Source organism: Leptodactylus fuscus, chromosome 6 (assembly GCF_031893055.1).
Source record: "Leptodactylus fuscus isolate aLepFus1 chromosome 6, aLepFus1.hap2, whole genome shotgun sequence".
NCBI lineage: Eukaryota > Metazoa > Chordata > Amphibia > Anura > Leptodactylidae > Leptodactylus > Leptodactylus fuscus.
In genome coordinates, this window is record NC_134270.1 from 90,218,968 (window position 1) to 90,361,778 (window position 142,811).

Here is a 142,811-nt window from a genome sequence, read left to right on the forward strand (position 1 = left end):
TGCGGAACCTCCCTGTCTGGGAGATTTGTCTCCGCCCGGCCGGTCAAGAGGGTGACACCAGCAGCTTCCGGTCTAGCCTCCGCCGCTCCGGGACCACGCAGTGAGCAGCGGAGAGCTTAATTGCAGGTCTGGAAGAGGTCTTATGTCTGGATGACATAGGGAGGGGGCGACTCCTGAATTAGGAGCGCTCACAATGAGGGCTGGAACGAAGCTCACTTTTGTTTAAGGCCACGCCCCTTCCGGTCTACGGGGCTGTAAAAGGGCATGGCGGCTTCTCTCATTTACCTGCTAGCATTAACCCTAGCTGGTTCCGCATTGTGGCCTGTACTGCTGCTTTAAACTGCATCAATTCTAAAAGAAGTTTGGTAAGTTGTTTTGGCAGAAGCTGGGTGAGTCTCATTTATGGTTCCTTGAATGTACTCCTTATGTTCCGTATCCTATGCTTAGGTATCACTGAAAAGCTAGTTTTCTATTTGTCATGTCTTCCTCTTCCACCCCTCCCGGGGATCAAGTGAGACGGAAGAAGTCTTCAAAAAGGAGACATCTGGCATGCATTGAATGTGACGTTCCACTACCTGATGGTAGGTGCAGTTTTCTTTTTTTTTCCTCCGGTATTTCTCCCAATGGTGGGAGTGTCCTGAATGTCATCCTTTGCCTTTAGGCTATGACTGGTCACGCTGCCAGCAATGAAGGGGACCTCTGCGGGAGGAACCCGTTACCAGTGATATGGTAGCATGGGTTAAGGAGTACATGGTGAGTACGTTAGCTGCTAAAAGGGGTAGGGTCCCCTCTGGCTTCTAAGTATCCTTGTTTTTTGCAGGATGATTCCTTAAAGGATATCCGTACTTCACTGGCTCAGCTCACCAAGAAGCAGCGCGTGGAGAGGCGTTCTGCTTCACTGCCCTCCCTGGAGCGCCTCCAGGTGGAGGATGTGTCCATATCATCGGACGATCAGTCCTCCTGTACCAGCAGACCAATTTTCCACCAGGAGAAGACTAATAAGCTGCTGAAGGCCATCCGGTCGTGGGACCAGGTTGGCGAGGGGGAAGCCTCTGCGTCCACCTCTGAAAAGCGGAGGGTTTTTCAAGTGGACGCCCCCATGGCCAGCTTAATGGAACAAGAGTGGAAGCAGCCGGATAAGGCTTACGTCACCACCAGAGCTTTCAAAGCAGTGTATCCGATTGATCCCTCCCAGCTGGATCGCTGGGGTCCGCCGCCCAAGGTGGACTTGGCCATCTCAAAACTCTCCCGTCGCACTGTCGTGCCCATCGATGACGGGTCAAACCTCCAAGATTTACTTGATAGAAGAGTGGATTCAACACTCAAGAAGGCATATTCGTCTGCTTCAGCCCAGGTGACAGTGGGCATCGCCTCCACGGAAGTAGCTGATAAGCTTCAAGCCCGGTTGGACCGTCTGGAGCAGGATATCGACTCCGGGGTCAACAGGGACGACATCCTGGCGTCCATGGGGGAGATCTGTCTTGCTACGGATTTCTTGAGAGAATCGGCAAGACAGAAGGTGAAGTTGGCTTCCAAGGCCATGGCCCTGAATACCGCTGCCAGGAGGCCCTTGTGGCTCAAACCCTGGCGGGCTGATGTCGCCTCCAAATTTTCGTTATGTTCTCTCCCCTTTCAACCAGGGAAGGTTTTCGGCCAGGGTCTGGACGACCTGATGGAGGGACTGGCTGAAGGCAAAGGCAAGCCTCTACCGCAAGCGTCCAGGGGAAAGAGGCCTCCCCCTCCTAGGGGTCGAGGCTCTACATCGCAGTTTAGGCCTCAGGGTAATCAGAGACGCCCCAGATACCGCCCAAAAGGGGCAGGGCGGGGGATCCCCAAGGAGGACCCTAAGATGAAGGGGTTTTGAAGAAATGCCGCTCTCTGTGACCAGCTCTCCTGTAGGAGGGCGCCTTTCCAATTTTTCCATGGCGCGGCATCAACACATTCTGGATCCCTGGGTCCTTCAAGTTGTTCAGCGGGGGTACGCAATAGAGTTCTCCCACCCTCCTGTGGATCGGTTCATCACTACGCGGGTTTTACCAGCTCTACAACAAGACTGCCTGGAGGCTTCCGTGGCAGAATATTTTTCAAAGGGGGCCCTGGAAAGGGTCCCTCCTTCAGAAGTGAGACAAGGAGTTTATTCACCCGTGTTCCTGGTTCCAAAGTCCACAGGAGGGTGGCGGATGATCATAGATCTTCGGTTCCTCAACCTTTTCATAAAAAAGAAGCCATTCAGAATGGAGTCCATAGACTCAGTAACCAACTTTCTATTACACAACGAGGTCATGGTCACCCTGGACCTGAAGGATGCCTACTTACACATTCCCATCTTCCCGCCTCACAGGAAATATTTACGTATAGCCGTTCTTATGGCTGGTCACAGAGAGCACCTACAATTCACCGCACTACCGTTCGGCAAATCGTCAGCCCCGTACGTGTTTACCAAGATGGTCGCCCCAGTTGCCGCCGCCCTCAGACTGCAAGGCCTCTTCGTGGTTCCCTACCTCGACGACTGGCTTATAAAAGCTCAGTCTACTTCAATTCTCCATCACCACCTCCAGATAGCCATCTCCTTCCTCCAAGAGTTGGGTTGGCTGATCAATTGGGAGAAGTCAGAAATAGTGCCATCCACCCGGAAGAAATTCCTGGGGTTTATTCTGGATTCCCAGAGCATGCAGATTTTCCTATCTCGTCCAAGGCGAGCGAAAATGGAAACTTCGGTTCAAGGCCTTCTCAGGTCTCGGCGGGTCACCATCCGCACCGCCATGCGTGTCCTGGGCCTAATGTCGTCTTCAGCCAAAGCAGTCCCTTGGGCTTTATGGCATTTGCGTCCCCTTCAGATGGAAGTGTTGAGAGCCTGGAATGGATCTCCACGGGGACTGCACAGGAAGATCTGCCTTTCTCCCGGTACCCGTCTTTCCCTCAGATGGTGGAGACACCTGAAAGACGGAAGGTCCTCGGTCCAACCTCGTTGGACCCTGTTGACAACAGATGCATCCCATTTGGGATGGGGAGCCCACCTAGACGGCAGGACCGTCCAAGGTCTGTAGAGGAATCCAGAGGTAGGAACCTCCAACTTGAAGGAGCTAAGGGCAGTCTATCTGGCGCTGAAGTACTTCTCCCCTTTCCTCGAAGGGAAGGCAGTCAAAGTCCGGTCAGACAACATGACGACGGTGGTATATCTGAACAAGCAAGGCGGCACCAGGGTTCCAGCCCTATTGAGAGAGGCGAACTTGATCTTCACGTGGGCAGAGAAGAATCTGTCCCACCTATCCGCTGTTCACATCAAGGGCTCCCTGAACATAGTAGCGGATCAGTTGAGTCGGGGTATCCCTGTATCAGGAGAATGGTCTCTCAATCAAGACATATTCCAACGGATTGTCCAGGCATGGGGCCTTCCAGACGTCGACCTTATGGCAACCCGATTCAACGCCAAGGTGGAAACCTTCTGCTCCCTGTACCAGGAGGACAATGCCTTGGCAGTGGATGCCCTGTCCATCCCATGGAGGTTCAGGCTGATATACATCTTCCCTCCAGTTTCCATCATACCCAAGGTATTGATGAAAATCAGACAGGACCAAGTCTCGGGAATTGCCATAATCCCGTTCTGGCCGGAAAGGACTTGGTTTGCCCAGCTCATGTGGATGAGTCAAGGCAGGTATTGGAGGCTTCCCCCCCTCCCAGATCTGGTGACACAAGGAGAGCTGAGACACCACGATCTGAGGAGATTCAACCTGACAGCCTGGAGGTTGACCAGTCCCTATTCAAGAATAGAGGACTGTCTCAAGGCGTCCTAAGGACTTTAGCCAGCGCCAGGGCCAACTCTACCAATAAGAATTACCGTAGGATCGGTAATATTTTTTCAGGCCTGGTGCACGGATCACGAAGTGGACTCCTCCGATCCCCCTGTGAGGGCGATCCTGGATTTCCTTCAGGATGGCCTAGACAGAGGGCTTGCAGCTTCTACCCTGAAGGTACATGTGGCCGCTCTGTCCGCCTATCTGGGGAGGCGGTTGTCTCAGGATCCTTTAGTGAGCACCTTTATTAAAGGGGCAACTAGGCTGAGACCAGCAGTATCTGCTCCGGTCCACCAATGGGACCTCAACATGGTCCTAACGGCACTTTGTGTTGCTCCATTTGAACCTCTGGAGGAGGTGGATCTTAAGTGGCTGTCTTATAAGGTGTCTTTTCTCCTCGCTATCACCTCGGCGAAAAGAGTAGGAGAGCTTCAAGCACTTTCATTGGAAGCTCCTTACATTGCCTTCTTTGAAGACCGGGTTCAATTAAGGTTTCTGCCGGGGTTCAGACCAAAGATTTCCTCTACGGCGACTGTGGGCCAACTCATTTGCCTACCAACTTTTTTTCCAGTTCCCACTTCTCCTGAGGAGGAGAAATGGCACACCCTAGATTTAGTCTGGAACCTGCAGATTTATCTTCAGCGCACACGCGCATTCAGGAAGTCGGAAAACTTGCTAATAAATTTTGTAGGGGGCCATAAAGGCCTCAAGGCTTCTAAAGCAAGCATCTCCCGCTGGGTGAAAGAAACAATTAAATTGGCTTTTGTAAATCAGAACTTACCTCCGCCCACTGTCCTAAGGGCCCACTCGACGCGGGCAGTATCGACTTCTTGGGCGGAAGTCAAGGCTCTTGCCTTGGACCAGATTTGTGCAGCAGCATCCTGGTCTTCAGAATCGACTTTTGTGAAGCACTACCGACTTGATCGGTATAGCTCAGAAGCTACTGCCTTCGGGCGCACTGTATTACATTCTGCTTGTGTTTAATGTCCCACCCTTATGGGGATTACTTGCTATTTCCCCACATTGTGCCACTGGTAAGGACGACAGGGAACGAAGGATTATGTAGATAATCTTGTTTCCCTTAGTCCTAACAGCGGCACAAGGATTCCCCCCCTATTGTTGTTTATTTGAAATGTATGTATTATTACTTGTTATTGACACACAGGGGGGAGGTATCTGTGCCCTCTTAAAGGGAGCAAGCCATGTGAAATTAATACATGGCTAATTAAAACTCCGCCTGTCCTACCAGCACACAGGGGCACGAAATACCCCCACATTGTGCCGCTGTTAGGACTAAGGGAAACAAGATTATCTACATAATCCTTCGTTATGTAGATAACCTGTTTTCCCTTAGTCCCAACAAGTCTCCCTCCCTAAGGGTAATTAGAGGAGAGCAGGAAAAAAAAAAATATATATATATAATATATAAAATGTTATATATATATATATATATATATATATATATATATATAATTTCCCCCTACGCCCAACAGCAGCACAACTGGGGTATTCCTGCCCCTAATGAGCTGTTAGGACAGGTGGAATTTTTAATTACCTAACAGCTTTTGACGCCTATAAGAGGCCGGAAGACATACTCCTCCCTTGTGTTTTTTTCTGTCCTGTGGGACAGGACAGGTGGTCAGGGGGGGAGCAGGTGTTCTGACCTCCTATAGGGGTCCACTACTCTCCCCCATCCGTACCTGACAGCGGAAGATCTTTTTCTTGGACATCCTCTTCTTTTTTCAGCAGGGGTCCTCTTCTCCCGGCGGGGACCCTGCCGGCTCGTGCGCGCTCCTGTCTGGCTGGCGCGCCGGGTCGGGGCATTCCCCGGGTATAGGAACGCTAGACCTAGGAACCTTTCTCAGGTTCCTCGGGTCCGCCGTCTAGCAGGGTCCGCTGCGCATGCGAAGTGCGCGGGTCTCGCGGCGGACAGAAAGAGAATAACCCCTAGACACGAGCATTGCCGTGGTAGTTTGGGGGGGGGTCCCCCGGTCCTTGGGACCATACCTGAGTCGGATCCCCCCCCCCGTCTTCCCCCCTCCCCTTTTCTCATGGAGATTCTGGCTCCGTTGTAGCCCCTGCCCCCTGGGCGGGGCTCCGGGTAAAACCCCGCCCCCTGGCCTATTTAAGTCCCCCTAGAGCTTCAGTTAGTGCTTGTCGCTCCGGTTGCAAGCACATCAGTTGGTGAAGCTCCCTGGTCATTTCATTGCTGGAGAGCTGTCTTGATTGACTAAGGTTTGGTGGACATGGCCAGGGGGGGGGGGGGGGGAGGGAGGTTGGGGAGTTGCATCCCTGGGGGCAGTAAGTAGTTAGTGTATCCTTTTCTTCCTCCTCAGAATGTCTTCTTCTTCCTCCATTGTTCCTCCTAGAAGGAAGGCTGCTTCCAAAAGGAAGCATCTGGCGTGCGCTTCCTGTAGAGTGCCGCTGCCTGATGACTCCCAATATCGGTTCTGTCAGGGGTGCAGGGCCCCCTCTGTTGAAACAACTCCCATGCGAGAGATGGTTTCCTGGGTGAAGGGGTACGTCCACGACTCCATGAAAAGGATGGAAGCCGTCTCCTTGGCCAAGAGGCCACGGCTGGATTGTGAATTGTCCCTGCCGCCTCTGGAAAAGCTGCGTCTTCTAGTACGGAGGAGGAGAAGGAGATTTTTCCCCTGGACAAAATGTCCAGAGTATTCAAGACCCTAAGAATCAGAGACCGGGAAGGCGGGGAAGGCTCTAGCCGTAGGTCTCGTACCTTCAGGCCCTCTTCGGAGATGCTCCGCCTGATGGAGGGCGAATGGAGGCACCCGGAGAGATCCTTTGCGCCATCCACACGCTTCAAGGCACTTTTTCCCGTCTCTGAAAGTCAACTAAAGGCCTGGGGTCCCCCACCAAAGGTGGACGTCGCCGTGGCCAAGTTATCAAGGCGCTCCATCCTTCCATCAGAGGACGGCTCGGGCCTCAGGGACCCCATGGATCGCCGAGTCAAAGGATCTTTGAGGTGTGTATATTCGTCCGCCTCCGCCCAGGCCTCTTTGGGCATGGTCGCGAATGAGGTAGCAACTGGCTTACGCGCAGAACTGTCATCCCTGGCCAAGGACATCGATTCCGGCGTGGATCGTGATGATCTCCTCGCGGCAGTGTCCGACATCACGCTGTTGGTGGATCACCTGACAGAGACTACCCATTTTCAGACCCGTCTGGCGGCTAGATCCATGGCACTGGCTACTGTGGCTCGCCGACCCCTATGGCTGAAGCCCTGGAAGGCTGACCTTACTTCCAAAAATAGCCTCTGTGGTCTCCCCTTTGAGCCCGTACGGCTGTTCGGAAGGGAGCTCGACCACATCATGGAAGGCTGGGCCGACTCCAAGGGCAAGAACCTGCCACAGCCCCTTGAAGGTCGGAGTACCTCTGTTGGGGACATTAAGGGGTCCCCATGATAGAGTATGTTGCTGAGTTCCAAATTAAATATCAGGCCTGAAGTAATTACGCCCATTATCAGGTCTGGAGAAGCCACACACACACAACTGATGGTGTATCAAGTGAGCTCTAATTTAATGGTGCACAAAGGTGGTTTAAATACAATACAGACAAGAGCAGGTTGGACTATTCTAATAACATAACATGGTTGGCATAAAATGATTGGTTATAAGATAAACCTGGCACATGACTATTGGCTGAGGCCTTATGTATTTTGCATATCATTACAGCTTAATGGACTTTGTCCTTAAACAAAGAAAGCTTCAAAAACACTTATGTGTGAACTAGCAGCTCACACTATGTCTATATGCATATATCATGGAAACAGAGATAAGATGTCATGTAGGTGCTAAATGAGTCTCAGTGACCTCCATATACCATGAAGATAAGATATACAAATAGCCAGCTGCGACTTACTTATACAGTTTATGTGTGAAAGGTTACAAGATGACTGACAAAATACAAAGATGGAGGATTTGACTCTAACATTCCCCCATTTTGAGATGGTTGAATACAGGAATTCATATTTAGGTACTTCAGTGACCTAATGTCTACTGCCGGACTTTACCAGATTCCCCTCATATGTTCCTGTATTCTAACCTAATCTCAATCATAGTTCTGGCCTTTTATATCTTGGTCTGCTCATCCTTTTGTATATGTTTTGTATTAAACAAACAAAATGAAGATAAGATTTTTACTACAACTTGCTGATATTTACTTGTTTATACTATGTATCGTTCCTAAAATATGAGGTGGTATCTTCTTAACTATATACCTCAAACATTTCCTGTTGCGTCAAAGAAACAGCTATATATGACATGACTTAGGCTAATATGGGGTTATGAGGACATATCCTACAATCTGACACATTCAGATCTTTGATCAAAATCATATGATGTTTAAGAAACTTATTGTCCCACTTCATTGTTAAATGTTCTATGCAGGCTTATCGTCAGGACCATCTGTAACAGCATTATCAGGAGAATCTTCATCGCTTTGTGTGTAGATACTTTCTTGCAATATGAAGCATGGATACAATTAGGCTCTCCTTCAAATTTCACAGAAGTACTGGTTATCATCAGCATTTGGAATGGACCATCAAATCTTGGCTCCAAGGTTTTTCTCACGTGTCTCTTTATCACCATCAATCTCTTGGTTCAAATGAATAGGTCCCGCCCACTAACTTAAAATCTGAGAAGGAGAGAAAACTCAAAACTATACATTAGTCAAATGTTTTTGCCAAGACATCACATAGTCAGTCAGTACACCATACCACATCTGTAGGAGTTGCCAAGAATACAACCCCCAAAGAAAGTTTGACATGGGCTAAAGCCAATTCTTCTCTTAGGAGGGTACCTTACAGAAAATACCAATACAAGTGACACACTACATCTTCAGTAGCCGTCTATCTGCAGCCCCGTTTGTGATGGCTTTCTTCACCAGATATGCCTCAGACTTTTCTGAAGATAGATAACTATACACACAAGCACGTACTTATACCGTCTCACCTTTAGTAACTGCATATAGTTAACCTGCAATCTCTGGAACGGGTACAAGGGCTCTGGGCCTGGCTCTGAGAAACTTTTCACTTTTTGGCCTACTTTGCATTTAACACATGCCATGCAGTGTCTGTAGTGATGTTAAATCCTGCAGCCGCCCATCCTCTGCTCACCAGGTCACACAAGGCTACTTCTAAACACTGCTTTATGCCATCAGTGGGGACAATGCACTCAGTAAATATATTCTCTTACCACCGGAGATCAGGACTTGTACATCCTCTTTCACTGTAGTCCTGGACCATTTTTGGTGCCTCAGTGTTGTAAAACCTGAAAAGAGAGCTAAAAGGGGGGTTTGGGCCTAGTATAGTGACCAATTATCAGTAAGGCATATCCCCTAGGCCTCTGCAACTGGGTTAGTGGCAGTGTCTGCCCACAAGTTACCTCTACTTTCCTTCGTATCAGCCTTAGTGTGTGTCCTGACTTTTGACTATACCCACCTATGTGGGGGCAGCAGGGTCTATCACTACCTGAACAGCATGGAAATCCTTTTAAGCTTAACATTAACCCTACAGAAAGCTCTCGCTCTCCAGATTGGACCATAGTCCCACTATATTAAACACCTACCCTCAGACATTGTACCCTGTCTCAGTGATGGCTTCTAGTTCAGCTTCATGAGCTGAGACCCATACAGTTCTATAATGGTTCTACATGTGCTTGGTTTTACCCTTGGTTTACCTCATATTCAGTGACCATGACATATCTGGTGCAGAATCCACCATCATTCCCAAATCGAGAATCATCTAAAATAAAAGAACTCTCATCAGAGTTAACAATAGATTCATCATTTATTAACCAAATCAGCAAAAGTAAAATTAATTTTAAGTTATCTGACTCTCCTTACTCCTCCCCTGAAACTATTGTTAACAGGTTAGAAGGGACTTGTAGTGCAGCACAGAATGCAAAACTTACATTAGAAGACATAGATAAGACACACTGCAGCCTGAGATATCCAGCCATTGTCATCTTTGTTTCCAATGCAAGATTTATCACCCCTTGTAAACCGTGTCTTATCATGGAAGCAGCTGCGCTGACTCTCCCCACACTTGTCATAGCTGTAGTACTACATATCCCAGCACACTTATTTATACAATCCCAAGTAAATTCAGTTCTCTAAAACTTCTAAACACTCCAGAAATTCATTAAGGTAAGTAAATACTCAACATATATCAGCAGAGAAGGCGGAAGCCTTAAATTACAGAGCAGATATGTGAGTGACTTCTGATCTACTTACACAGCTATCTAACACCTTGTAGCAAACAATGACCCAGAAACACCACTTTAACTTTGTAGAACTGCAATTTATCTTTACCTGCGTGTACATATTAGGGGCGTTCTGTGCCCCTTGTGGCAAGATAGTTCACATGTATTGCCTACCCCTATGGGGCCTAATCCCATATCAGAAAGAACATCTGAATAACTTTTTCACACAATAAATCCCGACTGTTAACATTCATGGATTTATAGTATAAACCCATAACAAATATTTATGTTACAAGTGTAAAGCCCATGTGATACATTTGATACACATACGCACCAATACACACTGAGTACATAATACATGTACATGGTATATCAAGTACATCTCATTTACACCAGAACACACATATATATTCAACAATGGAAAGAACTTTTATGCCTCCCTTTCATATCTACTTGTCACCACCCTCTGTGTTATCAGCAGTCAATATCTTTATCTGCTTGCTGTGGAAACTGAACATGTAACAATACAGACATGGACAAACAGAACATGTACACATAGCAGACACATGTAACATGTACATATAACTGACACACATATATGGGCCCATTCACTTCTCTGAACCTTCCATACAAACATGCAACGTCACACTGGAGCTCCAGACAGAACAAAACAAATGTCAATTAAATCAAAAAGAACTTGTCTGAACTAAAATAAAAATTTTCATATATTTTGTACCGTGATATCACTTATTCTCTTGGGACGGCCAAATCTTATTCCTACAAATAGGCACAGAGTTAGTTATAATTCCCGCACAGCTAAATATTGAGGAGAAAACAAACCAAAACATGTAAATAGTTGCCTTCATCTTCTTACCAATTTGCATATTACTATAAAATAAACATAATAATGTTGATCTCATATTTATGCCATTTATCCAATTTTAAAAACATTACCATGAGAGGAGCATTCTCAAAATGGGAAACCCTTCCTGAATAAAAGGACACTATAGACATTCTAGAAATAACTTAATGTCCACCCCCAAGCCTATATACACACATATGTGTATACACATACCTACACTTAACCTGCAGTATCCTCACCACAAAACATATCATGTTTCCACTTTCCACTAACCAACAAACTAACAACACAATGCTATGTGCCAAGCACATTAACCCTTTAGCTGGACTGTCAATGGATGCTCACTATACATTTCCTTACACTCAAAGCCTTTGTCCTTCGCTTAGGACACCAGCAATCTCTAGCCAAGTGTCCCTGGTTTCCACAATTAAAACACTTCCTGGTTACCCTCTATCCCTGTATCTGTCCTGCCTATTCTCCATTGGTAACTCCTGCTCTTTTAATTTTTTTTTTTTTTCTCCCTTGAGCGGCATCTTCTTCTCTCTCTCCCATTCCTATTAGTTCATATGGGGGTATACCCTACCTCAGAGGGTCCCTCCCCCATAATAGCTGATGGCCAGTCAGCCGTGAGCATCCCACTCCTCTAGGGCAATTAAGACAATAGAGGGTCACTTTTGACTCACCTAGTGGGACCTCCCAAACAGTCACTCTGTTTTCATTGAACTAATCTCTAATGTGCATGTTCTGGCATAGTGCTCAGGGCAAAACCCTCATTTGGTTTCCACAGACTCCACTTTGTCTGTGTCCCTCTATCGAACACCCCTGAATCATTGCATGTACTTACTCAGATTCTACTCAGTCCTTAGTGTCCAAAACAAGGACTTTTCAATCACTCAGTACTTCCACTCTCGCAACTCTAGGGATTAAGGATGAAGAATAACTCTCTCTTCTGCACCGCTTTTTACACTCTATAACAGATGTATCAACCAAATGACAGCATGGACAGTAGACAAAGAATGAGGTATAACATTTCCCACCCCACTACAGACAACATACTATTCAGGTTCTTGCACACTATATAATATGGCATCGATTGTTATAACATATGCAGCACTAATCTTCACTCACCGACACACAGGATCCGGGACACGTAGGAACTCAGATTAGTTATTTGGTAAGAAAAGGACTTACCGTTACAGCGCCGTTTTATTCATCTGAGGTCCTCCGGGCCCGTCTCCAAATCGGTTGGTGAGTGGATCAGTACACTATCGGCTGCACATTAAACGATTATCGATGCCCCACGATGGGCGTCAGGTTCTGTTGGGGACATTAAGGGGTCCCCATGATAGAGTATGTTGCTGAGTTCCAAATTAAATATCAGGCCTGAAGTAATTACGCCCATTATCAGGTCTGGAGAAGCCACACACACACAACTGATGGTGTATCAAGTGAGCTCTAATTTAATGGTGCACAAAGGTGGTTTAAATACAATACAGACAAGAGCAGGTTGGACTATTCTAATAACATAACATGGTTGGCATAAAATGATTGGTTATAAGATAAACCTGGCACATGACTATTGGCTGAGGCCTTATGTATTTTGCATATCATTACAGCTTAATGGACTTTGTCCTTAAACAAAGAAAGCTTCAAAAACACTTATGTGTGAACTAGCAGCTCACACTATGTCTATATGCATATATCATGGAAACAGAGATAAGATGTCATGTAGGTGCTAAATGAGTCTCAGTGACCTCCATATACCATGAAGATAAGATATACAAATAGCCAGCTGCGACTTACTTATACAGTTTATGTGTGAAAGGTTACAAGATGACTGACAAAATACAAAGATGGAGGATTTGACTCTAACACCTCCTTTCGAGGAAGAGGTACCAGAGGCCAGCGGTGATCCGGGAGAGGAAGAGGTCGGGGCTCATCTCGTGGCCGTAAGAATGCCCCCTTCTAATTCCCTCTCAGTACACCCCCCCCTTCCTACTCCCCCCCTCCCCTGGGGTGGGCGGTCATCTTTCCCACTATGTGGAGGCCTGGCGGCAGAATATTCAGGACCCCTGGGTCATCCAGACGATCCAGGAAGGCTATAAAATTAATTTTGTTTCCCAGCCGCCAGAGAAGATGGTAAGAACCCGCCCTCTTCAGGGCCCCAAACAACTTCATCTGGAGAGATTGACTCAGGAGTACGTGGACAAGGCCGCGCTAGAGATGGTTCCTCGCGCAGAGCAAGGCACAGGCGTCTACTCTCCAGTCTTCTTGGTCCCCAAGCCAGCAGGCGAGTGGCGTATGATCATCGATCTCAGGTATCTGAATCACTTCATCCGCAGGCTGCGGTTTCGCAGGGAAACCATAAGGTCAGTACTATCTTTCATGCACCCTGGAGATCACTTCGTCACTCTGGACCTGAAGGGCGCCTACCTCCACGTACCCATCTTTCTGGCACACCGAAAGTTCCTAAGGATTGCCGTAGACATACAAGGGAAAGAGGCGCACTTCCAGTTCGAAGCCCTCCCGTTCGGCATATCCTCCGCCCCCCACACCTTCATAAAGGTTATAGCTCCGGTCGCTGCCGCCCTGCGCCTTCAAGGCATATTCATAGTCCCGTACCTGGACGACTGACTTCTGAAGGCTCATTCAAAGGAGGTTCTTACCACGCAGGTGCAGACCGTAGTAGCTCTACTAGACAAGCTGGGGTGGCTGGTAAACTGGCAGAAGTCAGTGATGGTGCCATCAACACGAGTTCAGTTCCTGGGACTTATTCTAGACTCTCTCAACATGACGGTCTCTCTACCCTCTACTCGCAAAAGGAAAATTGCTCGGGCAGCACATCATTTGTCTTCCACACGGAAGGTCACTATCAGGACGGCTATGAAGGTCCTTGGATTGATGTCCACTGCCCTAGATGCAGTTCCTTGGGCCCTATGGCATATGCGCCCTCTACAGAACGAGATCTTGAGAGTCTGGAATCACAGTCCTTCAGGTTTACAGAAGCCAATCCAGTTAACCATCAGCACCCGGCAGACCTTGCCCTGGTGGACCCATCTGCGAGATGGGAAGTCCTCGGTCCAGCCCGCCTGGACCCTGTTGACTACAGATGCCTCCCTCACAGGCTGGGGAGCTCATCTGGGGGAGACCCCGGTTCAAGGTACATGGAATCAGCAGGAGAGGACGCACTCATCCATCTGGCACGAGCTTACCGCAGTTCATCGAGCCCTTCTGTCATTTGCACCACTTCTACGAGGGAAAGCGGTCAAAGTAAGATCAGACAATCTGACGACAGTCCACTATATCAACAAGCAGGGAGGAACCAGGTCCCCCTCGCTCATGCAAGTCACCAACCTGATCTTCTCCTGGGCAGAACGAAACCTCTCCCAGCTGGCCGCGGTACATATCCAGGGCCGCCTGAACATCCTAGCGGATCAACTCAGCAGAGGCCGGCCGACCACAGGTGAATGGTCCCTGAATCAGGACATCTTCCACTACCTGACCAGGAGGTGGGGTCTCCCCGAGGTGGATCTGATGGCCACCCAACACAATGACAAAGTAGAAAGGTTTTGCTCCCTGTACCGGGAAGACAACCCTTTGGCTGTGGATGCCCTGTCAATACCATGGAGGTTCGAACTGGCATACGTGTTCCCTCCCATCCCGATGATACCGAAGGTATTGGTGAAACTCAGGCAGGACCAGACTTCGGCAATAGTGATCATGCCGTTCTGGCCAAAAAGGGCATGGTTCACCGACCTTATCCTTATGAGTCGGGGGAACTACTGGAGGCTTCCACCAGTCAGGAACCTGGTGTCACTGAACAGTCGGCCGTGCCTGGGCCTAGACAAATTCAACCTCACTGCCTGGAGGCTAACCGCGCCATACGCGCAGACAGAGGATTGTCCCAGGGAGGGCTAAGTACCTTAGCCCATTCAAGAGCAGAGGCAACCAATCAGAGCTACCAAAGGATCGCCCGGATATTCCGAGATTGGTGTACAGGCAGCCACCGCGATCCAGACAGAGATGCAGTCCTAGAGTTCTTACAGAACGGCCTGGAGAGAGGACTAGCACCTGCCACCCTCAAGGTTCAAGTGTCAGCTCTATCTGCTCTCCTGGAGACACGGTTATCACAAGATCCTCTTGTCAAACAGTTCCTTAGGGGGGCTGCCAGGCTCCGCCCCCAGGTACGGCCCCCTGTCCCCAGGTGGGACCTGGCCGCGGTTCTACAAGGGCTATGTGCACCCCCCTTCGAACCATTATCTGAAGCGGACTGGAAGTACCTGTCATTTAAAGTGACCTTTCTGTTGGCAATAACCTCCGCCAAGAGGGTTGGCGAATTGCAGGCTCTAGCAGCCTCCGAACCTTTCATAACCTTCTTCCCTGACAGAGTACAGCTAAGGTTCGTCCCAGGATTCTTGCCGAAGGTACCCACACTTCAGAACACCAATCAAGTGATCACCCTACCGGGTTTCTTTCCCTCCCCTGCCACTGAGCAGGAGGAGAAGCTACACACGCTGGATCTGGTAAGAGCACTACGTATTTACCTAGACCGTACAGCACCGTTCCGAAGATCAGAGAATCTTCTGGTTAATGTGTTTGGCCACAATAGAGGCGCTAAAGCATCAAAGGTAACCCTGTCTAGATGGATCAGAGAAGCTATCAGCTGTTCCCTACGGGCTCAGAATCTTCCTGTTCCAGATTTCCTACGAGCCCATGCCACCCGATCAGTGGCGACATCATGGGCAGAAACACGGTTCCTCTCTCTAGAGCAGATATGTGCTGCAGCCTCTTGGAGCTCACAGCTGACTTTTGCCAAACACTACAGATTGGACTGGCGTACGGCCGATGCTACAGCATTTGGGCACTCCATCTTGGTATCAGCCTGCCAGGAGGTCCCGCCCTAGGGGAGATAATACTTGCTAAATCCCCAGTTGTGCTGCTGTTGGGCGTAGGGGGAAAGAAAGATTATGAATGACAATCTGTTTTCCCTTAGCCCAAACAGCAGCAAAAGGCTCCCTCCCTAAGAGGTGCTATTGTACAGATTTTGTGTATGTGTGTGTAGCTCTTGGCATAAATTGCTCTCTGTATATCATACTTGTTACTAACACAAGGGAGGAGCATGTCTTCCGGCCTCTTATAGGCGTCAAAAGCTGTTAGGTAATTAAAAATTCCACCTGTCGTAACAGCTCATTAGGGGCAGGAATACCCAGTTGTGCTGCTGTTTGGGCTAAGGGAAAACAGATTATCATTCATAATCTTTCTATATATATATATATATATATATATATATATATTAACAACGTTATCGTGTGTAGATGTATATACTTATGTGTAAAGCTATCGGGCTATATTACTTTGTATTAACACGCAGGGGGAGGGGTTTGGTGCCCTCTCATAGGGACCAGCCAGGTGTTCAACTTGGCTAATTAAAATTCAGCCTGTCCTACCAGCACACAGGGGCAGAAAATACCCCACATTGTGCTGCTGTTGGGACTGAGGGAAAACCAACATAACCAACCATTTTATCCACACTATACCATGGACTTCCCTCACACAGGAACCAAACATAGTTTGATGCATGAAATGAAATGTTCAATTTCAAGCAAAGTGGATAACTACCTGGCTTACACCTAACAAAGTACAATGTGTCATGAAAATAAAACTTAAATCACTTGGGTAAGTTACAGCATTTCAAAGTTATTACAACAAAGTGACAGAGCTGAAAAATAAGGCTGTCTCTTTAAGGTGTTTTTAGGTCATGACGACTGTTCACAAACGACTGTTGAGGGCGACTCGAATTCACCCATATGGAAAGTCACTGCTCATATAAGCCAGGGTGCTTGAATACAGTAGCTAATGGAAATAGGAGACCGAAAATTTCTACATTTTATAGTTTTATTTTAAAAACAATTTCAACATTTTTGTTAACATGGCGGAATCTGCTGTTGATTTTGAGGCAGACTTTGCCTTCCATTCTGCATGGGAATTTAGCCTAACATTCCAAACTAGCAGTCTAATACTCATCTGTCAGTATATATATACAATGCGCCCATAAAAAAATTACATGGAGCTAAAGAATATACCATAAAAGTCTGAATGGTGAAGGTGCCACACCTATCCCTAAAATGAGACACTGCCCTTGCCTATCCTTCTATCTAATGGATATGACTAGAGATGAGCGAACACTAAAATGTTCGAGGTTCGAAATCTGATTCGAACAGCCGCTCACTGTTCGAGTGTTCGAACGGGTTTCGAACCCCATTATAGTCTATGGGGAACATATACTCGTTAAGGGGGAAAGCCAAATCCGTCTCAGGAGGGTCACCAAGTCCACTATGACACCACAGGAAATGATGCCAACACCTCTGGAATGACACTGGGACAGCAGGGGAAGCATGTCTGGGGGCATCTAACACACCAAAGACCCTCTATTACCCCAACATCACAGCCTAACAACTACACACTTTCCACATTCAAAAAAACCTCTATCAAAGTGGGAAAATACCTGGAAACCTTCTTTACTCCCCAAATGCATGGACACAAACCCCAATTCAACAAACAGTAACAACCACCCCTTTAAATCATGTTCCCCATGACAACCACGGATGGAATAGACAATGGGAAATCCAAAAGCCCTCACCTTTAACTGTCATTTTGAGTGTGTGTGTGTGTGTGATGTGGTAAGACCTTCCAAAATTGACTTTTCTAGCCCATAACATGAGCCCTTCCAAACAAAGTTACAGGACCTTAAGCTGAGCTACCAGCTGAGATTGAGGCCCTTGGCATGAGTAGAGCCTTGTACCAGCAGTGTTTTTGGCCCTTAGGGTGAGTTGAACCTTGTACCAGCGTGTGTCCCTTAACATCAGGCGGGCCCTAAGTTCTGCGCTTTGCACAAAAGTTCCACATTAACTAGGCTGAATGGTACAAACCTTAGTAGGCCCGAGAACCAGGAACAGGTCTTGCAATGGCTGTTGGATAACGCTTAAAGCACATTGTCCACCAGCCAGTCAGCCTCTACCTCCTCTCCTCCTCTTACCCAACAGTCTTGTCCTCCTTCCACCCAAAATTCCCAATCTTCCCAGAACAATAACCCCAACTGTCCCTGCTCCCCAGAGCTGTTCTCCCTTCCTTTGACTGTACCGCAACCTGCCCCTCCATTTCGCGATTCCACAGACCTAACAGACGAGTATCTGTGTCCAGATGCTCAAACACTAGAGTCTCCTCCATCTCCGGTCGATTTGGTGGCGGATGACCAGCAACCCACCCTAATCGACGACGATGAGACGCAGTTGCTGTCAGGGCAGCCAGTTGACATGCGCATTGTGCAGGAGGAGGAGGTGAGACAGGAGTTGGAAGAGGAGGTGGTGGACGACGAGGACACTGACCCAGGGGTGAACCTGGGTTTTCTGCCGCCTGAAACGGACGTCAGAAAGCCGCCCCCCCCTGAGGAGGGGGCGGAGCTTAGGAGGCGGGGCGCAAGAAAGGGGTGGGGCTGAGCGGAAGGGGCGGGTCAAGCGGAAAGGGGCGGGGCCGAGTGGAACGAGCGGCGTTCACAGGCAGAGAGCAGGTAGGGAGAGGACCTGCTCTCTGCCTGAGTGTGAGGGGCGGCCGCTGGAGCAGCGCTGCGTCCAGCAGGGCTACCCCAATACACCGCTCACTTCCCGTGGCGGGCTGCAGACACGGTGACTCTAAGCTAGTCCAGGACAGCTTGTCCTGGACTGGCTTAGGTCAGCAAAAATGCCGCCCTCCCGAGGCCCTGGCATAGCGCCGCCTGAAGCGGTTGCTTCAGGTCGCCTCATGGGAGGTGCGGCGCTGCACTGACCCCACCTGGACAAGGCGGATGTCAAGCTGGGAAAGTAGTGTGGATGTTGAGGCAGGTGCAGCACCAAAAAGGGTAGCTAGAGGCAGACGTCAGCAGCTTAGGCGAAGCCAGGCCACACCCGGAATCTCCCAAGATGTTCCAGTTTGTACCCAGCCCCGAAAAACTCCCGCCTCGAGGGCACGTTTCTCGAAGGTGTGGAGTTTTTTCAAGGAATGCGCCGAGGACAGATATAGTGTCGTCTGCACAATTTGCCTCTCGAAATCGAGTAGGGGCCCTGAGAAGAGCAACCTGTCCACCACTTCAATGCACCGTCATTTGGAATCCAAGCACTGGAATCAGTGGCAGGCAGCAACGGCAGGACAAATGTCGCCCGCCGTTCATGCCACTGCCTCTGCTCACAGTGCTGGCGATGCACTCCAGAGGACGAGCCAGGACATCACTTCATCTGCCTCCGCCACTTTGTTGACTTCTCCCTCATCCTCCCCTGTTCCTGTCTTATCTCCTTCTCCTGCACCATCAAAGGCACCATCAGGTGCTTCTTTACAACAACCCACCATCTCTCAGACATTGGAGCGCCGGCAGAAATACACCGCTAACCACCCACCCACGCAAGCCTTGAACGCCAACATCGCTAAACTGCTGGCCCAGGAGATGTTGGCGTTCCGGCTTGTTGAAACTCCGGCCTTCCCGGACCTGATGGCAACTGTGGCACCTCGCTATGCCGTCCCTAGCCGTCACAACTTCTCCCGGTGTGGCGTTCCCGCCTTGCACCAGCACGTGTCACTCAACATCAGGTGGGCCCTTAGTTCCGCGCTTTGCTGCAAGGTCCACTTGACCACCGACACTTGGACAAGCGCCTGTGGTCAGGGATGCTGCTTATCTTTAAAGAGATTCTACCACTAAAACACATTTTTTTCTAGGTAACACGTCGGAATAGCCTTTAGAAAGGCTATTCATCTCCTACCTTTTTAAGTGCTCTCTGCCGTGCCATTCGTTCAAAATACCGGTTTGTACCGGTATGCTAATGAGTTCTCTCGCAGCGATGGGGGCGTCCCCCAGCGCAGGAGCAGCGATGGGGGCGTCCCCATTGCAGCTCGAAAACCGACCGCAGCGCCGCCTCTATGGTCTTGGGTATCCTCCCCTTGCTTCTTCAGCGTCTTGTCGGAGGCCTGCGCAGTACGCTCTGTTCGGCGAAGATTGCCGAACGTACTGCGCATGCGCGAAATTGCGGTCCCAGCCATAGTGCGGCGCGGCGGAGAGCACTTCTAAAGGTAGGAGACGAATAGCCTTTCTAAAGGCTATTCCGACGTGTTAACTAGAAAAAAATGTGTTTTAGTGGTAGAATCCCTTTAAGGACAGGGGGGTGAATGTGGTGGAGTCTGGTCCCGGGGTGCAAACTGAGGTACCCTATCTCCTCTCCCAGGCCAAAATTCATGGCAGGAGTAGACTGAAACCCTACGACGCTGCAACCTCCACCCCAGCTACTAGCGGCAAACACTAAAACACTGGCGTGGGGAGACATCAGCAGGCCGTGCTGAAGCTCATCAGTTTGGGGGACAGACAGCACAGTGCCTCCGAGGTCAGGGATGCCATCCTGGCTGAGATGGCAATGTTTTTTTCCCTGCTACACCTGGGGCCTGGCATTTTTGAGCCTGTGATAATGGCTGGAACCTGGTAGCGGCTCTGGAGCTTGCCAGCCTCCAACACGTTCCATGTTTGGCCCACGTCTAACTTAGTGGTGCAACGTTTTTTGAAAACATACCCAAATGTACCGAAGCTACTGGTGAAAATGCGGCGCTTGTGAGCCCACTTTTGCAAGTGTACAGGAGCCGCTGCTAGCCTCAAAACACTCCAGCAAGGCCTACATCTGCCTGATGTCCACACACGCTGAAACGCTACATACCATATCTTGACTGGAGTGTGTGAGCTGCACAGACATTTGATGGAGTTCCATCTACAAAACCCATGGATTCCTCAAAGTCAGCTCCCAAAGTTTCTGCACCATGAGTTTCCAGGGGTGGCAGAGTTATGGCTAGGGGCAGAGGCATGGATAGGGATGATGTCTAGGGGCAAAAGCAGTGTGGATGTGGAGGCAAGCTAAGTAGAAAAAACTGGGGGTACAAGCAGAGGCATGGACTGGGGTGATATCTAGGGGCAAAAGCAGTGTGGATGTGGAGGCAAGCTAAACAGGGAAAAAGGTGGCTAGAGGCAAAGGGATGTCCAGAGGCAGAAGACAGCTGCATGACAGAAGCTAGACCTGAGCCAGCAAGGCCCAAGATGCCCTCTTTTCTAGCTTCCTTAGAAAAATTTCCCCATCGAGGCCACGTTCCTCGCTGGGGGAGAGAATTTCTAAATGTATAGGTCGAGGACAAACTGAATGTGGTTTACACACTTTGCAATGCGACTCCCCATCTCCCAGGCCTTTCATTCCAGGCTAAAGTACAGCACAACCCACCCACATGCCCAAGGCTTCAATGGCCTCATCTCAAAAATTCTGGCCCAGGAGATGTTGGGGTCCCAGCTTGTGGACACTCTGCCCTTTTTGGGCCTGCTGGCTACTGCGCCACCTCACTGTGCCGTCCACACCAGCACTTTTCCGCAAACATGAGGCAGTCCCTAAGTTCAACGTTTTGCCCAAAAGTTCCACGTGACCAGCTACGAATGAACAAGTGCATGCGGACAGGGACGTTACCTTTCAATCTTGGCACAGTGGTTGAATGTACTTGAGGCATGGACCGGGTCGCAAAATGTGGTGGACTGACTTATCTCCCCACACAACATTCCTGGGAGAAGGGCTGAAACACCACCCTCCTCCTCCGCCGTTAAATGGACCCCAGCTACGAGCTGGAAACGCTGCAACACTGGTGTGGGGAGACGTCAGCAGGCTGGGCTGAAGCTCATCAGCTTGGGGAATGGACAGCACACTGCCTCTGAGGTCAGGGATGCCATCCTGGATGAGATGGCAATTTGTTTATCCCCGCTGCACCTGGGGCCAGGCTTTTTTGTCTTGTTGGAGGGCTCTGGAGCTTGCCAACCTCCAACACGTTCCATGCCTGGCCCACGTGTTCAATGTAGTGGTGCAACGATTTTTAAAAACATACCCCAAATTAGCAGAGATAAGGGTGAAAGTGCGGCACTTGGACACCCACTTTCCCAAGTCTACAGTACCTGGAGCTAGCCGCAATAAACTCCGGCAAGGCCTACATCTGCCTGAAGCACCTACTCTTTTGCGAGGTCACCACACGCTCAAACCCTAGATACCGTATGTTGAGCAGGGTGTATGAGCAGCAGAGACCTTTGATGGAGTTCCATCTACAAGACCCAAGGGTTCCTCAAAGTCAGCTCCCTCAGTTTCTGCACCATGAGTTTCCAGGGGTGGCAGAGTTATGGCTAGAGGCAGAGGCATGGATAGGGGTGATGTCTAGGGGCAAAAGCAGTGTGGATGTGGAGGCAAGCTAAGCAGCAAAAACTGGGGATACAAGCTGAGGCATGGGCTGGGGTGATGTCTAGGGGCAAAAGCAGTGTGGATGTAGAGGGAAGCTAAGCAGCAAAAACTGGGGATACAAGCTGAGGCATGGGCTGGGGTGATGTCTAGGGACAAAAGCAGTGTGGATGTGGAGGCAAGCTAAGCAGGGAAAAAAGGTGGCTAGAGGCAAAGGGATGTCCAGAGGCAGCAAGGGCAAAGATGCAAAACTCTCCCGTTTCAAGAATTTTCCCTAGGTATGGGACACGTTAATGGCACCCCCTGGGCAAACTACCATGGTGGACTGACTTGTCTCCCCACACAACATTCCTGGGAGGAGGGCTGAAACACCACCCTCCTCCTCCTCCTCTGCCGTTAAGTGGACCCCAGCTACAAGCTGGAAACGCTGCAACACTAGTGTGGGGAGACGTCAGCAGGCCGTGCTGAAGCTCATCAGCTTGGGGGACAGACAGCACACTGCCTACAAAGTGAGTCATGCCATCCTCGATGAGATGGCAATGTGGTTTTGGCCACTGCACCTGGGCCCAGGCATTTTTGTCATGTGTGATAATGGCCGTAACCTGGGATCGGCTCTGTAGCTTGGCAGCCCACAATATGTTCCATGCCTGGGCCACGTTTTTAACTCATTGCTGCTAATCTTTTTAAAAAAGTACCCCAATGTTCTTGAGCTACTGGTGAAAGTGCGGCGCTTGTGCGGATAGTTTTGAAAGTCTATAGTTGCTGCTGCTAGTCTCTATGCACTCCTACAACGCCGGTATCTGCCCGAACAATGGCTGTTGTGCGACGTCTCCACACTGCTGGAACTAAACATATCATCTCTTGAGCAGAGTGTGTGAGTACGGCAGTATATACCAGTAGCAAAAATTGTGGGTGTATATAGCCCCAATTCTATTGCTAGGGGACTTCCAGTGTATTCCTGGGGTGAAAGTGGGGGGGCACACCGTTGGAACGTGGATCGGGGGTATATATAGGGTATACGGGAATACACTGTCAGTGTATTCCATTCAGGATCCAGGGAAAGCTGGGTTGCGGCGATTGAGCCCGTCAGTGCCACGTTACGCTGACAAGCTTCTCCCTGGAATTGAAGTTATATGTAACCCCAATATATTCTTTGAATTTCCAGTCAGAAAATGGCAGTATATACCAGTAGCAAAAATTGTGGGTGCACGTAACCCCAATATAGTCTTTGAATTCCCAGTCAGACAATGGCACTATATACCAGTAGCAAAAATTGTGGGTGCACGTAACCCCAATATAGTCTTTGAATTCCCAGTCAGACAATGGCACTATATACCAGTAGCAAAAATTGTGGGTGCACGTAACCCCAATATAGTCTTTGAATTCCCAGTCAGAAAATGGCACTATATACCAGTAGCAAAAATTGTGGGTGCACGTAACCCCAATATATTCTTTGAATTCCCAGTCAGAAAATGGCAGTATATACAGTTAGGGCCAGAAATATTTGGACAGTGACACAAGTTTTGTTATTTTAGCTGTTTACTAAAACATGTTCAGAAATACAATTATATATATAATATGGGCTGAAAGTGCACACTCTCAGCTGCAATATGAGAGTTTCCACATCCAAATCGGAGAAAGGGTTTAGGAATCATAGCTCTGTAATGCATAGCCTCCTCTTTTTCAAGGAACCAAAAGTAATTGGACAATGGACTCTAAGGGCTGCAATTAACTCTGAAGGCGTCTCCCTCGTAATCCTGTAATCAATGAAGTAGTTAAAAGGTCTGGGGTTGATTCCAGGTGTGTGGTTTTGCATTTGGAAGCTGTTGCTGTGACCAGACAACATGCGGTCAAAGGAACTCTCAATTGAGGTGAAGCAGAACATCCTGAGGCTGAAAAAAAAAGAAAAAATCCATCAGAGAGATAGTAGACATGCTTGGAGTAGCAAAATCAACAGTCGGGTACATTCTAAGAAAAAAGGAATTGACTGGTGAGCTTGGGAACTCAAAAAGGCCTGGGCGTCCACGGATGACAACAGTGGTGGATGATCGCCGCATACTTTCTTTGGTCAAGAAGAACCCGTTCACAACATCAACTGAAGTCCAGAACACTCTCAGTGAAGTAGGTGTATCTGTCTCTAAGTCAACAGTAAAGAGAAGACTCCATGAAAGTAAATACAAAGGGTTCACATCTAGATGCAAACCATTCATCAATTCCAAAAATAGACAGGCCAGAGTTAAATTTGCTGAAAAACACCTCAAGAAGCCAGCTCAGTTCTGGAAAAGTATTCTATGGACAGATGAGACAAAGATCAACCTGTACCAGAATGATGGGAAGAAAAAAGTTTGGAGAAGAAAGGGAACGGCACATGATCCAAGGCACACCACATCCTCTGTAAAACATGGTGGAGGCAACGTGATGGCATGGGCATGCATGGCTTTCAATGGCACTGGGTCACTTGTGTTTATTGATGACATAACAGCAGACAAGAGTAGCCGGATGAATTCTGAAGTGTACCGGGATATACTTTCAGCCCAGATTCAGCCAAATGCTGCCAAGTTGATCGGACGGAGCTTCATAGTACAGATGGAAAATGACCCCAAGCATCCAGCCAAAGCTACCCAGGAGTTCATGAGTGCAAAAAAGTGGAACATTCTGCAATGGCCAAGTCAATCACCAGATCTTAACCCAATTGAGCATGCATTTCACTTGCTCAAATCCAGACTTAAGGCGGAAAGACCCACAAACAAGCAAGACCTGAAGACTGCGGCTGTAAAGGCCTGGCAAAGCATTAAGAAGGAGGAAACCAGCGTTTGGTGATGTCCATGGGTTCCAGACTTAAGGCAGTGATTGCCTCCAAAGGATTCGCAACAAAATATTGAAAATAAAAATATTTTGTTTGGGTTATGTTTATTTGTCCAATTACTTTTGAGCTCCTAAAATGTGGAGTGTTTGTAAAGAAATGTGTACAATTCCTACATTTTCTATCAGATATTTTTGTTCAACCCTTCAAATTAAACGTTACAATCTGCACTTGAATTCTGTTGTAGAGGTTTCATTTCAAAACCAATGTGGTGGCATGCAGAGCCCAACTCGCGAAAATTGTGTCACTGTCCAAATATTTCTGGCCCTAACTGTACCAGTAGCAAAAATTGTGGGTGCACGTAACCCCAATATAGTCTTTGAATTCCCAGTCAGACAATGGCAGTATATACCAGTAGCAAAAATTGTGGGTGTATATAGCCCCAATTCTATTGCTAGGGGACTTCCAGTGTATTTCTGGGGTGAAGGTGGGGGGGCACACCGTTGGAACGTGGATCGGGGGTGTATATATAGGGTATACAGGAATACACTGTCAGTGTATTCCATTCAGGATCCTGGGAAAGCTGGGTTGCGGCGATTGAGCCCGTCAGTGCCACGTTACACTGACAAGCTTCTCCCTGGAATTTAGCTCTTACAAGAGCTGTTGGTTGTCTTCTCCTTCCTATCCTAGCCTGTCCCTGCCTACCCAGAATCTAAGCCCTAGCTAACTGGATGGAAACTTAAGTCCCCGGTGAATTGCAAGTTCAGAATGACGCGAACCTGGGCGGCGCTGTTCTTTTAAATCAGAGGTCACGTTTTCGGCAGCCGATGGGTTTTTCCTACTTTTTTCAACGTCACCGGTGTCGTAGTTCCTGTCCCACCTACCCTGCGCTGTTATTGGAGCAAAAAAGGCGCCAGGGAAGGTGGGAGGGGAATCGAGTAATGGCACACTTTACCACGCGGTGTTCGATTCGATTCGAACATGGCGAACAGCCTGATATCCCTTCCCTCATAGATTGTAAGCCCTCGCGGGCAGGGCCCTCTACCCCACTGTGCCAGCCGATCACTGTTAGTAAGATATGTACCTGTATATTTTGTGTATTGTATGTAACCCCCAAATTTAAAGCACCATGGAATTAATGGTGCTATATAAATAAACAATAATAATAATAAATAAACAATAATAATAATAATATCCGATCGAACATGTGTTCGATAGAACACTGTTCGCTCATCTCTAGATATGACATAAAAGCCTTTTGTGGGAAAACCTATTGAAGGCTGGGGCCCCATGTGGCGTAAACGCCGGTGAAAAAAAAAGCAGCATTTTACATTCACAGCAAAATTTGCGAGAAATATGCAGTGCAGACATGCAGCGGTTTTGGAAATTGAAGCATGTCAATTATATCTACAGAAACACTGGCAGTTTCCCTATAGATATAACTGAAGCAGATAGTCCACAGAGAAAACCTCTGCAAACTTTCTGTGCAAAGCACTGCAGGAAGAACTGCAATGCGTTGCTGCCATTACTTTTTCCACAGTGCTTCTTTTGCTGCAGGACACTGCGTGAGGCCTTAGCCAAAAGTATAACAGTGCAGTAGTCTGTATCTATAGAAGAAAGTTTCGGAGCAACATGGTGGCTCAGTGGTTATCACTGCAGCCTTTCAGCGCTGGAGTCCTGGGTTTGAATCCTGCCAGGAACAACATCTGCAAGAAGTTTGTATGTTCTCCCTGTGTTTGTCTGGATTTCCTCCCATACCACAAAGACATACTTAAATGAAAAAAAAAAAAAAGTACATTGTGATCCCTATACAGGGCTCATAATCTACATTATAAAAAAAATAAAAAGTTTTAAGGTCCGTTCCATTTTAGTCCTGTGAAATGGAGGACTAAAAGTCCTGCGTCAGTCATGTAACCATGCCACGTCATCTGATTCCTGTTGTTATTAAGTCAATATTCCAGTTGACAACAGAATATATGCTTTAACAGTAAGAGCAAAACATAGTTTGATCCAAAAATATTTGGACTCCGATATACACTGGTTACGGAAAGTATTCAGGCCCCTTTAAATTTTTCACTCTTTGTTTCATTGCAGACATTTGCTAAAAGCAGAAAAGTTCATTTTATTTCTCATTAACGTCTTCAAGACCGAGCCTTAAAGTACCTAAATGACCAGGCCTCATTTTTCAAATCTGACGTGTCACTTTATGCGGTAATAACTTTGAGAAGCTTTAACTTATACAAGTGATTTTGAGAATGTTTTCTCATGACACATTGTACTTCATGTTATTGGTAAATATTGATCAATATTTTTATATTTATTTATTAAAAAAATAGGAAATTTGTTAGAAATTTGGAAAAAAAACCCACAATTTTCAAAATGTGAAATGCTCTGCTTTTTAAACAGATAGTCATCACACAAATACATTAATAAATATTGTCTACTGTATCTCTGCTTTATATTGGCATCATCTTTTAATTGTCCTTTAATGTATTTTGGACGTTACAAGGCTTACAAGTGTAACAGCGATTTCCCGGACGTCCTATGGCAGCACAATTACACAAGGGATTTAGTCCCCTAGGTACAACCAGATAGACAGGTTACTTAGCAATAGAGATGAGCGAACACTAAAATGTTTGAGGTTCGAAATCCGATTCGAACAGCCGCTCACTGTTCGAACGGGTTTTGAACCCCATTATAGTCTATGGGGAACATATACTCGTTAAGGGGGAAACCCAAATCTGTCTCAGGAGGGTCACCAAGTCCACTATGACACCACAGGAAATGATGCCAACACCTCTGGAATGACACTGGGACAGCAGGAGAAGCATGTCTGGGGGCATCTAACACACCAAAGACCCTCTATTACCCCAACATCACAGCCTAACAACTACACACTTTCCACATTCAAAAAAACCTCTATCAAAGTGGGAAAATACCTGGAAACCTTCTTTACTCCCCAAATGGATGGACACAAACCCCAATTTAAGCTCAACAAACAGTAACAACCACCCCTTTAAACCACGTTCCCCATGATCATTGTCATTGTGTATATGTGTGTGTGTGTGATGTGGTAAGACCTTCCAAAATTCACTTTTATGGCCCTTAATGTGAGCCCATCAAAACAAAGTTACAGGACCTTAAGTTGAGCTACCAGCAGAGATTGAGGCCCTTGTCATGAGTAGAGCCTTGCACCAGCAGTGTTTTTGGCCCTTGGAGTGAGTAGAGCCTTCAAAATACAGTGCTTTTTGTTTCCCTTGGAGTGAGTAGAGCCTTGCACCAGCAGTGTTTTTGGCCCTTGGAGTGAGTAGAGCCTTCAAAATACAGTGCTTTTTGTTTCCCTTGGAGTGAGTAGAGCCTTGCACCAGCAGTGTTTTTGGCCCTTGTAGTGAGTAGAGCCTTCAAAATACAGTGCTTTTTGTTTCCCTTGGAGTGAGTAAAGCCTTGCACCAGCAGTGCTTTTGGCCCTTGGAGTGAGTAAAGCCTTGCACCAGCAGTGCTTTTGGCCCTTGGAGTGAGTAAAGCCTTGCACCAGCAGAGTGTTAGCCCCTTTAAAACTCTTTGCCCCTAAAACAGTGGTTCCAGAACCATCACTCTCATTGTGTTGGATTGATGCAGTGGATTGGACTGAGGACCCAAACATTGACCTTGATTTTAACTGTCAAATTGATAACATTTTGGCATCAAGTCCTGGGGGTAACTTTTATCTAGAGGACCGCAAAGGGTGAGAATTGGCTGCAACTACTACTAGGGGTAATGGTCCTCTAATATCGGACTCTACATTACCTATACAGGGTTCTGATCAGGTGTTAATTGTCCAAACATGCTCCAGTACTTTACATGTAGATCAGAAACCACTTTCCTTTCCGACACCAGAGTTAACCAAGCTTCACCATCATCATGCTGCTGAGATGGAGCCACTAAAGGACACCTTGCCTTCAAAGGCATGTCCTGGAGCTGCGACTGAGCCAAATGTAAACACAGAGTCCTTTTGAACTGTACAAAATTCACCAGCAGTGTTTTTTGCCCTTAGGGTGAGTTGAGCCTTGCACCAGCGTGTGTCCTGTAACATCAGGCCGGCCCTAACTTCTGCGCTTTGCACAAAAGTTCCACTTGACCACTGACGCGTGGACAAGTGCATGCAGCCAGGGACGCTACATCTCAATCACGGCACACTGGCTGAATGTAGTTGAGGCTGGGACCGGGTCGCAAACTGTGGCGGCCTGCCTTCTCTCCCCGCCCATTATTCCTGGCAGGAGTGCTGAAACACCACCCTCCTCCGTCATTAAGTGGACCCCAGGTATGAGCTGGAAACGCTGCAACAATGGCGTGAGGAGACGTCAGCAGGCCGTGCTGAAGCTCATCAGCTTGGGGGACAGACAGCACACTGCCTCTGAGGTGAGGGATGCCATCCTGGATGAGATGGCAATTTGTTTATCCCCGCTACCCCTGGGGTCAGGTTTTTTTGTCTTGTTGGAGGGCTCTGGAGCTTGCCAGCCTCCAACACGTTTCATGCCTGGCCCATGTGTTCAATGTAGTGGTACAACGATTTTTAAAATCATACCCCAAATTAGCGGAGCTTAGGGTGAAAGTGCGGCGCTTGGGCACCTACTTTCGCAAGTCTACACTAGCCGCTGCTAGCCTCAAAACACTCCAGCAAGGCCTACATCTGCCCGAACACCGGCTGTTGTCCGTCGTCCACACACGCTGAAACCCTATATACCATATCTTGACCAGAGTGTGTGAGCTGCACAGACCTTTGATGGAGTTCCATCTACAAAACCCAAGGGTTCTTCAAAGTCAGCTCTCTCAGTTTCTGCACTATGAGTTTCCAGGGGTGGCAGAGTTATGGCTAGAGGCAGAGGCATGGCTGATGTCTAGGGGCAAAAGCAGTGTGGATGTGGAGGCAAGCTAAGCAGCAAAAACTGGGGATACAAGCATAGGCATGGACTGGGGTGACGTCTAGGGGCAAAAGCAGTGTAGATGTGGAGGCAAGCTAAGCAGCAAAAACTAGGGATACAAGCAGAGGCATGGACTGGGGTGATGTCTAGGGGCAAAAGCAGTGTGGATGTGGAGGCAAGCTAAGCAGCAAAAACTAGGGATACAAGCAGAGGCATGGACTGGGGTGATGTCTAGGGGCAAAAGCAGTGTGGATGTGGAGGCAAGCTAAGCAGCAAAAACTGGGGATACAAGCATAGGCATGGACTGGGGTGACGTCTAGGGGCAAAAGCAGTGTGGATGTGGAGGCAAGCTAAGCAGCAAAAACTAGGGATACAAGCAGAGGCATGGACTGGGGTAATGTCTAGGGGCAAAAGCAGTGTGGATGTGGAGGCAAGCTAAGCAGCAAAAACTGGGGATACAAGCTGAGGCATGGACTGGGGTGATGTCTAGGGGCAAAAGCAGTGTGGATGTGAAGGCAAGCTAAGCAGCAAAAAAATGGGGATACAAGCTGAGGTATGGACTGGGGTGATGTGTAGGGGCAAAAGCAATGTGGATGTGGAGGCAAGCTAAGCAGGGAAAATGGTGGCTAGAGGAAGAGGCATGTCCAGAGTCACAGGACAGCTGCTTGACAGAAGCTAGGCCTGAGCCAGCCAGGCCTGAGCCAGCAAGGCCAAAGATGCTCTCTTTTCTAGCCTCCTTAAAAAAATTCCCCCATTGAGGCCACGTTCCTCGATGGGGGAGATAATTTGTAAATGTATAGGTCGAGGACAAACTGAGTGTGGTTTGCACACTTTGCAATGCTAAACTGAGTAGGGGCTTCAAAAAAAGCAACTTTACCACCTCTGTCATGTGCCGTTATTTGTAAAGCAAGCACTGGGCTCAGTGGGTGACAGCAAGCGCAGGATAATCGTCGTCTGGCGTTGTGGCCACTGCCTCTCACACTGTTGACAGTGCTGGCGCTGCAGTCCAGACCACCATTCAGGTCACCTCCAAAACTAACTGTGACGCTTTGGGGAGTTCACCCTCATCCTCCCTTTTTCCTGCCACTTCTCGTTTTGCCTGCGCCATCATGCGCCTCTTCCCAGCAACTCCCCATCTCCCAGGCCTTTCATTCCAGACTAAAGTACAGCGCAACCTACCCACATGCCCAAGGCTTCAACTGCCTCATCTTAAAACTTCTGGCCCAGGAGATGTTGGCGTCCCGGCTTGTGGACACTCTGCCCTTTTTGGGCCTGCTGGCTCCTGCGTCACCTCACTGTGCCGTCCACACCAGCACTTTTCCCCAAACATGAGACGGTCCCTAAGTTCAGCGTTTTGCACAAAGTTCCACGTGACCACCTACGCATGGACAAGTGCATGCGGACAGGGATGCTACCTTTCAATCTTGGCACAGTGGTTGAATGTACTGGAGGCGGGGACCCGGTCGCAAAACGTGGTGGACTGACTTGTCTCCCCACATAACATTCCTGGGAGGAGGGCTGAAACACCACCCTCCTCCTCCGCTGTTAAGTGGACCCCAGCTACGAGCTGGAAACGCTGCAACACTGGCGTGGGGAGACATCAGCAGGCCCTGCAGAAGCTCATCAGCTTTGGGGCCAGACAGCACACTGCCTACAAAGTGAGTCATGCCATCCTCGATGACACGGCAATGAGTTTTTTGCCATTGCACCTGGGCCCAGGCATGTTGTCATGTGTGATAATGGCCGTAACCTGGGATCGGCTCTGTAGCTTGGCAGCCTGCAACATGTTCCATGCCTGGGCCACATTTTTAACTCAGTGCTGCACTGCTTTTTTAAAAAGTCCCCCAATGTTCCCAAGCTACTGGTGAAAGTGCTGCGCTTGTGAGGATAGTTTTGAAAGTCTATAGTAGCCGCTGCTAGCCTCTATGCACTCCTACAACGCCGGTATCTGCCCGAACAACGGCTGTTGTGCGACGTCTCCACACTGCTGAAACTAAACATATTATCTCTTGAGCAGAGTGTGTGAGCAGCACAGACCTTTGATAGAGTTCCAACTGCAAAACCCTAGGGTTCGTCAAGGTCAGCTCCCTCAGTTGCTCAACCATGAGTGGCCATGGGTGGAAGACTTATGTGAAATCCTATACATCCATTGCAGTGGACACGAAACATTAGCATGCGCTCATCACAGCTCCAGATATGGCAGCTGCGTTCAGCAGGGTGCAGGGAACAACACAGACCAGGCCCGAGCACCAGGAACAGGTGTTAGAAATACTGCAGCATCCACCATTTCCTTCCAATTTTGTGGTTGTGGACCCGCCACCGACGTTTCTGGATCTCAGTGAGGATGATGAGACAGAGTAGCCATCAGGGAAAGCTGTGGTTATGTGCGGTTTGCAGTAAGGGGACAGTGCGCAACTGGAAGAGGAGTTGGTGGATGACGAGGCCACCGACCCCACATGGACAGGGGTGATACAGTTAGGGCCAGAAATATTTGGACAGTGACACAAGTTTTGTTATTTTAGCTGTTTACTAAAACATGTTCAGAAATACAATTATATATATAATATGGGCTGAAAGTGCACACTCCCAGCTGCAATATGAGAGTTTCCACATCCAAATCGGAGAAAGGGTTTAGGAATCATAGCTCTGTAATGCATAGCCTCCTCTTTTTCAAGGGACCAAAAGTAATTGGACAATGCACTCTAAGGGCTGCAATTAACTCTGAAGGCGTCTCCCTCGTAAACCTGTAATCAATGAAGTAGTTAAAAGGTCTGGGGTTGATTCCAGGTGCGTGGTTTTGCATTTGGAAGCTGTTGCTGTGACCAGACAACATGCAGTCAAAGGAACTCTCAATTGAGGTGAAGCAGAACATCCTGAGGCTGAAAAAAAAGAAAAACAAATCCATCAGAGAGATAGCAGACATGCTTGGAGTAGCAAAATCAACAGTCGGGTACATTCTAAGAAAAAAGGAATTGACTGGTGAGCTTGGGAACTCAAAAAGGCCCTGGCATCCACAGTGGTGGATGATCGCCGCATACTTTCTTTGGTCAAGAAGAACCCATTCACAACATCAACTGAAGTCCAGAACACTCTCAGTGAAGTAGGTGTATCTCTAAGTCAACAGTAAAGAGAAGACTCCATGAAAGTAAATACAAAGGGTTTACATCTAGATGCAAACCATTCATCAATTCCAAAAATAGACAGGCCAGAGTTAAATTTGCTGAAAAACACCTCAAGAAGCCAGCTCAGTTCTGGAAAAGTATTCTATGGACAGATGAGACAAAGATCAACCTGTACCAGAATGATGGGAAGAAAAAAGTTTGGAGAAGAAAGGGAACGGCACATGATCCAAGGCACACCACATCCTCTGTAAAACATGGTGGAGGCAACATGATGGCATGGGCATGCATGGCTTTCAATGGCACTGGGTCACTTGTGTTTATTGATGACATAACAGCAGACAAGAGTAGCCGGATGAATTCTGAAGTGTACCGGGATATACTTTCAGCCCAGATTCAGCCAAATGCTGCCAAGTTGATCGGACGGAGCTTCATAGTACAGATGGACAATGACCCCAAGCATACAGCCAAAGCTACCCAGGAGTTCATGAGTGCAAAAAAGTGGAACATTCTGCAATGGCCAAGTCAATCACCAGATCTTAACCCAATTGAGCATGCATTTCACTTGCTCAAATCCAGACTTAAGGCGGAAAGACCCACAAACAAGCAAGACCTGAAGGCTGCGGCTGTAAAGGCCTGGCAAAGCATTAAGAAGGAGGAAACCCAGCGTTTGGTGAGGTCCATGGGTTCCAGACTTAAGGCAGTGATTGCCTCCAAAGGATTCGCAACAAAATATTGAAAAAAAAAAAATATTTTGTTTGGGTTATGTATATTTGTCCAATTACTTTTGAGCTCCTAAAATGTGGAGTGTTTGTAAAGAAATGTGTACAATTCCTACATTTTCTATCAGATATTTTTGTTCAACCCTTCAAATTAAACGTTACAATCTGCACTTGAATTCTGTTGTAGAGGTTTCATTTCAAAACCAATGTGGTGGCATGCAGAGCCCAACTCGCGAAAATTGTGTCACTGTCCAAATATTTCTGGCCCTAACTGTATCTAGGGGCTAAAGCAGTGTAGATGTGGAGGGAAGCTAATTCAACAAAAAAACAGGGTAGAAAAAGAGGCATAAACTGGGGTGATGTTTAGGGGCGAAAGCAGTGTAGATGTGGAGGGAAGCTAAGCAGCAAAAACAGTGGGTAGAGGCAAAGGCATGCAAAACTCTACCCTGTTGCAAGACTTATTCCTAGGTCTGGGACACATTAATGGCCCCCCTGGACAAATTACCGCCACTCAGGGGCCTAGTGTCACCAGGAGGGACAAGTATAGGCGCATGTTGTGGGAGTACCTCGCCGACCCCAGCTCTGTCCCTCTCCAATCCCTCTGTGCCCTACACTTATTTTCTCATAAGTTTTTCTGCAATACACATGTCCTGTGAAGTTCCCTTGGGATCTCAGAGTTGGCCTCAGTGCTGTTCATCTGAGTTCCCTTTGCAATTAGCTGTAAGAGAACCCTGGACCAACCTACTCTAGGCAGCTAGCATAGCATGGCCTGCACCATCATGCGCCTCTTCCCAGGCACTCCCCATCTCCCTGGCATTTCATTGCAGGCAGAAGTACCGCGCAAGCCACCCACATGCCCAAGCCTTTAATGGCCTCATCTCAAAACTGCTGGCCCTGGAGATGTTGGTGTTTAGGCTTCTGGATACCCAGGTCTTCCATCACCAGATGGCAGCTGGGGCACCTCCCTATGCTGGGCCTAGCCGTTACTACTTCTCTTGGTGGGCTGTCCCTGCCTTGCACCTGCATGTGTCCCATAACATCCGTCGGGCCCAGAGATCTTCGCTTTTCTGCAAGGTCCACTTGACCACTGACACATGGACAAGCGCCTGTGGTCAGGGATGCTGCTCATCTTGAATGACAGGCAGGGTGAATGTAGTGGAGTCTGGTCCCGGGGTGCAAACTGGGGTGGCCTATCTTCTCTCCCAGCCCAAAATTCATGGCAGGAGTTCACTGAAAGCCTACTACGCTGCAACCTCCACCCCAGCTACTAGTGGCAAACGCTGTAACACTGGCGTGGGGAGATGTCAGCAGGACGTGCTGAAGCTCATCAGCTTGGGGGAAAGACAGCACACTGCCTCCGAGGTCAGGGATGCCATCCTAGCTGAGATGGCAATGTTTCTTTCCCTGCTACACCTGGGGCCTGGCATTTTTGCGCTTGTGATAATGGCCGGAACCTGGTAACAGATCTGGAGCTTGCCAGACTCAAACACGGTCCACACATGGCCCACGTTTTCAACTTGTTGGTGCAATGGTTCTTTGAAACCTACACCATTGTGCCTGATATACTGGTCAAAGTGTGGCCATTTTCGTAAGTGAGAAGTAGCCTCTGCTAGGCAGAAAACATTCAGAGCACACTCCTCTCATCTTCGCACCGTTGGCTGGCCAAGGAAGACGAGGGGGATGGAGTGGCATCTGATGTCCCTGTCCCACACGAGGCTTGAGGGTGCACTTCAGTGAATCCCATTGCTTCACCACAGATGGTGTGAAGGGGAGTGGAAAATGGAGGAAATGGAGAGTGACCCTTACAGTTGGGGACAGCAAAGTCATGCCAAGTAGCACACATGGCTGACTTGATGTCTAGTTGCTTTTCAAGAGTCAAACGCATACTTCACATCATGGAGAGCAAATAATACTGGATTTTTGCAAGCCTCGAACCCCAGTATAGGTCTAATGTCTGTTCCTTTGTTATATTAGGGGAGAGGAAAAAAAATTGCTAAAATGATGGGTTTAGCGTACATAGTATTACAATTAATGTGTATCCCACTTAGTGTTGGTGGGGTTACACACCGTCACAACCTGGCTAAAGCTTCTATAGCTGTTAATAAAGTCTACGTAACTTTACAATATCCAAAAAGAGAGCTGGTACCGACAGAGAGCAAGACAAATGTCAACAAAAGCTGTGAGCTCTGAACACCCACAGTGACTTTGGCGTCATTATAAGGGAGTGGGTGGTAATAAATAACTTGGCAGTGCCTAAAACCCAACAAGCTTACAACTATATTTAGATTAAGATACACAAATGTCACTTTTTAGGAGCGTGTCAAGAGACAGGCTGATAAGATCTTCCTTTGTGCAGTGCTATTTGAAAGTTAATAGCTGCCTTCATTTTAGTTAAGAACAAGCTGCAGACAGATTAGAACATGTCGTCTTCATTGTCAGAATCCTCTATATAAGTAATGTTTTTTTTGCCCGAGCTGGTGCAACACTGACAACCTGGGTGAATATGGCAAGAGCCTGAGATGTAGGGTGAATGTATCCGCAAATTATTTGGGGAATTAACAGTCAGCACCTGGCACTATATGCCAATAGCAACAATTGAGGGTGGTATGAAGGCCCCAATATATTTTAGGAATTAACACTCAGAACCTGGCACTATATGCCAATAGCAACAAATGAGGGTGGTATGAAGGCCTCAATTTCGTTAGGGAATTGACAATGACAACCTGGGTGAATATGGCAGGAGCCTGAGATGTAGGGTGTATGTATCCCCAAATTATTTGGGGAATTAGCACTGACAACCTGGGTGAATATGGCAAGAGCCTGAGATGTAGGGTGTATGTATCCCCAAATTATTTGGGGAATTAACAGTCAGCACCTGGCACTATATGCCAATAGCAACAATTGAGGGTGGTATGAAGGCCACAATATATTTTAGGAATTAACACTGACAACCTGGGTGAATGTGCCAATACCCAGAAATTTTCCATTTATGTTTCCCCAAATAATATGGGGATTTAACACTGACAACCCAGGTGAATGTGCCAATACCCAGAAATTTTCCATTTATGTTTCCCCAAATAATTTGGGGATTTCACACTCAAAACCCAGGTGAATGTGCCAATACCCAGAAATTTTCCTTTTATGTTTCCCCAAATAATATGGTGATTTAACACTAACAACCCAGGTGAATGTGCCAATACCCAGAATTTTTCCTTTTATGTTTCCCCAAATAATTTGGGGATTTCACACTGACAACCCAGGTGAATATGCCAATATCCAGAAATTTTCCATTTATGTTTCCCCAAATAATTTTGGGATTTCACACTGACAACCCAGGTGAATATGCCAATACCCAGAAATTTTCCATGTATGTTTCCCCAAATAATTTTGGGATTTCACACTGACAACCCAGGTGAATATTCCAGTGTATACAAGTTAGGTGCGGGGGGGGGGTTTCACACTGTTAGGACGTGGATTAAGGGTATATAGAGTATGTGAGAATACAATTTCAGCGTATCCCACTTAGTATTATCCCCACCGCGGAGAGCTGGGTAGCGCTGATGCAGCCTGTGAATCCCACGTTAGCGTTAGTGGGTAGACACTGTGACATTCTTTTTTTGATTCCCCCTTCAATGTAGCTCTTAAAAGAGCTGTTGGTTTTCTTCTCCTCTCCCATCCTATCCCTGCCTAGCAGAATCTAATCCCTATCTAAATTGACAGAGACCTCCGTCCCTGATGAAGTGCAAGCTCTGACTGACTCGAAGATGGCCGCCGCTGTTCTTAGGAATCAGAGGTCACGTTTTCGGCAGCCAATGGGTTTTTAGTATTTTTTTCAATGTCCCTGTTGTCGTAGTTCCTGTCCCACCTCCCCTGCGCTGTTATTGGTGCAAAAAAGGCGCCAGGGAAGGTGGGAGGGGAATCAAGTTTTTAGTCAGTTTACCACGCGGTGTTCGATTCGATTCAAAAAATGGCGAACAGCGTGATATCCGATCGAACATGTGTTCGATAGAACACTGTTCGCTCATCTCTACTAACCACTGAGCCAACGTGTTGCCCCTAGTACACAGTATATTGAGATGATCAGGATGAGGCCCAACAGCGAGACGCAGCTCAAAAACCCCGTGGAATAAATAGTCTCAATGTATTTTTTCCACAGTGTTTTTTATTGCGCTTTTGATGCATTTTCCCCGCACTTTCTCCCGATTGCGTAGCTGAAAGTAACCGGCCATGTTTTTAGAAGCGCACGCATTTTAGAGTTTGAGGCTGTTTCACATATTTTTTTCCTGCAATGTGCGGATGAGGTAAATTTGATTACATTTCATTCACTTTGCTAATTTTGTAAAACACATTTTTTTTTCTATAGTAGCCAAAGACGTTGTGTTTCTGCAATATGAAGTTTGAGGTATTTATGGCTTATTCTGAGCATAGGCCATAAAAAAGTTTAACCCTATATAACCCCTTTAATATGCCCCACACATTTAACATCCCCCTTCCGCACAGGATGTTACCCCATCACTGCTCCCACACAATATAATGGCCCCATCACTGTACCCCATACATTATGAGGGACCAGTGAAGAGACCACTGTATTGGGGGAGACTAGTGAAGTGGCCATAAAGAATTTGGCCCAGACATCCCCTTAAAAGAGGTTGTCTATAAACGGGAGTGATCACTGTGGTGACCACCAGGGAGGTGTAAAAAAAAAAAAAAGTATACTCACCTGTCTCCAGCACCTCGTTGTCCCCCGCCTGTGTCTGTTCGGTCTCATTTCTGGAAATTCTTTACCTAACTAGTCTCAGCGATCTCATGAGGTGCAGGACTGCCAGGAAGGAGGCGCCAGTATGAGACCGAATGCACACTGGCAGCGCACAACGGAGCGACGAGGACAGATAAGTATGCTTTTTTATTTATTTGTTTTTGATTTCACACTTCCCGCCCAGGACATGAGTTGCTCCAATTCCTGGACAATCACTTTAAGGGCTCGTTCACACGGGGAAGTTGGCAGCGGATTTTCAGGCAGAATCCGCCTCAAAATCCGCTGCCAAAAATTGCTCCCAATTACTTCAATGGGAGCCGCTCGCTTTTTTCCGCTAGCTAGTAGCGAAAAAGAAGCGAGCTGCCCTAACTTGCCGCGGATTCCGTGGCTGAGTCAGTCTCAGCATCCGCGGCGCGAGGCTCCGGCCCATTCATTTGGGCCTCATCCGGAGCGGAATGCCTGGCATCTGCGACGGAATGTTCACACGCGGTGTTCATGTATCTCCGTGTGAACTAGCCCTGAAGGATTTATTCATCTTTCTAATATTGATGGTCTGTCCTTAGGATAAGCCATCAATATTGCATCTGCAAGGATACAACAGCCAGGACCTCTGCAGATCAGCCTTTTCCAGGACCTAGCAGCTATAGGTAATAGTAGCATTTATAGGAGCCATGCTGTTCACTTGCCATACAAGGTGTAGAAGTACATTTAGGTAGTGCACATGGTATAGCGGGTGAGCAGCATGGCTCCCGACATGTTATTACCTTTAGTCGTCGTGTCTTGGTACCGCCGCTGATCTGCAGGGTCCTGACGGTGGGCCCTAGACACCCCAGTCCGACCCTGTACACCCACATTATAAAAAGACCCCTCAGTGGTCCCCACATAATATGTATATGCAAATTAAACAAAAAATACTCTCGTGGTCCAGATCCCACTGTAAACTGCCTGCAGACATCAGCTCTGGTGCAGTCTCCGGCTCTGCCCTCGCCTTGCCTCCAGGTATCTGTGCCGCGAGTCTGCAGACAGAGCTGATATCAGGATCCACTGCCCCAAACACAGCATCCGAAATGTGGGACCGCCTTGCACCATAGTGATCTATGAGAAAGTCCGTCTCCTCACTTCTACAGTACGGGACTGTATTTAGTCAGTGGGGACGGAAGAAGCAGGGGCTTCAATAACATCTACTGATGAACCGGATTTTCCGGTTCACATTTCCCTGTGTCCATGGGGCCTAAGGGGTACAATGAAAGTGCACTGGTTAATACGACTCTGGGTCAGTGAGACGACCTTACACACTGCAGGGCTGGTGTAGCTGTTCCAGTAGGTGTTGAGTGGAAAAATGGCCGAACAGTGTGTCAGAAGAAGGTCATCTCTGGGCGAAACGTTACACATAACTGCTCGCCTAATGAAATTGCAGAAAGCATTTGACAAGTTTGGGTGTGCAGACTGTTTTCACTCCTGGATAAGCAGTAGTCGGCGGTCCTCCGTCTCATCATTACAGTGTCAGCTACAGGGTAATAAGATGGGTGGGGCTTACCAGCCAGGCCGACAGTATGGAGACTCGGCCCTTCAGTCGGAGCAGCGCTGGTTGACGTCACTTCCGATAGCTCTGCCGGCTCCTCATTCTCTTTAGTGTTTGCCGTGTCCGTGTTCCCTCTCTGGTCTCCCGTTATTGATTTCTTTTCTCACCCTGTATGGACTATTGAGGGTCTCTCAGCGCAGGGTCTGAACACAGCTGGATAGTTAACGAAACAAGGTGAGCCCAAACCCGGACACCCTTACATGTCCACCCTCAGCGTCTTGCGTGAAACACCGGACTGCGCCTTCCTAGACTTACCACGTTTTAAGACCCCCGTACCCTTACCGTTTGTCTCCAGGATTTACCTTGTACTACTCAGTTCTAATCATCCCTTCCTCCTTCCACTTGTATAAATCTACACCCCCAATAATCCACCAGTAATTTGAGTCTTCCCCCATGACGTCCCATCGAGTTTATCCACTCTGCCGGTACTATGAACAACAATACCTCGATGAGTACTTACCACCATAATGTTCAGTACTGAGTCTGCACTCACTAGTGATTCTGCCAACATCAGCTTTCTAACAACCCCCCCCCCCCCTGTGATCTGTATCCAGAATAGTAGCCCCTTCTTACAGTAAGATGGCTCTGTCCACCACTAACCTCCTCAACCACCATTTAGAGTACCTCCATAATAACAAACTAATTTTCAATAAAAGTGTGCCCCATTCCTCATTTCACACCTCGTTTTTTGTTTTTCCAGATTCTTTTGCCATGTTTAGATACATAAAGCTTCATAATTGTATTAAGTTAAATTGTTTCATTACTCAGTTTTCCAAATCTTTGCTTGTTTTCAGTGAATGGTATAAACACTTTTTTCCAATGTGTCCATGTAGATAATCCAACGTGAGCTGAAGAAAAAAATCTTTCTGCTTTCTCGGACTTTTGGCTGCGTGAGAAGCATTAGGTTAGGGCAGGATTTTAGCCTCAGAATTTGAACAAATGTCCCCATTCACTGAGGGCAAGCTGAGGTATTGAATGTATAAAGTGAATTTATAAAATGTTAGGATTCATGCACTGCTGTCCCTCCTCCATCAATCTGGGTTTTCCAGGATCAGATTGTGTCCCCTAGGAACACAATACCTAAGGATAGGCATGTGTTGCTTGTGTAGTAAAGAGGTTTCCTTACTTGAAATCAATTTTTTGTTTTTTCTTTATACTGATGAAATATGATACTGTGAACTGTGGGGATTCAACATCCGGATCTCACACAGATCAGCTGTGAAAACTGTTCAAGCAATAGCTGTGGTTTTGTGGAATTGCGGTACTGAGTGCACATGGCAACCCCCCCCCCCGAATGGACTAACGAATGCATTGGCAAGGGGTGTGCAGTGACTGTAATGGGGTCCGTGAGCTTTCCGCACGGTCTCCGCACAAGTCATGCGGATAGGAAAGTAGATTGTGAACTACTTTTCTGTCCGCATGTTCCGGAAAGCACACTGACCCCATTATAGTCTATGGGATACGTGTGCTTTCACTGCACACATCTTGCCACTGTGTTCGGGAGGGTCCCCATGTGTACTCCTCCGAACGGCTTACCGACGCAGATGTGAACCAGGGCTTACCTGTGTTCTATGTTTTGCTACAATTCCAGAGATACCACATTTATATAGTTTACTTTAAATTTTAACCCCCTTAAACAAAAATCCAGCAAAAAAAAATGTAAGAGTTGCCATATTCTTAATGATAGCTCATAGGTCGTAAGTTATAGAGTGGATGGAGCAGTGTTCCAGTAGCAGAGGATATTTCAGAAGAGATTAATATGTTAGGGAGTGGTAATTTATTACTGGCTGGTGTGCCTGACTTTTTCCTGTATCCCCCATGCAGTTAAACTCTACGGCATAAACCTGCAATTCCCACTTACAACTGGAGCCTCTGATGGAAACTAATATGTCTCAAGTTCAAAGTTCTCTAGCCACCCTCTCAGGGAGCCATGTCTTGAATAAAAATCAGCACTCGTCTATCCACCAGAGTCTGGGCATCCCTCCTACTGCTAGCTTACTGCCATCTGAACATGCAGGGAGACCACACCACAACTCTGCTTTACCTCCATCCTCTGTCACATCCGGCAGTGCCACTGCAGGTAATTACCCAGCTTTTCAGTTCTCTGATTAAATACCCATCCTCGCCTTTCACCCAGTACCACCATTGTTATTCTGTACCCCTCTCCCAGCATCACCACCATTCTTACCTGCTGCTTATATCTTTCAGTGTCTTCTAACATGGCAAACCCCAAAGAGAAAACCCCCATGTGTTTAGTGAATGAGCTGGCACGGTATAACAAGGTTCAGCCTCAGTACAAGTTACTTAGTGAACAGGGCCCAGCTCATTCCAAGGTAAGCAACACATAAATGTCCCTTGTATCATGTACCATGCTTTTCTGGACTCAAGAAGTTTCCAATCTCCATTGTAAGCAATAGAGCTCACAACAGCACAGGGTCTTTACAGCTGAAACAGGGTGATGGTTTGTTTCATCCCATGGCTATGCTGCTCCATCCACAGCACAGGATTGGCATATACTGATTTCTGGTTAACATAAATTTCAAGAATGAACTTTATTGGGGAAGGGGGGGGGGGGGGCGTAAATATATTTAAGGCATTTGTAACAATTTGGTTACTCTCCAGGAAACGTCAATGCTGTATGTAGCTGAGGTGGTGCTACTGTGCAAGAAAAATTGTCATGGCGATACAGCTCTGAATCATTCTCAGGATTGGTGGACAGAGGTCACAGTACAGCTTTTACGGGAAAATAAAAATACTTCTTATAATAAATTATATGTAGGCATAATATTGTTAAGAGGTCACTATTTAAGCAGGGAGTATAAATGGTGCATTTGGTCTTATGGCATTCACTGTGCATTAAAAATTACATGTTTCTTATATTCTTTGGGTTGGCCCAATAACAGCAATACCAAATAGTTGTTTTTGTTTGTTTTACCTGTGGCTGGGGGCTCAACATTTATACATTGATTCTCGTATAGACTCTTGTACAGTTATATTGCCGTCTATAGGATAAGCGAGCTAATAATTGCAGGTTCAAGCCGACTGGTGGGTCAAAAAAAAAAAAGTTAAAAAATATTTAAAAATATCAATTCTACCATTCTCATGTTCAGAAATGCTCAAACTATAAAAAAAATATTTATCCCGTATGGTGAACTCGATAGTGGTAAGGATGGGTTCACACTACTTTTTTTTTTTTAATTTATTTAATGTCCATTGCTTTCATTCAGTACAGGATGAGAGAAGTGGACATTAAAAGATAGATGCAGACAGAGCCTTTTTTGTTGGGTGTTTGCCTGCATTCATTCTTATGCACGTGGGACTTTCTACTGTCTTTTGTAATAGAAGAAAGTGTGCACAATGTTTTTTACATTATAGTGAATGGGATAGTACACAGACAGAAGGGTGCTCAGTCTGTGTCTAATACTCTAGTACCTTTGATGTCCATTGCTGTCATCCTATCGTGGATGACAACGGAGTGTAATAACACTGATCACACAGAGATAAAAATAAGTTTTGATCCCCCTCCACCAAAAAAGAAAAAAGTGATCAACACATCAAATGTTTTCCAAAATAGTATAAAAAATACTACATTTTGTGCTGCAATAAGAAAAAACTCCTTACACGCAGATTCATACACAGAATATGGGTGTCAAAAAAATAATAAAACATGGCAAAAACTAAATAAATGTTATCCCTGTGATCTTGCTGACCACATGAAGCAAAAACAAAACCGCCTAAATTTGCTATTTACATGGTCAGTTATTGTAATGGTTTTCTTGCTTGAGGCTAAGGCCCCACATTGCAGAAACGCAGCTTTTTTTTTTTTTCTTTTTGTGCCAAAGCCATGGATGGATACAGTAGTAGGTAGAAACAGTGGTGTAACTAGGAATGGCGGGGCTTCGTGACGAACTTTTGACATGGGGCCCCCCCGACGCCGCTGATGACACTAATAACTCACCTCCCCCCCACACACACACATACATTCCTGCGCGCTCTATTGTGCCCCATAGTGGCCCCAGCATGCAGTATTATGCCCCCATAGTGGCCCCAGCACACAGTGTTATGTCCCATAGTGGCCCTGCACACAGTATTATGCCCCATAATGGACTCTGAACACAGTATTATGCCCCATAGTGGACCCTGCACACAGTATTATGCCCACTATGGACACCCATGAACAATTATTATACTCTGGGGTCTTTTCCGAGTTGCAGTATTTCACTAATGAAATATCTACACACCAGCATTTTTGAGCTTCTGTAGTAAACTTCAATGCAAAGTAATGCATCCTGTGTGTTTGCCATAGAATTTTGAGTTTGTGTCTCAGTCAATAAAGATGAGCAGTTTTACCTCATTCTGTTCTCTCTGAAGAGCTCCAGTGTCCTAAGGATGGTTTGCGACATTTAGGGTCAGTGATATGCCATATGACTAGAACCCAACCTAACAACCCAGAGAGAGAAGTTATAGTAACCTGAATCATACTCTTACCCCTGCCCTCAATAGCATCCATGTAAGCACGATCGCCCTTCTGGGGCAGGAAATCTGCTCCAAACCTCCACCACACTTAAGTGTTAAAGGGGTTGTCCCATCACAAGGATCCTATCTATACTGCTTGTTAATGTGGATTTAAGACTTTTCCTAAATACATTGCTTCAGCAAAACTGCTTTGTTTGTCCACTATCTTGCTTTATTCAATTTTTTGTGGCCACAGCCCTGACTTAGCTGCTCATGAGTCAAGTGATGTATCTGCCTGCTCTCAGGGGGGAGGGAGGAGGGGCTAAGTGCACGGGAGCGAGCCTGTGTTTCTAGCTATTCCTGTGTCTACACCACGTGACCTAGCTTCCTGCTATCAGATAGGGGAGAGGAGCTGCTTTCATTTCTTCTGTTCTCCCAGTTATCAGGCTAGCTAATTCAATTGTGTTCATTATGGCAGAGACAGACAGTCTCTGTATGTAACACAGAATGGAGCTGCTGCTGCCTGTACTTCATAGTCCAATATGGGTGGGCGGGGCTACACACGCATTTTGGGGGCGGAGCTAAACGGCAGGTTGCATGTGAAACCCCGCCCACCAAATGATGCAAGAAACCAGGAAGAAAGAAGATTTTACAGCAGTAAAGACTGATGAGTATGTGAGGTGGGAATACCCCTTTAATGTTTTTTTTTTTTTTTTTTGTCTAAGATGAGGATTTGCCTGAGAAGGGGTTCCTTAAAATTGTCCACATGCGGCTTTCCCTTTGGGACAAACACTTCCTTTTTTTTTTTTTTTTTTTTTTTTTTTCCCCCTAAAGCCTACCCAACTTGTGGCAGTACCTCTGTTCGTCCAACAGCTGCTAAATTGGATTCTTACTCTGTGTCGTCTGAGGCCTTCTAGTGCATTGTTGTTGGGATCTGGGTTGGTGTAGGTGGAGGGCCACTACCTGACTGGGTCCTGGACGCTGGATTAAGATGAGGGGGCCATTAAAGGAGGCCCAGCAAGCTACTTGTGCTGCCAAACCAGGCACATTATATAAGTTGTGGCAGCAGCCCTTACTCCTACTACAGGATGCTCATCATGTCAGAAGCAGGGGAGTCAGCCCACATCGACCCATCAGAGCCCTCTAGACCAAAAGTCTGAGTGCCACTATCCCTAAAACTAAGTCCTGTGGAATATGTACAAAATCTCTACTCCTTTAATAAACCTCTATGTAAAGCCTACCTAGATAAAATCTTCACCGTTGGATAGCATAATGTTAATGGTTAAAACTGAGATTTCCTCACTTTATCCTCCAAATTTTTATATTTTTGTTATATGGATTTCTTGCCTACGGCACAATATATGACCCCTTTTATTTAGCCCCTCATATGGTATATGACTCACTTTTTAAATTTTTTTTTACTACCTCCCCTCCACACATAGTATGTCCCTGCTTTTTATGCCCCCACACTGTACTGACCCCTTTTTATGGCCCCCACACAGTTTGACCCCCATATATACTTGAGTATAAGCTGACCCAAATATAAGCCGAGGCTCCTAATTTTACCTAAAAAAAAACCTGGGAAAACTTATTGACTCGAGTGTTATCCGAGCCTGGTCATGTTCATTACAGCTTACTAACTTCATGTGCCTCATAGTAATAGCAGTAAACCCCATCATGTCCCTTATATTAAAGGAGCTCTATCTAGCTGATAGAGCCCCACATGTCCGTGAATAGCCTTTAAAAATGCTATTTAGGCACTGCTAAAGTTATATTAAACTACCCCCCCCTCCCTGTTTTAAAATAAAACCCTAGAAAAGAATGTTAATCTCATCTATCGTGCACGGTGGGCGGGCATTCAGGGTCCGACGTCATCTTCAGCCACGCTGCCTCTTCTAGCGATGTCCTCGGGTCCCGTCTTCCTCTGGCGCTCGTGAACTGCCATTCCAAAAAAAAATTTTTTATCAATGGCAGTTCGCGAGCGCCGGAGGAAGACGGGACCTGAGGACATCACTGGAAGAGGCGGCGTGGCTGAAGATGATGTCGGACCCTGAATGCCCGCCCACCGTGCACGATAGATGAGATTAACATATTCTTTTTAGGGTTTTATTTAAAAACAGCAAGGGGGGTAGTTTAATATAATTTTTAAAGGCTAATCATGCATATGTGGGGCTCTATCAGCATAATTTTGCTGATAGAGCCCCTTTAACTCTTATGTGAGGCACACAGGGGTTTAGTGATATGTGGGACATATGGGCGTAATAATTAGGTATCTTCATAATTAAGGTCCTTTATTAATACCCCCATGTGTCTCACATATTAGTAACCCTTATATGGGTCACACAGGGGTTAATATGAGGGACATGATGGGGTTAACTGCTATTAATGTGAGGCACATGGAGTTACTGAAACTAAATTAATAACCCCAAATGCCTGACATTAATAGGAATAGTAACCCTAGCATGTACCTGTGTTTTACTTTCACTTTACTGTAGCTTATTCTCCTCGATACGATAGACCTCTTTTGTAAGACACAATGAATCCTGCACATAATAGCAACTAACTTATTTGCAGATGTTACATTCTAGTGGCCACAGAACCTTTGATGACATCAGTCACGTGACCTACATGACAATCCAGTCACAGAGCAGTAGCACTAAAGGACCTCTCCCTTCGTTTTCTTTTATGCAGGTCCTTGCAGTTCTCTGTGCTCTGTGGACCTTGACTCGAGAAGTCCAAGGAGGGCTTTTTCAGCATAAAAACTGTGCTGAAAAAATCAGTTTATACTCCAGTATATTTGGACACTGGCACAATTTTTTTTTTATTTTTTTTTTTACCCTGAAACATATTCATGCTATAAAGCATAAAGTCCAAGAATGAGTGGCACTATTGCTTATATTAAACCGCTGCTACACACCCTATGGTTTTAAGGGCCATATGCTTATAGGTCACAAAAATAACTTCCCGGGTGGTGCTCTACATCCCAATATAAGGTCAAATAGAATACATAGAAGAAGAAGAGACGGGGGGCACTCACCCACACACACTTGGCTTGAGAAAGCGCCTGTGCCTGCGCAAAACGCCTTGCATGTCATTCCTCCCTCCTGGATTGTTTTATTTTTTCGCTTACAAATAAAGGAATAAGATTTTTAAAGAAAAACTCTTCAAGTGGGTGAGTGCCCCTCGTCTCTTCTTCTATGTATTCATATTCATGTTATAAGATAAGATATTCCTTTAATAGTCCCACAATGGGGAAATTTCAATGATACAGTTTCATAGATGGTACAGTAGTATATAACAAGAGAGAAACACATAGAAGCTCATGGCAGATAGAGAAATCCTATGAATCATAGCAACTAAAACGAAAGAAACACAGACACACTGCAGGATCATTTAGTTCTCTGTGCGGAGTGATGTTAATAATACAGCCGAATGTGGTTGGAGGACACGAGGAGAGGGGTCACAGCATGTAGATATAACAGGCAAAAAAAACATTTTTGCAGAGGTGGGGGACATAGGCAGCTATCATGATAATATGTGGTAGTTCTTTGGTACGTAGTGAGATCTCCTGCTCACAGCTGATAGTTCGGTATCTTGCATCAGCACTATTGTCCATTAACCACAAAAAAATTTCCCAAAAAATGCAGTCCAGACCACCAGCCTGGACACCTCCTGCCTCTGCTCCTTTTGCCTGCACCATCATGCACCTCTTCCCAGCAACTCCTCATCTCCCAGGTGTTTCATTTCAGGCAGAAGTCAGCGCAACCCACCCACATGCCCAAGCCTTCAACGGCCTCATCTCAAAACTGCTGGCCCTGGAGATGTTGGCATTTATGCTAGTGGAGACTCAGGCTTTATGTGACCTGATGGCAGCTGTGGCAGCTCGCTATGCTGCCCCTAGCCATCACTACTTCTCTTGGTGTGCTGTTCCCGACTTGCGACAGCACGTGTCCCATAACATCAGTCGGACCCTGAGTTCCGGGCTTTGCTCTAAGGTCCACTTGACCACCGACGCATGGATAAACATTTGACCCCAGCTGCAAGCTGGAAACGCTGCAGCACTGGCGTGGGGAGACGTCAGCAGGCTCTGCTGAAGCTCATCAGCTTGGCCGACAGAAAACACGCTTCTCCCGAGGTTAGGGATGCCATCCTCGATGCAACGGCAATGTGGTTTTCCCCGCTGTACCTGGGCCTAGGCATGTTTGTGTATGTGATAATGGCCGGAACCTGGTATCAGATCTGTAGCTTGCCAGACTCAAAAACTGTCCACACATGGCCCACCTTTTTAACTTGTTGGTGCAAAAGTTCTTTGAAACCTACACCATTGTGCCTGATATACTGGTGAAAGAGCGGCCATTTTCGTAACTAAAAATTAGCCTCTGCTAGGCTGAAAAAATTCAGAGCACACTCCTGTCATCTTCGCACCGTTGGCTGACGGAGGAAGATGAGGGGGATGAAGTAGAATTTGATGTCACTGTCCCACACGAGGCTTGAAGGGAAGTTCAGTGCATCCCATTGCTTCAGCATGGATGGTGTGAAGGGGAGTGGAAAATGGAGGAAATGGAGAGTGACCCTTCCAGTTGGGGGCAGAAAAGTCATGCCAAGTAACACTCTGGAACACATGGCTGACTTCATGTTGGGTTGCTATTCAAGAGACAAAGGCATGCCCTGAACAAGGCTCAAATAAAAGGAGTCATTGAGAGAGACAAAGAGCGGTACATTGAGGAATGGAGAAGCGCAATAAATAACTCCAAGAAACTCACCATGTACCAATCCCTACAAAGGGACTACGCCATGGCCACCTACCTGGAGAGAATACGCCACCCCAAACAGACAGACCCTGAGCCGGTACAGACTGAGCGCCCACAACCTGGAGATGGAGACAGGGCGACACAGGCAGACGTACAAGCCACGGGAGAACGGACTGTGCCAGCACTGTGACCAGGGGGCCCTAGAAGACGAGACCCACTTTCTGCTACACTGCACCAAATACTCAGCTGTGAAGGCCGTCTACTTCCAAAGACTCTGCCCACATTCCAGACTTCATATCTGCAGACGAGAAGAGGAAACTCTACATCCTACTGGGAGAAGAGGAAGCCACTGTGGAGATCGCTGCCCAATACGTGTCCAGCTGTCACCAAACAAGAGGACGATCAGACTCCACGGATTGTTATACCCCAAACCACCCACCCCACCTCCCCATATAGCGGTCACCAACTAAGAGGAAGATGAGACTCCACGGACTGTTATACTGTTTTTTTCCATTTTTTTCAATGCCTATGTTGTCTAGTTCCTGTCCCACCTCCCCTGCACAGTTATTGGTGCAAAAAAAGCACCAGGGAAGGTGGGAGGGGATACAAATTTTTACTGCGTTTGCCACGTGGTATTCGATTGGAATCGAATATCTGGAATAGCCTGATATTCGATTGAATACCTATTCGATCGAACGCTGTTTGCTCATCTCTATTAAAGACTAAACTTCAGACAGGTCCACAAACTAACAGCAACTGAAAACCACTGCAATAAAGGCCTGGCAGAGCATTACAAAGGAGGAATCGGCAGTTTCTGGTGATGTCCATGAGTTCAAGACTTCAGTCTTGCCAACAAAGGGTTTTCAACCAAGAAAGTAACATTTTATTTACAATTATTTAATTTGTCCAATTACCGTATATACTCGAGTATAAGCCGAGTTTTTCAGCTCAGTTTTTGGGCTGAAAAAGTCTGCCTCGGCTTATATTCGGGTCATTACGGTAATACCGTAGTTACAGACCCGGCATACAGACATGGGGGTTGGTGCCGGGCCGCAGCATCGCCACACTCCTGGCGGAAGTACCGGGGCCTTCTAGCAGAAGTACCGTAAGTACTTCTGTAGTTTGCGATGATGCCATGTCGATACTGCGGGCCCGGCACCCGCCCTGGTGTCTGGATGCCGGGTCTGTGCTGCGTAGTCTGTAGCTATAATGGCAACCGCTCTGCTCCAGAGCGGTCGCCATTAGAATCGGCACCTCCACTGTAACTCTTACAGTGGTAATGGCGGAGTTACAGTGGAGATGCCGCCATGCACCTGGAGAGAGCGGCTCTGAAGCGCTGGGGTGATCCCCGGCTGCCAGCAGGAGCGCGTATCTCGGCTGCCGGAGCTGAAGGAGAGATCCCCGGCAGGAGCACGTACCTGAAGACTCCGGCATGCAAAAGAAAAGCCGGCCGTCGGCAGAAGCGCTGAGGGGGATTCCTCTCAGCGCTTTTGCCGGTGGCCGGCCACAGGTCCCCTTCAGGTCCGGCCGCGGAGGTCTTCCTTCAGATCCATGCTCCTGCCTGCGTCCGGGGATTCCCCTCAGCTCCTCTGTAAAGGCTCCCCAGCTGCAGTGCTTTTCTTTTGCAGGCTGCTCTATGCAGCCTGCAAAAGAAATTACGATTTTTGCAATGTATTGCAATCCATTAGCATTGTAATGCATTGCATTAGTGAACAGACCCGCTGGGGTTCAAGACCCCTAGGGGGTCTAATAAATGCAAAAAAAAAAAAAAAATTAAGTAAAAAAAATAAATAATGTATAAAAAATTCAAATCACACCTCCCCTTTCCCTAGAACACATATAAAACTAATACTGTGAAACATATACACATTAGGTATCCCTGTGTCCAAAAACGCCCGCTCTACCAATCTATAAAAATATTTTTCGTGTACGGTAAACGCTGTAGCTGGAAAACAAAGTTGTCTAACTGCCCCTTCCCTAAGACTGTTTTTTTTTTTTTTTTCCCCCCACTTGGAATTCAGCCTGGCTGAATATAGGGGATCTGCAGTGCTCCTATTCTGTCATGAAGGGGTTAATAGGAGCACTGCAGATCCCCTATATTCAGCCAGGCTGAATTCCAAGTGGGGGAAAAAAAAACAGTCCTCAAGCTCAGGGAAGGGGCAGACAGACAGACAACCAAAACACCCCCTCCCCTTCCCCAGCACCCAGCAACTACTGCACCCAAAAACTCCGACCATTTTAATTTTTGAAATTTTCCAGTAGCTGCTGCATTTCCCCCCTAGGCTTATACTCGAGTCAATAAGTTTTCCCAGTTTTTTTTGTGGTAAAATTAGGGGGTTGGCTTATATTCGGGTCGGCTTATACTCAAGTATATACGGTACTTTTGAGCCCCTGGAATGAAGGGCTGTGTTTTTAATTAATAGATGCTTTAGTTCTTCACATTTTTATGTAAACATTTTCTTCAATCCTCTCAGTTAAAACTGAAAGTCTGAACTTCAGCTGCATCCGAATTGTTTTGTTCAAAATGCACAAAAGCTCAGTGGTTAGCACTGCAGCCTTGCAGCTCTGGAGTCCTGAGTTCGAATCTTGCCTATGGCAACATCTGCAAGGAATTTGTATGTTCTCCCCATGTGTGCGTGGGTTTCCTCCTAGAATCCAAAGACATAATGATAAAGGGAAGAAAAAAGATTCATTGTGGTAATGTACAGAACCAAAATTAGAAAAGTGTTGCCTCTCTCCAAAATTTATGGTCCTAACTGATTATGTAATCCTATTTTTAAAGCCTACTCGCAGTATATGACCCCTTTTTATACCCCCCAAACAGAGTGGTGACCAGATACCTTTTACTCAACTGTCCACACTCTAGACCAGGGGTCCTCAAACTTTTTAAACAGTGGGCCGGAGGCAGAGCAAGTTGAACAGACATCGGGAGCGGTGCCCTCCAATAGATAGGTAGTGAAGTGCGCTCCATGGCCTGGCCCGAGCTCCCCAGGAGCTTCATTATAAATGCACGCCTGCCGCCGTTGTCAGCGGGGCCAGACAGAAGTGCTTGGAGGGCCACATGTGGCCCTCGGGCCGCAGTTTGAGGACCCCTGCTCTAGACCTTACCACCTTCTGCTGCCACCTCCAGGGAGTGCTATAGCCCACACTGAAGACCAATAGAAGGCCAGTGTAGTGCTGTCTAGAGGAGGCAGTGGAGGGCAGCCAGGACAGGAGTGTGGACAGGTGAGCAAAAATTATGGACAGCTACTTATTGTGACAACACGATAAGTAGCGTCTGATGTATGTCATCTAAAATGTCTTGGCGTGTCACCTGTCACTCACTGTCCTAGAGCCTCCTAAGTGTTTAATGCATTAGAGAAATCAGAGGAAGGTGACTGGAACCCTAGTTTTGACCCTTCTAAAGAAGATTTTTGTGGCTGGGCTTTATTTCCAGTAAAAGTTAGTTATTTTTGAAAGCTATGAGAACATTTGACTAAGGTACTAAAAATATTTCTAATCAGATGTTTGAATGGCTAGACACTGAGTAAATGCAAGTGTTTCTTGTTTATGAGGATATCAAAGTCCTCATAAAAAAAAATGGAAAAATCAGGATTTTAAAAAAAAAATTCTTCTCTTAAAGAGGGCCTTTCACCACCTCCAAGTCCAGCTCTTTGCATCATTTAATAGGTGCTGCTTCACTGATTCTGTAGTTTTTTTTTTTCTCTAGCCTTTACTCTTCCTGAGCAATCAATGCCATTACCTGTGGTGCCTGATATGCTATTTAGGCTCTGGTGGGCAGGGGACAGTGTCAGGCAGTCTCATTAAATGGTCCTGTGGGCGGCATCTCATGTCAGGGAAAGTTTGATACTGCAACAAACTGGCTGCTACATGATCGGGACCTGAATCTATCAGGTCTGATCATGTCTCTGTGGACCCCAGCAGCTATTAGCGCTGGGTCCACGGAGCTCCCGACCCTTGGGGAGACCCGATCCCCATTTTAAAAGGGGCCATTAATTAACATCGGCACGGCACAGAGCCCAAGCTGCGCCGATGTTAATCTACGGGGGCCGGTCGGGAAGTGGTTAAAGGGAGTTTAACATTGCCTAGATTTGTTTTTTTTAAATAAGCATGTCTTTAGATAGCGTTTAGAAAGGCTATTTTAGGCAATTCTGTCTTTTTTTGATCCTTGCAGCGTTTTTGAATGAACCTGGTTTTCTTCATATGCAAATTAACCTTCAGGGGGCATTATCCCTGTTCCCCTGACCACCCCTGTGTCATCAGCGGCCTCAGTTTCTCACCAAACCCCTTTTTGAAAGACGATCCCTCCTTCTACATCTCTTCACTGCTTCCAGAGCAGCTAGTTACGTACAGCGCGATTAAAATCTCCCACATGTGCTGTACTTGACTATCTGTTCTGGAAGCAGTGAAGAGTTGTAGAAGGAGGGATCGCTGTTCAAGAAGGGGGTGTTGAGAAACAGGCGGCTGATGACACAGGGGTGGTCGGGGAACAGGAATAATGTCCCTGGTGCTCCCTGAAGATTAATTTGCACTAACTTTGGGAAGAGATTTATTCCCCAGTTTTTTATGTGTAGAAGAATCAACTGCTAGGAAAAATACGGGGTTATGTGGCTCATTTCAATGTAAACAATTAAAATGCAAAACTTATAAGTACACTAATAATATAACAAGTTTGAGAAGTTTAGCCACAAACTATGAAGTTAAGTATAGTACACATATAGATTGCGGTACCGATGCGGTAGTTTATTGCATCAGATGTGAGGAATGTAGGGTTGATTATATAGGCTGTACATCGAGACCTTTGAAGGTCAGGATTTTAGAGCACATTAAAGACAGTAGTAAGGGCATATTAGAAGACATATCAGGGGCATCGAAGCATTTTGCGGTCACACATAAAGGGTCGGTACCCACTCTCCAATTTTGGGGGATGGAAAAAATATGGGAGTCACCTAGAGGCGGCAATATTAAGGAGATCCTTCATAAAAGAGAGGCTTTTTGGATCCTGCGGTTTGGCTGTCGACAACCGCAGGGTCTGAATTTAAGATCAGATTTAGCCTTAATTTATTGAGTTTACAATATCTATAACAAACCCATCTCAATATAGTCTTTTGTTTTTTTGTTTTTTTTTTATTTCGACATACTTACCAATTTGTTGATAGAGCATATCGGGGCCATCCCTTGCTGTTTATAGTTTAAAGAGGACCTTTCACCACTTTTGGGCACATGCAGTGTTATATACTGCTGGAAAGCTGACAGTGCGCTGAATTCAGCGCACTGTCGGCTTTCCCGATCTGTGCCCGGTGTAAAGAGCTTACGGTGCCGGTACCGTAGTGCTCTATGGTCAGAAGGGCGTTTCTGACCATTAGCCAGAGACATCCTTCTGCCTCGTGGCGCCTATCGTGCTGTGCTGTGGAGCGGGGAGGAACTCCCCCCTCCCGCTCCTGATAATGCTCGTCTATGTGAGCAGAGGGAGGGGGCGTTCCTCCCCGCTCCACAGCACAGCGCGATAGGCGCCACGAGGGAGAAGGACGTCTCTGGCTAATGGTCAGAAACGCCCTTCTGACCATAGAGCACTACGGTACCGGCACCGTAAGCTCTTTACACCGGGCACAGATCGGGAAAGCCGACAGTGCGCTGAACTCAGCGCACTGTCAGCTTTCCGGCAGTATATAACACTGCCTGTGCCCAAAAGTGGTGAAAGGTCCTCTTTAAAGGTAGCTTCGATCCATTGTATATTACAGATTTAAAGCAATGAAGAGGTTTGTTGAATGTAGATTGGCGACCATTCACCAAGTGACCAGCTAAGATCATGAATGAAATACTCCGGCTATTGACATCGAGACGAAAAGCAGTAGCAGATCCTGATTGGTTCATGGAGGTCATGTGACCTAGTTAAAGTTTTGAATGGAGCTCTGCATTGTAGAATCAGACTTGCCGGTATTAGTACACGTTTATGCCGTAGAGAAGAAAAAACCCTCATGTATTTTTTCATTTTTCTCCATCTGTATTATATATTTGTATTGATGTCTATATACACTTTTATATTTGGATACATTGATATTTATTTAAACTATATGGACCCTTAGTATCTAGTCGAGTATTAGAGTACATGGTCACGTGTAAGTGCGGTACCTTAGAAAGGAAGTGTAATTAAAAGCAGCTGTGAATGATCATTACACAGAGTTTAAAAACCAGAGCAATTTCACTTTTGTAGAGTAACCTACAGGCTATGATTGAGACCTAGTGTCTTGAAACGCGTCAGCCAGACATGTAACAACTAGCGGTTTTTAACCATATTCATGTTTTTCCTGCTTTCTCACTTGTTTGTCATGGTTTCTGTACCATATTTTTAATGTGAAGAAATAAAGGACATTTTTAGTCTGAACAAGAGCTGCGGATCTCATCTGTAATAACATTTGGGGTTAGTTAACACCCCTGGATTACCGTATACTACTGTTGTTTCAACAGACCCTTTCCAATGCTCCATTTATGCCAGAGATTGAAATTTTTGAGTTGTGTACTATGAGGCCGGGTTCACACAGGGTATTTTGGACCGGAGTTTGACACGGAGGCCGCCTCAGGTTCCGGTCCAAAATATGGGTAGCTGCGACTTTATGATTGTGCAGTGCATTGGCATCCAGTTGTGCACTCCGCTCCGGATTAGGCCCAAATGAATGGGCCTAGTCGGGAGGAGGGAGTGTCTTCAGGCGGATTCACCTCGCAAATACGCCTTAAGAATGAGCATGTCGCTTCTTTTTTTCTGGGAGCCGAAAGAAACAGCTCCCAGAAAAAAGAACTCATTGACATTGAAATCAATGGGAGCCGTCTTTTTGCTCAGGATTTTGAGGCGGACTCGGCCTCAAAATCCTGACCAAAATACCCCGTGTGAGCTCAGCCGGAGGCTGCCGTTCCAATAATGTAACTTTAGGTATAAACGGGTTAATCTTAGAGCAGACTATGTCACTTTAAAAATCCAATATATCTCTTGTTTTTTAAAGCCGTCATGCTTGTATGCGGCTTTTTGTTCATTTGCAGAGATGCAAAAGGCACCAAAGTCACAGTCATGGGTCAAAGCTACATGCCTAGAAGCCGTTTCATATACCCTCTGCTGGCATTACATCTACAGTTAAAGGGGTTGTCCAGACAAAAATCAGCAACCCTTTTAACGTTTAAATCATTCAGGGTCAGTGGGGGAAAAAAGCATACTCACCCGTCCCTGATGCTCCGATGTCCTCCCATGCGTCCTGGTTCTTCTGCTCTGGTGGTGTCTTTGATTGGCCTCAGCGGATCTCCGGAAGAGACTTGGGAGATGCCGCTGGAACGGAAGAGACTTGGGAGATGCCGCTGGAACGGAAGAGACTTGGGAGATGCCGCTGGAACAGAAGAACCAGGATGCATGGGAGGACACCGGAGCATCGGGGAGAGGTGAGTGTGCATTTTTTTAAAAATTGTTTTTCAATGATTTAAACATTTTTGTCTGGACAACCCCTTTAAGGTGGATTCTCAGCCATGTAGGGCTCATTCCCACATATTGCAGCCCGCAATTACATTTTGAAAAATAATGAAATAAATGTTCTGTTGTCAAAACTCTCAAGTGTGATATTACTTCTGAATGCCACCGAAGCTGGAAGAATGCTTTTATTAGCATGCAACACCCCTGTGGTATCTCAATACGATAATTTGATCGCACCACTTTGGAATGTTTTTAGACCTCCCACTCACCCTGACTCCACAGATGTTTAGCCTTACAAGGGAAGACTTTCACTCTGGCACTGCCACCACAGACAGTGAATCTGATCAGTCTCCGTTTGAATACAAAAACCAAAAATGGAATCAGAGGAGGGAATAAAGGTTGATTCAAAAACATTACATCCCAACCTCAAAAAGAGCAGGATATCTTGATCTTAATAAATTTGAAATAAAACTCTCCCTCAGTAGACACTTTGCCACGATGACCAAGTCATCTAATAATTGTAAGAAGGAATGGAGGGAGTTCCCCCATTGCTGATATGGTGAGTCACCTCAAACTAATAAATACCAATCTGAAATCGAAGTCCACTTCTATCCTACTCCTCGTAAAGGAAGTCGTACTGTAACCTTCTACTTGGTAGTATCCTGAGCATTCTGACATAAATAGCGCTTTGCAAAAGTATTCATACCCTTTGAGCTTTTTTCACATTTGTCACCTTACAATGTATTTTTTTTTAATTATGAAGTGGAACAAAAATGATACATGGTTTTCAAAATTTTAATCAAATAAGTCTGACGTGCAAAAGTGTGCAGCCTGCCTATATTAATACTTTGTAGAATCACCTTTCGCTGCAATTACAGCTTCAAGTCTTTTGGGGTATGTTTCTACCAGCTTTGCGCATCTAGAGACTTAGATTTTTGCCCATTCTTCTTTGCAAAATAGCTCAAGCTCAGCTAGATTGGATCTAGAGCGTGTTTGAACAGCAATTTTCTTGTCTTGCCACAGATGCTCAATAGGATTTAGGTCTGAATTTTGGGCCAAGCTAGCAGAAAAAAAAAAGCGAGCAATTCACATAGGGCTACATTTTATGGAGGCTGATTTTGAAGTGAAATCAGCTGTCAAAATCAGCCTCCAAGGTCCCTGTGTGAACTAGCCCTTAGTTCTGCAATTTCTGCTGAACGATTAGTTGTGAACGCAGCTCTTCTATTAGTAATATCACACTTAAGAGTTTTGATATACAAACATTTATAAACTGTTCATCTAATTTTATTTATTTTTTAGAATGTAAATGGGGGCTGCAGTATGTGAGGAGGACCTCTACATGCCTGAGAATCCACCTTAATAACCATAGATGCAATGTCACCAAAGGGTATGTGAAACAGTGTTTCTAGGCATGCAGCTTTGACACATAACACTGGCTGGTGCATTTAGCACCACTCCAATTGAGCAAATAGGCACAGTATATTTGATTGTTTGAAAAATGAGAGCTGTATTAGATTTTTTAACTGAATACATTGTCCACTTGAGGATTAGATGAAGTATAGATGAAGTATTGGGAAAGTGTCTTGAACCAATGGTAGTATATGGTAATCCAATCCAGGGGAGTTATGCAACCACTAACTACAGATGGGAACCCCTAGGTCTTATCTTGCTATTCGGTGTGCAATGAAAGGGGCTTTTTTTTTTTTTTTTTTTATATGAATTTTATATAGCCTCTGTTGGCAGTGGGTTGCTATGTTTTGTATATGTATTTATCATTTTAATTCAATTATCAATTTTGGGTGACTTAATGCATATCAATACCTCTTTCTATATAATAAATACAGTCCTATGAAAAAGTTTGGGCACCCCTATTAATCTTAATCATTTTTAGTTCTAAATATTTTGGTGTTTGCAACAGCCATTTCAGTTTGATATATCTAATAACTGATGGACACTGTAATATTTCAGGATTGAAATGAGGTTTATTGTACTAACAGAAAATGCGCAATATGCATTAAACCAAAATTTGACCGGTGCAAAAATATGGGCACCTCAACAGAAAAGTGACATTAATATTTAGTACATCCTCCTTTTGCAAAGATAACAGCCTCTAGTCGCTTCCTGTAGCTTTTAATCAGTTCCTGGATCCTGGATGAAGGTATTTTGGACCATTTCTTTCTACAAAACAATTCAAGTTCAGTTAAGTTTGATGGTCGCCGAACATGGACAGCCCGCTCTCAAATGATCTGAAAACAAAGATTGTTCAACATAGTTGTTCAGGGGAAGGATACAAAACGTTGTCTCAGAGATTTAACCTGTCAGTTTCCACTGTGAGGAACATAGTAAGGAAATGGAAGACCACAGGGACAGTTCTTGTTAAGCCCAGAAGTGGCAGGCCAAGAAAAATATCAGAAAGGCAGAGAAGAAGAATGATGAGAACAGTCAAGGACAATCCACAGACCACCTCCAAAGAGCTGCAGCATCATCTTGCTGCAGATGGTGTCACTGTGCATCGGTCAACTATACAGCGCACTTTGCACAAATAGAAGCTGTATGGGAGAGTGATGAGAAAGAAGCCGTTTCTGCACGTACGCCACAAATAGAGTTGCCTGAGGTATGAAAAAGCCCATTTGGACAAGGCAGCTTCATTTTGGAAACAAAAATTGAGTTGTTTGGTTATAAAAAAAGGCGTTATGCATGGCGTCCAAAAAGAAACAGCATTCCAAGAAAAACACATGCTACCCACTGTAAAATTTGGTGGAGGTTCCATCATGCTTTGGGGCTGTGTGGCCAATGCCGGCATCAGGAATCTTGTTAAAGTTGAGGGTCGCATGGATTCCACTCAGTATCAGCAGATTCTTGAGAATAATGTTCAAGAATCAGTGACGAAGTTGAAGTTACGCCGGGGATGGATATTTCAGCAAGACAATGATCCAAAACACCGCTCCAAATCCTCAGGCATTCATGCAGAGGAACAATTACAATGTTCTGGAATGGCCATCCCAGTCCCCAGACCTGAATATCATTGAACATCTGTGGGATGATTTGAAGCGGGCTGTCCATGCTCGGCGACCATCTAACTTAACTGAACTTGAATTTTTTGTCCAAAATACCTTTATCCAGGATCCAGGAACTGATTAAAAGCTACAGGAAGCGACTAGAGGCTGTTATCTTTGCAAAAGGAGGATGTACTAAATATTAATGTCACTTTTCTGTTGAGGTGCCCATACTTTTGCACCGGTCAAATTTTGGTTTAATGCATATTGCACATTTTCTGTTAGTACAATAAACCTCATTTCAATCCTGAAATATTACTGTGTCCATCAGTTATTAGATATATCAAACTGAAATGGCTGTTGCAAATACCAAAATATTTAGAACTAAAAATGATTAAGATTAATAGGGGTGCCCAAACTTTTTCATAGGACTGTATATATTTATTTGTGTAAATATTCTCTATCCTCCTATCCTGGCCACTGCATGTTCAGCAGGTAGCAAGCTGCTGATCGCATTGCATAGAAAGGCGCATGCATATCTTTTATTTATTTTTTTTATAGGTCCGCATCTCATTGGTGCTGGGAACTCCAGTCGACAAACACCTCAGCTTCTTACTGTCAATAATATCAGTCTGCTCAAATCAGCTCAATCACAGGCAGTCAGTGTCAGAGCTCAGTCATACTCCTTGTCTTCTACTTTCTGGCACCGCCCTCCTGACAGTACATAGCCTAAATAGCATATCAGACACCAAAACTAACAGGATTGATTAGGAATGATTGAGTCTAAAGAAAAAATTCCAGTTGTGCTGAAATTAGTGCAAAAAATGCCTTTTCATCCCTCTAAAAAGCTTGTTAGAGGTGGTGAGAAGTTGTTGGTGTTTTTTTTTTTTTTAATGTTTAATATAAAAAATAGAACACAAGGAAGAATGTCAAGGAGAACAGAAAGTTAATTTCATAAAATATATAATGTGTTGCACAGTAGAGAAAAGTGCTTGAGCTACCAATCCTTTCTCTACTTCAGGAGAAGGTGGTATTCCCTGTTCTTTAGGAAGAGATTTCGCAGGAGTTTTATTTCCTTTTCATCCTAGCAGAAGATGACCGCCTCAGTCAGTGGTGCCTTTTTTGTGATGATTTTTTTTATCGATTTCCTCTTCTCCTCAACTATTGACTCAACATCTAGAAGTTCTTTCTGTCTGTGCTAGAATCCTTTAGGTTGGAAGATAAATCTCGAAAAAATCTTTCCTTATACCATCCCAGAAAAAGTCTTTCTGGGGACCACTCCAGAATAATGTACAGACAAGAAAAACACTCTATAATGCAGAAAATGTTGCTCACTTAATCCAATTAAAATCCAAAAAGAGCAATCAAGATATAAGACGTTTAATGATATAAGTTAAAAGTATAAATATACACAAAAATATATATATATATTTTTTTAAAAGTCACACATCTGACATGTTACCTCATAGAAAACAATGGAACAACTCCACAACCACGGAATAGTTTACAGTGGACACGGCGGTCCTAAGTAAGGTAACCAATCACACTTACCCGATTTCAATCCGTGGTGGGAAAATTCCAAAAAAGGCCATTTCATGTGAAAATAGAGTGAAATATAGAGAATAACGACAGTCCCTATAGGATAGTCTTGGGAAGGGACTAAAATCACCCTAAAGCCTAATACAGGGTCACCGCCCTACATAGCCAGTGCCCTGACCGGAACCTCACCCTAATTCAGGGTCCGTCCCTGATTAACCCTTTCCAACAATTTGTATATGCCAAACTAAGAAGGGCTAGTAAAACACACAATAGCATTCAAACAAAATAGCATGACCCGACATGCACGTTTCGTGGTATGCAATGTATATAAATGCACCCACTTATCAGGGTTAAATAGCAATAAAATGTTTTTTTTTTTGCCCTATAAAAGCATATAAGCTTACAGTAGAGATTGTGCCCTCACTCATCCACTTGTATATGTATCGCTCATTAACATACATCCATACAGAGTGTAAATGGATAGTGAAAGGAAGAGATATAGTCAGATATAGACCAAATGACTTGAACAGCCGTCTAAACTCATCCAAGTCCAGAAACACTCCGGAGTGCCAGCAAGTGTGCGTCTCTTCCAGGCAAAACCCTTCTCCAGAAGTTTGAGGTATTGCTTTTTTTTTAGGTGTTGTCAGTTTGAGAATGAGCTCTTTGTGAACATAAAAACAATGGTGTTGCCATTGCTCCAAACTACAATATCTCGACAGACCCACCAAACACTGCAGGATTAGGGTTGCTTGTAATAATCTGCCAGGACATGTTGACGTACTGGGTTCTGGTATCTCCTTTTATCAATGGAAGTAACTTGTGAGACTCTCATCCCCAGATATTGGTTGTTTGAGAATGTGATGAAGGGCAGATCAATCTGCTGTTATAGGAGGGGTGTCAGTATGTCTGCAGAAGGTGGCTGTGAGGTTTATGTTTCTTAGGTGATTAGTGGCCCTGCTAGTGTATTGCAGCTTATCTCTACATTGTAACCTCAGGAGCCTCTTGTCTCCCACTCCCCAGGTCATCCCCCTAGGACGATGGCAGGATTACAGTCTTCTTGAGAGAGTGGGAGAAGATCGCCCAAAACAAGTGGGTATTCAGCTCCTCTTCTTGTTCCTCTGTTCTCTTCTCTTTTGGGCTGTGACTCCCCTCCCCTCTTTCCAAGAATCTGAATGTAGACAAAATCAAGATGCTCCTTTTGGGGCTGTTCTATTAGACGTGACTAATATATGCAGCCAAATACGTGTGCCCCTTCTTATTAGTGATGGCCCACTCTGGCTAGGGTCTCATGGAGAAATAAGAACACGCTGTTATGCTACTGCATCACAGATAATTACAGGGAACATGACCATGTTACAGCCTGCAACCACAAAACCGTAGTCAACAGAAATTCAGCCTTCATGGTCTTCAGTGCAATTGCCTTGACCAATATTTGCAGCTGTCAGATCACCTCATAGGTGGACCCTAAGTAACTGGTTTAGGAATAGTCTTTCTCTGGGTCCAGCAACATGGTCAACTAGCCATACACAAGCATGGGTTTTTCATCAAACTATCACAAAATGAGGGACATAAACAATGAAGATACTAGTCTCCATCCAACCACAATTCATTATGCTGTAAGCCTGGCTTTATTTCCTTTCTCTCTTTTGTCCTTACTAGGCTCCTCTCAACATCAAACTTTCTGAACTCTTCTCACCCTGCTCTTCTTTCAGTCAGACCTCTGTACTTGAATGGTACCACCACACAAACTTCAGCTCTTTACTTCCAACCCCTGCATTTAAGAATCCTCACAGGCTTACCCTATCCATATGAATTGAGTGGCTTGCCATTGTTCCAAGAACTAGAGTTGCAGCCACAGCAATAATCAGTAGCAAAACAAAGGAATATGTAAAGAGATTTGCCAACTTTTTTTTTTTTTTAAACACAGCGGAAATCTTAAAATAAGAAACCCTATTTTCTCACTTGCCAAGGGATTTAGCGAATAGTCTCTGTTAGGGTCCCTGTTCTTTCAATTCAAATGAAGCATCAGTGCTCTGCAGCTGTCATTCTTGTGCACTGGCAGAATGAGACTCTCTGCTGGATCCACTGTTTGTGCTTTAAGATTTCCTATGTGTTAAATGGTGTCTGTGTGTATGATCTATATTTGTATATTATAATGTATATATTTTATTTTGGCCCAGTGGAAGTGTGATGGTGTCCATGAGCTATTTTTGTAGTTATTATCTATATTAAAATCATAGAGTCTTGCAGTTTTCTGACCAGTGACATTACATGTCCTACTGCAGTTCTTCTCCTCATGCCCATTCCCCCTGTTAGTATACCCACTCTCTTTCTTGTTTACTCTTGTGGTGACATTTGCTCATCTCTTTCTGCAGATGTTCACCGTGCAGCTCACTCTTGGGGACCAGTACTGGGAGGCTGAAGGAACAAGTATTAAAAAAGCTCAGCATGCAGCAGCTGCCAAAGCATTGGAGGGGACAAAATATCCAAAGCCTACAGCCCGCTCTTCCCGCAATGAGGGAAAAAATCCAGGTACAACTTTCTAGTGGGTCCTCTGGTATGGGGAATCCCCACTCCCTAAACCCATCACTACTGGGGTGATACAGATAAATTATAAGCTCTCCAGACAAGAACATGACTTCTTTTCCTGGCACCAAATATCTTGCGACCAGTTCTCTTTCATTTGCTTCTGGTATTAGACTTGTTTCTAGATTCTGATATGTATTCTTATTCACTTGTATTTAATTTGAGATTTGCTATATGTCATTGATTTTGGTGACTGTTACTCTGTATCCACTGGCCACAAATATTTTTCGTTGAGCAGAAGCTGTCATGGTCATATCAATGAGATGCAGTAGACGTCAGCCAATTTGTAAACCAATTTCTTGCTTTTGGGGATGATGGCCCACTTGGGGACATTCATGAAACATGGCATATTCAACATCAGTCTTCATATGCCCTGCAACAGCGGAGTGTGCATTTCATTTATGGTGAGGCACTCACCTCTTCATAATTCAGATGCACCCTCCAAAGGACTGTGCACCTGCATACTGAATTTTGCAGCAGTTCTATCTGCATACAAGGCATAAAACATATAAATCTCTAAATTTCAAGACCACATTTTCTAATAAAATTTTATACTTTCATTATTCACAGATTCCTCATTCTCAGCTTGCTATCATGCATGCCGGCAGTTTTGTTCTTCAGGTTGACAGCTAGGCTGTCTTGTTTGAAAGGGATGTAATCCTCATTCGGGTATCTCAGTGTGGTTGCAGGGCTAATTCTTGATTTTTACAGGCTTTGAGCTGACAGCCCCAGTGACCAGTGGGCACCTTTGCGGTGCAATTCATGCAATGGCAGTGTGTTCTTCTAAAAGTCATCACACCAAAGAAATAAAACACCACCCTAATTGGTTTGTGTTTGTGATTGGATTGGATGTGGTACGTGTGCTGTAGGTTCCATAACTTTCGCCCAAAGCATTAACTGATATGCCCCATACAGACCCCCACATGCCAGGCCCCAGGGATTGATAAAGGAGCATGGATTTCATCATTAAATACTGATCTTAGCTCCCTGGATTCCCTACTCCTTCGCTACACTTCAGTGCTGGCACACATAACCTTGTTAGTGCTGGAGCAAGCGAGGGGCAAGGAATTTGGTGAGATAAATAACAATTATGAAATCTGTTCTCATTGTTTGTTCCCATTACCATTGCAATGACCACTTCGATCTGTATTGTGGGCCTGGAGTGGTTGTATTAGGTTAAATACTGGTAAATATATACCACTTATTTGTGTCTTGTCATAGAAGCTGACACTTAAGACATGCAGACATTACTATCTTTAGGAGCTTATTGCCCCAGAATCATGCTCTTGACATCTGTAGCATTTTCTGTTGTAAGAAGCCATACACTGGGCATAAAGGTATACACATTCTCTTGAGTGTGAGGCTCTCCTGCCTAACCCATAAAGATCATTCTGTTTCCCTTTTACATCTGTGACCAGGGTTCCCTGATGAGTAAACCTGTCTAATGTACAGTTTCGATTGCAGACTTTTTCAATTCAAAATTTTTATTGCAGGAGTTTTACAACAAGGTCTGGAAAAGACCAGCAAAAAGACAGAAAAGCCAATAAAGGAAAGCACATGTATTTCGATTGCAAACTTATTTCAGCCTGCTAAGAGATATTTTGCGGAAAAAAAAAAAAGTAATCCAAAATTAGTACTGGACAAAACTTATAGAATGCTTTACATCGCATAACAAGCTTCCTTACAGAAGGAATGACATAAGATGTGCCCCAGGAATGGTAGCATTTTAATGGTTTCCCAAATTTGAAGTCACTATCTCAGACAGAGAGACTCTCCTGCCCTGAGCCTAGTGGTCACTCTGCTGAGCCCTCAGTCTAAGGTATGTTCACTTGGAAATGGAGGAGGAATTTGAGGTGGACATCCACCTCAAATGCCTAGTCTCCGATTAATAAGCTGAATCAGCAACTGAATCTGCAGTAAGGTTGAGCAAGTCACTTATCTTCTTATTCATATCCTTGGGGGACATGGCACTATGTGCCCTGGCCACTAGGAGGCTGACACTAGAAAATTAATGAAAATATGTCAGTTCTGCCCTCTCCTCCATCCCTTTGGTGATTATTTTAGCCTATTGTCTGTAGGAGGCAGACATGACCTGTGCTTTTTATCTTTATTTCTGTTCTCATACAGGTGTAGACGGCTCATCAGCAATTTATGCCAAATTTATGGACCCCTCTGTGGGCGCTGCGTTCAGGTGTATGAGGATGGGTGTATCGTTTCCTTTTCCTGATCAGTGTGTCTCCAGTTGGTCCAAGCCTTCCATGGTGGACTCCTCCATTGCTTGGCTGCCTGAGGCCACTACTCTACCTCAGGCAGACTCTGTCCTCCTCAGTTATCCCTTGGACAATAAAGATGAACTCACACTCCTGGACAGCCTTTGTGGCAGCCAGTGGCATTGCCTAAGCCACAAAGTACCAGAAGGGCCTTCCCCTTGGAGCTCCCCTCCTTTTCCAGAACAACTAATTGCTCATTTCTCAGGTCCTGCATGCCTCAAAGTACCTCTGCATTGCCTCTCTGGAGACAGTTCATCCACCAGCCAAAACGGCAGCCAGTGCTGTGCCATCTGCCGTACAATTTAGATTTGGTCATGGAATGCTAAATTCACCTCTAAAAAAGGCTATTGTCGCCCTTCCCTTCTCCAGGGCCTTTAGAAGCTAATCTTTGAGACTGCCAGAAAAAGCCTGCCCAAGCCACCTCTCACTCCAGAGGTCTTTCTGAGGCTCCTGGTCGAAGAATCCCTCTTTCAAAGCCAGACCCAGATGGCTGTATCGCCTCTAGTCCTCTAAGCCATTCTCTGCCTGAAATATCCTACCCCAACACTACTGGGGGTTTCTCAAGTGGAGAGTTGGATGTTCTCCTTCTAGGGAGACCTGGCTTGTCACCATCAACAATACCTGGGTCCAAGAGGTGCTATCGATCGGTTACTCTGTTCTCCTCCCTTCCTCTCTGAACTTTTGTCTTCCTTCAGGCGATCCCTCGCCCTCTGTCCCCAGTGCTTCATAGTTTCCATGCCCACGTCAGAGTATTTCCAGGGCTCTTACTTCAACCTCCTTATCGTCCACAAAAATAACGTCCCTTCAACCCATTTTGGACTTTAAGAGGTACAATCAATTTTTCTGCGTCTGCAGGTTCTTGGGGTTACCACTGTTGGTGGTGGTGTCTCTGGAGTCCAGCGAATACTCTCCTCTATTGATATTCACACCTACCTCCACATTCTCATGACCAGTATCAGCAGCAGTTCCTCTGCTTTGTGTTGCGTTTTTGTAATTTTCTGTTTGTGTTTTCCTTTGTGTTCAACACCAAGCAACTGGCCAACCAACAAGGAAACCCAACCCCCAATGCTCCCCTTTCCCCTCAATTTTTACCAGAGACATGACCAAAGTCATGACGTGCCAAATGGTGATTCTCCGCACTCAAGGAGTTGCCGTGACCAACCTTTGGATCACCATGGATCTCCTCATCAGTTCTGCTGGCGTATCATCCTGGACAACTCCTGCCTCATGCTTTCCCAGCGCAATTCCCTGTCCTCTACACTCAGTAAGGCAAAGTTCTTCTTCCATAGTTTTAAGATCTGTTTATTACAGCCCATGGTGACTGTCCACGTAGTGGCCAGGTCTATAATGGCTCTATGTCCCTCAACGAATAATTGAGAAAGGAATTTTATATTGAGTACAAAAATCCAATTTTTCTGTCATACATTGAGATCTTCCTTGAATATAATGGGAAAAAAACAAAAACTCCTCAATAGCAATGTCCCATAAGTGCCATAAAGATACACTAAACCAAATAAATGTTTGAGACATATGGGACATCTGAATATCAAAAAATACACCATTTATACCTAAGTAAAGGGTTGAGAATAAGTGCCCAGCCATGCATATTAAACAGATGCTAAATAATCACATGTACTGAAGCTATCATGATGATAAAGGCTACAATGATACACTACTGAAATAATAACACTTTGTTTTAATGATGTTATTTTCTGATTATTTAGATCTGAAAAGAATATTAAACGTTAATTTCAAACTCAGAAACTTTGCTTTTGTTACCAGGACATCAATATTTTAAAATCGTATATTTATATGTCTAGATGTTGGTGAGATATTCTAGACTGTTCTGAAAACTTCTAACATCCACATCATTCAAGCCATGTATGGACGTCGGTAGAATATTCTAGACGTCTGCCTGTTCACTATATAAGCACATCTGCTGGACAGTAGTACTTACGCTAGGTTCACACTAGCATTCGGCTGTCCATTCTCAGGTTTCCGTCTTCTGCATGTATCTAGAAAGCAAACACACTTTTAAGTTTAATATCTCGACTCTTACAGTACTGTATAATGACATTATTTTTCTATGACATTTTGTTATTGTATATGAAGCTAGACAGCTGAATATAGTCGTTATTGTTACTAATATCAGACATTTTTATTGTTTTCGATGCCCTGGTCATAAAAACAAAGTTGAATAATAATTTGTATTTTTTGTGATGCCAACCTATGCACTGTTAGGAAATAAAATCTGATGAACAAGGACAAAAACTCTGTTACTTAGTGTAATTGATAGTCCAATGACATGATAAAGCAGCTAGATATCAACTGCAATACAGCTAATGCATATATCAAAGATGTCAGCTACAAAAACAATATTCAAAGTGTCATTCCTGGAGCCCCAACGCTCGTTTCGTCAATACAATGGCTTCATGAGGAGCACCATTCTCTCCCTATGTGTCTGTGGGACTTCACGTTATGTTTTCATGGCATCTGGCATGTGCGAATATATTTCCTTACATCTTTGTTCTTAAGACTTTTATACTCCTGTGTATTTATTTATCTTGGGGCACTTATTTGTGGAGCTCTAAAGAGACATCTTTGAGACATCTGAAGAGACATCTGAAGAATGACAAAGGAGAAACAGTTAACATGGTGGAACAGCAGGTGGAGCTACTAAATTCATATTTTGTATCCGTCTTCTCCCAAGAAACTAATGGAAATATCGACATTAATGGTGATGGAGATGAGGGGAAAGAGGACTCCAAGCTGACTATAAGCGAAGGTCTGGTAAGAGAGCACTTAGCCAAGTTACAGGAAACCAAGTCCCCAGGACCAGATGATTTACACCCTAGAGTCCTGAAAGAGATAGCAGAGGAAATAACAGAACCCCTTGCTATAATCTTCGGTAAGTCATGGGAAACAGGAGTGGTCCCTTTAGATTGGAAAAGGGCAAATGTTGTCCCCATCTACAAAAAGGGGAAAAGGGACGATCCAGGAAATTACAGGCCGGTAAGTCTGACCTCGATAGCAGGAAAAATCTTTGAGCAAATTGTCAAGGAACATTTACTTCGGTACCTGGATGGGAAGGCATTAATTAACCAGAGCCAGCACGGCTTTATGACCAATAAATCTTGTCAGACTAACCTGATTTCCTTCTACAACAAAATCACTGAATGGTTGGACCAAGGGAATGCCGTGGACATAGTATATCTTGACTTCAGTAAGGCATTTGATAAAGTATCACATAACCTTCTTATTGAAAAAATGATTAAGTATGGCTTTGACAAAAAATCAGTTAGGTGGATTCACAACTGGCTTAATGATCGGGCACAACGAGTAATACTAAATGGCTACACATCCAACTGGAAGAAAGTCAAAAGCGGGGTGCCGCAGGGCTCTGTTCTGGGCCCAGTACTTTTTAATATCTTTATAAATGATCTGGACGATGGAATTATTGGGGAACTCATAAAATTTGCAGATGATACGAAGATAGGAGGAATAGCCAACACTAGAGAGGAGAGAGAGTATATTCAAAAGGACTTAGACACACTGGAACAATGGGCTGAGGCGAACAAAATGGTATTTAACAGGGACAAATGCAAAGTTCTACATCTGGGTAACAGAAATGTAAAAAACATATATAGTATGGGAGGAATAGAACTAAGTGATAGCATAGGGGAAAAGGACTTGGGCATAATAGTAGATCACAAATTCAACATGAGCCAACAGTGCGGTGCTGCTGCAAAAAAGGCTAATAAAATTCTGGGATGTATTAAGACAAGCATTGAATCTAGATCAAGAGAGGTCATTATTCCGCTGTACTCTTCCCTGGTCAGACCACACCTGGAATACTGTGTACAGTTCTGGGCGCCTCAATTCAAGAAAGACATCGATATATTGGAGCAAGTCCAGAGAAGAGCAACCAAAATGGTGGGAGGTCTGCAAACCATGTCCTATGAGGAGCGGCTAAAAGAACTGGGATTGTTTAGTTTGCAGAAGAGAAGGCTGAGGGGAGATTTAATAGCAGTCTACAAATATCTGAAAGGTAGTCACAGTGCAGAGGGATCTCCCCTATTCTCATTAGCACAAGGAAGTACAAGAAGCAATGGGATGAAACTAAAGGGAAAGAGATACAGATTAGACATTAGGAAAAACTTTCTGACAGTGAGGGTAGTGAGAGAGTGGAATAGGCTGCCACGGGAGGTGGTGGGCGCTCCATCAATGGAAATCTTCAAGCGGAATCTGGATAAACATATAGCTGGGATGATTTAGGAAAACCTGCACTTGCAGGGGGTTGGACCCGATGGCCCTTGAGGTCCCTTCCATCTCTACCATAAGAAAGAAAGAAAGATATATGCATTAGTTGTATTGCAGTTTGTATCTAGCTTCTTTATCGTGTTATTGGATTATTGTTGTTATTATTAATATATTTGAGCAGTGTTCATTGTAGCCTTTACTATCATGATATCTTCAGTACCTATTTATCATCTGTTTAATATGTATGGGTGGGCATTTATTCTCAGCCCTTTACTTTGGTCTAAATGGTGCATTTTTTGATATTAGATGTCCCATCTGTGAGTACGTTAGTGGCCGACCATATTTACTTTGTCAGTCTATATATGTACTGTATATTATATATGTATATATAGTGTATACTAGGTGGTAAATGTCTATTTTTACCCTCCCTAACGTCCCTATCTCTACACTGGTACTATAGAAACTGGAGGCAAAGTCCCTATTCAATGAGTATTACAAAGAAACAGGTTGCTAATAGTTGAACACCCAAAATATGGACCACTATATTAACCTGAACAAAGTAAAGCAAAGAAAGAGTGTCTCTCACGCTGGAGGGCTCATCACGTCCATGCGTTACAGTAAAAGCCCGTTAATATCAATGTAATGCTAAATTTGTACAGTGGTGGCGCTTCAGGGAAATCATACACTTACACTCAGCTTCCTCCACAGATTCCAACTGATCTCTCTTATTCTAACAAGGACAAGTGTTCTTAATTCCTGTAGGTCCATGTTATATCTTAACTTTTCTTATATATCCATTTATAGATGAACTAGTATATGCCCGCAGCTTCATCTGCAAGTTGGTGTTGGCGCTGAGCCACTTATATTTAGCCAATTGCTGTTTTGGATGATCTACCTTCTCCCGCGTCGCAGCATATGCGCAGCATTACTCAGTTGTATGTACATCTCTGCATATGGAGAGCATACTGAGCTGTGCTACAGCACTGCTTAAGCTCTGCTACATCTGGCCATTTGGATTACGGGGGTGTTCTTATGTCAGTGTGTGAGCAGCTTCTGTGTTATAAAGGGCTGAATGAATGTTGCTGAAATTTTTTTCATGATCTAAAGGAAAATGAGAGATGTTGATTTTTGTTGGTGATATTTTTTTTTTTTTTTTTTTTTCCACAGACAGTATAACTCCTACTGTGGAACTGAATGCACTATGTATGAAGCTGGGCCGGAAACCAATCTACAAACCCCTGGATCCTTACACAGGCATTCGCTCCTCCTACAACTACAATGTGCCCAGAGGAGGTGGCTACCCTCCACGGTGTGTACGCAGTGGTGTAGTCCAGGTATGGGCGGGTAGATGTCTTGTTATTGATCATTGTCTCCTGATTCTTCAGGTACTTCTACCCATTTCCGGTAACCCCCATACTCTACCAGGTAGAATTGTCTATCGGTGGACAACAGTTTCATGGCAAAGGTCGGACACGCCAGGCAGCCAAGCATGATGCAGCAGCAAAAGCTCTGAAGAGCCTCCAACATGAGCCCCTCCCTAGTAAACCCCAGGTATTTTGGTAAAGTGCTAGGATTGGATTTTTACTGTCTGTATGGGCTCCAGGAGTGACCCATTGAATATTGTTTTTGTAGCTGACAGTAACGCATGCAATTCAGAGATTAGACTGTTTATTGCACTGAATCTCCTGACTATGGAAGATGAGTCTAAGCTGTCAGACAATTAATTCTTATTGTGAAGTTGATGACAAGAGGGATACCTGGGAAGATAGAGACACTGAACTTAAATGTGTTCAGCTTAGGTCTCGCTATACAGAGATCTGGACTTCTCTGCAAAGAGAATAATTAAACCCCTTTTATAAATTGGCAGAGAGAGGAAAAGAGAGAATCTGTCTGAGTGATAGGGTACTATAAACCCAGGATGGCGAACCCATTGCACGCGTGCCAGAGAGGCCAGGCAGACCCCTCTTTGCTGGCATGCATGGCGTCGCCATGATCGCTCACCAACAGGGAATCCAGTACAGGACTCCTTGTTGGTGAGCGATCACTGCTTTCAGCTGTATGTCCAGGCCGTGGTCCACACGACCATGGACTACACTGACTGCAGAGTGTGACCTCTGCATTGACGCAGTCGTCAGCGCCTGCAGTCACAAGAAGTATGACACCCAGCTGCTCTTCATGGGACTTTAGGGAAGTATAATATTGTGTGTGTGTGTGTGTATGTATGTATATATGTGCATAAGATTGTGGGTGGGGACCCATTGTGGAGTTTATAACACTGTGTGGGGGGACATACTGTGGAGCATATTATACTGTGCGGAGGTGCTATTGTGGCACATATACTGTGTGGGGGTGCTACTGTGGCACATATAATGCTTTGTGTGTGTGGGGCTACTATGGAACATATAATACTGTGTAGGGGTTAGGGGCTACTGTGGAGCATATAATACTGTGTGGGGGCCCAAAGTGGTGCATATAGTACTGTGTGGGGAGCCTATTGTTGGGCATATAATACTGTCTGGGGACCACTGTCAGGCATATTGTGCTGTGTGGAGGCTCCTTCACTATTTTTATTGCGCAGTATCTGTTTTATAGCAGACGTGATATTAGTACAGACTGTAATAACATTGCATGGTCACTATAAGACAGATCTTGTGTGATGTAAATGGTGAGCATTAATTGTTAAAAAATACCAAATGCAAAGACCTTTACCTTTTTAGTACAAAGTTGTTTGTATTATTGAAAGCTCTGTAAAGCCCCGTTCACACAACTGTAATCTGTGGTTCCGTAACGGTATTTATTTTAAATTGCCGTTTTGGCACTTTGTAATAATTTAGTGGGTTTTGAGTGGCAGTTTGGGCACTCGGTCTCTAAAAGGTTCACCATCGCTGCTATAAACTAAACTTACGTGCAATGTAGGTGTTTCTGACCAGGTGCTTCAGTTGTACCTGGTGAAGTGCAAGACCAGAGCCTTTTTTATAAGCAGGTAGCAATTTATTTTAACAAGACTGCTACTTATAATGCTTATGTTGAGTATAAAAGCCCACAGACTGTTAACCTTCATAAAGTTTCAGGACTACGTCATTCAAAGCCTCCTGCACCTGAATAAACCTATCAGTCAAAGGAAGTGCACAGGCTGACAGAACGGCATTTTATTGACTGCTATTAGTATGAAAACATACTTTCAAAAATCTGCCTGATTTGTATCAAGCATTGGAGGAGTGCTAACCAATTTTATTGTGCCATTTGCCCATCACAACCTAGCCTTTTTGTATACCCCTGTTTTCAGATCTACCCTACAGTTCTGAAAGGGATTCTGTTATTAGAATCCCTTTTTTCAGTACTACCAAGCCTGAATAGCCTTAAGAAACTTTAGAATTCTTCTCCGCGCCGCTGTTCCTTCAGAAGGGGTCTACAATGTCTATAAAATCTATTATACAAGTGTCCCCTGTATAAATATTTACACATTGCAAATCAGGGGACTGTATCACTACACACAGAAATAGTGTGACTTCCACTACAGTTGGTGAACATGATTTTGGAGCAAGGAGTATCTTTCTCACTGGCTAATGAACAACTTCTTGTAGCCAAGTGAAGTGACAGGAGTTGTACACAGTTGTGCTTTTAAGCAAAATTCTTGTTTAGGCAGCTCTATATGAATTTTGGACCCCAATGCCAACAATTGTGCCTTGAAAGCTATAGACTACTCACTTCCCTTTGTGCCCTACCATGGGTCTAGACATAGGACTAGGGCCAAAAATGGAGATATTTAACACAGGTGAAACAGGTTGCTATATTGTGGGATGTGTTTCTTAATTTTTATGTATGTTGAACAAAAAAGCCTTCTTTAACCCCTCATTTTTCAAATCTGACATATCACTTTAGTTATCAAAGCGATTCTGAGATTGTTTTATTGTGACACATGGGTCATTCTATGTCAAGTGAACCAATGATTTTTACCTCTATTTTTAATTCTTTTGAGATTTTGTTATTTGGTAGTAGTATGTCAGAAAATGCAAAATGTGAAGAAAAAAAAATTCTAGAAATTTTTTTTTTTGATTTTTAATTGATTTTCAAAGTTCAGAAAAAGTCTGAATTTCTGTGTTGCCTGCCTTTACATTTCTCCTCATAGCTCAGGCTAGAAAAAAAAGATATAGAAACAGAATAAAAACCATTCTACTCAGAACTGTCCAGGCTTTCACCAGATATGTCACAAGAGTATTTTTGTTAATATTTTACCCATGCGAACGCAAACGCAAAATTTTAAAACGCATTTCCAAAAGAAAATAAAACGTTCAATTTAAAAATTTCCAAAAATGCACATGTGCCTGCTATTCTCCTAGCCACATCTGTACCAAAATTCAAGTTGGGATCGCGATGGGATCATATTTTAAAGTATAATTATTACAGTGTCAATTCAAAAAATTTGAATTCACATCTGTTCAGCATGTGGTCTAAAAGTGTGGGTTCTGTATTTACCAAATAATCCATGATTTTTAGATATTACTGTATTATTTTATTATATTACAGCTTAGGGGGCATTCACACTACCGTTGGTGTCCGCTCAGAGGTGTCCATGGTTATTGTCCATACAAGATTGTAGCAACAGACACTAGCTGGTCCTTTTGCAATTTCTATTCATTTCAGTGGGATTTTATCTAGTGTCCTTTAGTTTCCCTTTGTGTCCTTTTACAACCATGTCCATTTTTTCAAGCGGACAAAAAAATCCTACATGCAGGACTTTTCTGTCCATTCGAAAAAATGGGCAGTAAGTGTCTTTTTTTTAAATTTTTTTCTTTACCATGGCCAACGTACATATAACGGACACTAACTGATAGCCATCAGTTATCTGTCCGTTTGTGTTCGTTATGATAGGTGTTCGTTTTTGGGGAGGTTTTTAACAAACACCAACGGTAGTGTGAACCCTACCTTAGAAGCAGGAGAGGATAGAGGAGAAAGCTTTGTTAGGGCTCAACCTGAGAATGAACAGTGAATACACAGCAGATGACAGGCCAGCAACTCTGTCAGTAAGGGATCGTTCACATCTGCGCCCCGGTCTCTGTTATGCAGGTTTCCGTTTCCTGCCCAAAACTGCACAGGAAACGGAAACCTGCGGGCATTTTTCAAAGCCATTCAAATGAATGGGTTTGGAATGTGTCCAGCCGTGAGTGCCGGTGATCGTTTTGTGCTCTCCGCGGCGAAACCGTTTTTTTTTTCAACCAGACACAGTCGGACATACAGGACTTTGTTCCCGGTTTTAAAAAAAACGGTTTCGCCACGGAGAGCACAAAACGCTCACCGGCTCTCACGGCCAAACACGGTCTGTCGTGTTTCTGTCTTCTTTCGGCAGAAGACGAAAACCTGATAACGCAAATCAACGTGAACCCAGCTTCATGTGAAGTATCTGTCCACCACAGAGTCAGGAAGTAAGACAGAGCTTTAGAACTTTCATGTCGAACTTTCATGTCTAATTACGAAGAGGAGGAGAGTTTGTTAAAACATTGGATACGTGAAGTAGAACCCGTCAAAGGGACTCAGCAATACCACATTTTCATTCCATGTAGTGAAACAGAACTAAAAACAAGGATTTTTTCATTCAGCAATGACAGTGAAGTCCATGAAGTGGTAGAAGGCAGCACAAGATTGGCAATGGATGACATAACTAGTTATGTGACCTGTGAATATGATCTTCGCTGATGGCTGGCTACTGTACTCTCCAAAGATTGTGAAAATGAAGATGTAGAATTGACGTTTTTTTGCATCCTTCTGGTCCAGCACCATCCTTTGTGTATCCAAGAAAACCAGACATTTTAAAACTTAACAAAAATCAGATATTAAAGGGATTCAATCATTAAAATGACATTTTTTTCTCCCTTCTTCCGGGGCTGGCTTCAAACTTCTGGGCATAAAAGGGGCCACACGGTGGCTCAGTAGTTAGCACTGCAGCCTTGCAGCGCTGGAGTCCTGGTGTTCAAATCCTGCCACGGGCAAAAAACCATCTGCAAGGAGTTTGTATGTTCTCCCCGTGTTTGCATGGATTTCCATCCCATATTCCAAAAAAATACATACTGATAGGGAAAAATGTACATTGTGAGCTCTATGTGGGGCTCACAATCTACATTAAAAGAAAAAAAAACAAACAAAAAACAACTTCTGGGCATGCGCAGTCGGCTCTGCTGTCTGGCCTCGGGCAGAGCCGACTGTGCATGCCTGCGGCAATTTTCCTGTGGCTGCTTGCACAGTAAACTGGTGTAAGTGGCTATTTTCATGTGGCTGATTACACAGTAAGCTGGGGTAAGCGGCCACAAGAAAATGGCCACTGGCATGCGCAGTTGGCTTTGCCTGAGTCCCAACGGCAGAGCCGATTGCGCATGCCCAGAAGTGTGAAACCAGCGCTGGAAGAAGACGAGGGAGAGGCCGTTCGAGGCGAAGATGGAGACGGCGCTGGAGAGTTCTCGCGCAGCATTGGGGACACCCCCAGTGCTGTTTGAGTGCTGAGGACCGCCCCCAGTGCTGTGAGAGAACGGATTTGCATACAGAAGAAAACCGGGATTTCTACTGAACGGCAAAGACATCTAAAGGTAGGAGAAGAATAGCTTTTCTTAAGGAGAAAAAAATGTTAGGGAGAAAAAAAATGTCATTTTAATGATTGAATCCCTTTAACTCAGGTGGAGCCGAACACTATGACAGGCCAGACACACTCTTTGACACATTGCTAGTAAGTGCTTATGGACAAGATTACATTTCACTCATTAGAAGGGACAAATTGATGATAAAAGGCCAGTAGTTTAAAAACGCCCTATTAAGTGTTTGATTACCGGTAGTTCATATTTTATAGAATGAGGATTTAACTAGAGATGAACGAACACCGTTCGATCGAATAGATATTTGATCGAATATCAGGCCGTTCGAGGTATTCGATTACAATCGAATACCACGAGGCAAACGCAGTAAAAATTCGTATCCCCCTCCCATCTTCCCTGGCACGTTTTTTGTACCAATAACTGCACAGGGGAGGTGGGACAGAGCTGAGTGTGCAGCATGGTCCAACGTGCACTTAGCTCTGCTGCATCTGATGTAGCAGTGCTGAGTCAGCGTTGAACCATGGTGCACACTCAGCTCTGCTGCATCTCTGTGTGTACTGAGCTCTGCCGCTTTGCTGTGTAGCAGTGCTGTGTCAGCACTGCTACATCTGAGATTGGACCACAATAGAAACTGCTGTGGAGGAATCTTAGACTCCGCGTCCTCTGGCAGAACCAGCATTGATTGGCCGAATGTTGTATACTGGCCAATCAACGCTGGTCAATGCATTCCTGTGGGAAAAAGTCAGCTCGCGCATATCGCAAGCTGACGGCGATCCCGACGTAATACAGTGACTTGGGCATGTTAGATGCCCCCAGACATATTTCCTCTGCTGTCCCAGTTGCATTCCAGGGTGTTGGCATCATTTCCTGCGGTGTCATAGTGGACTTGGTGACTCTCCTGAGTTGAATGGTGGGATCCCCTAAAACGAAGTATTTTCCCCCATAGACTATAATGGGGTTCATATAATTAGGATGAGACTGTACTTGAGGATATGGTCACCTTTTTTCTTTTGGTTTGAAAATGCTGATCAAGTTGTATGGGATTTGGTTTTTTATGTTTCTTAATTGTTGCATACAAATGTTGAATTCAGCAAGTTGTAATTTGAAAAGAAAAAAGGAAGAAGTTCACACATACCTAAAATCAGATGATTCAAGGCTTAAAAAAAAAAAGTGATCCCAATTTGGTCCCAAGTTTAAACCCTATACAAGTATAACCAAGAACACAAGTAACACATGCATTTTTTCACAATTTTAAAACATCACAATTGCGCATCGAAATTTTGAATTTGATTTCTCCAAAACAAAATATCAAGAAACATAGTCTTGTGACATATCAAATGAAAGCCGGTACCGTTCTGAGAAAAATGATGCCTCTCCCACCTATATATCTTAATTCTAGTCCGAGATATGATAAAAAATGTAAAGCCATACCAGGCCAAAATTTGCACTTTTTCAAAACTTTAGAAGTCTGTAAAAAATTAACTGATGAAAAAAAATTCAAAACTTTTAATTTGTCATTAACTTAAGTTGTACTTAAGGCCCCATAGGACAATACACAGTGCTAAAGTGCGGGAACGAATCACTGTTCTTCCCGCAGTGCTTTGAACAGAAAGTTCAAAGAGTTTTCCTCCGCAGACTTACGGTTACCATATCTATGGGAAAGTCGCCGGTGTTTCCGTAGATATAATTGATATGCTGCGATTTCCAAAAGCGTGCCAGTTTTGGAATTCCCAGCATGTCTGTGCTGCGGTTTTAAATGCAAAGTGGGCATGGGATTCGCATGAATTCTGTCCACTTTGCAGATAGTGTAAAATGCTGCGTTTTTTTCTCGTGGCATTTCCGGCCCATGGGGCCCCGACCTTACATTGATTTTATTTTATAGAAATGGTTGCGCAACAGAGTTTGGAAGGTAAATCTGTGGTGAGTACATCACAGTAAAAGGAGGTGATATACCAGGGAAAATAAGCTATAAAATTAATAAAACATGGATTAGTGGTACAATCTGAACCACTTCTTTATGCACAGGCCGGGTTTTTCAGGGCAGGTGTCACAATGATTGATGGACTTGATTGAATGTATTGCCTTTGTACAATATGGGCACGTTCAATTCCAGAAGTACAAGGACCCGACCTTTCCTTTCCTGGTTCCCAAATATCAGGGTCCTGATAACTTCCTCCTGAAACTCAGGAAATCTTCCTTTCCATCTACAGGCGGAAGATGGAACTACAGATGGGGGAAGGTATAATCTCAAAAGTGTGGGACAGAAGACTGGTCCTCAGAAGGTGACAGGAAGTGGCTTAAGGAGCTTAATCTATTCAATAGATTTGACTCCAAACCAACTGTCCCTTCACCAGCATGTCAGTCAACCCCCCTCCCCTCACACACCAAGATCCAACCCCCATTGACCTGCAGTCAACTGCAATCTGACTATCTGATCTTCAAGGAGTCTCAAGTGTGTAGGGAAATCAAGAGGATTAAAGCAGATGGTTTAAGCGCAAGGATTCTTAAAATGTGCAGTGACCAGCTGTGTGGCGTTATTACGCACATGTACAATATGAGTCTGATGCTGGGAGTGTTACCTCAACTGTGGAAAACATCTTGTGTGGTACCAGTGCCAAAGACACCCATCCCGATGGGCTACAATGACTACCGACCTGTAGCACTGACATCCCACCTGATGAAGGTCCTAGAGCAGTGGCTCTTAACCTTGTTTGAGATACCGAACCCACCAGTTTCATATGCACATTCACCGAACCCTCCTTTAGTGATAAATCAAATACGATTTATTTCCAAATTCAAGACATAGGTATATGTTTGGTTGTTTTTTTTTTGTTTTGTTTTTTTTTTTTTTACTGGTATACAAAATGAACCATGCATATGGCCCTAGGGTTCAATCGAATCCTGGTTAAGAACCACTGTCCTAGAGAGACTGGTCCTGGCACACCTACGCCCCCTAGTGAGCTCCGCTCTGGACCCCCTACAGTTTGCCTATCGGCCGGGCATTGGGGTAGATGACTCCATCATCCACCTTCTTCACAGAGCTCTCTCTCACCTGGAGAAACCCGGGAACACTGTGAGGATACTGTTCTTTGATTACTCCAGTGCGTTCAACACCATTCAGCCAGGGCTATTGAGGGAGAAGCTGAACTTTGGTGGTGTGGACCATCACCTGTCCAACTGGATACTAGACTACCTCACAAACTGCCCTCAGTACGTGAGAGCTCAGGACTGTGTGTCTGACACTGTGATCTGTAGTACGGGGGCACCACAAGGTACAGTTCTTGCCCCATTTCTCATCACACTGTACACTGCTGACTTTAGGCACAACTCATCCAGCTGTTACTTACAGAATTACTCCGATGACTGCAATAGTAGGCCTTATCACTGGCGACGATAGGGAATACAGAGACTTATACCGGGATTTTGTTGAATGGTGCCAGCAGAACCACCTCAGGATTAATGCTGAGAAGACCAAGGAGATGGTGGTGGACTTTAGTAAACGGAGAAGTGCCCCGACCCTGGTGGAGATCCAAGGAATATGCATTGAGATAGTCAGAACCTATAAGTATCTGGGTGTGCTCCTCAATAATAAATTAGAGCACATTATGCTACTATTTACCAAAACCTGACCACTGAACCCCACCATATTTGACTGTTGGTACAAAAATGTTTTGAGGTTGTTTTGCTGACTCTGTGCAAGGCATCATGAAATCTGAATATTACCAAAGGATTTTGAGTTGTAGTGTAAGGTTCAGTGTCAGAAAGCTGGGTTTGCAAGACAATGACCTGAAACATTCTTCAAAAAGCACTCAGAAATGGATGAATGGAAACAGAGTCAGATAGTTTTGAAATGGTCAGTGAGATCTTAAAATTGCTGTTGGGAGAAAGCACCCTTCACATATAAGGGACCTGCAAGAGAGTGGTTCAAAATTCTAGTTAAAGGGGCTCTATCAGCAAAATCATGCTGATAGAGCCCCACAAAATGGCCTGGGCGCTTGCGCAGTAGCATGCGGCCTCTACTACGGCTACTGCGCAGGCGCCCAGGCCATTTTTTTTTTTTTTATCAGTGTCAGTTCGCGAGCGCCAGAGGAGGACGGGATCGGAGGACATCGGAGGAAGAAGAGGCGTGGATGAAGAAGACACACCCTGAATGCCCGCCCAGCGTGCACGATCCATAAGTAGATCATATTCTTTTTTAGGGTGTTATTTTAAAACGGGGGGGGGGGGATAGTTTAATATAACATTTACGGTGCCTGAATAGCCTTTTTAAAGGCTATTCACGCATATGTGGAGCTCTATCAGCATGATTTTGCTGATAGAGCCCCCTTAAGAGGTGAAAGAGGCTTGTTGATGGTTATAGGAAGTCATTTCAGTTATTATTTTCCAAATGGTGTGCAACCAAATATTTAAGTTGAGGGTGCCAGTAATTTTGTCTGGACCATTTTTGGAGTTTGGCATGAAAATGATTTCTTTTTTTTTCTTATTTCGTTTTTCATCTTCTTGCCTCTCTTATTTTCTAGGGGAAAAATTTCAGGGGTGCCAACATTTATGGCCATGACTGTACATATTGTGTATAGATCCTGTGATTACTGTATTTTTCGGACTATAAGACGCACTGGACTATAAGACGCACCTAGGTTTTAGAGGAGGAAAATAGGGAAAAAAAAATTTGAAGCAAAAACTGGTAAAATATTTAATATATGGGAGTTGTAGTTTTGCAACAGCTGCAAGGCCACATTGACAGATGACCCTGCAGCTGTACGGGGATGCATAGAGCGTTTTTTTTTGCGGGGCCAGCTGTACTTTTTAGTTATACCATTTTGGGGGATATCTATTGCTTAGATCACCTTGTATTGAAAAAAAAAACAGGAGGTGATTTAGAACTTTTATTTATTTCATATTTTTAAAGCTTTTTTTTTTTTTTTTTTTTTTTTTTTTTTTTTTTTTAACTATTTTATTACCCCCCGGGGGCTTGAACCTGCGGTCACTTGATCGCAAGTCCCATAGACGGCAATACAACTGTATTGCCGTCTATGGGACATTCTGTGTATTAGTATTACGGCGGCTGGTCATAGAGACCAGCCGCAATACTAATATATAGCAGTGACAGGCCGGGGAGCCTCATTAGGCTCCCGGCTGTCACCCGGACAGGTCGGCTCCTGCGATATCGCCGCGCAGGAGCCGGCCTGCAACTTCACAGGTACGGGGCCGGTGGGGACCGGCCCCGGGGGAGAAGGGGCCACGGATACTGACCCGGCATCCGCTGTACTAGAGAGGCGGATGCCGGGGAGGGATAGACGCCGGGGCCTGAGACATCGCTACGATCCTCTGCCCTTCATGAAGCCAGCAGCGGGGGGACGGAGGAGCCCCTGCCGCTGCTGGCTTCATGCAGGGCAGAGGAGCGCAGCGATGTCTCAGGCCCCGGCACCTGTAATGGCGTCTATCAGTTACCGGCTTCCGCCTCTCTATTACAGCGGATGCCAGGCGCCACCTTCAGACTATAAGACGCACCCTTCTTTTCCCCAAAAATTTTTGGGAAAAAAAGTGCGTCTTATAGTCCGAAAAATACGGTATATGATATGGGAATTGTTGTGATCTGACTAGTTTGTTTACATTTCTGCCTCTTTTTAAATATCATGATAACCCAGTTTAATTACCGTGCCAACATTTATGGCCATGACTGTACATATTGTGTATAGATCCTGTGATTACCGTATTTTTCGGACTATAAGACGCACCCAGGTTTTAGAGGAGAAAAATAGGGGAAAAAAATTTTCAGGCAAAAAATGGTAAAATATTTAATATATGGGAGTTGTAGTTTTGGAACAGCTGCAAGACCACATTGACAGGTGACCCTGCAGCTGTACGGGGATGTATAGGGCGTTTTATTTGTGGGGCCAGGTGTACTTTTTAGTTATACCATTTTGGGAAATGTTTATTGCTTAGATCACCTTTTATTTAATTCAGAGGCAAAACGGTGAGAAAAACCCGGCGGTTTAGCACTTTTGATTTTGACGTTCACTGTACATAAAAATATTAGTAGACCGGGCATTTTCAGACACAGGGATACCTAATGTGTATGTTTCACAGTAATGTTATACTTTTATATGTATTCTAGGGAAAGGAGGTGAACTTTTATTTATTTTATTTTTTATTATATTTTTTTTAAGTGTTTTTGTTTTGTTTTTTTTTACTATTTTATTATCCCCCGCCTAGGGGGCTTGAACCTGCAATCATTTGATTGCAAGTCCCATAGACGGCAATACAAGTGTATTGCCGTCTATGGGAGATTCTATACATTACTATCGCAGAGTGTCATAGACCAGCCGCGATAGTAATATATATCTATGACAAGCCTCGGAGCCTTCATTAGGCTCCCAGCTGTCATCGGAACAGGTCGGCTCCTGCGGCCTTGCCGTGCAGGAGCCGGCCTGCATCACTAAAGGTATGAGGCCGGTGGGGACCAGCCCCGGGGCTAACTAACTGCCGGGACCTGCGGAGGAGGAGCGGATTTACAGCATGGCCGCGCTACTGCCACCGCTGGTTTTCTTCAGCTAAGACAATCCCCGGCATCTGCTGTAATAGACCGGCAGATGCCGGGGAGTGTCTTAGCTACTGGGGCCTGCAGATTGTCACGCTCCTGCCGCTGAAGAAAACCAGCGGTGGCAGTAGCGCGGCCATGCTGCAAATCTGCTCCTCCCCCCACATTCGGACTATAAGACGCACCCTCATTTTCCTCCGAAATTTTTTGGGGAAAAAAGTGCGTCTTATAGTCCGAAAAATACGGTATATACAAATTTGCATATAATCCTAGCTAATTTTGTTTCTTATGAAGATCAGCTTCAAATATCCCTTTGAGCAGGGGATTGGGCATTTCCCAACATTCTATTTGGGTATCCTTGTACCCCCTTTATAGAAGCTCTGGACAATACCACGGAATGAGCATCCAGGTGCTTAGTAAGTGACGAGGACTCTTATGCTATCTCTTAAAGGGATTATATCATTAGAAACCCTTTTTACAGTAAATACACATAGGAATAGCCTTAAGAAAGGCTATTCTCTTACCTTTATTATTCTGATTCGTGCCGCCATTCTTGAGAAATATCATCTATCTTCTTTATGTAAATGAGTTTTCTTGCAGCACTGGGGGTGTCCAAAGTGCTGCTTGAAAACTCTCCAGCGATGCCCTCCACCTTCTTCACTGCTTCTGCCGCCTTCTTGTGCAATCCTCTTCTCTGAGTCCAAAAGTTCAACTGTGCATGTCCGTCGCCATTTTCCTGTGGCCCATAGGAAAACGTCCCAGAATTTTGGACCCAGAGAAGAAAATCACCCGAGGTGAAGGCGTCAGTGGAGAGCTTTCGAGCAGCACTGGGGACACCCCCAGTGCTGTTTGAGCGCTGTGGAACACCCCCAGTGCTGCGAGAAAACTCACTTACATAAAGAAAAAAGAAGATATTCTAAGGAACGGTAGCATAGATCAGAATAATAAAGGTAAGAAAAAATAGCTTTTCTTAAGGCTATTCCTTCATGTATTTACTGTAAAAAGAGTTTCTAATGATAGAATCCCTTTAAGTTGTTTAATTACGACCTATGTACCTGTGCACCTTGGCGAAGCTAGCTTATTGGATTTGGCTGGCTAGTTAAGCACTGAAGTCCATGTTGAGTTGCTCTCATGTTCGTGATGAGGCTGCAGGCCCGGGTTGTTGTTGCCCTGGCGACATAGATGACTTGTTGCTGCCATGGGAAGTACAGGAAGACATTATCAATTTTGCCCTATACATTGATATAACTTTATTGGATTTATGAAGCTTTGCGGCCTTTTTCCCTTCCCCTCTTACTCTATTGTGTAATTCATATGCTAATTAGCATATGAATAAAAACAAACTTATTCTAAAACTACTGAGGTAATTTACATACAAAAGGTATGTGTGGAATAGCCTTTCTAAAGGCTATGCAAGTATGTGATTAGTTAAAAAAAACTTTTCCCAATGATAGAACCCCTTTCAGTTTTATCTTTATAATTATACAATATAGGTCCTTGGCTACTGAGATGCGAGAAATAAGAGCGTGGGTCCAGTCTATTCTAAACCCTGCCAGGTACCCTTACAGCAGTTTTCAACCGCATGTGCGGTTTTGCCGCTTTGAGGCTTTACAAATGTACTGCTAGTTGGTTGCTCTGCAAATGAGTCATCACACCTGAAAACTTATCCTGTAAAATCTGCTTCTCAATTGCCCAGTGGCGCTCCTACCTTTTGGAGCTCTGTCATGTGCTCAAACAGCAGTTTGCATCTACATGTCAGGGATTTCTGTGCTTGGGAGAAATCACATACCTGTAGTCCAGCACATAACTCTGGAACTACTCGGGAATTCTGGAATAATAAGTTAGAGCAGTGGAAGGAGCTGACCCCGTTTGCAATGGGAATTTAATCTTGTCTGGGCTTCAAGTGGCTGAGAGGGTTTTCAGTACTGCATTATAACCCCTAAAACGACAACTTTCCACAAGTAGCATGGAAAAAAATTACCTTTGTCCAAATTAACTGGGCATGGATCAGTGAGGATTTTCATCTTTTCTCACCCTTTATCCTCATCTTCCATTTACTTTACTGCTGCTGATCCTGGCTGCTGCTACTCCTAAATAACTACCACGGCCAACACTCAAGCAGACCTGTCCTGCGACCTGGTCCACCTTCACATTCCACTATAGCACACTGTTGGTGCCATTACCACAATGTTGGTATGAGGCAAAAAAAACTATTTTAATTTCATATTTTCTCCCAGCTGAGGATAATTTTTGGTGGCTTTTTTTCACTGTGTATGACACACTAGTCGCATCTCCCTGCGGGCGCAGCGCTTTATCAAGCTCCTTGTCGGTAACCCAGTCCCTACTGCTGCGTCTGGAATGCTGGTGACTTTACTACCACTACTAACCTGCATGTGCCTGAAGACGGTGGATCAGGTAAGTAATTCCAACCTGCCTCTTCCTTCCCCTGCCACTGTTCTGGTGTCCTGTGGGCTTTGCGAGCCAGACCTTCTGACCACTGACCACCAATGATGGTCTCATCCTGGGGATCCTTCATGCCTACCTTGCTGCTGCCATTGTTAGTGGATAATCTCTCACCCTTATTTCTGATGCCATGGCTCTTCCTATACTCCCGGCCTTGTCTGCCTGGGTGCCCATTCTTCAGGGTCCCCCATCTAGTAACCATACGTTCTTTTCATGCCTCTGGGAGATTCTCTGGATCCTCAAGCCCACTTCCACACCAGTAGCTGCGACTAGCTACTTTAGTCCCCAGCTTAGTGGTCCCTCCCAGTACTACTATTTGCCTCCTTCAGGACGCTCCTCAACACAATCAGAAAGCTTCTCTTGCTCTTTTCCCTTCTCTCTCACCCTACAAGCCTGTTTTCAGCAGTACACCTTTTTTTTTTTTTTTTCCAACTGGTCTTTGCTGTGGCCAGCACCTGGAGACACTCTCTGCACAGCCTTCCCTGCATTACATTCGGTGCCACTATATTTTATATGAGATTCCGCTGTTATAAGTTGCCATGTGGCCAGCCTGAACCAATCTGCTCAGTTTTCCTTCCGCCAAAACCTGCTCAGGGTCATGGGCAACTTTTCCAACCTTAACCAGTCTGTAGTGCAAAGGCTGCTGTCTCAGATTGCCGCTCAGTCGGCATCTTCCACGACCTTTTGTGAGTGATCACCTCACTCCTGCTCCAGAAGCTATCCTTGCAAAAGGACCAGAATCATCTTACAGGTAATTGTCTCCCTCCCATTCCTCCGAAACTTCCTCAGATAGAGTTACAACTCATAGCTCCACTCCTACAGATGGAACCTCATTTCCCACTGCCTAGTCAGTTTTTCCCCAGGGATGTTTCAACTCTATTTCGCAGCCCCAGCTAGGCACATCCATAGCTGCTGCTATGCATGAACTCATCCGTGTGGTCAGAGATACTCTCCATATCACAGCTATGAGTAAGAGATCGGTAGGATTGCCCAAACTGTGTAAGCTTGTCTGCTGATGTTTTTATTATGAATCCATGTTTGTATTATTTTAGCATGATTTACTAAAAGTTATATTTTATATGGCATTCTGGTGAAATATTTCCTCTGTTAACATTAAATCTATCTAACTCTGTGCTGCAGTCCAGAGTTTCAACTTGGCAGCCCATTTTTTCATGCTCATATTTATTCATCTATATGGTAGAGCAACCCATGTATCTGGAATTTTGCATAATATCTCAAAGGACCCTTAACTGGTTTCTCAGGAGGACATGGAGGACATCTTCTGCCACAATCACCGCTCTCCACTTGTCTTTTCCTTTCACAGGGCATTTGACCATATCTTGAAGAAAGAATGGCTTTCGCCTGGACCTTCCCTTGTCTTCCATTAAGAAGTCGGTCATCCTGTTTCCTTTTCCTGTCCGGTTAGTCTGCAAGTGGTCAGAACTACTTGCTATGAATTCTGCCATAGCTCGCCTACTACTCTGCCCCATGCAGACTCCGCCTCCTTCAGTGATTCCTCAGATAAGAGGTTGAACTCCCTTTCTAAGGAATCCTTCGTAGCAGCTGGCATCTCCCTGCAGCTTTCCTTTACTGCATCTTGGGTCAGCAAGACCTGCATCTCTTAAGCAAAACCGCTTCAAAGGGGCCTCTCCACAGGCCAACCAGTTTCTTGTCTCTCAAATTCCGCATGCCATAAAGTATTTAGGCGATGCCTCTCTGGAAGCAGCTCACCGCTCAACCAAAGCAACAGCCAGCATGGTAGCCATAAACTGTACAGTTTGGTTTTTAGCCATAGAGTGCTGAATCCACTTCTAAGAAAGTGATGTTGACCCTCCAGCTCCTAGATTCCCTCATTCAAGATCAGGCCTGCCTTGCAGTCCCTTCCTACCCTGTTTCCCCGAAAATAAGAAACCCCCCCCCCCCCCCCCCCTCACCTTCTGGATCACATACAACCGGCAGTCATTACGGCGCTCCGCTAAGGAAGCATCGGCATAACTGCCGATTGTTCCCCGCTCCAGCCGCTGCATAAGACATCCCCCGAAAATAAGAGAGGTCATATGTTTCGGAAGATAATTTAATATAAGAAACTGTCTTATTTTCGGGGAAACAGGGTAAGTCCTCAAGGCTTTCTTCTTCATTGATGCCTAGGTCTGAGAGGTGGTGTCAACAATCTACTACATCTTCTCCAGCTCGAACGCCTTGCTGCAGACAGTCTCCACTCCAGAGTGTTTCCAGGGCTTTCATTCTACCCTGTTCTGACATCAAAACTGATGGCTCCTTTTGTTCCTTCCTGGAACTGAAGGCATTCAACCGGTTTGTCCATGTTCGCAGGTTTTGCATAGAGTCCCTATGGTTGATAGTGGCATCTCTGGAGACTGGCGTATTCCTGTTATCCATCAACCTTTGCTATACCTATCTCCACACACATCCCTATCATGTTTGTGTCATCAGAGTTTTATTGGTGATTTGCGTCATTTCAAGTTGGCCATGCTCCATTTCAGGCTGGCTTATGCTTATGCTTCCGTCCTCCGATTGAACCAAGGGACCTAAATGCTCCCCCGTTCAAATCTTTGCTTGAAATCTCTCTGCAGGGCTGCCACCTGGGCTTCTGTCCACACTTTTAACAAATTCTACCAGTTCCATTTTGTGGCTTTTGCCAATGCCAGTTTGGATCTTAAGGGTTTACAAGTAGCTGTGCGCATGACTGTTTTTCCCACCATCTGAGACTTCTTTAGGACATCCTCATTGGACCTTCTCAAAAAGAAAAGAGACACCGAGCAACCCGTAGTGCAGATCGTACTGATAGTGATAATTTCAGATGACAAAAAACAGGCTCAACTTTTAGGTTGTGTGTATACACAACTGTTTTGGTGATGGGATCATTTGGCCAAGGATCCCTCTCAGGATTGGATGCAGCTGCAGGGTACCTCACACCTCACGGGTGTATGTATAGTACAAAGATGGACCAGATAACAGATTTGTGATTGCAAACCTGTACACAAAGGACCTGCGCTTGCCAAATGGATGAGTAAATATACGATTTTTATTGAACAACACTCTACGCGTTTCGGGCGTAACTCCGCCCTTCTTCAGGTGTAAAAGTTCTTTACCGTCAGACCAGGAGGCTTGTTAACCCGGCGGAAGGTGTATTATCCTGTACCTGTATTACTATGCTGCTGTAACATGCTGAAATTTCCCCAATGTGGGACTATTAAAGGATTATCTTATCTTATATACGTTTTTATTCTGTCAGAAGTATTCAGATTGAAATAACTACAATGTGTTTAAACTTTTTTCACTTGTGCTAAAATAAAGGATATCTCCCTTTTTGTACTTGATACCCCATACTGACAAAATGGGTACAGAATGTTAAAAATCTTGGCCAATTTATGGAAAAGGAAAAACTAAAATATTGCATTGACAGAAGTATTAAGACCCTTTAGTTAGTGCTTAATTGATGTATCTTTGGTAGCAATTACTGTTGTTTTTGATATGATGGCACAAGGTTCGCACTCCTGTCTTTGGGGATTTTCTGCCATTCTTCTTTGCAGATCCTCTCAAGCTGTCAGGTTCATATTTGGGAAGTTCAACTAGGTTAAAGTCAGAGCTCTGGCTGGGCCACTTAAGGCAGAGTTGTCCCTAAACCACTCTGGTTTCATCTTTACAGTGTGTTCAAACTGAGGTCCCATAGCACTCTGGTTTTTCATTAAGAATATCTCTATACTTTGCTCCATTCAGCTTTCTCTAATCCCTGACTAGTCTCCCTCTTACAGCCACTGAAAAACTCCACCACAGCATGATGCTGCCACCGCTGTGCTTCACTACAGGGATAGTATTGGGCAAATGATGAGTAGTGCCTGCTTTCCTCCAGACTTGATGCTTAGTGTTGAGGCCAAAAAGTTTCATCAGGTCAGAGAATCTTCTTGCTTACAATGTGAGAATCCTTTAGGTGCTTTGTATGTAAACTCCAGATGTTTTTTTTTCTGTATTTGACGTGAGAGTGACTTTTTGTTTTGGCCATGAAGCCTAGATGGTTGGAGTGCTGCAATGTTGGTTTACTTTCTGGAAGTTTCTTCCATCTGCACACTGGCTGAGATCAAGCAATTCTTAGTTTCCATTGGGTTCTTGGTCACCTCTCTTATCAAGGCCTCCCTTTCTCAATCAGTTTGGTGTAGCGGACAACTCTAGGAAGATTCTTGGTTGTTCCACGCTTATTCCATTTAAGGATTATGGAGGCCATTGTGCATTTGGAACTTTCAGTGCAGCAGAAATAGTTTTTTTTCTCCACATCTTTTGCCTCCACATGGCTTTGTTTTGCCCTGATAGGCAATGTCAGCTGAGAGACCTAATATAGACAATGTTGTCTCTTTCCAAATCATTTCCAGTCAATTGAATTTACTACAGGTAGACTTCTGTAAAGATTGTGGAAACTTTTCAAAGATGATCAAGTGTTCTAGCAAAAGACCTGAATACTTATGTCAATGTAAGATGTCCCTATTTAATACATTTTCAAAAATTTCTAAAATTCTGTTTTGACATTCTCCATTATGATGTTTAGAGTGCATATATTGATTCGATAGGTTTTCGTTCAGGGGGTCCCCAAGCGGACTCCCCGAACGGAAATCCAAACGCAGATGTGAACCGGTCCATAAATTGCCTCAGAAGCAAGAAGCTAAGAGTTAAATTAAGAGCAAGTAAGAGCCAGTAGCCACATCACAAGTGTGTATAGGACAAGAAACATGGATGTTTATTCAAGGCTGAAGCCCCTTCATATGGGATGTGTTTTGTGAAGGTTTTATAAGGTTTTTTGTTTGTGTTTTTTTGCTTTTTTCTCATGCTAATATTTTTCTTTTAATTATTTTTAAGGTTAATGGAAAGACTGATGAAGAAAATTTGAACAAATCTGAGATCAGCCAAGTGTTTGAGATTGCACTTAAAAGGAACCTTCCTGTGAATTTTGAGGTGAGAAGAATTATAGGTTTATGTGTTGGAGAGCTGCTGCAATGAATGTGAGTATTGTGCAACCAGCGATATGATCATCGCCAGCACTGAGCAGTGAGTGACGGTACAACCCAACACTTCACCAGCCGAGACCTTATTTTGTGGCTGCAGAGGACTGGGTGTTGATATGACACATTACTTGTGAATGGCTGATGCAGTACTGAGATAGTATTTTCCAATATCTTTCAGTTATAAGTTAGTGTTGTCAGGTTGCTCCATGCCTTTAGTCACCAACTTATTTACATTAGTTGATATCACTAACTTTTTTGTAGTTGACCAAGGAGTCTGGCCCTCCACATATGAAGATTTTTATCACTAAAGTGTCAGTTGGGGAATTTGTTGGGGAAGGAGAAGGAAAGAGTAAGAAAGTATCTAAAAAAAATGCTGCCACTGCTGTTCTGGAGGAGCTGAAGAAGCTGCCACCTCTACCGACCGTGGAAAAGATGAAACCTCGCATCAAAAAGAAAACAAAGTCCATTGTAAAGGTGAGCTGCGGGTCCTTTTTTATGTCCACCTGAGTTCGCACTATGGTACCAGGGTTCGCCACATTTACCACTGTAGAACAAATGGAATGGGGCACCTTAGCAATTCTTCCACCATTTGAGTTTAATTTGTCCTGTTTTGCCCTCACAGATCCCCACCAGCCCTGAGTATGGCCAGGGTATGAATCCTATCAGCAGACTAGCTCAAATACAACAAGCCAAAAAGGACAAAGAACCGGAATACATCCTGGTAACAGAGCGAGGACTTCCCCGGCGCCGAGAATTTGTTATGCAGGTGCAGTGTCTGCTCTGGGGAGGTCACCAGTTCCCTTTTCACCTCTGATTAAAACTTCAGATCCTCTTTACATTCTTTGTAGGTGAAGGTTGGGAACCTAACCGCCGATGGACTGGGGGCCAATAAGAAAGTGGCTAAACGAAACGCTGCTGAAAATATGTTAGAACTTCTCGGTTTCAAAATCCCCCCTGCTCCCCCTAAGCCAGCTTTGAAAACTGAAGAGAAAGTAGGTGTCCCCATTAAATGTTTCCTGTATCTATGTGATGATGCAACCTAGTCGCAATGTATGAGTAAAATCAGCAGCTGCAAGTGGGTGAATTGTTTGCCACTCCATAATACCTCTGCTTACACTCAGTTTCCTTTTGATTTTCAGATACCTGTGAAGAAGACAGGAGATGGGAGGAAGGTGACTTTTTATGAACCTGGCTCAGTGGAAGACCCAACTAATAGTACGTTATGTACATGCAATGTTTAGTGATCTGCAGAGTATAACCACTTCCTGCCCTATAATATACAATTATGTGAGAGTAAGGTGCCTGCTAATGCATACTGCTGTATTATAATGGCATCATATTAAGGCCCATATACACAGAATAACAATGATGATGCTGACTGTCTCTGACCTGTTGCTCTAATCTACAGTGAGGGAACAGTGCAGTTGGTCCCTCATTATTGATCAGAGCAAGAGGTCGGATATTAGTGACCTGACCTGTTTTTATCTTTAAGGAGGCGATCATGTTGATATGCCTGCAAACAAATGCATACAGCACTGCTGAACAGTGGGCGACCCACTGCTGTGTTTCTTTACTTTTGTTCGTGACGACAGATCAGTCAGTAGTATGTAATAAGTTTGTTGTGGCAATTGGGTCTTGGGGCTGTGATTGGTCTCTTGACTATAACAGCACCCTCATGGTTCCATTTCCAGGAGCCTTCTTTTTATAAGGACCCTACAGTCCTTCCCTTGCTCTGGGCACTCGCCGGATAGGGCCTTAGCTCACGGCTTCACTGCGACAAGCGGAACTCTGCTACCTCCTGTATGGTCAATTTCCTACTGGGGACGTCTCTGACTCCAACCCGAAGTATCAGCTAGGCACATATACATCTGCTGCTATGCGGAAGCTTTGCCATGTGGTCAGAGAGATTCTACAGTTCTCAGAGGAACTGAATCCTGCTTCTCCACAAGACATCTTCCATCAGGGTCGCCACCATCTTCTGGCTTCCCCCAACATGGGGCTTTGACCATCTTAATGGGATAATGGCCTCTCTTGTGCTGTCTTAGATGTGTCTCCAGTGATTGGTGCCCCCTGTAGACCCTGTGAACCCTGTGATAGTTTGGCCATCCCTGGCTTCTATCCTGTTTTGATAGAGGACTCCGCCTCCCTCTGTAATCTTCTGAGGGTGCCCGTGGGGATGCACGACATATTATCAGATGTGACGCCCTCCAGCTAGGGTCGTTGAGGTCTGTTCACTTGGTATTCCCCCTTTTTTCCCGAAGGTGGATTTTCCCTTCGCCGGAGCGCTACGTCAGCCTTCGTAGCAGTTGGCTACTCCCTGTTTTTTTTCATAGGTGCCTTCTGGCATCAAGACATACTTTTAAGCAGCTCCATAGGGGTCTATTCTGTGTTGCCCCACTCCTGGGGCATAGACAAGGAAGTCTGGCTACTCCTCTCTCAAACCCTCTATTTCTTCAGTTTTTGGGCAATGCTTCCCTTGCTTCCGTTTTCTGGCATTCTGTATCCTGTAGAGAGAGAAACTTGTTGCCTGTTCCTTTCTACGGGATCAACACAGGCTTTTTTTTTCTTTTGGATCTGCCTAGTTCTTCTCTGTGGTGATGACAGAAGTGGCTCTTCCTCCACCAAATCACCCGCTATTCTGTTGTGCCGCATTGTAACCGATACTACTTTTTCTGGAGGACCTTTCATCAGTGAGACTGAGTGTCTGGACACCTCAAAGAGGCTCAAAAGAGGTAACACAAGTTATAAATGAGAGTGTACATTTTTTTCTTTTTATTTTCATTTTTGTCTCCTCCCCTGGGTCTTCAGCTATTCTACTCTGGTTCTGAAAACACCCCAGAGCGTAATAATTTACTGGCGCCTGCCAATTCAGTTTGAAACAAATTTAGTTTCAGTAAAACCCAAGCAATTTGATATTTTTGGGTCGAACCTGGCTCAGCCTGAGTCGATTCACCCATCTCTAACTCTGATGTACCCTGCACAGCTACAATAAAATTTTATCCAAATTCATCAAATTTTCCATCTTTGCTCTTTTATATACCCAGTCTGTATTGTAATAGACCAGCTCAACACCGCTACATGTCTTGCATTCCTGTGGCTGTTCAGTCAAATTTAATAGTACTTTTAAACAAAAAAAAAAACTCAAACGAAAATTTGTTTAACCGTTTACAGATACGACACATCCAGAATCACAACTTTCAATTACTCAAAACACCCCATGTAATAAGCAATGGTGTAAAAAAAAAAAAAAAAAAAAAAAAAAAAAGCAGAGTGCGGAGGGGCTGGGGGGACGTGGCTTGCCAGGCAAATGAAGGGATTGACCTTGAGCTCTTGCATCTTAGTCCTAATCTCTTATCTACTGCTCCAAGGTTATTCCTCAAACCTCAGTTTGCCGATCAGGGGCAATATTTCTCAAACTCTGCTGGGCTCTGGGACCCTGTGAAAACCACGGCTTACCTTTGTCATCCTGCCACCCTCTATCTTGGACTTGGATCCCTGTGGCCTACCTTTCTTCTCTCCTCCTCTCTCTCCTGGAGCATCACCTAGCCTCCCTTGTGCTGTCATTTGCTATAGTGGGTCTCATGAAATTCAGTATTTCCTCAGACTGAACATCATCGCTGCCTGCTTGTTTGGGACCCACTATCCAGTCCACCCTCTCTAGCACCACTTTACCATGCTGCTATACATCGAGAAGGTGAGCCCCACAGCTCCTCACAAACTCCCTACATGCCGGACGGATTGGAAGTCACAGGTGCAGCTACAGGTGACCTTCCCTGAGTGCATAGTTATCTAATCTCCCTGGATCTCTTGCGCTGCTGCAAAGTATAGTCACTGCTGCTTCCCTAACGGTGCTACATCTTTGCATTATATCTTTGGGAGCGTTCACACTTGCGCCCATGTCCGTCCACAGTGTTTCCATCCTAATACCCGTAGAAACTTGATAGGGGACGGCTTGCCAATGGTCAACTTTAAAACCCATTAATTTTAATGGGGCTTTAAAGCAAACTGCCGGTGTCCATATGCAGGCTCTCTGCCTGGAAACCTTTTTTTTTTTTTTTTTTTTTTTTGGATGGACACAAAGTGTGCATGCCCAACTTTGTGTCCATGCAAGAAAAAAAACTGTTTCCAGGCAGAAATGTTGCATACAGACACCAGTGGTTTGCTTTAAAAACCCATTGAAATGAACAGGTTTTAAAACTGACCACCCACAAGCCTCCCTCTGTCCAGTTTTTCCGAGGATTAGGACAGACAGGGGCGCAAGTGTCAATGCCCCTAAGATAATCAGTCCTTGCGCTCTTGTCATGAATTATTAGTACCTGTCCAGTCAGTATGTGTGTTAGTTCCCTGGCATCACCTGCTCCTGGTTCCCTGTATAGTGTATCCGAGGTACATATAACAAACTAAACGGCAGGGTCATATCAGCTCCTTCACTGGGCTAATTATAATACTCCTGGCAGATGTCTTGTTAAGCATTCCTGTTGCCAGATACCTTGCAGTCTTATTTACTTCTCACATAAGATGTTTATTATCATTCATTATCTTCATCAGTAGTTCCTCTTGTCGAACACCCAATTCAACTGTTTCTTTCGGAACCTGTAGTCAAGCCAGGACAATCCTCTATGGTCCCTCTCAGCAATCCAAACCCTGCCTGCAATACCGGCAGACCTAATTTCTATTTAGTAGTTGTATTATCCTCTCTAACTTCGGCAAAGGATAACTTTGATATTGCATAAGCCCAGGACACAATTTTACCACAGAGAATGCAGAGATGTATCCTTCAGAAAGACTTACTTGTATATCCTTTGGACATCCATGCTATCATACATGTCCCACATAGCCCAGGATATTAAGCTCCTTCCTACCTCATGGCATGTAATAGTGATTGATTTTTTTGGAGAGTTCTTTGAGTATCTGAAGCAGCAACTACTTGCTGGTGGAGTCTTTTCTACTATTCTTGAAAAATTCCTTGCGCTGCCTATGGCCTGGCTTTGAAGCCTGTTGACTGTTGCTTAACTTCACATCACTCCTGCTATAAGGAGCACCTTGCAGTCCTCAGCCTTAGTTCTGGTTCTGTTCGTTACCTTATTTACTTCATTTTTGTAGTCATGGCTTGCAAAGCTTACTGATTTATTTTCTTCTCAACCTTCGATCCAAGATGGGGCTGAGGCATGCTCTCCAATAGCTGTGCTTCACATGTCAGACTCCTCTGGCAACGTTTCCACATCTACTAAGCCTTTCTCTTCAGTTAAGACTCTACCTGAACATACCAGTCCAAAATATGAATGCCCTCCTCCAGCTCTGCCACATCTACACAGAGGTACTTCCCCAACATCGGACAGCCTAACTCTTCGACCTCAGCTTGAAGAGTCAAGAGTTCACCAAAATCCTTTGAATTCTCCCACTCAAAGCCCTGCTAAACGGAGCTCGAGATGGGGCACTCAATTTGACTTCACCTCTGCCACTCCCTCGCACCCTTAAGGGCCTACTCCTGAAACCCCTGATACCTTTAAAAGCTTTGTTGCTGGTAACCAAGCGGTATCCGTATCGTTTCTCAAATTATGCTGAATTTCCATAGCCTTAGTGATGTCCTTTGGATAGTGCTATCTCGAACATATGCACCACTATCAATTTCCTTGGAGAGCGCATAGACCATGTGGAAATTAAAATGGGTGAATTGCTGGTGCATACAACTCCTTACTTGATGCCCATAATGACTTGGAAGATGATGTGGAGGCTATTAAAGGGGCTCTATCAGTAAAATTATGCTGATAGAGCCCCACATATGTGTGAATAGCTTTTAAAAAGGCTATTCAGGCACTGCTAAAGTTATATTAAACTGGGCGGCGGGCATTCAGGGTTTGACGTCTTCTTCAGCCACGCCTCCTCTTCCAGCGATGTCCTAACTCGCGAACTGACATTGATAAAAAAAAAATGACATGGGTGCATGCGCACTAGCAGTAGTAGTAGCAGCTAATATAACTTTAGCAGTGCCTGAATAGCCTTTTTAAAGGATATTCACGCATATTTGGGGCTCTATCAGCATAATTTTGCTGATAGAGCCCCTTTAAACTGGCCGATATAGAAGATAGAAACCGCAGAAATAATGTAAAATTACATGGTATTCTAACTTTTAAAATGGGAATATGAATTTACTAGGAGCGTGTCGAATTGGAGCAACAGCGTAAGTTGAGTTCATAAATTTACCTCTTGTGCTTCTTACTGGAAACAATAGTAAATAGGAAATGATAGTAATAAGGGCTAGTTCACACGGGGGCAAAGAGGCTGATTTTGACAGCGGATTTTGCTTCAAAATCAGCCCCTTTACAATAGTCACCAAAAGAAGCAATCCGCTCAACTCCACTAGGCAATAAAAGTTTGAGACCTATTTGATTGCACGGATATCCCCGACTGTGTGGGGGGTAATATACAAAGTGTATAACAAAAGAAGTTTCCAGCAATCAAAAATTTATAAAACTTAACTTTTACTTAAAAAAACATATAAAAATATGGGAATTACATCACCATTTTGAACTTGAACACGAACATCCCTTACTCATAGCTCAAACTATAAAAGTGATCTAACAGGATATATAGTGTTGAATAGATGGAACCACACTCAACAATTAACTTTAACTCTATAAACACCAGATTAAATTCTAAGACAACATTCAATCCCAGTATACACACATATAAACTCAAAAAACGCAGACCTATTATGTTCTTGTAAAGAAACACAGAAAATATACAAAAGTCGATAATCAACTCCATTGTAAATGTACATGAGTTAAAAAAAAGTAGAAAACCCTCTGTATTCGCATGTGAAATGCCACAAAAAATACAAAGTATAACGTATACAAAGAGTGCCATTAATCAAAAAACAGGATCTACAAAATTATATTACCATCAAAAGAAGAGTAACATAGAAATATATGTTCTCAGGAACCCGTAAGAATCAAAAAATGCATATAGGATCCTAGCGAGAACTTACCCTGGTCAGTAGTAATGCTTATCCATGAGCCATAATTCCCTGCTTGACTTCCGGTATCACCAATGTTGTGATTAGATCACATGATGCATCACATGACCGGACTAAGGTCTAAATCTATATAGCTATTCATTGATATCCATTGTATATATAAAAAAAAGTGCATTCAGACAACAAAATCAATAAGCTGAATTACTTTCCAGGGGAGATCATATAAAAATATACACCTCCAGAACTCCGTGAGAACATATATAATCCTGACAGAAACTTACTCTAGCGAATAGTAATATTAATCCATGATAATTGTTAATACTAACAATTTAAATTTGTTTCTCGCACGTTCATCATAATTTTTCCGTAAGTTTTCTTGATTTACAGTTAACAGGAGATCGCACGACAGCTAAGGTACAGACTTCATTGTATCGTAAACCTACTTCTGGCAATACAACCCTTCAGGCTAAATCATGTCATCCCAAACATACGATACAGTCAATACCAGTTGGGGAACTGTATCGCACTAAACGTGCATGTTCAGAGGAACAGGATTTTTATATTCAATCTGAACAGACTCTTAATAGGCTAGCCAAAAGGGGTTACCCGAGATGGATGTTAAATAGAGCGCAACATCTAGTGTCAAAAAGAGATAGGACATCTCTATTGATGGATAAGAAACGGGAAGACACTCAACATGCTAATTCTACATTATATTTTTCTACTTCCTATTCTCCTCAATATGCTGAAATAGTAAAAATCATAAAGAAAAATCTTTCTATATTAGAAACAGATCATATTACCAAGGAGATACTAAGCAATGGTATCCAGTTACTATGGCAGCATGGAGCGGGTAGGCTCTAAGTGCTGCCATAGTATTGTAATTACTGAAGCCTGCGTGCAGAAAGCTTCAATAATTACATAGCGAATCTAAAGATCATGTGTTAAACCCCAAGGGGGGCAAAAAAAAAGTTAAAAAAAATATTTTACATTTTTTTAAAAAAAAAAAATCTAAAAGTTTAAATCACCCATCCTCCTTTTCCCTAGTTCACACAGTGCCGTACACTGAAATATAAAAAATGGTGGAAAATGGTGATTGAAAGAATTTTTTTTCTTCAAAATTTAGAATTTTTGGAAAGTTATTAAAACATGAAAAAAACTATATAAATTTGGTACCCCGTAATCATACCGACCTGAAGAATAAACCTAACATAGCATTTTGACTGTAGAGTGAAAAACGTAAAAACAAAACCCATAAGAAAACACTCAAATCAGCACTGCATTTTTTTCTCAATTCCACCATTCTGAATTTTGTTTCCTGTTTCCCAGTATATTGTACAAAATAATAAAGTAATACCTGTACCTGAAGGATGGTTAACACTCAGGAGACCTATACCTTTCTTGCTTCAACGGCCCTTCTTATCCATGCCATGTGTCCAGGCTGTATTCCACAATTATAAATTTTTTTATCCAAGATGCATCAAAATGTTATTTCTCAGTCCTGCTGTGTGCCCAGTTTTGCACTCCAAAGAACCAGCTGAACACAGCATCACAAATTTTAGTCCTGCATCCTTGCGGCTGATCAGTAACATCAACCAAATTGTACCTAAACTTAATTAAAATATTATCTGAGCTATTCACGTTTTCCCCCTTTATCTAGATTTTACACAAACTTCTTCAAATGTTTCAATATAAATTTTATACAGTTGTTGTTGTTTTTTTTTTTTTTTTATACAGAATATTTACCCCTAAAAATTAATTTACAAAAAAAAGCTGCTTTAAAATGATCACTGATGTTTCTACTATACTTGCTCAGCAAACACAGTATAGCACCTAAGGTCTAAATGGTGGTCCCTCTATTCTGAGCCTTGCTGTATGCCCAGGTAGCAGATTGTGGCCACATGTGGGGTATTTCCATAACTGAGAGAACCTGCATTATAATCATGAATAATAATTGTCTTCAATGGCATCAGACGGGCATAATTAAATTGCTTATATGTGCAAAAATTGCAACTTTCCCTCTGCACTGCCTACTGTGCATTAATTTTGTTTCAACACCTGTGGTGTCATAATGCTCATTACTACTTCTGAGGGGTGTATTTGACAAAAATGAGGTTACTTCTCAGCGTTTCTACTGTAATGGTATTTCTGCAACATGGTACATAAAACATTCCAACAAAATCTCAGCTCCAATAGAAGCATCACAAAGGACAAATGCCTTCTAAGCCCTTCTATGTGCCAAAGCTGTGGGGGGGGGGGGGGGGGGTTTGTCCACAAACAGTGTTTTGCCATATGGTGCCGTGCAAATGCAACACGGTACTTGAAACCATTCCAGAAGTCTGAGCTCCAAATTCACATCATGCTCCTTGCTTTCTGAGTCCTTCCCTCAGCAGTTTTTAACAATAATTTTTTGATAATTTTTGACAATATTACCATTCTCTGTGACAAAAGGGGATATTTTATTGCCTGGAAAAAGGGGAAAAAATTAAAGTATGTATGATTGGAATTTTTTTTTTTTTTTTTTTCCAATTTCACAGCACAGTTCAATTAAGTTCAGTTAAAAAATTGATGGTTCCAAACTCCCAGAGATGAATTCCTTAAAGAGGGTCTAATTTCCAAAATATGGTCTTCTGTGAGCTCTAGGCTCTACAAAGTGAGATGGTGTCTGACAAATATCCTAATGCAAGGGCTTGTCCCTAAATTCATAGGTGCTCTTTTGTTTCTTAGATCTATGCAAAGTTGGGACACATATGGGATATTTCAGCAAACTGCAGAATTGGAGTAATAAACATTGAGAAATTTGGTTAAAATGTAGAATGTGGAAGGTCCTTGATGGTATAAATGCAAATAAATTTATAAAATTTGTTTTTATTCATTTTATTATTGATATTCTGTGTCTCACTATCAAAATGAACCTACCCTTAAAATTATAGACTGTTCATGTCTTTGTCAGTGGGCAAACTTACAAAATCAGCAAGTGATCAAATAATTATTTCCTTCACTGTACACATATAAATATGACTGCACAAGTTATTGACTTATGTGCATTGTGTGTGTGTGTGTGTGTATGTGTCTGCCTCTTTGCACACATGATGAGCAGCTGTTTTCTTGCAGATAATAAAGATGATGAATTCCGGATGCAGTATCACAGTCACCAGCAGCTGCCAGCTGGAATTCTGCCCATGGTACCTGAAGTAGCTCAAGCTGTGGGTGTCAATCATGCACTAAACACCAAAGAGTGTACCAGGGTGACTCCTAACCCAGCTATTGCCACTGTGACAGCCATGATTGCAAGAGAATTGCTGTATGCCGGCACCTCCCCAACTGCAGATACTATCCTGAAGAATAACAGTAATACATCTGCACATTTACTGCATGGCCCACTGACCCGCTCCTCAGAACAGCTGCAGTTCCTGTCCGTTGTGCAAGGAATCCAGGTAATGCTTCCCAAGTGACACCTGTCCAATGACCTTCATTAATTGTTTAAGGCCAAAAATATTACATTCTCCACTTATCAGGCTGAATTATTTTTTAACATAGAAATCTAGTGATGGAAAGGGTGCTGGGAAAAGCTCAAATAACTGCAGATGCCAGACTCTCCTACACTGGCAGTTAGAGTTCTTTTGATACTGCTCTTTTTTCAAGCTAAGACTTTACCACTACACAGAATGTGGCAGTAAATAAATGAGGTTTTACAGGATTTATATATTGATGACCTATGTAAATGTATGATTGTTGGGGGTCCTGCACCCAGCAACCTGATAGGTCAGTTGGTTGCGTACGCCGCAATATGTGGGTGAGAGCTGCAGTTTCTTCACTCAATTTATAATTTAACTCTGTACATGCATGATTTTGCAGCTCAGCACTTTTCACTTGAATACGACTGAGCTACTGCTGTACCATGTGACCACACAGAACAGGGTAGAATCTGCATTTATCTTCAAACAACTGAGTGGTGGTTGATATAAAACCTGGGTGTTTTGCCAATCACATATAGATGATGAAGGATAAGGCATCAATATGCAAATCCCACAAACCCCTTTAACTAGCTGGCAACAGCCTTCTCCTCACCCCTGCCAACTCCATAAACCTCTGTGCATGAGGCTGAATATGGAGACTGATTCTATAGAGAGAAACAGTCTGAGTGAAGCAGAGAAGGAAAGCAGTCTATATTGCAAACGTTTTTATATTTACATCTACTATTAATTTATGAAAAGTTGTTTAAATATTGGAGGTATGCTTGAAAGCGCACCTGTTAATTTTATTTAATTTTTTTTGACCGTTCAGGGTAAGCTGCCACGTGAAGAAGAGTAACAGTATCTAGCCATTATATGACTTTAAATTTTACATTGTTTAGTCATTTCCACTCTGCAGGATCTATCTGTAGTTTACAGTTCTCTCTGAGCTGGTGTGTACAGCGGTACACTGTACACAGTAAGTATAGGAAAATCTGCTACAGAACACACTCTGTCAAGGTCCATGCTGGACATATATACAAAATTTCTGATATGACTAAAATATTGTGGTTGTGATAGCCTTTATGTAGCTGCAGAATCAGATTAGGCCTGTCTATCTCCCACAACTCTTGCTCACTCCTTTCTTTCCCCCTCTCCATAGACTTCTAGAGATGTGTAATGTGAATCATTTGATGTAAGGTACACCTCAAGATTGATAAAGCAGAGTGAAGTCAGTTTAGCTGAAGAGAGGCGAGCAGGGAGACAGCCTGATGAGAACAAAAGTAGCATTTTTGTCTGATAAGATATACAGTATTACTTGGTTTCTAACATCTGCCTGTAAGGTTTCTTGAAACAGCAGTGTCTATTTCATTACTATAGACTTTTTTTTATCATTTACTCTCAGAAAATCTGTTGATTTTACTAAAAGAGATTTCCCACTATACCTGACTCATCGCACTCCACTATTTGTTCCCATAGTGGTGTGACTGCTTTATAGTGTTGCTGCCCAGCAAAACTCCCAGAATGTGTTGACTTGCGTGAGGTTCTGCTGCAGTTTTATGTACACTGATTGGCCAAGAGTTTCCTTGTGCAAAGAAAAGGAGGTGCCCTGTTTTAATCCAATCGAAAACAATTTTCTTCATGACTGACTTCATTCTGTGCTTTGTGCATTATTGGAGATTTGTGAGATTTTTCTTTTATTCTTCTGACCATTCTTTATTTCCAGGTTGAATATAAAGATTTCCCGAAGAATAATAAAAACGAGTTTGTCTCTCTAATAAACTGCTCCTTCCAACCACCACTAATCAGTCATGGTGTGGGAAAAGATGTGGAGTCTTGTCATGATATGGTAAGTCACATGCAAACAAAATTAAATGGATTTTGATGTGAAGAGGGTTTACCTTCGTTGACCTTTTTGCAAGACTAACAACCCCTCATCCTTTTACCTCACTGGGCTCAACCACATAAAATTCCTTTCTTTTGCCTCAAGACTTATATCTCCCACCTTCTCTTTTAACCTTTTAGGGGTCCTTTCTCCCTGTCATATGGCCCAGATGCATAATTGGACCAAGCCCCTCCTTTCCCATTTACTCCTACTTTCCCTTTCACTCCCACCTCCTTTCTTGTCCCACCAGAGTAAACCATCTCCTTCTCTTCCAGGCTGCTTTAAATATTTTGAAGTTGTTGTCTGAAATAGACCAGCAGAGTACTGAGGTGCCAAGGCCAGTGAACGGAGCAATATCAGTGTGAGTCTCCCTCATCACCATTGCTATTGGGGTTCATGAAATGGTGGACCACGTTGGGATTTAGCAAAGAGGTGACCAGGTAGTGAAGGTAATTGATCCACAAGGTAGGACATCAATATTAGATCAGGTTTAGGTGTAACAACCGAAGTTCCATAAACTGCATGTGGTGGCACCAGAACCTGCAGCCCCCACTCCCATTCACTTGAATAGAAGTAGGGCTGCTTCAGACCATATACCTAGTATATGATTTCCAGTTGTTAAAACAGGTGATCAAGACAAGTTCCAGGTTTTGGAACCCAACTGACCTGACACTGCTGTCCTACCTTGTAGATGGGTAATATGAAGTACTGTATATACTCGAGTATAAGCCGACCCGAATATAAGCCGAGGCCCCTAATTTTACCACAAAAAAATGGGAAAACTTATTGACTCAAGTATAAGCGGGGGGGGGGAATCCACCATTGCAGATAAAAAAGTCTGGTCATGTGCATTGCAGCTTAGTAACTCCATGGGGATCATAGTAATAGCAGTTAACCCCATCATGTCCCTCACATTAATCCCCTAAGAGTTGCAGATATGTGGGACATATGGAGGTAATAATTAGGTATCTTTATAATTAAGGTCCTTCATTAGTACCCTCATGTGTCTCACATATTAGTAACCCTTATATGGGGCACACAGGGGTTAATATGAGGGACATGATGGGGTTAACTGTTATTAATGTGAGGCAAATGGGGTTAATGAAACTAAATTAATAACCCCAAATGCCTGACATTAATAGGCAGAGTAACTAAAGGAAGGTACCTGTGTGTTTCACTTTACTGTAGCTTCCTCTCCTCCATACAACAGACATCTTCCATAAGACACAATGAATCCTGGCCACTCATCTGCAGGGTAGATGCTAAATCCTAGTGTGCTAAAGGACCTCTGATGACGTCATGACCATGTGATTGGACTCTGGTGTGGGCGGAGCTACTAGGATTTAGACTCAACCTTATCTGCAGATGTTGCATACCAGTGGCTATAGGACCTTTGATGACATCACAGTCACGTGACCTCATGACAAGCCAATCACAGAGCAGTAGCACTAAAGGACCTCCCCCTTCCAGGTCCTTCCAGTTTTCTGTGCTCCGTGGACCCTGACTCGTGTATAAGCCGAGGAAAGCTTTTTCAGAATGAAGAATGTGCTGAAAAAGTCGGCTTATACTCGAGTATATACGGTAACAATTGACTTTATATCCTGGATAACTCTTTTAATCTTATCTGAGGAACCCATTAACACAAGTTGACGGTCCTTAGGCCTGGGGTTTTGTGTGCACTTGGTTAGTTATAGATTTGTATTCCTTTGCAGATGTGGGAAACCAGAGATGGAAAGTGACCCCCTCCTGAAAGCGACGACATCAACTGCACAGGGACAAGTGGTGAACAGCACAGCCTGATGAGAATCCCATGAACCACTTTTATAAATGCTGCCGCCTTTTTTGTTTTGTTTGAAAATTTCTGAGGGGGACAAAGTACAAAATCCACATTACTTATACATGTATAGATTTTTATTTTTTTTTCTTTTTATTTCTCTTAAGCATTTCATGAACTGGTCACATACCTGTGGTGGAGATGATTGTTAGAATTTTTTTAATGGCTTTTGTGGCTATATATATATATATATATATATATATATATATATATATATATATATATATATATATATATATATGTGTGTGTTTTTTTTTGTTTTTTAACCCTAAAATGAAGAAATGTGATAAACTGTAGAAGGGGCACCCCCTGTAGTCATGTGACTTTGTTTGATTTGCACCCTGGGCAGTGTTTATGTGGGTGTGGTTCAGGATGTGACCTCATTACTGGATTAATTAACCTTCTGTGTGCTTTATACCATGACGTCTCCATGTGGGGCTGAAGAAATGCCTTTGTCTCTTCAAACAATGTTGCTACATGTGTGAATTACGTGCTGCTATTGCCGCACTCGCAGTACATTTTGTCTATTTAAAGCTCAGCACGTCCAGTATTGCTTGAGGTCTTTGTTTATGCTGGTATTTTTTTTCCCCAATGGAATGTAAGTTAGTAGTGTTTGTCACTAAAAATTAAAAAAAAAACAAAAAAAAAACTAAAGATTAATGTTTGGAAGATAGTAATTTATTTTGATTCTGGTTTCAGGGGCAATGGATCTCCATTTTATGTACTATTCATGTGTGTGAACAAAGCACAATATTCACAGCATCTCTTTACAATTTATCTGTGACTCTAAGGGCCCTTGCACATGAGAGTCCCGTTGTGTGGGGGCAGTGTGCAAAGAAGTCATAGTCAGTTCTGAACAGCCCAATAGCTACAGTAATGATATATGATGATATACCACTATAACTTGTGTTTTGTAACAATCAGGCTGTTTTTCAGCTCACTGCTTCATAACTGAGTGACTGCAGTAACTTCTATTGATGTAGCAAAGTTTAGCTCGGGTACTACGGCCTACTCAAAGATGAGATTCGGTTGTGAACCATGTTACTGGACTTTTCCAAAGAAGCTGCAAGAATAGTAACATTACCACCACCTACCACCATAATCTGCAGAACTCTGTATATGTAGTATTTTTTTTTTTATGTATTGTATACCTTTTTTTATTTTTATTGTCCCACAGTCGTGTTTGTCCCTGGGATCTCTTACTCCCCAATGAGCATGTCCTGCAAATTCTTTTGTGCAATAGGGAAAGACAGGAACGAGGCCTTTCGACAGCTGTAGTGACTGCTTGGACACCATGATCTCATAGAAGAGCTGAAAGTGGGGGATATCTTGCCCCCTAACCACTCTGATGCCATGACTGCTATTAACCCCTTCCCGACATTCGCCGTAATAGTACGGCGCTGCCGGGAAGGGCTTCCCGCAAACCGCCATACTATTACTGCGGATGCAGGTGCGCACACAGAAACTGTGTGCGCAGCATGCACTACGGGTGTCAGTCGTAATACACGGCTGACAATGCTCCGTAACACCCGCGGTCGGAACTGGGTCCGATCGCGGGTGTTAACCCCTGATATGCCGGCGGTCAACATGACCACCGGCACCTCCAGGGTTTCGTTCTAAAATGGTGCTGATCGGAACCCCCCACACCGGTTTCGGGGGGTGCCGGTGTTCATAGGGGGCAGCCCGGGATCTGATCAGTGACCCCGGGTCTGCCCCATCACTTACCCCCTTCACGTACCTGGTTGATCCTGCCTGAAAAGGAAGCTGTCAGCCTGTGCGTCCACACAGGCTGACAGCTTCCTATACAATGCAATACACGTGTAACACGTGTATTGCAATGTATATGTAGTGAAGCGGTGATCAGCCGATCACTGCTTCAATCCCCCATGGGGACAGGAAAAAAAAAGTTGGAAAAAAGTAAAAATAAAAAAGTTTAAAATAAATTAGAAATAAATAAAGCCCCAAAAATCCCATTTTCCCCATATAAAATGTTTTATGTAAAATAAAGAAAAATAGAAAAAAAACATTACATATTTAGTATCGCCGTGTCCGTAATAACCTGAACAATAAAATTAAAACATTATTTAACCCGAACGGCGAACGTCGTAAAAAAAAACCCATAGAAAATCGCACAAAATAATGATTATTCACCACCTTTCCCTTACAAAATGTTCAATAAAAAGTAATCAAATGGTCAGATGAAAACCAAAATGGTACCAATAAAAAGAAGAGGTGTTCCCGCAAAAAATAAGCCCTCAACCAGCTCTGTCTAGTGAAAAATAAAAATGTTATGCCTTTCAGAAGATGGCGATGCAAAAATAATTGATTTTTTTCCCTAAATTGAATTTTATTCTGCACAAATAGCAAAGCATTAAAAAATAATATAAATGAGGTATCGCCATAACCGTACCAACCCGCAGAATAAAGGTAACATGTTACTTATGCTGTACGCTGCACGGGGAAAAAAATAAATACTAAAAAGCATTGCCAGAATTGATGTTTCCTTTTACATCCCACCCAGAAAGAGTTAATAAAATGTAGTCAATAAGTTACAGGCCCCAAAATGGTGGCATTGAAAAGCACATCTAATACCGCAAACACCAAGCCCTCATATGGCCACATTGCCAGAAGATAAAAATAAAAATCTAGCTTGTACAATGTGAAGACAAAAACCCTAAAAGTCGCCAAATCATTAGGACATAAGTGGCTGCGACTAGAAGGAAATGTATAATCTGTGCGAGCGTTTTCAGGGGACACCCCATATTTAGAGCTTATGAGAGATAATACAGCAGCGCTGATCCCCCTCTTCCCCGTCCGCGTCATAGAAGCTAGTGGGAAAATAGAATGGGATTTGGTGTACCCAATTTACTCCGCACAGCTTACATATTTACTTCGGGGTTACTAATGCTACTACATCACTTGATAAATTCTTTGAGGGGTGTGGTTTTCACAATGGGGGGGGGGGGGGTCACTTTCTAGAGGTTTCCACTGTTTTGACTCCTCAAGGGCTTTGTAAATGCGACATGGTTCCTGAAACTGATCACAGCCAGATCTGCCCTCTAAAAGCTCCTTGGCGCGCCTTCCCTTCTGCGTCTCGCTGTGCGTCCATATATTAGTTTACACCCACAAGTGGGGTACTATGGTAGTCGGGAGAACTTGCCTAACAAATTGTGGGATGCGTTTTCTCCTTTAACCCCTTGTGAATGTGCAAATTCTAGGGCTAAACGAAAATATTAGTAAAATAAATTCGAATTTGAAAATTTCACCTCCATTTTGTATTAATTCCTGTTAAGCACTTATAGGGTTAAACTACTAGGTATATGTTGTTTTGACTTAATTAAGGGGTGCAGTTTTGAAAATGGGGTGATTTATGGGGGGCTTTAATACAAGGGTCTTTCAAAACACCTTCATAACTGGATTAGGCCCTTTAAAAAATGGGTTTTGGAAATTTCTTGAAAATTTTGAATATTGTTGTTTCACTTGTAAATCTTATAATGTCCGTAAAAATTAAAAGGGCGCCTAAAGTTTGATGCCGACATAAAGCAGAGATCTGGGACATGAGATTTATGATATAATTTTGTCGGTCTGACTATCTGTATGCAATGCACATCATTTCAAACTTTATAAAATGCCTATTTTTCAAAATTTCCACCAAATTTCCAATTTTTTCATAATTAAACACAAAACATATCAACCAAAATTTACCACTAACATGAAGTACAATGTGTTACGAAAAAACTATCTTAAAATCACTTTGGTAAGTTAAAGCGTTCCAAAGTTATTGCCACATAAAGTGACACATGTCAGTTTTGAAAAATCGAGCTTGGTCAGGAAGTCAAAAAGTGCCATCGGCGGGAAGGGGTTAATCATGGCATGTGAGAGGATGATCCACCGGAGTCTAAGTATTTTCTACTAATACAGCTGAGACTCAGAAGTCATATTGCAGGCACAGCTACTCTGTCTATGGATTGACAGTGCCAATAATACGCCGCTGAATGTTAACAATATACTTAGCGTGATGTAATAGTATGGTGCTGAGCAGGAATAGGCTAAGAAATAAAGTTGCAGAATTTTTTATTGATGTTTCTCTACTGACTCTGAGGCATAGGGAATTATTTGAAGCAGACCTTAGTTGAAACTTTCAGACAACTTTTGATTTCCGGGCAGCATTTATGTCATTAATAAATTTTGCAATATACTTTAACAAATTTTGGCTCCTTTCTGTGAAATCCTGTATTCTTTATTCTTCCCCTTGCTTCTGTATTGAGATCTGTTCCTGCCTATCACTGAATATTTCTGGAAATATAAAAAAAAACAAAAAAAACTTAATGGCTAACTGATAATGATGACAGATTATAATGTTTCAAAGCTCCCGGCTTCTTCTTCAGATATAACTAAGAACAATTTCTGAAGTCTGCATATTTATGTACAACAGGACACATAGGGATAGAATTTTAGGAAGGAAGAGGCTTATTGGTATGTACACGTAAACAAATCCCCAGTTCCCAGGTTCTTATCAGTTCAGAGTTTCTTTATGGCTGTCTCAGGTCAGTGATTTCTGTAGGAGGCCATGAACCCATGTGAAAGGTGGGGGGTGGGGGGTAGTTTACACTTTGGGGGGAAGGGGCCGCTGATACAGACCCGGCATCCGCTGTAAACTTGCGTTTGGCGTCATATGAAAGAGGAGATTTTCATATTTCTATATTATTTCCAAAGATATCACTGGTTGAAAACAGTTGGGATTGGGATATTTATATCATATCATGTAGTTGCATATGAATATATTGTGTTATATAATATCTGAGCTATACCGTATTTTTCGGACTATAAGACGCACTTTTTTCCCCCAAAATATGGGGGGGAAAAGAAGGGTGCGTCTTATAGTCCGAATGTGGCCGCCAATACAGACCCGCTGTCGCTGTAATAGAAAGGCAGATGCCGTGGAGGGTTAGACGCCGGTACAGGTGTCGGGGCCTGCGACATCACTACGCTCCTGCCCTGCATGAAGCCAGCAGCGGCAGGAGCGATGCTGCTATTCCGGGGGAAGGGGGGGGGGACAGAGGAGTGGAATAGCACCATTGCTCCTGTTGCTGCAGGCTTTCTGCAGGGCAGGAGCGTAGCGATGTTGCAGGCCCCGGCACCTGTACCGGCGTCTAACCCTCTCCGGCATCTGCCTTTCTATTACAGCGGATAGCGGGTCTGTATTGGCGGCCACATTCGGACTATAAGATTTCTTATAGTCCGAAAAATACAGTATATCTCAGACTTTATAAAACACAATATATTCATATGCAACTACATGATATGATATAAATATCCCAATCCTAACTCTGTTTTCAACCAGTGATATCTGTGGAAATAATATAGAAATATGAAAATCTCCTCTTTCATATGAAGCCAAATGCAAGTTTGTACGTTGTTTAACCTTCAAGATATTACTATATAACTGCCCTACCCTCATATTATCTTCATTTTACACTGCCAGATACAGTCCTATGAAAAAGTTTGGGCACCCCTATTAATCTTAATAATTTTTAGTTCTAAATATTTTGGTGTTTGCAACAGCCATTTCAGTTTGATATATCTAATAACTGATGGACACTGTAATATTTCAGGATTGAAATGAGGTTTATTGTACTAACAGAAAATGCGCAATATGCATTAAACCAAAATTTGACCGGTGCAAAAATATGGGCACCTCAACAGAAAAGTGACATTAATATTTAGTACATCCTCCTTTTGCAAAGATAACAGCCTCTAGTCGCTTCCTGTAGCTTTTAATCAGTTCCTGGATGAAGGTATTTTGGACCATTTCTTTCTACAAAACAATTCAAGTTCAGTTAAGTTTGATGGTCGCCGAACATGGACAGCCCGCTCTCAAATGATCTGAAAACAAAGATTGTTCAACATAGTTGTTCAGGGGAAGGATACAAAACGTTGTCTCAGAGATTTAACCTGTCAGTTTCCACTGTGAGGAACATAGTAAGGAAATGGAAGACCACAGGGACAGTTCTTGTTAAGCCCAGAAGTGGCAGGCCAAGAAAAATATCAGAAAGGCAGAGAAGAAGAATGGTGAGAACAGTCAAGGACAATCCACCGACCACCTCCAAAGAGCTGCAGCATCATCTTGCTGCAGATGGTGTCACTGTGCATCGGTCAACTATACAGCGCACTATGCACAAATAGAAGCTGTATGGGAGAGTGATGAGAAAGAAGCCGTTTCTGCACGTACGCCACAAATAGAGTTGCCTGAGGTATGAAAAAGCACATTTGGACAAGGCAGCTTCATTTTGGAAACAAAAATTGAGTTGTTTGGTTATAAAAAAAAAAAAAGGCGTTATTCATGGCGTCCAAAAAGAAACAGCATTCCAAGAAAAACACATGCTACCCACTGTAAAATTTGGTGGAGGTTCCATCATGCTTTGGGGCTGTGTGGCCAATGCCGGCATCGGGAATCTTGTTAAAGTTGAGGGTCGCATGGATTCCACTCAGTATCAGCAGATTCTTGAGAATAATGTTCAAGAATCAGTGACGAAGTTGAAGTTACGCCGGGGATGGATATTTCAGCAAGACAATGATCCAAAACACCGCTCCAAATCCTCAGGCATTCATGCAGAGGAACAATTACAATGTTCTGGAATGGCCATCCCAGTCCCCAGACCTGAATATCATTGAACATCTGTGGGATGATTTGAAGCGGGCTGTCCATGCTCGGCGACCATCTAACTTAACTGAACTTGAATTGTTTGTCCAAAATACCTTTATCCAGGATCCAGGAACTGATTAAAAGCTACAGGAAGCGACTAGAGGCTGTTATCTTTGCAAAAGGAGGATGTACTAAATATTAATGTCACTTTTCTGTTGAGGTGCCCATACTTTTGCACCGGTCAAATTTTGGTTTAATGCATATTGCGCATTTTCTGTTAGTACAATAAACCTCATTTCAATCCTGAAATATTACTGTGTCCATCAGTTATTAGATATATCAAACTGAAATGGCTGTTGCAAATACCAAAATATTTAGAACTAAAAATGATTAAGATTAATAGGGGTGCCCAAACTTTTTCATAGGACTGTACTTTAAGCCTTTACTCCATTCACAGTAGCCTTCAGTGAGAGGCAGGAACAGCTCTGAATACAGAAGCAAAAGGAAGAATAAAGAAAAGCAGAATTTCACAGAAAGGAGTCTGAATTTTGTTAATAAAGTCATACATTTTGTAATATAATGACACACATGCTGGTAGAAAATTAAGAGTTATTAAAAGGGCTCTATTATTGGGAAAAGTCATTTTTAACTCATCCTATCCTTGCATAGCCTTTAGAAAGGCTATTCCACACCTACCTTTAGTATGTAAATCGCCTCAGCGTTTTTTGAATAAGTCTGTTTTTATTGATATGCTAATCAGACTGGTGCACGATGCATCGTGCAACACCTTTGCTATTGTTTCCTATGCACAGGCTGCTGCTGCTGATGAAGACAGCTTCCTGTTTGAACACACATATAGGAGATAATAGCAGGGACAAGTGCTGCTGGGAACTTCCTGTGCTGGCTGGAAGCTCATTCGCATATGAATAAAAACTGACTCATTCAGAAACCACTGAGGCAATCTACATACTAAAGGTAGGTGTGAAATAGCATTTCTATAGGCTAAGCAAGGATGTGATTAGTTAAAAATGACTTTTCCCAATGATGGAGCCCCCTTAACTACTATCAAACTGCTCAAAATGGGTATAACCCCTGGCCAAGATGGGGTTTTACCCAAATTGTGCTATGAAAAGCTCACACATTTTATTGTCCCAATCTTTGGTAACTTAATTTGTTACCTGCCTATTTATGCCCAGACACCAAGTGGGATTTTATTTCTTTTATTTTAAAGTCAAACAGAGACCATTTACAATTAAAAATATTGTATTACATACATTGTACTTTCAACTGTGTGTTTCAAATGCTTGCCAAGATAATGGCATATAGGATTAATTATTTCCTTAAAGGCTATATTTCTCCTGATCAGGTAAGGTTTGTTCCAAACTGGTGTTCGTCAGCCAAACCCTCAAAATTGACTTTTTTTGCTTATATAACCACCCCCCAAAGAAATTTTGCATCACAAAGAAGTCCTACCGTTCTGTGCAGGCTGTCCTGCAGTTAAAAATAGAACTGCTCCTTTCCAAGAATGTTCTAGTTCCTGTACAGCCTTCATGTGAAGAAGGCTATTATTCCCTGATGTTTCTGGTCCAAAAACCTGTTTGTTCTGGACCAAAAACCTGTTTGTTCTGGACCATACTACAAGAAGTGTAAGGTAGAGACTATAGACATCCACCTCGTGACACCTCTATCCCGACTAGGTCCATTAATTTGGGCCTAATCCATAGCGGAATGCCGTTCTTTGGTCTGGAATCTGAGGTTGTCTCCGTGTCAAATTCCAGACCAAGAAACCCCAGCAGAATAGTGACTATACACTTAATATTCCATGCCCAAGTGGACAGTTGGGGTCTATTTTGCATGGACCCATTTGCCTCCAGTCTGAACAGCCAGTTTCCAGACTTTTTTTTTTTTTCCCCTTTACCAGTTGGAATCTGTCCAAAAGGAGACACAGTGACTTATAGTGTTTTATATACTTTTCCGCCCTTCCTGCTAATATCAAGAACCCTGGCAAAGATTTAGGAGGAAAGCACACAAATTATCCTGAGATTTCTCTTCTGGTCTCTGCCCCTCCTTCATCTGTTCAAAGGGGAATTCTGGAACCTATCGCCAGCAGATGACCTCTCCCAGGAGCAAATTCGCCTAGAAGTGGCTAATCTTTATCTTACGGCCTGGCGTCTGAAATGGATAAAAGGTTCTCTGACTAATTTCTACCCTGCACTTCTGCAGGAAGCCAGTCACATCCAAGAGGACCTGAAAAGTTTTCCTTGTCTTTCCTAAAGATAAGTGGAACTTTACATTCTTGTCAGCCTCATCCTTGATCTTCTGTAGCTGGGTTTGGAAAATGGCCTGAGGATCAATGCAATCAAGGTGCAGATTGATGAACGCATTTCTGTGAGATTGCCCAAACTTCCATTGCCAAAAGGTACATTTAAGGGGGCCTACAACCACTTCTCCTTGGGACTTGAATCTTGTCTTATCAGTATTGGCAGACCCTCCATTTAAGCCAATCTTGGACATCTCTCTCAAACTACTCACCTTAAATACAACCTTGTTACCACAGCCAGGTGTGTGGGAGAGATCCAGGCCTTTCTATATTGACATGGGTGTGTTGTGTTATGGGTGTGTTATGGGTGTGTTGACATGGTTATGGCCATGTGTTGTTTTTTTGTTTGTTTTTTTTGTCAGTGCAAGGATATCTCTCATTCTTGTACTTCACACTCAATGCGTTGCTGGTACACTGTGCCATGCTCTTGCTGAGTGTTTACCCAAGCAGTGTCTTAAGGTGGCCTCTCATTAACCCGTTTATGCCTAATGTTAAATTATTAGAACTCAATACCAATATAACCTCTGGCATAAGTGGGTTTAAGAACACTGTGGTGCTGCAAGCTGCAGTACTTCTGGAATTGATGCTGTTGAAGAGTGCCATGCTGGTATAAAATTTTTGCAAGTAGAGGTGGCATCTCTGGTCAAGTAGTGGATGTACCAAATACCACACAATTTTGGCATTAACTCCCAGAAATGGGGTGGAAGGATGGTATTCTGGAGAATTAATTTTGGAGTCATTCCCTTCAAATCTGTATGTATATCCTGACACACAGCTTATACGTCTTCCATCTTCACACTATACCTTGCCAAAACTGGGGTTATCTTGGGGTGGGTCTTATTTTTAAATAGTATAGGTACCAATGTCCCCCATTGTGGTACAGTTTAATGGGGTGTAGTATAGTGTGTGTGCATTTGTTCCAGTAGTCTCTAATGGACTGCTTCTTTGGAACTTGTGGGTTTGGGAAATGCTATGGGGTATTGCTGGGCGTACAAATTGGTTTGCATCACTGTAAGGTCTATGAGATCTTCATGTACTTTGGTCTGGGGCGATTAATTGACTGAGACTGGAGTCCAAATGTGGATACTTCTTTCTGGACTTAAGGGCTAATAGGATTATAATGGAGAGGGTCTAGGGCAGGGGTGGGCAATTAATTTTCCCATGGGGCCGCATAAGAAATTGAAACTATGCTAGAGGGCCGCGCCATGGCAAATTTAGCTCCACCCACTTCTATGTTGACTCCGCCCATTCCCAATCATCTTTCCAAGTTCCCCCACAAAGTATTATCCTCCTATAGTCACCCGTACATTATATGTCCCCACACTATAATGTTCCCTTCCAACTGCCCCACAGTATTAGGTCCCTCTCCTGGTGCCCCAGTATAAACTGGTGGAAACTAGAGGGGACACAAAGCTGGAGGGGGACATTAAACAGTGGGGGTAGTTTGAGGGGGGCAATAAATTGACAGCTAGAGTGGGACATGAAACTGGGGGCAACTAGAGGGGAACATTAAAATCGGGAAGCTGGAAGCAGACATTAAACCGTAGGGGTAGCTGGATGGTGACATTAAACGGGGCAACTAGAGGCAGACAGGTCCCCCTACAGCTACCTCCACGGTTTAATGTATCCCCAGTTTGTGTCCTCTTCATCTACCCCCAGTTTCATGTCACCCCCTCCATTTCTCCCTCAGTTTCATATCCTCCTTTATTTGCCCCATTTCATGTACCCCCCCCTCCATCTGCCATCCCTGCCCTAGTATAACATTCCCCTTCCGTCTCTGCCCCTAGGTTACTGAGACACACACACAGGCAGACACATATAGACACATACATACAGACACACACACATATAGACAGACACATATATATATACACACACACACACTCTCCCCCCCTGCATCTCACCTTACATCTCAGTACCTTATGACACTCTCCATCTTCTGCCGGCAATAAGACACACCCCCTAGACAGGCCCCCCCCTAGACACGCCTCCCTACTCAAGCTGTGCGGGCCGGACTGAATCAGTCAGAGGGCCGGATACGGCCCGGGGGCCGGACTTTGCCCAGGTCTGGTCTAGGGCATCTTCCTACGATGTCCCTTCTCCTCATCACTGGACAAGGAGGATGAAAAAGTGTGGCACCTTTCAAAAAGTTATCAGATAAGAGGGCCACATGGTGGCTCAGTGGTTAGCACTGCAGCCTTGCAGCGCTGGAGTCCTGGTGTTCAAATCCCACCATGGGCAAAAAAAAACATCTGCAAGGAGTTTGTATGTTCTCCCCGTGTTTGCATGGATTTCCATCCCATATTCCAAAAAAGACATGCTGTTAGGCGAAAAAATGTACATTGTGAGCTCTATGTGGGGCTCACAATCTACATTTAAAAAAAAAAAAAAAAAAAAAGTTATCCGATAAGAGGAAAGCACTCGACTTCATTGTTGAAAGTGTAAATGTATTATGCTTACTCACACTTAAAGAGGACCTTTCATCAGATTGGGCACAGGCAGTTCCATATACTGCTGGAAAGCCAACAGTGCACTGAATTCAGAGCACTATCCGCTTTCCTGATCTGTGCCCCAGGTAAAGCGCTATCGGTCCCGGTACCATAGCGCTTTACAGTCAGAAGGGCATTTTTGACAGTCTGTCAGGAACATCCTTCTCCACAGCAGCGCCTATCGCGCTGCACAGTGTGAGCAGGGAGGAATGCCCCCCTCCCGTCCTGATAATACTCGTCTATGGACGAGCACTGTGAGCAGAGGAACGGGGCGTTCCTCCCCGCTCACACTCTACAGTGCGATAGGCGCTGTTGTGGAGAAGGATGTTCCTGACAGACTGTCAGAAACGCCCTTCTGACTTATTTAAATTGAAGACTTTTCCTAAATATATTGTTTTAGAAATTCTGCTTTCTTTGCCTGCTATGTGAATTTATTCCTCCCATTTAGGGTTGAGTGATCGGGATCGGGATTTCCGGTGGGATCGAGGTCGGAGGTTATTTCCAACAATGCTTGGCTACTGGCCAATCATTGTGGGAAAAGCTATAGTATCAGATGAGCGAATACTATTGGAAACTCCCGTTTCGAATAGTACACACCCATAGGAATGAATGGAAGCGGCCGGCCGATTAACCCCCTGCGTGCCAGCTTCGTCCATTCATTCCTATTGGAGCGTACTACTCTTCTGTTTCCTCCCTGCTGTGCCGAGAAAATGATATGGATAGTTTTTAAAATCCGATCTTCGATTATTTAAAAAAATCCCATTGACTTGCATTATTATCAGATTTGGGATCGGGTTCAAATGGAAAATGATTGGAAATCGGATTTTAAAAACGATCCTGAAATTTCAAGATCTGCTCAACCCTACTCTCATTGTTTACACTGCATTTCTATGACCTGGGAGTTAGGAAAAGGGACATCACTTATTCAGTGCTGGCAGGACAATCCAGTCAGCTAATTGCAGTTTGCTGATAAAGCTGAGTCTGTTATCTCTTATGTAAACACACAGATAACGTGGAGTCTTCTGTACAAAATTGTGCATATTATCTGATCTGCTTAAGTGTTGCCTGTCCCCTTCAAAAGAGGGAGAGGGAAAGAAATACAGGAAGTGAGAAGCAGACACTGCATGCAGCCTGGCTGAAGGACTAAGATGGGAGAACTCTTTAAGTTTTTTACAGTAAATAAAACTGTATATAAAGAAAAAATATACAGTGTTGGCCAAAAGTATTGGCACCCCTGCAATACTGTCAGATTGCAATCATTTTCTGGAAGAAAATGATTATCACAAATTCTTTGGCATTATTATCTTCATTTAATTTGTCTTTAATGGAAAACCACAAAAAGAATTGTCAAAAAAGCAAAATTGGATATAATTCCACAGCAAACATAAAAAAGCGGGTGGACAAAAGTATTGGCACTGTTTGAAAAATCATGTGATGCTTCTCTAATTTGTGTAATTAACAGTACCTGTTACTTACCTGAGGCACCTAACAGGTGGTGGCAATAACTAAATCACACTTGCAGTCAGTTGAAATGGATTAAAGTTGACTCAACCTCTGTCCTGTGTCCTTGTGTGTACCACATTGAGCATGGAGAAAAGAAAGAAGACCAAAGAACTGTCTGAGGACTTGAGAAGCAAAATTGTGAGGAAGCATGAGCAATCTGAAGGCTACAAGTCCATCTCCAAAGACCTGAATGTTCCTGTGTCTACCATGCGCAGTGTCATCAAGACGTTTAAAGCCCATGGCACTGTGGCTAACCTCCCTAGATGTGGACGGAAAAGAAAAATTGACAAGAGATTTCAACGCAACATTGTGCGGATGGTGGATAAAGAACCTCGACTAACATCCAAACAAGTTCAAGCTGCCCTGCAGTCTGAGGGTACAACAGTGTCAACCCGTACTATCCGTCGGCGTCTGAATGAAAAGGGACTGTATGGTAGGATACCCAGGAAGACCCCACTTCTTTCCCAGAGACCTAAAAAAGCCAGGCTGGAGTTTGCCAAAACTTACCTGAGAAAGCCAAAATCATTTTGGAAGAATGTTCTCTGGTCAGATGAGACAAAAGTAGAGTTTTTTGGGAAAAGGCATCAACATAGAGTTTACAGGTATTAAAAAAAAAAAAAAGGCCTTCAAAGAAAAGAACACGGTCCCTACAGTCAAACATGGCAGAGGTTCCCTGATGTTTTGGGGTTGCTTTGCTGCCTCTGCCACTGGACTGCTTGACCGTGTGCATGGCATTATGAAGTCTGAAGACTACCAACAAATTTTGCAGCATAATGTATGGCCCAGTGTGAGAAAGCTGAGTCTCCCTCAGAGGTCATGGGTCTTCCAGCAGGACAATGACCCAAAACACACTTCAAAAAGCACTAGAAAATGGTTTGAGAGAAAGCACTGGAGACTTCTAAAGTGGCCAGCAATGAGTCCAGACCTGAATCCCATAGAACACCTGTGGAGAGATCTCAAAATGGCAGTTTGGAGAAGGCCCCCTTCACATCTCAGGGACCTGGAGCAGTTTGCCAAAGAAGAATGGTCTAAAATTCCAGCAGAGCATTGTAAGAAGCTCATTGATGGTTACTGGAAGCGGTTGTTCGCAGTTATTTTGTCTAAAGGTTGTGCTACCAAGTATTAGGCTGAGGGTGCCAATACTTTTGTCCAGCCCAGTTTTGGAGTTTTGTGTAAAATGATCAATGATTTGACTTTTTTTTCATTCTCTTTTGTGTTTTTTCATTGCAAGCAAAATAAATGAAGATATTAATACCAAAGAGTTTGTGCTTGCAGTCATTTTCTGGAAGAAAATGAGTATTCAGATGACAGAGTTGCAGGGGTGCCAATACTTTTGGCCAACACTGTATACTCAAAATTATGAAGAATATATATAGACATAGAGATATAGCTAAACTAAATAGCTAATTAATCTTAACTACAGCAAGGATCTCCTAACAAATGTAAAGTTTCCATGATGCTAATTACGGAGCCAATTCCCTAATGCTAAACTTAACTAAGGTGATGGCTTCCTGACACTAAAATACGCTTTCTCTAACACCACCTAACACTATCTTATATATATTGTGGGGAAGTTAGCTCGGTAGTTGCCAGTGGTGTAACTACTGGGGTAGCCCCTGCCACAGGGCCCGGATATTATTGGCCCGGCGACAGCCGCTACCACTGCGGGTTTTTGTTTTTTTTCTTAATAGACAGTTACTGTCTGGAGTTACTCCAGCCCTAATTACTTACAGATCCTGGCAGGGGCCCCACAAACACTATTATTATACTCGGGGGGGTCTTTTCAGACACCCGAATATAATGATTGGAGGCCCGGGAGAGGTAAGAGAACATAAAAAACACAGTTACTTACCTCTCCGCGCTCCATACAGGAATCGGGCCTAGTTGTATGACATCCCTGACGTCACTTGACTGGGACCTGTGTCCCAGGTCATATGGCGTCCCGATGTCACTGAAGATGGCTGTCACCACCAAGGACTGCAGCGGAGTTGGGAATAGGTAAGTGACAGTGTTTTTTATGCTTGTATCTCACCTCGGTCTCCGATTATTATACTCTGGGGTCTGAAAAGTGGGTCAAAAGTTCACCACGGGGCCCCATCATTCCTAGTTACGCCACTGATAGCAGCAGTGGTACAGACCCCACTGGTCAAAGACAGGGGCGCAAAATATACAGGAAACAGGTTTACTTAGAAAAAAAACAAAACAGGAAAATAAATAAACATTGACTTCAAGCACAAAATGAGCAAAATTAAATACAGCCTTAACTTCAGGCAAAAGAATAAGAAACAATATCTTCCTTATCTGAACAACTAACTAAACAGTAATAACAAGCTAACCATACATGTGGTTTATGAACAGCCACATGAACGAACAAATCAATGAGCATGATACAGGCTCACTGGACTTAGTAACAGGACAGATCCAGACACCACCTCTCACTCCCTGGATCTGCCCTGAAGCGCAGGCTCTTCAGCTTTCTATGGGCCAGTAATTAACTAATGACCCACAGGCCTATGACCTTCTCACAATACATATATATATATATATATATATATTTAAAAAAATAGCACAGCAGATCATGGACACACAACAGGATGACAATGATGGAGGTGGTAGTGCAGGGGAGACTCAGATGGGGCATGGGAGGTGCAATGAAGAGGTGATGATGATGATGGTGGTGGTGAAGAGGAGACACAAATGAGGAGGTGGTGGTCACAGACATGATACATGAGGTGCACAAAAGGGGACATGCAATACAGATATGAATGGATGGCACAAAAAAGCAAATGGCCCAGAATAAATTGCAGCTTAACACTCATTCTCAGCAACTCACAAAACCTGTTGAGAGCAGGTGCAAGGGGTGAGGCTAAAGCCAGTGTCTGATGTCACTGATCACTGCTATTTGTCAGTAGTCACTGACTAGCCAATAGTGGCAATCAGAGGAGGCAGGACTCCCACTATTGGTTAGCATTATGGAACTGTCATAGGCTGCTGTATGGGACAGGAGGTCCATAATAAATAACTGATTTGGGGTTGTCGCTATTAATCTTATACTGGTCACTGACTAATGGTGGTGATCACCAATATGGGACCGCCAGTATTTGTCACAAAGGGGCCTGAGACAGAAGTGGCACAGATCTACGTGTGAGAGCCCATCCACCATTAGCACTTGCCAACTCTAAATTGTTTTGGGTGTAAGGGGGTCTAGTGAGTGGATTGTTATTCATTGAAAAAAATAAGACTTCCCCTGAAAATAAGCACTAATCTATCTTTCACAGCAAAACTAATATAAGACCCTGTCTTATTTTCAGAAAAAACACAGTGGTTAAAACTTGGGGTGCATAAATTACTCTACTTTTCGCCTACCCCAGGTTTAGGCAAGAAGAATCAAGAAAAATTATTTCACACTATTTTAACATTCCCAGGTGGACAAATGGAGTAGAATGGTCAATGACACTAACTGGTATGCTAGGGAAGCTAAAGGAGGTTATCAGCTTACAGTTAAGGTGAGCTCCCACATGGAAACAACAGGTCCCTTCCAGCAGTCAGCAAAAAACGCTTTCCTTCCGACTGGTGTCCTTTTTGCACTAATACATTACGATAGCAGCAGCAGGGATTGGCAGTTGTCCCTGCTTGCAGCTAAGGATTAAGACTGAGACAGAGTGGAGGGAAAGATCTCCTGATCAATAATCAAGCAGAGTTTGTACTATAACAGTGTTTCCCTTGCTAAAATTGTCTTACTGTCTGAAAAAATATGTTAAATGATGTAATTAGACATGCAATAATTAGGATTAAAACTTATGGTGCAAAGTCTAAATGCTATGTCTATGTGTATACCACATAGAATTACAACTTGTGGTGCACAAATTAAAGAGGACCTTTCACCACTTGGGACACATGCAGTTTTATATACCGCTAGAAAGCCAACAGTGCGCTTTCATGTTCTGTGCCCCAGGTGAAGAGCTGTTGATGTCGGTACCGTAGCCCTTCACTGTCAGAGGGGCGTTCCTGGCTGACTGTCAGTCCTCACAATATGGCCTATAATGCTGTACTGTGAGAGCAGCAAAGAATGCCTCCCTCCCCTCCTAATAGTGCTCATCCATAGACTAGTACTGGGGGGTGTTCCTCACCGCTCTCACACTACAGCACTATAGGCGCTACTGTGAGGAAGGCCATTCCTGACTGATTGTCAGAAACGCCCTTATGACGGTGAAGCTACGGTACCAACACAGATAGCTCTTCACCCGGGGCACAGAACATGAAAGCCTATAGTGCGCTGAATTCAGTGCACTGTTGGCTGTCTAGCAGTATATAAAACCGCATGTACCCCAAGTGGTGAAAGGTCCTCTTTAAATGCTATAACTGGTGTGGACCAGATAAAGAGGACCTTTCATGTCCTCAGGCACCTGCGGTTTTACATACCGCTAGAAAGCTGACCGTGCGCTGAATTCCTCTTTAACACAAATCTGCTTTTCCTCATCAGATGCTTCTCACTGCATGACCTATGGAGGGTATCCCATATCACTGTAAATGAACCTTTAGGTTTTTCTCTCACTAACTATACAACACATTTTTTTTTTCTTTTGGAACACCCTGCCTCTCTGGCTCCTTTGTGATGGAGATATAGGCTGGTCTGATCACTCCCCAATTCTCCTCACCCTTTTCTTGGCAGCCATCCTGACGCATTCCTATCACTGGCAGCTTAATTAGTTTTTGCTTAAGCACCTACCAACCCAGTGAACATCTTCGGTCATACTTCTAACTGAATGAATGGGCTGGAGCCTCACACCCACTGTATGGTCACTGGTTCCTGCCTTAAGAGAGATACTGTGAAGTAGCAATGAAATCTGGTCAGCCAGATAGGTCACCTTGAGGTATATTAATGCTCTGGCGTTCTCAGTCCTGATTCCAAGGTGCTAGGTGGGAATTTGAGAGAGATTTGGTAGGTAATACAGAGAATGGAGAAAATCAAACTTTATACCAAACAGCATTATTATGAGCATGGGAAAAAAAACCAAAAAAAAACGCCTATTTCCCTTTTGGCAGCTCAAAATCTGTCATTTGGGAATTCCCCATAGGCCCTGAGGGACAGAGTTGGCATTCTAATCTACTATCCATCAGAATTGGCATGATTGTTTCAAGACTACTATTTATTCTATGGAGTTTAGAGCCCATATGAGTTACACTTAATCCACTTGCTGCCAACAAAGGCAATAAAAGGTATGAACTGTTCTTTTACTCATGAGGAACTTCAGGTAACCTCCCAGATGATAAATCTTCAGGCTTCAACAGGTTCACATACATAAAATAACAAACTTATACAGAAGACCTTCTTCCCTGTATGGTTCCCCCAAATATTGAAACAATGCTTTGTTGTCAGGGACACCAACCCCCAGTCATTCTCATATATTTTGTTGACATTTAAAGGGGTATTCCCATGCTCATAATCATATCTATATTTGTAGATAATTAAAAGTTAAACATGTTTGCTAATATAAGTAATTAAAAATTCTGCAGTTTTAAAGATTTTCTCTAGCTTTCTTAGTGGTGACAGTCTTTTATCTTGATTGGTTGCCACGGATACGACCACTACTACAGAAACTTTCTATGGTCTGGGACTTGTCAGGAACCCAACTATGATTTTCTTATTGTACCTGGGTTATCAGGCAGGGACACTACATGTATCAGAAGATATCCCGGACACAATAAAGACATCATGGCTGATTTTCTGACCTTAGAATGTTTCTGCATTGGTGGTCGTATTCATGGCAACCGATCAAGATAACAGACTGTCACCACTAAGAAAGTTCGAGAAAATCTTTAAAACTCTGCAGAATTTTTAACTGAGTTTTTGTCCTTGTTCATCAAATGTTATTTCCTAACAGTGCATAGGTTGGCATTACAGAAAATACAAATTATTATTAATCAACTTTGTTTTTATGACCAGGGCATCGAAAACAATAAAAATGTCTGATAGTAAGAATAACGACTATATTTGGCTTTCTAGCTTCATATACAGCTTCTCACCTCCCCTCTCCCCTATCTGAGGAGCTACATTGCTTGTCAGCCTCTCCCTCCCCCCCCCCTCTGAGAGCAGGCAACTAGGTCACTAGCAGATAAGCCCAGTGGCCACAGAAACGCAGTATCAACAATGAAGTGAATAAATTAAGATAGCGGCCAAACAAAGCAGTTTTGATAAAGTAATGTATTTAGGATAAGTCTTAAATCCACATAAACTAGCAGTATAGATAGGATGCTTTTCATGGGACAACCCCTTTAATGCTGTAAAAACAAATCCTGTAACAATGACACACAAATGACCTGCCAGCTTTCTAGTATAATAAATGGTAGCATCATTAAAACAATTTGTCACACAAACAAGCCGTCTTATGACTTTGAGAATGGAAAAAAAAAAAAGTGATGGGGTTTGGAAGGAGGGGAGTCTAAAACAAAAATTTAAAAATTCCTCCGACAGGAAGAGGTTAAAGGGACGGCCTTTGGATATCGAAGGCATAGTTTAACACCATTATGATATGCTGATTCTCCCTAAAGGATTTATCTAGAGGGCCCACCAGATCCATTGCTATACTTTCAAAGGAGATTTTTGTAAGGGCCCCTTCACACGGCGTAAGCGCTCTGCTCATTCCGAGCCGTACACGCAAGCGCTTCTAAACACTTCCCATTCACTTCAATGGGAGCGCTCGTAACGCCGGCTTTACGCGTGCTCCCATTGAAGTGAATGGGAAGTGTTTAGAAGCGCTCGCGTGTACGGCTCGGAATGAGCCAAGCGCTTACGCCATGTGAAGGGGCCCTAATAGGCAAAGGAATCAGAGGACTCCTAAAGTGTGGCTTTGGAACCTTTAGTTGACACTCAGGGCAGGACTCACTCAGTATTTCTGTACTTCAGTAAATAAATCTGGGCAGAAAAATCAAAATATGTGCTCTTATGTCTTTGCACAGTCTAGGTTTCCATCTAGCACATGTTTTATGAGCCAGGTCTAACACCATCCTACAATACGGTTGAGGAACCACCATCTTTCCCACCACCTCCCCACGTATTTTGTCAACCCGATATAGTAAATCCTGGATAAAAGTCATGTGTGGAAACACTGCATTAACCCCTGGATATTGAGGTACTTAATTTAAAGCAGGGGTCTCAAACTTGCGGCCCTCGGGTCGATAGTTTGCGACCCCAGCGCAGCTCCCTGCATGCCCCGCTATGTCCCTTTAGTGTTTCACTTAAACTTTCCTCCGATCACTCCCCCGCTCTTATAACAGCAATAAAAGCGATGGATGATCAGTGGAAAGCTAGTACTGCTGAAGTTTACAACTCAAGGACCTGTGTGTGACGTAAGACGTCACGTGACTAGGGAGGCATGTGTTAATGTGCTGGCCGGAAGATGAAGAGATGTAGTACTGAGAGGAAAGTGAGATGCAGAGATGGAGGAGGGACATGAAACTGGGGCCACAGATGGAAGGGGAACATGAAACTGCGGGCAGAGATGAGGGGGAGCATGAAAATGGGGGAAGATGGAGGGGGGACATGAAAATGGGGGCAGATGAAGGGGGGATATGAAATTGGGGCAGATGGAGGGAAACATGAAACTGGGGGCAGATGGAGGGGGCACATGAAACTGGGGCAGATGGAGGGACGACATGAAACGGGACAGATGGAGGGGGGACATAAAATGGGGCAAATGAAGGGGGATATCAAACTGGGGGAGAAATGGTGGGGGGAGATGAAACTGGGGACAGATGAAGGGGGGCACTTAAACTGGGGACAACTGGAGGGGGGACCTGTCTGCCTCTAGTTGTCCCCAGTTTATTGTCACCATCCAGCTACCCCTACGATTTAATGTCTGCTTCTAGCCTCCCGAGTTTAATATCCCCCTCTAGTTGCCCCCAGTTTATTGTCCCACTACAGCTGCCATTAATTTATTGCCCCCCTCCAACTACCCCCACTGTTTTATGTCCCCCTCCAGCTGCCCCAGTTTTATGCCCCCTCTAGTTTCCCCCAGTTTAAACTGGGGCACCAGGAGAGGGACTTAATACTGTGGGACAGTTGGAAGGGAACATTATAATGTGGGGACATATAATGTATGGGTGGCTGTAGGAGGATTATACTGTGTGGGGGCACATGAAAAATGAATAAGAATGGGCGGAGACATCATATAATTGAGCGGAGCTAAATTTGCTGCGGCGAGCATAGCTTGTGGAAAACCTGATGCGGCCCAGACTCTACCTCCAGCGGCCCCCATGTAAATTGAGTTTGAGACCCCTGATTTAAAGGGTGGAAAAGTTGCAATTTTCACTTATTTTCAGTCGCACATTCATTTCTAGAAATTAAATTAATGCAACACTCAAGGGTTAGGCTGCGTTCACATGGAGTAACGTGCCGCTCATTCTGATTGAGTGTAGTAAAACAGAATCCCATTGACTTCAATGGGTTTGCGCTACCCATTTAACTCAATGGGAAGCTTTTTTACCTATTACTTTCAATGTGATATGCACGTTTACGTGTCAGAATGAGTGGCACGTTACTACATGTGAACGCAGCCTTAAAAATGCTCGCTATTCCACTTAATAAATTCCTTCAGGGGTGTAGTGTCCAAAATGGGGTCACAAGCCTGTGGCATGATGTGAAAAACCAAACTGTGCTCCAAAAACCAAAATAGCACTACTTCTCTTCTGTGCCCGACTGTGCCTAAACAGTGGTTTATACCCACATATGACATTGTTAAGTACCTTATCCTGTGTACACCAGTGTTATACCTGTGAGCATAAACTGTAGTTTGGATACACAACACTGTGCAGATATTAAGAGGAGCACTATGTATGTTGTAGTGTAGATTGTTGGTTTTTGGACACCATGCCACGTTTGCAGAGACCCTATAAATACCCCTACAAAATGGGGTCATTTCTTGGGGAACTCCAAGTTACTGGCACCTCCAGGTCTCTGCAAAAACAACATGACAACCAAAAAGTCCCTCTAAATCTTTACTCAGAAGGGAAAGAGCACTGCTCTTTTTAGCTTTAAAGTCCTGCTTTATGAATACATAAAGGAGTAACTTTTTAAAATGGAGTCACTTCTTTGGGTTCTCAACTGTTCTCTGGTACCTCATGTGCTTCACATACATGCTTTAGCGGAAATGTTTTTATACTGCCAAATCTATGGTCCTCTTCCATTCTGAGCCCTGCTGTGTGGTCACGCATCACACAACAGCAACATGTAAGGTATTGCCATACCCAGGAGAGACCACATTACAATTTATAGGGTCTATGTCTCTGGTGGCACATGCTGGGCACAATATATTGGGAACTGAAATAGCATAAAACATTAAAAAATTGCAATTTTCCTTCTGTACCATCTGTTTAAGTGGCCATTTTCTAGTGGCCTGTGGGCATGCGCAGTCTGCTCTGCCCGAGGCCTAGAAGTCTGAAACCTGCGCCGAAAGAAGAGGATGAAGAGGACGTTGTTGACAAAGATGGAGGCAGCGATGGAGAGAGTTCTCTCACAACATTGGCGATGCCCCCAGTGCTGCAAGAGAACTCATGTGCATACAGACAAAAAACTGGATTTCAGGCGAACGGTGGCGTGGAGAAGACAACAAAAGGTAGGGGAAGAATAGCCTTGCTTAAAGCTATTCCTTTTTAAATTGTTTATTTATGAAAATTTTAACAATAAAGCAATACAGCAAGACCAATAAACCAGTACCGGTCTAAAAAGGAACAAGGAAAACCAATACAATGAGGATATGAAGAGAATACAAATGGCAAACCAGTAAAAGAAAAGAAAGGGACACAGAAGACAAACACAGACAAGACAAGACAAGACAGGGAAAGGGGAAGGGAAAAACAACAAAGAAAAAAACAGAGGTAATAAGGAAATAATGCAAATCACAAAGGCTGAGTGACCCAGAACGAGTCCCATAAATCCCAAACGGCATGAAACCGCTCCTCCTCATCATTAAGCACAGCTGTCAGGTATTCCAGAGAGCGCACATTCCTGATCCTGCAGTATAACTCCTCTAAAGATGGGGGGGGGGGGGGTCGACTGACGCCAACGTTTAGCAATCAAACACCGGGCAGAAGTGAGAAGAAACAGAAAAAGTCGCAGGGCCGGCTTGCGCAGCTTCACCGGGGGGAGGTTAAGGAGATAGGTCTTGGGGGATAGGGGAAGGCATATTCCCAGAACCCGGTGTAGAAGGTTCCCAACCTGAGTCCAGTAGGGGAACAGGGAGGGACATGACCAAAACAAATGAAAAATGTGTGCAGGACGAGCACCGCATCTCCAGCATCAATCCGGAATAGAGCTATCAAAGGAGTGGAGAAGAGCTGGCGTGTGGTACCAATGCATCAGCATCTTGAAGAAGTTTTCTTTATGGACCACACAACTCGAGGTCTTAAAACCTCTGCTCCAAATAAGGGACCATTCCTCTGTCGAGATAGGTTGACCCAAATAGGCCTCCCATCGTTCCATATACGGGTGCGTAGGCGGGACATCAGGCGAGGGGTCAGATAAAAGACGATATATATCGGAGACCAATCCCCTCGTTCCAGTGCCAGCTTTACATAGTCTCTCAAATAACGTAGGGACAGGTGCCACAGGACCCCGGAAAATAAAAGAAGCAAGGTGGGAAATCTGGATATATGTGAATTCACTTGACCCAGGAAGGCCAAATCAGGATCGCAGTTCGGCAAAAGATAGCAAAGAGCAAGTCCTATAATCAATAATATCGGCTAGCCGAAAGAGGCCTGCCCTCAACCAAGGGCCAGCCACAGGTCCAGTGAGTCCAGGCGGAAAGTGGGAATATAGAAGGAAGGGCGTCGCTTAAAGCTATTCCAACGTCTTACTCAGGAAAAAAAAGCGTTTGTGTGATATGATCTTCTGTACCATCTGCTGTGTAGTGCCATTTAGAAAAGTTTGTGGGGGTCTAAATGCTCACTGTACCCCTAGATGAATTCCTTAAGGGGGTTTAGTTTCCAAAATGGGGTCATTTATGGGAGTTTTCCACTATTGTGGTATCTCCAGGCCTCTGCAAATGTGACATAGCACCTATAAACCATTCCAGGAAAATCAAAGCTCCAAAAGACAAATAACGCTCCTTCACTTCTCAGCCCTCTTCTGCGCCCAAACAGTCGCTGTTGACTACAAATGGGCATCACTGTACTCAGGAGAAATTGTGCAATAAGATAGACTACTTTATTCCCTGGTAAAATGGGAAAAAAATGACAAAAAACTATATATAACTGGAGAAATTTTCATTTTTTTTTAAATTGACGGTCAAATTCAGACAAGTTCAGTGAAAAGCTTGGAGGTTAAAAATGGTCATATCACCTCTAGATGAATTCCTTAAGGGGTCTAGTTTCCAAAATGGGGTCACTTTTGAGGGTTCCCCACTGTTGTGGTACCTCTAGGGCAGTGGTGTAACTAGGAAAGGAGAGGACCCGTGGCGAACTTTTGCCTTCCCGAAGACCCCGACTGAATTTTGGGGGGCCTGAAACATAGCATGAACCCACAGCAAATACAAGTTCATATAGCTGGAAAAAGCCTTGAATTTTGGGGGGCCTGAAACATAGCAGCAATCCACAGCAATTACAAGTTCATATAGCTGGAAAAAGCCTCGAATTTTGGGGGGCCTGAAACATAGCATCAATCCACAGCAATTACAAGTTCATATAGCTGAAAAAAGCTTTGAATTTTTGGGGGGCCTGAAAAATAGCATCAATCCACAGCAATTATAAGCTCATATAGCTGGAAAAAGCTTAGAATTTTTTTGGGGCCTGAAACATAGCAACAATCTACAGCAATTACAAGTTCATATAGCTGGAAAAAGCCTTGAATTTTTTTTTTTTTTTTTGGGGGGGGCTGAAATATAGCATAAATCCACAGCAATTACAAGTTCATATAGCTGGCAAAAGCCTTGAATTTTTTTGGGGGCCTGAAACATAGCATCAATCCACAGCAATTACAAGTTCATAGAGCTGGAAAAAGCCTTGAATTTTTTTTTTTTTTTTTTGGGGGGGGCCTGAAACATTGCAGCAATCCGCAGCAATTACAAGTTCATATAGCTGGAAAAAGCTTTGAATTTGGGGGGACCTGAAACATAGCATCAATCCACAGCAATTACAAGTTCATATAGCTGGAAAAAGCCTTGCATTTTGGGGGGCCTGAAACATAGCATCAATCCACAGCAATTACATGTTCATATAGCTGGAAAAAAGCTTTGAATTGGGGGGGGGGCTGAAACATAGCATCAATCCACAGCAATTACAAGTTCATATAGCTGGAAAAAGCCTTGAATTTTGGGGGGGCTTGAAAGATAGCACCAATCCACAACAATTACAAGATCATATAGCTGGAAAAAGCCTTGAATTTTGGGAGGCCTGAAACATAGCATCAATCAACAGCAATTACAAGTTCATATAGCTGGAAAAAGCCTTGAATTTTGGGGGGCCTGAAACATAGCATCAATCCACAGCAATTACAAGTTCATATAGCTGGAAAAAGCCTTGAATTTTGGGGGGCCTGAAACATAGCATCAATCCACAGCAATTACAAGTTCATAGAGCTGGAAAAAGCCTTGAATTTTTTGGGGGGCCTGAAACATAGCAGCAATCCACAGCAATTACAAGTTCATATACCTGGAAAAAGCTTTGAATTTTTTGGGGGCCTGAAACATAGCAGCAATCCACAGCAATTACAAGTTCATATAGCTGGAAAAGCTTTGAATTTTGGGGGGCCTGAAACATAGCATCAATCCACAGCATTTCCAAGTTCATATAGCTGGAAGAAGCCTTGAATTTTTTTGGGGGGCCTGAAAGATAGCATCAATCCACAGCATTTACAAGTTCATATAGCTGGAAGAAGCCTTGAATTTTTTTGGGGGGCCTGAAACATAGCATCAATCCACAGCAATTTCAAGTTCATATAGCTGGAAACAGCTTTGAATTTTGGGTGTGGGGGGGGGGGGGGGCTGAAACATAGCATCAATCCAAAGCGATTACAAGGTCATATAGCTGGAGAAAGCCTTGAATTTGGGGGGGGGCTGAAACATAGCAGCAATCCACAGCAATTACCAGTTCATATAGCTGGAAAAAGCCTTGAATTTTGGGGGGCCTGAATCATAGCATCAATCCACAGCAATTACAAGCTCATATAGCTGGAAAAAGCTTTGAATTTTTGGGGATCCTGAAACATAACAGCAATCCACAGCAATTACCAGTTCATATAGCTGGAAAAAGCCTTGAATTTTGGGGGGCCTGAATCATAGCATCAATCCACAGCAATTACAAGCTCATATAGCTGGAAAAAGCTTTGAATTTTTGGGGATCCTGAAACATAGCAGCAATCCACAGCAATTACAAGTTCATATAGCTGCAAAAAGCTTTGAATTTTTTTTTGGGGGGGGCTGAAACATAGCATCAATCCACAGCAATTACAAGTTCATATAGCTGGAAAAAGCCCTGAATTTTTTTGGGGGGGCTGAAATATAGCATAAATCCACAGCAATTACAAGTTCATATAGCTGGACAAAGCCTTGAATTTTTGGGGGGGCCTGAAACATAGCATCAATCCAAAACAATTACAAGTTCATAGAGCTGGAAAAAGCTTTGAATTTTTTGGGGGGCCTGAAACATAGCAGCAATCCGCAGCAATTACAAGTTCATATAGCTGGAAAAAGCTTTGAATTTTTTTTGGGGCCTGAAACATAGCAGCAATCCACAGCAATTACAAGTTCATATAGCTGGAAAAAGCTTTGAATTTGGGGGGGCCTGAAACATAGTATCAATCCACAGCAATTACAAGTTCATATAACTGGAAAAAGCCTTGAATTTTGGGGGGCCTGAAACATAGCATCAATCCACAGCAATTACAAGTTCATAGAGCTGGAAAAAGCCTTGAATTTTGGGGGGCCTGAAACATAGCAGCAATCCACAGCAATTACAAGTTCATATAGCTGGAAAAAGCCTTGAATTTGGGGGGGCCTGAAACATAGCATCGATCCACAGCAATTACAAGTTCATATAGCTGGAAAAAGCCTTGAATTTTGGGGGGGCCTGAAAGATAGCAGCAATCCACAGCAATTACAAGTTCATATAGCTGGAAAAAGCTTTGAATTTTGGGGGGCCTGAAACATAGCATCAATCCACAGCAATTACAAGTTCATATAGCTGGAAAAAGCCTTGAATTTTGGGGGGCCTGAAACATAGCATGAATCCACAGCAATTACAAGTTCATATAGCTGGAAAAAGCTTTGAATTTTTTTGGGGGGGCTGAAACATAGCAACAATCCACAGCAATTACAAGTTCATATAGCTGGAAAAAGCCTTGAATTTGGGGGGGCCTGAAACATAGCAGCAATCCACAGCAATTACAAGTTCATATAGCTGGAAAAAGCCTTGAATTTTGGGAGGCCTGAAACATAGCAGCAATCCGCAGCAATTACAAGTTCATATAGCTGGAAAAAGCTATGAATTTTTTTGGGGGGCTGAAACATAGCATCAATCCACAGCAATTACAAGTTCATATAGCTGGAAAAAGCTTTGAATTGGGGGGGGGGGGCCTGAAACATAGCATCAATCAACAGCAATGACAAGGTCATAAAGCTGGAAAAAGCCTTGAATTTTGGGGGGGCCTGAACGATAGCATCAATCCACAGCAATTACAAGTTCATATAGCTGGAAAAAGCTTTGAATTTTGGGGGGCTTGAAACATAGCATCAATCCACAGCAATTACAAGTTCATATAGCTGGAAAAAGCCTTGAATTTTGGGTGGCCTGAAACATAGCAGCAATCCACAGCAATTACAAGTTCATATAGCTGGAAAAAGCTTTGAATTTTTTGGGGGCCTGAAACATAGCAGCAATCCACAGCAATTACAAGTTCATAGAGCTGGAAAAAGCCTTGAATTTTTTGGGGGGCCTGAAACATAGCAGCAATCCACAGCAATTACAAGTTCATATAGCTGGAAAAAGCTTTGAATTTTTTGGGGGCCTGAAACATAGCAGCAATCCACAGCAATTACAAGTTCATATAGCTGGAAAAGCTTTGAATTTTGGGGGGCCTGAAACATAGCATCAATCCACAGCATTTCCAAGTTCATATAGCTGGAAGAAGCCTTGAATTTTTTGGGGGGGCCTGAAAGATAGCATCAATCCACAGCAATTACAAGTTCATATAGCTGGAAGAAGCCTTGAATTTTTTGGGGGGGCCTGAAACATAGCATCAATCCACAGCCATTTCAAGTTCATATAGCTGGAAAAAGCTTTGAATTTTGTGTGTGTGTGTGTGGGGGGGGGGGGCTGAAACATAGCATCAATCCAAAGCGATTACAAGGTCATATAGCTGGAAAAAGCCTTGAATCTAGGGGGGGCCTGAAACATAGCAGCAATCCACAGCAATTACCAGTTCATATAGCTGGAAAAAGCCTTGAATTTTGGGGGGCCTGAATCATAGCATCAATCCACAGCAATTACAAGCTCATATAGCTGGAAAAAGCTTTGAATTTTTGGGGATCCTGAAACATAACAGCAATCCACAGCAATTACCAGTTCATATAGCTGGAAAAAGCCTTGAATTTTGGGGGGCCTGAAACATAGCATGAATCCACAGCAATTACAAGTTCATATAGCTGGAAAAAGCTTTGAATTTTTGGGGATCCTGAAACATAGCAGCAATCCACAGCAATTACAAGTTCATATAGCTGCAAAAAGCTTTGAATTTTTTTTTTTTGGGGGGGGGCTGAAACATAGCATCAATCCACAGCAATTACAAGTTCATATAGCTGGAAAAAGCCCTGAATTTTTTTTGGGGGGCTGAAATATAGCATAAATCCACAGCAATTACAAGTTCATATAGCTGGAAAAAGCCTTGAATTTTTGGGGGGGCCTGAAACATAGCATCAATCCACAACAATTACAAGTTCATAGAGCTGGAAAAAGCTTTGAATTTTTTTGGGGGCCTGAAACATAGCAGCAATCCGCAGCAATTACAAGTTCATATAGCTGGAAAAAGCTTTGAATTTTTTTGGGGGCCTGAAACATAGCAGCAATCCACAGCAATTACAAGTTCATATAGCTGGAAAAAGCTTTGAATTGGGGGGGGCCTGAAACATAGTATCAATCCACAGCAATTACAAGTTCATATAACTGGAAAAAGCCTTGCATTTTGGGGGGCCTGAAACATAGCATCAATCCACAGCAATTACAAGTTCATAGAGCTGGAAAAAGCCTTGAATTTTTTTGGGGGCCTGAAACATAGCAGCAATCCACAGCAATTACAAGTTCATATAGCTGGAAAAAGCTTTGAATTTTTTTGGGGCCTGAAACATAGCAGCAATCCACAGCAATTACAAGTTCATATAGCTGGAAAAGCTTTGAATTTTGGGGGGCCTGAAACATAGCATCAATCCACAGCATTTCCAAGTTCATATAGCTGGAAGAAGCCTTGAATTTTTTGGGGGGGCCTGAAAGATAGCATCAATCCACAGCATTTACAAGTTCATATAGCTGGAAGAAGCCTTGAATTTTTTTGGGGGGCCTGAAACATAGCATCAATCCACAGCAATTTCAAGTTCATATAGCTGGAAAAAGCTTTGAATTTTGGGTGGGGGGGGGGCTGAAACATAGCATCAATCCAAAGCGATTACAAGGTCATATAGCTGGAGAAAGCCTTGAATTTGGGGGGTCCTGAATCATAGCATCAATCCACAGCAATTACAAGTTCATATAGCTGGAAAAAGCCTTGAATTTGGGGGGGCCTGAAACATAACAGCAATCCACAGCAATTACCAGTTCATATAGCTGGAAAAAGCCTTGGATTTTGGGGGGCCTGAATCATAGCATCAATCCACAGCAATTACAAGCTCATATAGCTGGAAAAAGCTTTGAATTTTTGGGGATCCTGAAACATAGCAGCAATCCACAGCAATTACAAGTTCATATAGCTGCAAAAAGCTTTGAATTTTTTTTGGGGGGGGGCTGAAACATAGCATCAATCCACAGCAATTACAAGTTCATATAGCTGGAAAAAGCCCTGAATTTTTTTGGGGGGGCTGAAATATAGCATAAATCCACAGCAATTACAAGTTCATATAGCTGGAAAAAGCCTTGAATTTTTTGGGGGGCCTGAAACATAGCAACAATCCACAACAATTACAAGTTCATAGAGCTGGAAAAAGCTTTGAATTTTTTTGGGGGCCTGAAACATAGCAGCAATCCGCAGCAATTACAAGTTCATATAGCTGGAAAAAGCTTTGAATTTTTTGGGGGGCCTGAAACATAGCAGCAATCCACAGCAATTACAAGTTCATATAGCTGGAAAAAGCTTTGAATTTGGGGGGGCCTGAAACATAGTATCAATCCACAGCAATTACAAGTTCATATAACTGGAAAAAGCCTTGAATTTTGGGGGGCCTGAAACATAGCATCAATCCACAGCAAGTACAAGTTCATATAGCTGGAAAAAGCCTTGAATTTTGGGGGGGCCTGAAACATAGCAGCAATCCACAGCAATTACAAGTTCATATAGCTGGAAAAAGCCTTGAATTTGGGGGGGCCTGAAACATAGCATCGATCCACAGCAATTACAAGTTCATATAGCTGGAAAAAGCCTTGAATTTTGGGGGGGTCTGACAGATAGCAGCAATCCACAGCAATTACAAGTTCATATAGCTGGAAAAAGCTTTGAATTTTGGGGGGCCTGAAACATAGCATCAATCCACAGCAATTACAAGTTCATATAGCTGGAAAAAGCCTTGAATTTTGGGGGGCCTGAAACATAGCATGAATCCACAGCAATTACAAGTTCATATAGCTGGAAAAAGCTTTGAATTTTTTTGGGGGGGCTGAAACATAGCAACAATCCACAGCAATTACAAGTTCATATAGCTGGAAAAAGCCTTGAATTTTTTTTTTTTTTTGGGGGGGGCCTGAAACATAGCATCAATCCACAGCAATTACAAGTTCATATAGCTGGAAAAAGCCTTGAATTTGGGGGGGCCTGAAACATAGCAGCAATCCACAGCAATTAGAAGTTCATATAGCTGGAAAAAGCCTTGAATTTTGGGAGGCCTGAAACATAGCAGCAATCCGCAGCAATTACAAGTTCATATAGCTGGAAAAAGCTATGAATTTTTTGGGTGGCCTGAAACATAGCATCAATCCACAGCAATTACAAGTTCATATAGCTGGAAAAAGCTTTGAATTTTGGGGGGCCTGAAACATAGCATCAATCCACAGCAATTACAAGTTCATATAGCTGGAAAAAGCCTTGAATTTTGGGTGGCCTGAAACATAGCAGCAATCCACAGCAATTACAAGTTCATATAGCTGGAAAAAGCCTTGAATTTTTTTGGGGGGCCTGAAACATAGCATGAATCCACATCAATTACAAGTTCATATAGCTGGAAAAAGCTTTGAATTTTTTTTGGGGGGCGGCTGAAACATAGCATCAATCCACAGCAATTACAAGTTCATATAGCTGGAAAAAGCTTTGAATTTGGGGGGGCCTGAAACATAGCAGCAATCCACAGCAATTACAAGTTCATATAGCTGGAAAAAGCCTTGAATTTTTTGGGGGGGCCTGAAACATAGCAGCAATCCACAGCAATTACAAGTTCATATAGCTGGAAAAAGCTTTGAATTTTGGGGGGCCTGAAACATAGCATCAATCCACAGCAATTACAAGTTCATATAGCTGGAAAAAGCCTTGAATTTTGGAGGGCCTGAAACATAGCAGCAATCCACAGCAATTACAAGTTCATATAGCTGGAAAAAGCCTTGAATTTTTTGGGGGGGCCTGAAACATAGCATCAATCCACAGCAATTACAAGTTCATATAGCTGGAAAAAGCCTTGAATTTGGGGAGGCCTTAAACATAGCAGCAATCCACAGCAATTACAAGTTCATATAGCTGGAAAAAGCTTTGAATTTTGGGGGGGGTCTGAAACAGCATCAATAGACAGCAATTGCAAGTTCATATCTGGATTGACCAGGCTATATCTGGTCAATCCAGATATCCAGGGTGTGTAACCCCAAAACCTAGGTGGGAGAGACAGAAATTCAGTCAGGCTATGTATGCTCAATCCAGATATCCAGGGTGTGTAACCCCAAAACCTAGGTGGGAGAGACAGAAATTCAGTCAGGCTATATCTGGTCAATCCAGATATCCAGGGTGTGTAACCCCAAAACCTAGGTGGGAGAGACAGAAATTCAGTCAGGCTATGTCCGGTCAATCCAGATATCCAGGGTGTGTAACCCCAAAACCTAGGTTGGAGAGACAGAAATTCAGTCAGGCTATATCCGGTCAATCCAGATATCCAGGGTGTGTAACCCCAAAACCTAGGTGGGAGAGACAGAATTTCAGTCAGGCTATGTCCGCTCTTTTCAGTTTTTCACGGTGTGTAACCCCAAAACTTAGGTGGGAGACCCAGAAATGCAGTCAGGCTATATCAGCTCAATCCAATTTTTAAGGGTCTACCCCTTGTATTTTTCATTTATTTCTGTGACATTATTTCAACCAATAACTCAAGCAATACAAGCACCGGACACTGGTACTAGAACACTGAAAACTGATATATAAATGTAGTACAACTGCAGCCATTACTTCTCCGCCCTTTTGAGGAAACCCGCACCATTCACTTGATATAGTTTCAAGGCTTTTTCTCTTCTCTTTTGCTGTAATACTAGAGATGAGCGAACAGTGTTCTATCGAACTCATGTTCGATCGGATATTAGGCTGTTCGGCATGTTCGAATCGAATCGAACACCGCGTGGTAAAGTGTGCCATTACTCGATTCCCCTCCCACCTTCCCTGGCGCCTTTTTTGCTCCAATAACAGCGCAGGGTATGTGGGACAGGAACTATGACACCGGTGACGTTGAAAAAAGTAGGAAAAACCCATTGGCTGCCGAAAACATGTGACCTCTAATTTAAAAGAACAGTGCCGCCCAGGTTCGCGTCATTCTGAGCTTGCAATTCACCGGGGACGGAGGTTTCCGTCCATTTAGCTAGGGCTTAGATTCTGGGTAGGCAGGGACAGGCTAGGATAGGAAGGAGAAGACAACCAACAGCTCTTGTAAGAGCTAAATTCCAGGGAGAAGCTTGTTAGTGTAACGTGGCACTGACGGGCTCAATCGCCGCAACCCAGCTTTCCCAGCATCCTGAATGGAATACACTGACAGTGTATTCCCGTATACCCCATATATACACCCCAAATCCCCATTCCAACGGTGTGCCCCCCCCCCACCTTCACCCCAGAAATACCCTGCAAGTCCCCTAGCAATAGAATTGGGGCTATATACACCCACTATTTTTGCTACTGCCATATAGTGCCATTGTCTGACTGGGAATTCAAAGAATATATTGGGGTTACATATAACTTCAATTCCAGGGAGAAGCTTGTCAGTGTAACGTGGCACTGACGGGCTCAATCGCCGCAACCCAGCTTTCCCAGGATCCTGAATGGAATACACTGACAGTGTATTCCCATATACCCCATATATACACCCCAAATCCCCGTTCCAACGGTGTGCCCCCCCCCACCTTCACCCCAGAAATACCCTGCAAGTCCCCTAGCAATAGAATTGGGGCTATATACACCCACTATTTTTGCTACTGCCATATAGTGCCATTGTCTGACTGGGAATTCAAAGAATATATTGGGGTTACATATAACTTCAATTCCAGGGAGAAGCTTGTCAGTGTAACGTGGCACTGACGGGCTCAATCGCCGCAACCCAGCTTTCCCAGCATCCTGAATGGAATACACTGACAGTGTATTCCCGTATACCCCATATATACACCCCAAATCCCCGTTCCAACGGTGTGCCCCCCCCCCCACCTTCACCCCAGAAATACCCTGCAAGTCCCTAGCAATAGAATTGGGGCTATATACACCCACTATTTTTGCTACTGCCATATAGTGCCATTGTCTGACTGGGAATTCAAAGAATATATTGGGATTACATATAACTTCAATTCCAGGGAGAAGCTTGTCAGTGTAACGTGGCATTGACGGGCTCAATCGCCGCAACCCAGCTTTCCCAGGATCCTGAATGGAATACACTGACAGTGTATTCCCATATACCCCATATATACACCCCAAATCCCCGTTCCAACGGTGTGCCCCCCCCCACCTTCACCCCAGAAATACCCTGCAAGTCCCCTAGCAATAGAATTGGGGCTATATACACCCACTATTTTTGCTACTGCCATATAGTGCCATTGTCTGACTGGGAATTCAAAGAATATATTGGGGTTACATATAACTTCAATTCCAGGGAGAAGCTTGTCAGTGTAACGTGGCACTGACGGGCTCAATCGCCGCAACCCAGCTTTCCCAGGATCCTGAATGGAATACACTGACAGTGTATTCCCGTATACCCCATATATACACCCCAAATCCCCGTTCCAACGGTGTGCCCCCCCCACCTTCACCCCAGAAATACCCTGCAAGTCCCCTAGTAATAGAATTGGGGCTATATACACCCACTATTTTTGCTACTGCCATATAGTGCCATTGTCTGACTGGGAATTCAAAGAATATATTGGGGTTACATATAACTTCAATTCCAGGGAGAAGCTTGTCAGTGTAACGTGGCACTGACGGGCTCAATCGCCGCAACCCAGCTTTCCCAGGATCCTGAATGGAATACACTGACAGTGTATTCCCGTATACCCCATATATACACCCCAAATCCCCGTTCCAATGGTGTGCCCCCCCCCACCTTCACCCCAGAAATACCCTGCAAGTCCCCTAGCAATAGAATTGGGGCTATATACACCCACTATTTTTGCTACTGCCATATAGTGCCATTGTCTGACTGGGAATTCAAAGAATATATTGGGGTTATAAATACCTTCAAGTCCTGCCACTGCCATATAGTGCCATTGTCTGACTGGGAATTCAAAGAATATATTGGGGTTACAAATACCTTCAAGTCCTGCCACTGCCATATAGTGCCATTGTCTGACTGGGAATTCAAAGAATATATTGGGGTTACAAATACCTTCAAGTCCTGCCACTGCCATATAGTGCCATTGTCTGACTGGGAATTCAAAGAATATATTGGGGTTACAAATACCTTCAAGTCCTGCCACTGCCATATAGTGCCATTGTCTGACTGGGAATTTAAAGAATATATTGGGGTTATAAATACCTTCAAGTCCTGCCACTGCCATATAGTGCCATTGTCTGACTGGGAATGCAAAGAATATATTGGGGTTACAAATACCTTCAAGTCCTGCCACTGCCATATAGTGCCATTGTCTGACTGGGAATGCAAAGAATATATTGGGGTTACAAATACCTTCAAGTCCTGCCACTGCCAAATAGTGCCATTGTCTGACTGGGAATGCAAAGAATATATTGGGGTTACAAATACCTTCAAGTCCTGCCACTGCCATATAGTGCCAGTTTCTCACTGGGAATTCAAAGAATATATTGGGGTTATAAATACCTTCATGTCCTGCCACTGCCATATAGTGCCATTGTCTGACTGGGAATTCAAAGAATATATTGGGGTTACAAATACCTTCAAGTCCTGCCACTGCCATATAGTGCCATTGTCTGACTGGGAATGCAAAGAATATAATGGGGTTACAAATACCTTCAAGTCCTGCCACTGCCATATAGTGCCAGTTTCTCACTGGGAATTCAAAGAATATATTGGGGTTATAAATACCTTCAAGTCCTGCCACTGCCATATAGTGCCATTGTCTGACTGGGAATTCAAAGAATATATTGGGGTTACGTGCACCCACAATTTTTGCTACTGGTATATAGTGCCAGTTTCTGAGTGGAAATTCCCCAAATAATTTGGGGATTCATTCACCCTACATCTCAGGCTCTTGCCATATTCACCCAGGTTGTCAGTGCTGCACCAGCTCGTTCCCAGACAGCTCGGCCCGGAAAACACATTACCTATATAGAGGATTTGGACAATGAAGACAACATGTTCTAAATCTAATGTCTGCACCTTCTCCAGAATTAAAATAAAGGCAGCGTTTAACTTTCAAATAGCACTGCACAAAGGAAGATCTTATCAGCTTGTCTCATGACATGCTACTAAAAAGTGTCATTTGTGTATCTTAATGTAAATATAGTTGTATAAGCTTTTTGGGTTTTAGGCACTGCCAAGTTATTTATTACCACCCGCTCCCTTATAATGATGATGACGCCAAAGTCACTGTGGGTGTTCAGAGCTCACAGCTTTGGTTGACATTTGTCTTGCTCTCTGTCGGTACCAGCTGTCTTTTTGGATACCATAAAGTTATGTTGACTTTATTAACAGCTATAGAAGCTTTAGCCAGGTTGTGACGGTGTGTAACCCTAACAACACTAAGTGGGATACACATTAATAGTCAGTCTATGTACGCTAAACGTATCACTGAAGTAATTTTTTTTCCCTCTCCCCTAATATAAGAAAGGAACAGACATTAGACCTAGACCGGGGTTCGAGGCTTGTAAAATCCAGTATTATTTGTTCTTCATGATGTGAAATATGTGTTGAAAAGCAACCCAAGATGAAGTCAGCCATGTGTGCCAGTGTGTTACTTGGCATGCCTTTGCTGGTCCCAACTGTAAGGGTCACTCTCCATTTCCTCCATTTTCCACTCCCCTTCACACCATTTGTGGTGAAGCAATGGGATGCACTGAAGTGCACCCTCTAGCCTTGTGTGGGACAGGGACATCAGATGCCACTCCAACCCCCTCGTCTTCCTCCGCCAGCCAACGGTGCGAAGATGAGAGGAGTGTGCTCTGAATGTTTTCTGCCTAGCAGAGGCTAGTTCTCACTTACGAAAATGGCCCCACTTTGACCTGTATATCAGGCACAATGGTGTAGGTTTCAAAGAAACATGGCACCAACAAGTTGAAAAACGTGGGCCATGCGTGGACCGTGTTTGAGTCTGGCAAGCTCCAGATCTGCTACCAGGTTCCAGCCATTATCACAGGCATAAAAATGCCAGGCCCCAGGTGTAGCAGGGAAAAAAAAATGCCATCTCAGCCAGGATGGCAACCCTGACCTCGGAGGCACTGTGCTGTCTGTCCCCCAAGCTGATGAGCTTCAGCACTGCCTGCTGACGTCTCCCCACACCAGTGTTTTAGCGTTTGCCGCTAGTAGCTGGGGTGGAGGTTGCAGCGTCGTAGGGTTTCAGTCTACTCCTGCCATGAATTTTGGCCTGGGAGAGGAGATAGGGTACCTCAGTTTGCACCCCGGGACCAGACTCCACCACATTCACCCTGCCTGTCCTTAAAGATAAGCAGCATCCCTGACCACAGGCGCTTGTCCAAGTGTCGGTGGTCAAGTGGACCTTGCAGCAAAGCGCGGAACTAAGGGCCCACCTGGTGTTGAGTGACGCGTGCTGGTGCAAGGCGGGGACGCCACACCGGGAGAAGTTGTGACGGCTAGGGACGGCATAGTGAGGTGCCACAGTTGCCATCAGGTCCGGGAAGGCGGGAGTTTCAACAAGCCGGAACGCCAACATCTCCTGGGCCAGCAGTTTAGCGATGTTTGCGTTCTAGGCTTGCGTGGGTGGGTGGTTAGCGGTGTATTTCTGCCTCCGCTCCAATGTCTGAGAGATGGTGGGTTGTTGTAAAGAAGCACCTGATGGTGCAGGAGAAGGAGATAAGACAGAAACAGGAGAGGATGAGGGAGAAGTCAACAAAGTGGCGGAGGCAGATGAAGTGATGTCCTGGCTCGTCCTCTGGAGTGCATCGCCAGCACTGTGAGCAGAGGCAGTGGCATGAACGGCGGGCGACGTTTGT

At 44.0% G+C, this 142,811-nt stretch overlaps 1 protein-coding gene across 5 annotated transcripts; it reads left to right on the top strand.

Annotated features, from left to right (window-relative positions):
* The first annotated feature begins 40,040 nt into the window (after positions 1 to 40,040).
* Positions 40,041 to 106,828, top strand: STAU1 (staufen double-stranded RNA binding protein 1). 5 transcript variants are annotated; one of them, XM_075276781.1, is made up of 16 exons: positions 40,041 to 40,198; positions 41,849 to 42,104; positions 42,233 to 42,357; positions 62,239 to 62,307; positions 63,594 to 63,750; positions 71,502 to 71,643; positions 71,720 to 71,885; positions 90,786 to 90,881; positions 91,193 to 91,405; positions 91,554 to 91,697; positions 91,780 to 91,923; positions 92,071 to 92,146; positions 101,022 to 101,344; positions 103,089 to 103,211; positions 103,523 to 103,608; positions 104,960 to 106,828. In XM_075276781.1, exons 2-16 carry the CDS (start codon positions 41,900 to 41,902, stop codon positions 105,045 to 105,047), a joined length of 2,157 nt encoding a protein of 718 aa, XP_075132882.1. In that variant the 5' UTR covers positions 40,041 to 40,198; positions 41,849 to 41,899; the 3' UTR covers positions 105,048 to 106,828. The 5 variants fall into 5 exon arrangements, with proteins under 5 accessions (XP_075132882.1, XP_075132883.1, XP_075132884.1 ...); XM_075276782.1 differs by lacking the exon at positions 62,239 to 62,307; XM_075276783.1 differs by lacking the exon at positions 104,960 to 106,828 and having other exon boundaries at positions 103,523 to 103,612.
* Positions 106,829 to 142,811: the final 35,983 nt, after the last annotated feature.

Bases quoted from the DNA above. Each gene is read 5' to 3' on its own strand.
- STAU1 (XM_075276781.1), top strand. From the start codon at position 41,900: ATGGAAACTAATATGTCTCAAGTTCAAAGTTCTCTAGCCACCCTCTCA. The intron at 42,358-62,238 runs GTAAGCAACACA...CCCACTCCCCAG, and splicing joins AGGGCCCAGCTCATTCCAAG to GTCATCCCCCTAGGACGATG. The intron at 92,147-101,021 runs GTACGTTATGTA...GTTTTCTTGCAG, and splicing joins AGTGGAAGACCCAACTAATA to ATAATAAAGATGATGAATTC.